At 39.4% G+C, this 144,179-nt stretch overlaps 6 protein-coding genes and 3 long non-coding RNA genes across 14 annotated transcripts in view; 4 read left to right on the plus strand and 5 right to left on the minus strand.

Annotated features, from left to right (window-relative positions):
- The first annotated feature begins 1,992 nt into the window (after positions 1 to 1,992).
- LOC116053274 lies at positions 1,993 to 4,439 on the plus strand. Its single transcript, XR_004105788.2, has 3 exons — positions 1,993 to 2,077; positions 3,389 to 3,557; positions 4,190 to 4,439. It is a non-coding gene; the product is annotated as an uncharacterized LOC116053274 (long non-coding RNA).
- Positions 4,440 to 20,568: 16,129 nt separating this feature from the next.
- Positions 20,569 to 22,651, minus strand: LOC116053271 (complement C1q subcomponent subunit B-like). The gene is made up of 3 exons (XM_031304304.2): positions 22,350 to 22,651; positions 22,006 to 22,137; positions 20,569 to 20,958 (listed from the first exon to the last, which is right to left on the minus strand). Exons 1-3 carry the CDS (start codon positions 22,570 to 22,572, stop codon positions 20,678 to 20,680), a joined length of 636 nt encoding a protein of 211 aa, XP_031160164.1. The 5' UTR covers positions 22,573 to 22,651; the 3' UTR covers positions 20,569 to 20,677.
- Positions 22,652 to 25,359: 2,708 nt separating this feature from the next.
- On the minus strand, positions 25,360 to 30,250 carry LOC116053269 (collagen alpha-2(VIII) chain-like). 3 transcript variants are annotated; one of them, XM_031304301.2, is made up of 4 exons: positions 27,475 to 27,699; positions 27,284 to 27,327; positions 26,625 to 26,753; positions 25,360 to 25,843 (listed from the first exon to the last, which is right to left on the minus strand). In XM_031304301.2, the coding sequence occupies exons 1-4, from the start codon at positions 27,630 to 27,632 to the stop codon at positions 25,563 to 25,565; spliced, it is 612 nt and encodes a 203-aa protein (XP_031160161.1). In that variant the 5' UTR covers positions 27,633 to 27,699; the 3' UTR covers positions 25,360 to 25,562. The 3 variants fall into 3 exon arrangements, with proteins under 3 accessions (XP_031160161.1, XP_031160160.1, XP_031160159.1); XM_031304300.2 differs by lacking the exons at positions 26,625 to 26,753; positions 27,284 to 27,327; positions 27,475 to 27,699 and adding exons at positions 29,561 to 29,689; positions 29,964 to 30,250; XM_031304299.2 differs by having other exon boundaries at positions 27,284 to 27,700.
- Positions 30,251 to 46,209: 15,959 nt separating this feature from the next.
- Positions 46,210 to 69,104, minus strand: LOC116053270 (cerebellin-1-like). 2 transcript variants are annotated; one of them, XM_031304303.2, is made up of 3 exons: positions 68,788 to 69,104; positions 47,140 to 47,271; positions 46,210 to 46,462 (listed from the first exon to the last, which is right to left on the minus strand). In XM_031304303.2, exons 1-3 carry the CDS (start codon positions 69,023 to 69,025, stop codon positions 46,281 to 46,283), a joined length of 552 nt encoding a protein of 183 aa, XP_031160163.1. In that variant the 5' UTR covers positions 69,026 to 69,104; the 3' UTR covers positions 46,210 to 46,280. The 2 variants fall into 2 exon arrangements, with proteins under 2 accessions (XP_031160163.1, XP_031160162.1); XM_031304302.2 differs by lacking the exons at positions 46,210 to 46,462; positions 47,140 to 47,271 and adding exons at positions 65,929 to 66,770; positions 68,521 to 68,652 and having other exon boundaries at positions 68,788 to 69,100.
- A 1,912-nt stretch (positions 69,105 to 71,016) lies between these two features.
- On the minus strand, positions 71,017 to 74,605 carry LOC116053288 (galactose-specific lectin nattectin-like). The gene is made up of 6 exons (XM_031304334.2): positions 74,481 to 74,605; positions 74,292 to 74,368; positions 73,870 to 73,979; positions 73,606 to 73,725; positions 71,794 to 71,905; positions 71,017 to 71,360 (listed from the first exon to the last, which is right to left on the minus strand). The coding sequence occupies exons 2-6, from the start codon at positions 74,308 to 74,310 to the stop codon at positions 71,293 to 71,295; spliced, it is 429 nt and encodes a 142-aa protein (XP_031160194.1). The 5' UTR covers positions 74,311 to 74,368; positions 74,481 to 74,605; the 3' UTR covers positions 71,017 to 71,292.
- A 3,707-nt stretch (positions 74,606 to 78,312) lies between these two features.
- On the plus strand, positions 78,313 to 79,157 carry LOC118493614. The gene is made up of 3 exons (XR_004895565.1): positions 78,313 to 78,402; positions 78,632 to 78,715; positions 79,011 to 79,157. It is a non-coding gene; the product is annotated as an uncharacterized LOC118493614 (long non-coding RNA).
- A 9,418-nt stretch (positions 79,158 to 88,575) lies between these two features.
- casq1b (calsequestrin 1b) lies at positions 88,576 to 116,976 on the minus strand. Of its 3 annotated transcripts, XM_035994069.1 has the most exons (13): positions 116,538 to 116,976; positions 100,743 to 100,775; positions 98,587 to 98,680; positions 97,539 to 97,639; positions 96,745 to 96,856; positions 96,570 to 96,643; positions 96,174 to 96,304; positions 91,269 to 91,314; positions 91,073 to 91,127; positions 90,844 to 90,944; positions 90,509 to 90,583; positions 89,485 to 89,595; positions 88,576 to 89,430 (listed from the first exon to the last, which is right to left on the minus strand). In XM_035994069.1, exons 1-13 carry the CDS (start codon positions 116,772 to 116,774, stop codon positions 89,299 to 89,301), a joined length of 1,302 nt encoding a protein of 433 aa, XP_035849962.1. In that variant the 5' UTR covers positions 116,775 to 116,976; the 3' UTR covers positions 88,576 to 89,298. The 3 variants fall into 3 exon arrangements, with proteins under 3 accessions (XP_035849962.1, XP_031160192.1, XP_031160193.1); XM_031304332.2 differs by having other exon boundaries at positions 88,576 to 89,595; positions 116,538 to 116,974; XM_031304333.2 differs by lacking the exon at positions 100,743 to 100,775 and having other exon boundaries at positions 88,576 to 89,595; positions 116,538 to 116,972.
- LOC116053289 lies at positions 113,666 to 129,372 on the plus strand. Its single transcript, XR_004105790.1, has 2 exons — positions 113,666 to 113,944; positions 128,737 to 129,372. It is a non-coding gene; the product is annotated as an uncharacterized LOC116053289 (long non-coding RNA).
- Positions 129,373 to 138,028: 8,656 nt separating this feature from the next.
- The window catches only part of LOC116053412 (astrocytic phosphoprotein PEA-15), a 56,002-nt gene continuing 49,851 nt past the window's right edge, over positions 138,029 to 144,179 (plus strand). The window contains exon 1 of the mRNA XM_031304529.2: positions 138,029 to 138,395. The gene's annotated coding sequence lies outside the window, so the exon portion shown is untranslated. The remainder of the gene's footprint in view (positions 138,396 to 144,179) is intronic.

Raw genomic sequence — 144,179 nt, forward strand, 5'->3', positions numbered from 1 at the left:
GTGTTCCTGATATGAAATGACAGGATATATAAAGTTACTTAAATATAATCCTTATGCATTATAGTAAGTTAGAATACATGAAGATAACTGGCATTTGGGGATTTTTTATTTTTTACATTTTTCAGTTTATTTTTCACGTTTTGGTAATAATAAAAGAATAAAACATGTTTGAAGTTGTACTTATTGATGTAACTGAAAGCCATGCATACTCTTCAGACCTGTTTCTCTTTGTGTTCAATCATTTCAAGTGTCCCATATCCAGAAACAATTAAAGAAGATTGAAGATTGTTGCTTCATGAGCCAAAATGTGACTGTACAGTATGAGGGATTCTGAGGTAAATCAAGTAGACATTGGCTATAAAGGATCACAAGACAGTAAGGTTGGGAACCACTGTCATTTTGATACAACAGATTGTAATATGTGCACCTGTCTTGGAGGCAGAAATATACCTGGATGGTCTACTGATAATGTTGTCTTGCATATACTTAAAAGGGCCATGGCTTGTCTTACCAAGTCTCACCCACAGTGACTTTAACTAACACAAACACATATGAATTACATGTTAGCAATATTAGTAAACAATGGTTTTATCATCTTCAGTTAGAAGGAGTAAAGCTTATACATCTTGAAGAGGCAGATGCATTTACACCTTTATAACATCTGCCTGGCTACAATGTTTCTCAGACCACCTCCTTTTAACCTGTGTTGATGCTTCTTCTGTGCAATTTACACTTTTGTAAATAAAAAATAAATCTGATCTCAAGACACCCATCTCTACCAAGATGTTTCAAGTGTAAATGGGGTCCGGAGTCTCCTCATACACGTAGAACAAATTCCTTTATTGCAGGAAATGCTGGGCTTATTGCTCCAAATGGATACAGAGAGATTGAATGTCTCTTGACCAACTTTGGGGAACTCTTTTCGAGGCTATGGTGTATGTCTGCCTCGGTAAAATATTTATGTTTAATTTTTACACTTCGCCGGAGAGACAAAGGTGAGGCCTTCTATCTGTTAATATCATCTTGAGCTTGGTCCATGAAGACCAAAACTTTGACTCAGACAAACAGGGTGACCATGAGATTAAAGGAGTAAAATATTAAGATGGACTGGCTCACTTTTTTTTCAATTAATCTTATACCCAAACTATCCGGCTGACCTGATGGGTCAGTGAAAGGAGCAGCCGGGTTGCTGTTGCTGCACAATATCACTTTAACATTATTGCATCACTGCAAACAGTTAAAACCGCATGAAAAAGCACTTTTTAAACTTCCACTGTTGCTTCACAAGCCAAAAGGTGACTGTACAGTATGAAGAATATTGGCACCTTTAAAGAGAAATGGATTTGAGCAATCCTTTATTCTCCACGGCTACAAAAAATGTGAAAAGATTGAACTAGGCGAAAACAATATGCAGCGTTACTACAAAAAGTCACAGCATCCAGCACGTCTTAGAACATTATGACGGAAGTATATGATGCCCATTCCCATGCCCTATTATATCTTATAAGTTATTGCATCAGTTTTGGGGTTGATACTTTTGTTATACAATAACTGGTTAATACAGATTTGGTGCTAAATGTAACCATTTTTGACCACTCGAGAATTGATAAAAATGGTCAGAAATCCCTCCAAAATACCACATTAAGACACTAAGACCTTGGGGAACACAATAAAACAATCCATGCTGTGATTTTGTGGTATTGCCATTTGAAGATTGATCCACTACAGCTACACTCCCACTGCTTTCTAACATCTTAATCAAGTAATGAAGAATGTATGTTTCTTCTCCTGTGTCATGCGCAACTACAGAAATGCATGTAGCATTTGGTTTGTGTTGGCACATTAGTTTATCCAGTAATGATCATAGACATATATGGTGAAATGTAAGTTTGCAATATTTTAATTGGCTGTTAATCTCTTTGGGCTAAAATGATTGGTTGTGATCAAATGGTCACAAGACCAGAGGAGGTTTAAAAAGGGAGAAATATTGCTGCACTTCTGTCAGAGACTTCATTTGGTATTGATCTCAAGCAGACACAGCAACATTTATAATACACAGGCTGATTGATCAGAGCAGGTAAGAAAACCTCATCTCTCACAAAAGCAATTGTTTTTTAGTTTTATTATATTATAAGAATCAGTTTTTCTTCTTCTTATGGTTTACCTATTAGACTAGTCTCACATTGCCAGACCTATTTCTGGCTACAGCACTTAATAATTCGGGGATAGGAAGAACAAAAGGTCTGGGTTTAAGCCACAGTGTCCATGCAAAGCGGAGATAGAGGAAGGGAATCAGGCATTATCCCAGTAATGCACATCCGGTGAGCCAAACTATATTAAATATAAGTTTAGTTATAGAGAAACTTTTTCTAGATCAGACATCACAAAGTGCTTAACAATAAAAAACAAAAGCAGTGCAGAACATAGTGACACAATATAAAAGTAATAAATACAACATACAGATGAAAATATGTGGAGGAACATACACTGTAAATAAATGATGGCAAACAAAATAATTAAAAAGTGTTGAATCAAAATAAGTTAGGTAGAGAGACTTGCATCTATATGTCAATTTTGAGTTTTTTTTTTCTTTTTTTTTTTTTAAGAAATGCAACCTTCCTTAAACGTGTGAGATTACTGAAATGTTTAAATATGAAGTTATATGGCAATAAGGCAGAACATCTGTCTATAAAATATTGAAATGCTATCATCTTAAAGTGCTCATATTATGCTTTTTGGCTTTTTACCTTTCCTTTCTTGTGTTATATATCTTTTTTGTGCATGTTATAGGTTTACAAAGTGAAAAAGCCCAAAGTCCACCCCAAAGGGACTTACCATCTCCAACAGAAAACATTGTTCACAAACTGCTCCAAACAGCTCTATTGTAGTCCAGCCTTTACTTCTGTGACAAACGTGCGTCACTTTGTAACACACGTTATAATGCTCGCCTAGCTGCTAGCATGGCACGCCCTCATACTCTGCTTCTGACTAGCTAGCAGTACTTACTGCGCATGTGCGACTCCCAACAAAGATGGAATAGAAGTGTGGTGCCTCACTCTGTAGCTAAAACAGAGAGCTCAACACACAGGGTGAAAAGAGGAGCTGCAGCAATGTGCAGTACAACAAATATATGGTGTTTTCTGAAAATTAAACCATGTAAACCTATTCTGGTACAACCTCTAAGTACAATTATGAACCTGAAAATGAGCATAATATGAGCACTTTAAAACATTTCAAGCCAGCGTGATAATGCTGATTGATTCACCAGAGACTTTCATTTTGCACTTTGTGGATGTTCATTTTAGATGCTGTATCTACAGCACCAATTACTGATGCATTTATATTGTTTTTAAACAACAAAACTCTCATTCTTTCTCTTTCTCTCCAGACGGGATGAACCTTGTTTTCCTGATCGCCATCACGTTTACTCTTGCCCTTGTTCATGGGAACAATACGCCCTGTGTGTATAACCCTGACAACAATGCGTACAACAGATTTGTTTGGAGACACATCATTAACCAGCCCTTTAACAGAAACTCTAAGAGTGACTGGCAAATGTGAGTTAAAGGGTTAAAGCTACATACAGTTGGTAGCTTTTCTAAAAAATAAAAAAAAAACTTTTTTTGTCCCATTTGCTCAAACTGTCACTATGTGCTGACAGTTCTACATGAGACAGATGATCTGTGAAAAACTCCTGTTCCTCTTCCTACTGCTCCAAATGGCATAAGGGAAACAACCAATCAGAGCCGCGGTGTCAATGACATCTCGTGAACTTTTTCACCTCAAATGTTTTCAGAAACACTACTGTTTAGCTGTAAATTAAAAAAACGTTTGTGACCCGGCTGCCATATTGAAGTGAAAACAGTTGAGCCAAAACCAAGCACTGCTGAGCAAACTTGTTTCACTTTACAGACAAACGGTAGCCTACACTAAAATGTGTTGATCAGCATTGCCTAGTTTGACCGTTTGACTGCAGTTCACAAGCTCTCATTGACACTACTTTAGAGACTCCTCGGCTCTGATTGGTTGTTTTCCTTTGGCATGCTGAAAAATGCAAACACCATTGTGCATTTAAGAGCAGTGGGTAGAGAGAGGCAGAGGAACATGATTTTATGTACTTACTTTATTTACATGTTTCAGAGTGTCATAAAACTAGGTCTTACTATATCAATGCCATCTCATTATACAGGTACATAAGGAACAGTGGACTCTGCGGCAGACCTCACCAGTCCTTCTTCGAGCCCGGGTATCAGGGATCTATCGTGCAGATCTGTCAAGGCTATGGCCGCCCACTGTTATATCCTAGAGTAGGTAACTTATGCATCAGTCCAAAAGCCCTACCATTTTATTATGTTACGGTTGACAACAATTGTGTAGTTCGAAATGTAGTTCCTAACATTAATTATGTTATTGTGGCTTGTGATGTGATTGTAAACCAGTGCCGTCCTGTCCATTTTGAGAGGTACATCGGCCAAATGCCAGACATGAGTGCTAATCCCTGCATGTAAATGCTGCTTAGAATAGGCCACATTTTTGGAGGTTAGTAGACATTGGATTCCAGATGTCAGGCTAATTATTGGCCTGACATCTAAAACCTCTGTCGAGCTTAGTTAAACAACGCCTTTTTCGCTTACATAAGAAAACATTGGCATGTCATTTTGTTCTTAAACTACATTATATTACATACATATATATATTACATATTACATGTTACATATTTGTTCGTACCATGTTGTGGGATGAGCATGATTAAAAAAACATGTGCCATGCAGGAACGGAAACATTACATTTCATCTAAAGTCTTACATTTCCAGCTAAAGCTTCTTTCTTCTTTCAAAAACTTTCTTGAACCCTAACGGATGCGTTAAACGTTTGTCTCCTTTTCTTTGAGTTCAATTCATAATGCCACTCTGTGTAATCCTCTTACTGTCAAACTAATGTTCCCCTCATGTATATCCATGTACTATCTCATTACTGCGAGATTTTTGTAAATCTGTATTAAAATCCTGTTTGTTTTGCTTGATGTATTGTCAAATAAATGGCTTAAAGGTACAATATGTAACATTTCTAAACGTAACGTGAATAAACTTGAATGGGAACACTCGTCCGTGAACAGATGCATTCTAATCAGCGATGGTGTTTAACAATAAAAACTACAACTCCCATAATTCCACGCAATTTCCTAACGTCATCAAAAGTCCGTGTTTACAATCCAATTGTTTTGGTTGAGAGACCCCTAGTGGCAGAACGTTACATATTGTACGTTTAAAGTGGCATTAATCAGTATCTTTGATGTTTACATTGAATCATATGTACTATTGTGCATATAGCGTACAGAACTTTTACACACCTGCAAATCAGAGTTTTCCATCTCTTTCAGCTCATTATCACATTATTATTATTTATCAAACCTTTTTTTAACCTGAGGCCTGTACTACGAATCAAGATCAACATGTCCAGGATTTCTTTCAGTTATCCGGCTTCACCAAACCTAACAACCGTGGCCCCGCATAACCTGTATCACGACGCTGGTTATCAACTAGTTCAATCAACCCAGGGCTTCCCAATCCAGCGGCGCGCGCGTTCACATAAAAGAGGCGGTGTTTGCGCACCACGACCAATCGCAAACATCTACCAGAGCCGCATATTTTACATAAGAAGAGCAAACTATAATTCTACATAAATATGAAGAACACAGACACGGTTTTACAGGGAAAATGCAGGAAGGAAAGCTGGCAAAAAAAGCCGACGCTGTTTTGCGTAAATCACAACGCTTATCCTATCAATATCACTTCCAGTGGTGTAGTCTACGTGATAGCTCCAGGATGTCTATATACCCACTTAAAAATGTCCAATGACACGTAACATACTTTCAATTATATTTTTGATAGATTTTGAATTGTTATCCGTGCTTTTTTCTAAGGTAGCCTATTTTTTTTTTGCATAAAAGTGTATCGGAATGCAGGAAATGAAGTCGTTGATGCTTAAAACTTCCCTGGGGGAGGGCACCCAGACCCCCCACTATGATATGCCCCCCTCCTCCCCAAAGGCAGATTCTGGCCAATATACAGTACAGTACACCCACTATAATAGCCTACATTAGACTACACTGGTCACTTCCCCATCAGTCAGGCACAAGATCTGACCATAATTACACTTTTGCTTTCCATGAACTGTCGTTGCTTTAGCCTTTTATTTCAGTTGCAACCCCAGCAGTGGTAAGCTGTCAGAGAAAATAAAAAAATATCAAAACATAATTCTAACCGATGTGCGTATTGGCAACACATGGCTGAAGAAGCCGACAAATAGCCTATATGTAATTCCCTCCACTTCAAATTATTTGATTTATATGATTATATATTTCATAAATATACCCATCAGGGAATGTTAACGGGGTTGTCGGTCTCTCAATGTTTTAACTTTTCTGAGCGCACCTCTCTCTCTCTCCGCCCACCAAGCTCCAGCTGATCTTCTAAGAACGGTGACGCGGTTATCAGTCGAGTATTGATTGGTCAGTAGGCGGTGCTTTCACACCGGTTGATCTCTAATCTCCAACATAACCTGCTCCCGACCAGGTTAGGCGTTCAGGATAAGTTACCACGGTGATTGAACCCGATAGCAACTAATCCACCTTCGTAGTACAGAAAACCCTGGGTTGAACCTGAAGTTAGCTCGTTAGCACCAAATCTCGCTTCGTAGTACAGGCCTCTGGTAAATTCCATTGAGATTCCAAAATCTCTTTTCAAGTGAGCCCTGGCCAAGATAGCCGCAATACAGTGTTTTAAACAAAATACGTGCAAACATTAAAACACATAAAACAAAACACAAATTGTTGTTTTGGTTTAATGGCATATGTATGAACGGCAGAGAAAACCAAAAACTAGCTGATGAAAGTGGTATCAATTTTCTCATCTAACTCTCAGCAAGAAGGCGAATAAACATGCTAACAAAATGTTAAACTACCATTCCATATGTAATATGTGATCTATGTAAAATACATAAACTTAAGCTTTTAAATCAAGTCCATCTGTTTAATCTTATTTGCTAGTCAAATTTGCTTCCGAGTTAGTTATTCTTTCAGAAACAAGTTTGAAAAAGGTTCCATACATTCTAAACTTTGTTGGGGCTTTAGGTGTAGCATTAGCAGCCACATTCTGACCATTTCTTATATTACAACTCCTCATTCATCATCCATGTCTATTGTGAGTGTATGTGAGTATTCCAAACCAGTTATGCAATCCCATTGTGCTTCACTGTGCTTCAGTCTGGTTTTCATAGTAAACAGAGTGTCTTTCACTAGTCAGTTTGGTCGCACAGCATTACGATCATCCTGGGTCAATGGCAGGCCGCAACACAGCAACACAAACAGAAAAATAGCAAAGTTCATCTTCCAGGTTTGTTCAAGATCACTGAAAGAGAGGGTGGGGATGAATATTTATTATTATTATTTTTTATCTCGCTATGAAAGTTTACTTGTAGTAGCTTTATGTACAAATGGTTCATGAGAACAGCCTAAACATTTATAGGGTTTTAAAATGGTTGCAGTATTGATTTCTGTCACAAGATGGCGCCAATAATTAAACTCCACCATAAACAGGAGCCATCAGACTGAAGAGCAGGGCAAAGAAAGTTCAATCCAACATCTGTGATTGTCACTCAGTAAAAAAAGCATCAGCAGCAGCCGTGTGGTTCAGTTGGTGTTTGCATTGTGTATTACAGGTGCGGTGGAGATGCAGCCCTATTGTCTCTTTCTGTTTGTTTGTTCTGATTTGACCTATTTTATTTTTTGTAACAGATTCAATTCAATTGAATTTTATTTATACTGTCAAATCAGAACAGGAGTTATCTCAGGACTCTTTACAGAGAGTAGGTCTAGACCACACTCTATAATTTACAAAGACCCAACTATTTTGATTTCCCACGTGCAAGCATTTGGTGCGACAGTGGTGAGGAAAAACTTCCAGATGTAGGCTATTAGACTTGTTGTTTTAGAGTTTTAAACATGTTATATCTGTAAACCTGAAATATAAACATCTGCCTGCATATAAATGTATGAGAATACAACTGCACTAACCTGTCAAATCTCACAACATTGCTTCATATTATATATATAGGCTGGAGACCAGTTATGTGTGACGTAGTTTTGGACTCTTTATAATAATTAAACTATTGAATATTCTTCCCGTATAAAATATTGCAATCCGCTTATTTTTTCCTAAGTAGGCTAAATGTTATTGTATAATCAACAGGAGACCAGTTATGTGTGACTTAGTTTTGGTGATGCTACTCTGTATAATGATGAACAGTATATCTGCTGTAACATTTCTGTCAACTTTTTGCTGCTGTACAAAGACGTGCTGTTTGGTTTTTATAATTTTTTGCATTCTAGAACAAAAACAGTATTATATCATCAATCTTTTTATCTTGTCGAAATTTCACATTCACAAAAGTAAATAATGTAAGGAAAAACCTCTAATTAAAATCTTTATGAATGAAATGCTACAATATGTACAAACTATTAAGCACTCTACAAACCCTAAAGCCTTAAATGTATGTACCTCTTAACCCCTGGTATATATGTATTTTGGAATTTGTCATTGTACTTGTTTTGCAATAAAGATTTATAAAAACAAAACAAAAATGATGAAGCTATTGAATATTTTTGTTGTGTCTGTCTTCGGTGTTGCACTTTGTAGACGGTCCCTGTGCGCACTCGTCTCACATAGAGACCGCTGGTGTTTGTCCAGGTCAGATGACCAATCGTTTTGATGAAAATGAGGTCGTAGCTCGTTGTCTACCTTACCACGGTAGGAAAGAGGCGGCGTTTGTATTTTAATAACGTGTCGCTGATGAGTTATTGATCCCGGAAGTTGGAGTCTGTGAATATCTTTCCATCCTTACCGGACTACCGGACTGTGAATGATCATATCACGAGTTGCTGTGAAGTCTCTCCACAGAGCAGCTGCTGAGTTTTTTTTTATAAAGTGCGCAACAAGGAAAGGCAGCTTCAACAGCGACGGCTGACTTCCTTTTAGTCTTCAAAGCTTCCTATAACAGAGCTATTAAGTATTTGAACCACGTTGGTGCTTTCTCCAGACGTATTCTGCCATAAATACATCCGTTATGATAGGCCTACTATTGTTTATTTCAACCAATGGCGGATATTTAATTTCACTGTTGGGGAGGACAGAAGCTAACATAAAAAAAAGAATCTCGAAAATGCCCTGCATGTATGTAAGTGAACATAGAGAAATACCCTAATTACTACCTACAGAGGTTACTGTCTGTTTCCCCTTTTTGTAAAATTTGAAATGGTTGAGAGATAATGTAGGCTATAGGCTATACTTATTTTAAATTAATTATATTGTTGTGTTAATGTTCATCTTGCTGCTTATTGTGTAACACTACTGTCTGAATATTGTGTCAAATTGTATTTTGATGCTTTGGCAACATTGTTACTGGAACTTTCATGCAATTAGAACGCCATTAAATTGGAGAGAGAGAGAGAGAGAGAGAGAGAGAGAGAGAATTAAAAGTAATAAAGACAATATAGGCTAGATGAAAATCTGCATGGAACATTACACTGTAAATTAATGGCAAATTAAATTGCCCATTAAATTGTAATATACAAATTAGTTCAATAGAGAGAGAAATAGGTCTATTTGATGTTTGCTGAAATGCTTACATTTGAAGTAACATGGCACAAAGCCACAAAGTATGTCTATAAAATATTGAAATTCTATCATCTTTAAAAAAATTAAAGGCAGTGTGACAATATTAAATGAGAGACTTTAATTTTGCACTTTGTGGGTTTGAATTTTACTGGCGTATTTATATTGTTTTTGAACAAGAAATTGCTCCAAAACTCTCCCTCTTTCTCCGTCTCTAGACAAGATGAACATCGTTCTCCTGATCACCGTCACGTTCACTCTTGCTCTTGTTCATGGGAACAATCAGCCTTGCCAGAGGAACAACAACACCAATGCATACAATGAATTTTTTCTGAGACACATCCTTCAGGAGTCCTTTAACAGATATTCAAGGACGGATTGGGCAACGTGAGTTAAAGGGTTCAATGTATCCATTGTTACATGACTCCTGTCATTACTCCTGTTACATTACATGTCATTTAGCTGACGCTTTTATCCAAAGCGACTTACAATTGCTTTATGGTGCTTTTCCATTACATGGTACCTGCTCGACTCGCCTCGACTCTACTCGCCTTTTTTGGTTTTCCATTACGAAAAAAAGTACCTGGTACCTGCTAACAGGTACTTTTTTTAGTACCACCTCAGTCGAGGTTCCAAGTGAGCTGAGGCGAGCCGAAAAGGTGACGTGAAAGCGACAGACGGGGGTATCCTGAACAAACCCGCTATTTTTAAATAGTTCAGCCAGCTGTGTTTTTTTTTTGCTGTCTCTAGCTTCATTTTTTCATTTTTTTTTAACGTCTGTTTCGGAGCATCAGAGGGCAGCGAAGACATTTAGGTGGCACCGAAATGAGGCACCGAAACCTGCGTTGCTATACTGGTCGTTTAGGCACCGGTGCCGTATTAGCGAAGGATTTTAACATGCGTTTAACATCACGTGAACAGAAAATTGTGTTGCTTGTATCTTTTCACAACACCCCTCCATAGAGATGAATTAGTGTACTTTAAGTAACAGCGACAGTAAAAATGTATTTCACACTATTATGATGGTTAAACTTTGCAATTGATCCGCGGTCACATGCATTCCGTACCGTGAGTGTTGACCCGTACTGCTATACCGCATTTTTGAAACTCTGTTTCTACTGTGTCAACATTTCATATTGACTTTATATCAATTTTTTGTTTTTTAATATCACACTACTGCTTTATTTACATTTTTCAAAGTGTCATGAAAATAGGTTGTACTTTCTGATGCCGTTTACTCTGCAGTGAAACATTGATCAGTGAAACATTGATCTTATTATACAGGTACATAAAGAAGTATGGACTCTGCAACAGACCGAGGCAGACCTTCATCAAGGGCAGGAATCATGTAGATGTCATGCAGACCTGTAACGGCTCCGGTCGCCCGCTGTTAAACAGTTACAATGGTAACTTCTGCATCAGTTCCATAACCATGCATGTGTATGAGCTCAGTGTTGACAAGAATTGCAGAGTTATAAGTCTAGTGAGACGACGAAGATATGTGATTGTCGCTTGTGACAAAGTTGGAAACCTCTGCAGTCCTGTCTATTTTGAGAAGTATATCAACCAAAAGCATGACATGACGGCTAGACCCTGCAGGCCTTAGAAAAGTCAAGTTTTTGGAGGTTAGAAGACATTGGATTCCAGATATCAGGCTCATTATTGCCTTGACCTCGAAAAGCTCTCTGTCAAGCTTAAGTAAAGGAAGCTCGTTGTTTTGCTTACATAAGAAAACATTGTATATGATGTTGTTCTTAAGCTACTTTATATTACACATTATTACATATTTGAGCCTGGTCATCATAACATTTTGTAAAATGAGCATGACATCATCTTGTTAAGCACTTTGGTCAACTATGGTTGTTTTTAAATGTGCTATATCAATAAATCTGTACTTGAACATTCAGGAAAGGGAAAAAATATTTTTAAAAAGTCCTCTAAATTACATGGAGATGAGTCACAGTATTATATTAAACACATTTTCCTACTGGGATTTACATTTCCAGCTAAAGTTCCTTTACAACCTACTCAAAAACTGTTCACAGTTTTTTTAACCCTATTGTCACCAAACCTCAAGGTTATAATCCGTTACTTGTCTATATGAAACTGTTGTATTCTTCTCCATGAGTTCAATTCTTACTATTGCCATTCTGTATAATCCTCTTACTGTCAAACTAATGTTCCCCTCATGTATATCCATGTGCTTTCTTCATTACTGTGAAATTTTTTTATTTTTACTCTGTATTAAAATCCTGTTCGTTTTACTTTGTATATTCAAATAAATGGCTTAAAGCTGCATTAAACAATATATTTAATGTTTACATTAAATTATATGTGTTTCTGTGTTATATACAGAACTATTAGCCACCTCTGCAAGTCTACAGAGTTTTCTGTCTTATTTAGCTCATTGTTTTGGTTTTATGGCATATTTATGTATGACAGAGAAAATCAGAGGCTAGCTGCCTGCCTGTACCCAGCTCACAGTCACCTACTGACCTATATCCATGATGTTCCACTTCCGGGATTGCTCGGGTGCCGCAGGAAATTCGGCCGGATACATGTCTTTTCGCCGATGTCCGTTTCCTTCTGCTTTCTTTGTGTTGGAATTTTAAACTCCAGTGGATTTATGAGGACTATGGTTAACTGCTCCTCAGATCTCTGCAGGGTAAATCCAGACAGCTAGCTAGACTGTCTCTCCAATCAAATTTTTCTCTCGCACGACTAAAACAACTTTTGAATGTACACGTTCCACCAAAACAAGTTCCTTCCTGAGGCTATTTTGCAGCTGCTCCGTGAGGAGCTTAGTGCCGCCCATGATCGTGGAACGTCAGAAAAATATGCAGCTGGGATCTTTATTGATCTCAAGAAAGCATTCGATACAATAAATCATGACAGATTAATCAGTAAACTTGAACGGTATGGTATCCCGGGTGTTGTTTTGAACTGGCCGAGAAACTATCTACATAACAGGCAACAGTTGGTCAGTGTTGGGGCCAATTCTTTTTATTCTGTACATAAATGACTTATGTAAAACATCAGAATTTCTTAAATTTGTCTTAACTGCAGATGACACAAATATGTTTTGTACTGGTGAGGATTTGCAGCAGCTTCTGGAGTTAATCACATCTGAAATGAGCAAATTAAAAAGATGGTTTGACATCAATAAATTATCATTACATTTGTTGTTTGGAAATTGTAAGTCAAATAATCAAGTGCATGTTAAGATAGATAGTGTGACTATTGAAAGAGGGTATGTAAAAAAAATTCTCAGTGTGATTATAGATCACAAGCTCTGCTGGAAACTTTACATAAAACATGTTCAATCTAAACTGTCAGGAAGCATCTCAGTCCTGTGTAAGGCAAAGCATGTATTGAATGACAAATCACTGCATATTCTATATTGTTCACTGGTTTTACCTTATTTAAATTACTGTGTGGAGGTCTGGGGGAACACCTATAAACGCACACTGCAACCACTGATCACACTACAAAAAAGAGCCATAAGAACAGTTCATAAAGCAGGATATTATGATCACACCAACTTACTGTTTTTACATTCCCTGCTTTAAAGTTCATTGATCTGGTTGAATTTCAAGTTGCACAAATCATGTATAAAGCAAGAAACAGACTACTAACAGGTAATGCTCAGAAGTTCTTTTCTGATAGAGAGGGTGGTTATAATTTAAGGGATAAGTTTGCTTTCAAGGTTCTAGCTGTTCTCACGACTATAAAAAGTCAGTGTATTACAATCAGTGGTGTGAAATTGTGGAATGGTCTGTGCACAGAACTAAAGCAATGTCCAAACATAATCCAGTTCAAAAAAAGGTACAAAGCAATGATTTTCAAAAGATATAGGAAAGGAGGGCTTTAACAATTGCATGTTCATGTGTGTTCATTGATGTATGTATGATTATGTGTGTGTGTGTGTGTGTGTGTGTGTGTGTATGTGTGTGTGTGTGTGTGTGTGTGTGTGTGTGTGTGTGTGTGTGTGTGTGTATATATATATATATATATATATATATGTATATATATGTATATATATATATATATATATATATATATATATATATATATATATATATATATATATATATTTATTTATTTATTAACTACATAAATAAATAAGTACTCATGTACTGTACTTAAGTACCAATTCTAAACACTTGAGTATTTACTTAAGTATTACCATTTAACGCTACTATACACTTCTACTTCACAACATCTCAGAGGAAAATATTTTACTTTTTACTGCACTCGATTTGTCTGACAGCTTTAGTTACTTTAAGATTGCAATTTTTCATACCCTTCCTGACCAGTGAAAAATATGTCTCCACATTTAGTAATTTTTAATGTTAATCTTTGTGATAAACTGAAAGCTGAAGTGTTTATGTATGTGTTGAGAAAATTGCCCTACTTCTTAAGCTAAATAAACTTTTTAATAAACCTTTTGGATCAGCTGGAAAATACATTGTCACAAAGTTGAAAACAGGGCTGTTTTTCTGACACCGTGAAAAGTTGACTTTTAGAGATGCGTGGTTCTCACAGGAAAGTGACGCTACAAACATGATGATCTTATGAAATATGATGCATTGTGGTAGATTAAACACTGGTAGGGGACATTTTACTTCACAATGAGTAGGCACATTTTGCTGATAATTACATATTTTTACTTAAAGATTTTGAATGCAGGACTTTTATAAGTATTGAGTATTTTACTTAAGTAAATTATCTCAATACTTATTCCGCCAATATTTGGCTATGAAAGATCACGAGCCAAAACGTCTGGGAACCACTGTCCTTGGATACAACCAACGACTGATTATGTTGTCTTGCATGTGCTAAAAAGGGCCCTTGTCTTACCAAACTCACCCACAGTGACTTTGTGCTTAAGTGGTTTTCATGCAAGTCTCAAGTTTGTTAAGAAAAATTCAATTATTCAAAAGAATAAAATGGTAGAGCAGATACAAAAAACAGTTTTTTAGGAGGCTGATTGGAAATTATTACAACACTTTATTTACGTTGTACTTTTATTACGTTAGTTTTTCCTTCTTGGATAAAAATAGAATCTTTAATAGCTGTGCAGAAGAAAGGGACGTTTGTTTTTTACTCCAGCCTTCCCGATATGAGCTTCTGCACTGCTAGACAAACATGCCTCCTAGGATCAAAAAAAGAACCTTACTTGAAAACACAAAACTAAGACAGAATGTTAAATAGTGGCTCTAGCTTGCCTGCCCGATTTTGCTTCGCTGCTGATGTGGTCCCAATCGTAAGGTCTCTAGTTACATATGTTCCTGTTTGCTGTCATTTAATATGTTTACAATATAAACGGTATTTTGTAAATCCAATGTTATAAGTACATAGAAATATAAATAGAACAGGTGTTGGAGCATTTTATTTATACATTTTTTATTTTTTTATTTTTCATGGAGTTGGTAAAAACATTTGTTGTATTGACTGATCATCATCGCACCACTGAATGCTGCCTGTATTTAGCTGTTGTATTGAGAGTTTTAGGGGTTTCCCAAATTGTCTTTTCTGTATTTGTCTGCTTGACTGGATGAGTTGCAGATCATGTGAAGTATTTGTGCATGAATCTTCAAAGGCCTTAGCATTTTCTTGCATTAGATGTTACCAACAGTGACCCATCCTGGCAGCTTCACACATACAGTGTCAAAAGTGTGCTTCCTCATCAAGAGAAATCACGTAGCATTTTGTTTGTGTTGAAACATTACTTTATCTGGAAATGATCATGGACATAATGGTGAAATGTAAATTTGCAGTATCTTAATTGGCTGTTAATCTCTTTGCGCTAAATGATTGGTTGTGATCAAATGTTTACAAGACCAACAAAGGTTTAAAAGGGGAGAAATATCACTGCACTTCTATCAGAGACTTCATTTGGTATTGATCTCCTCCAGACTAACATAGCAACATTTACAGATACAGAGGTTGGCTGATCAGAACAGGTAAGAAAACCTCCTTATCAAAAACAAAAACAATTGTTTTATTATATTATTACAATATGTGTTTTTTGGGAATCTTTCTGTCTTCCTGACAAAATTAGTAAAGTCAATTTAAGTGTATTTATAGAGCACCGATGTCACAAAGTGCTTCACAATCATAGCAAAAGCAATGCAGAATAGTGCTTGCTGATGGTGTGATTAGTCCCCTAATGCATTAGGCACTTCTCCCGGGAGAAAGTACACGCTCACCAAAGTTACATTGTGCAAGGTTTAAATGCTGCATATACTGTAGCACTTTGCCAATTCAAGAAATGATTTGTGAGCCTGCAAAGTTGTTCAGGAGGAAATGTGTAAAATGTAATGAATTAAGTATTAATTTTTAAAAACGTCCCTATGGAACTTTAAGCCCTGCCAATGACTTTTTTTGATATTTTTATATTGTTTTTGAACAACAAATGAACTTGGCTAAAAACTCTTGCTCTGTCTCTAGACAAGATGAACATCGTTCTCCTGATCACCGTCACGTTCACTCTTGCTCTTGTTCATGGGAACAATCAGCCTTGCCAGAGGAACAACAACAACAATGCATACAATGAATTTGTTCGGAGACATATCGTTAAGAAGTTACTCAACAGAAATTCAAAGAAGGAATGGGGAATGTGAGTTGCGGGGTTAAGTCAATGAGATAATACATGAGCTGTGCATGTGCATAAATGTCATTTACCAGCTTGGGGGGTCAATAAACATGAAATTTCTCAAAAACAATTTTTGAAGGGGACACAGATAATACATACAAAATAGTACAGCTGTAGAGGACACCAGTAAGTCGGCTGGCAAACAATTTTATCCACTTTAAACATCGAATGTAGTGATTCTTTTCTCTAATACAGATGATGCTGAACTGAACCTTCTAGCAAGCAAGCTAACTAACTAGCCAGCCGGCTCATTTTCTGTAACCAGTGAAAGCATGTTGGGTGGAATTAGCAAGCTAGATAACTAACTATCTAACAAGCTATTTCACAAGCTACCAAACAAGCTAGGTAATGTTATAATTGCTAACATAGAGGATTCATGGAAAAACTTTTGTCATGACTAATTTATTAAAATGACACAGCATCATCTGTAGTAGAGAAAACAAGGTAAGAGGCAAGAGGTGTTTTTAAACTTTAAACACAAATGTTGCTGTTTGTATTGTTTTACTACCTACAAAATAATTTCAATTATATATGATTACATTATTTACAATACACAGCGTGTTTTTTAATGATTTTTTTTACGGGGGGGGGTGGGGGGGGGGACAATCCTCAGATGGGGTAGGTCCTGACCCCCCTGCGATTTACGCCTATGGAGCTGTGTTCGAAACCGCTCCCTCATTCACTCACTCACTATTCCCTATATAGTGTTTATTAAATAGTGAACTATATAGGGAACGATCAAACGAGATTTCGGGCACTTACTGAAAACACATTGTTGCATGACTTGCGTTAGGAGATGCCGCCCAGTGTTTGTGTGGAGGAGGCGGGCGCTACTGCTAAAACACTACTGCTTTATTTCCATGTTTCGAAGGGTCATTAAAGTCGGATATCAATGCTATTTACTTTGCACTGAAACATTGATCTTATTATACAGGTACATAAGCAAACGTAGACTCTGCAACAGACCGAGGCAGACCTTCATCGAGGACAAGAATCGGGTAGATGTCGTGCAGATCTGTAATGGCTCTGGTCACCGGCTGGGTGACGCAAGTAACTTATGCATCAGTCCCTCAAACATGATGCAATTTAATCTCAGGGTTCATAGGGTTGATAACAAATGCAGAGTTATTAGTCTAGTGAGACGACAAAAACGGGTTATTGTGGCTTGTGATGTTGTTAATAACCAATGCCGTCCTGTCCATTTTGAGAGGTACAAAGGCCAAAAGACAGACGTGAGGGCTGCACACTGCAGACCTTAAATACTGCATAGGGCAAATTTTTGGAGGTTAGTAGACATTGGATTCAATCCATCTAAACCTCTGTCAAGCTTAGCTAAAATAAGCCTTTTTCCCTTAAAAGAAAACATTGTCATGTGATGTTGTTCTTAAGCTACTTTATATTATCTGTTACACATTTGAGCATGGTCATCATACCATTTTGTGGGATGAGCATGATTAAAATAACGTGCCATGCAGGAAAGGAAGAATTATTTTAAAAAGTCCTCTAAATTACATGGAGGAGATGAGTCACAGCATTATATTAAACACATTTTCCTCTGTTACTGGGATTTACATTTCCAGCTAAAGCTCTTTTACAACCTACTCAAAAACTGTTCAGTTTTTTTAACCTTAGTTGTCACCAAACCTCAAGGTTATAACCCGTTACTTGTCTATATGAAACTGTTGTATTCTTCTCCATGAGTTCAATTCTTACTATTGTCACTCTGTATAATCCTCTTACTGTCAAACTCAGTTCCCCTCATGTATAGCCATGTGCTTTCTTCATTACTGTGAACATTTATTTGAATCTGTACTAAAATCCTGTTTGTTTAGCTTTTTATACTGTCAAATAAATGGCTTAAAGCTGCATTAAACGCTATCTTTAATGGTTACATTGAATCATGTGTTTTTGTGTTATATACAGAACTATTAGCCACCTCTGCAAGTTTACAGAGTTTTCCGTCTCTTTTAGCTCATTGTTTACAAAGTATGACAGAGAAAATCAGAGGCTAGCTGATAAAACATGTTAAGCATTTGGCAGTGTCAGGGACCAAGCAGTTAGGCAAGAGGAGTCACAAGAGGATTTCAAAAAAGGGGTTTTTATTTTACCCACAAAATCATTACAACAAATAAAAATAAAGTTTGGGCCCTTAAAAGAGGTCAAACAAACAGACCGAACTTAAACTCTGAACGTAACAAACTCAAAAATACAACTGACCTCCTGTAAGAGAAACAAAAGGGACTTATATACTGGCTGATCAGACCATGTTTGACACCCAGGGAAAGACTAACTAACACTATTACATAAACTACAAATAACAAAAAAACAACTGAACACTTATTCCAAAAAGAAATGTAATCTTAATTAGCATTAACCGAATAAATGTACTAGATACAACACAAATCAAAACTCAAATATCTTGGGAAAAAATAAAGCTACCCCCCCAGACATAACAAGTAGTGGTAGAGTCCAATTTAGCCACCACCCCTTTAAAGCTGCTGTTGTTCCAGGCCACCCCTTTGTCCCAGCAGCCTGCATGCCTCACTCCAGGGTGTGGAATCCACAACACTGGTAAGCTCAAAAGAAAACCGTTATAGCAAAAAGACAATCCAAAACTAATAAAGTATATATGTAAACCAAATCCAGTGTCTTGTACATTATTTAAACTAAATAAATATTTACAACAACATATATATAATGTATCGTAAAAGATATAGAAACCAATCTTAAGGAAAACAGCATGAACTAAGATAAATGTGAGTGTATGAGGTTACCGCCTTTAAGATGGCTGTGTGGCCATGGCCGTAGCCATCACAGGCAGGTAAAGACCAAATGCTTTTCCCAGGAGTTTGAAGAGAAAAAAACTGCTTAAAAACACTAGAATTTCAAATATATGACTCCGGGAAAGAATTATAACCCGCTCTAAAACTGGCTTAGCTTCAAAGTTCCAAAAATGCTAAAGAGGAAAGACAAACATATTTTAGATGCCAGACCTCAGCTTGATATTGACCAGTTTTTTTATCCATTCTCTAACAAAACTATGATGTTGTACCGACATTTTAGTGTATAAGTACAAGTGACCTTCCAATGTCAAATTAATTTAAATTCAAAACTTTATTTGGGCTTTGAGTGCAGCATTAGCAGCCACATTCTGACCACTTTAATTTTAGAACTTGGATTCATCATCCATCCATCTGCTGTGAGTGTATGTGGACGTTAATCCAGTTCTGCAATCTCATTTTCTCTGTGCTTCAGTCTGGTTTCCATAGCCACCAGTTTGTCTTACATGGAGTCAAACTCTCTCAGAAGATCTGAAATGTCAGGATAGAAGAGAGCGTCTTTCCCTAGTCAGTTTGGTTACATCAACATTAAGCTCATCCTAAATAAATAGTATTACCAACATTTACAGGCAATCAGTTAACCTTTGATATCTTAGAGCAAACCAAAACATTTATCAGCTCTTTATTGATCGTGTAGTTACTTTGCAAATATCCATGTGTTTCAGTTGGTATAATAGCAAATCAACCCAAAATAATTTGAGATTTTCTTTGTTTTTGTTTTAATAATTCATTGGACTTTTGCTGCCATTTCCAGACAGATTAGAAGGAAGGACGATAAAATAAATGACCTACAGTATAACAATCATTGATTTCAATCTCTGATGCAACAGAGAGATACTGTTGTGCTAAAACCTTCTGAAAAACTGAAAGTGTCTGAACATAGAGGTTGTCTGCATGAATGCAAGTGTGTCTGGGTGTCCATGGGCCATATTTCCCCCTTTTTTTTGTAAATAAATATAAATTATGTATATAGGGTGATCGATGCAAGTGAATGAAGAAGTGTAGTTGTTTGCAATTCACACTGTATTATATTGGGCATTTGAATTCTTACATTTTGGTTATACAGCACCTCTGCCACAACATTTTGTCTGTATGTGTTACTTCAGTGATTTCTATTATCCAGGGTTAGATTTAATGCACATGACATAACTTTATACTTTTATGGACGGTTGGACCACCATCTGGTCCTTCTGTTAGAGGAGCAACAACTGAGCTGAACTGTACCACTGACACTTGTTACTTCCTGTTTGCATTAGTCTTTCTCCCTCTGTCTCTGTACAAACCTACAACCAAACAATGTGTTGAAAGCAGCAATATTAGTTTTATTTCCAGTTGCCAACAAACCATCAGCTTCACAGCATAATTAACTAAATGAAGCAATGATTAAAGAAGACCAATCTCCTTTTCAGACTCTTTATTTTATGAGCAACAATCTTCTGATCCATTAGATTTTAAGATAGATTTTTACATCCATCTTCAAGCAGGAACAAATCGATAAACAGAGATTCTCATGATGAGGTGACCAGAAAACCACTGAAAGTAGTATGGTAGTCTGTTCCCCAAATAAAGTTGTTTGTAGCCAAGCGCACAAACACAGTGTCTCCTGGCTGCAGCTGCAGGAACGCGGCGTTTCCTCCGTTATCAGAAGGGTCAGAGCTTGATGGGTGATCACTTGTCTTGACAATGTCTTCATTGTTCTTGATGAGATTCAACCCTGAATAATGTGCTCCTCCAGCATGATAGAACATAGTAAAATAATAAACACCTGCAACAGGTGCAGTGAAGATACCTGTGGAAACAGCAGAAATCAAACACAATAATCAGTAGATTTCAGAACTTAATATTAATGTTTTGCCTCACAGCCAAATAAAACTAAAAATAAGTTTATCTTCCTCAAATTTTTGGTTTTGATGTGTTCTTAGACATCTTGATTAGTAGACAGGAAGGCAGTCCATTTTTCTTTAGGTTAGCATATTTTGGTACTTGATAGCCTTAGTTTATTTGTTTCACAGAACGTAAAAAACTAATTACATTGAAGAAAAACAAAAATACATGTGAGGAATGTTAGAAACCTGTAACGGTTTATATAAAAACCACAAAGTACATACACTAATGTAGACGTACACAATCAAAAATATAACTTGTACTGTGTACCTTCTGTGCTTAACGTGCATCTTCTTCTGATAGCTAGTGTTCATGTTGTTTTCCCTTCAGGTCTGGCCTGAAAGGGGAGAACCCGATTTAGCCAGGATTCTCTCTCTCTCTCTCTCTCTCTCTCTCTCTCTCTCTCTCTCTCTCTCTCTCTCTCTCTCTCTCTCTCTATTTCTCCTCCTTATGGCCTCAGCTGCAGTCTCATTGATAATGATGCACATTTGGCCTAAACCTGCAGAAGTATATTACAGTACCACAGTATCACAGCGGTAGGTAGTCCTTTTTTTTGTAGCTTTGTTTTTGTTTTCAGATTTTGGCCTTGGTTAGGGGGAGGACCCCAGTCCCAGCTTTATTTAGTATTTACTTTGGGGGGTCACATTTGTTAAAATAAAATGATTGTTCATCAGTTATTCCTTGACTCTTCCGACCTCTTTAAAACGAGAACCCTTCTGGTGCACACACCAAAGCCTCGACAACTTTTTCAAATTGTATCGATTTTACTTGTTTATCTGCTGCAATTAAAATACTTGTCTCAACAACAAAACGAAATAGCATTAAACATGATTTATAATAACATCTGCTTTTATTTATTAGTTTACTCTTTATATTCAAAACACTTTCTGTAAAAAAATAAATAACACTGATGCACTAGTAGCCTAAACCTGCAGGTGACTGTGAGTGTTACCTGTGAATGGACTGTAGGCACCACCGATGTTTGTTATCACTCTTCTGAAGACTAAAGTTGTGTCTGTGTTGAAGGGTCCAGTGGCTGTATCTCCTCCTCCTGATGCTGCGCTGAACACCACCTTGGTACTTTCTGGTGAAAAACAAAAACATTGTGATTACAAAAGTATTTCCAGTGTCCTCTCATAAAAAAGCTGAATTATGTTCTAAAATATGTTCTATAGCACTACTTCCATCTGTAGGCAAGAGGATGCTTTGTTTCAATTAAAGTAATTGTGTGTATTTCATCACAATACACAACATGCTGAATATATTCTTAAATACAATCTTAAAAATGTACTTTACCTTTGTTCTTCAGTTCCTGAATCTGGGTTTCACTGTCCGCCAGTTTGGTTTCCACAGAGCTGAGTTTTTCTTTCAGGGCACCTAACTGTTGCAGGATATCACACATATCAGGAAAGCATGGCCCTGGTGTACTATTGTTTTCTGTTTCAGTAGTACTACCATCATCTTGGGCCAAAATCAGGCCACAGAACAGAGAAACAAACAGTAAAATGGTAGACTTCATCTTGTCAAGTTGAACGTCGCTCAGTCGTCTTCAGTCTATCTGATATGATCTCTCTGGCTGCTTTTATATTGTTTGGAGATGACCTGCTAATTTTTAACATCCCCTTAAAAAAGGCTTATTATGCAATGAGAAAATAGTATTACCAACATTTACTGGCATTTAGTTAACCTTTGATATCCTAGAGTAAACAGAAATGTCTCAGCTATTTATTGATCCTACAATGACTTTGCAAAGATTCATGTGTTTCAGTCGGTTTTATAGCAAATCATCGAGAAATAAAGTTAGTTAGAGGAAATCATTTGAATCTGAATTCATTTAGATTATGCACCTTCTGGTTTGAAGAGGCCTCTAACACAACATTATCTTTATGTTACTTGTCTTACACTGGGACATAAACAGTGCAGAGGTTACTGATGATCCATAGCACTCAGCTTTATTTATTAAACATTAAAACACAATGCACAAAATGTATCAATAATTGCTTGTTCCATTTCTTTCTGTGCTGCTACTGTATCAGGTCATTTTCAAATATCAGAGTCATTTATTCAAATCTCAACAAACAATCAAGCGCCAAAAGACTTTCTGCCAAAACATAATTATCACATATCATCTGTTAAACTCTTATCTTTACTAGGGTCGGGAGATCCCAAGTTTAATATATATGTATGTGTGTATATATATATATATATATATATATATATATAATTATTCGTAATGTTAACTTCAGAACTTCAACTCATTATATGACCATCCAAACATATATCCACAAAAAAGCATTAAATCAAAGAAAGAAATGTGAATATCTTTTTTTTTTTTGTGGCCTGCTGAATGACACTTTGTCCTGTCATTTATCAACTGAAAATCATAAGAAGTTTGAAGATCTAATTCTGGATTTTCCAGGTTAAGTTTAGATGCTGCATTTACAGCATTTGACCAATAACTGGTGTATTTATACTGTGTTTGAACAACATTTAAAAAAAATTCTTCTCTGTCTCTGGACAAGATGAACATTGTTCTCCAGATCACCGTCACGTTCACTCTTGCTCTCGTTCATGGGAACAATCAGCCTTGTCAGAGAAAGTATAACAACAATGCATACAAAACATTTGTGTCAGGAGTGCTATATTAACCGACAATCAAAGTTTGAATAGTAAAGATGACAGTTACACCGTTACAGTAATGCCAACTTTAACAGCAATTTAGACATTTTCTTTTTAGTCTGTCAACGGACCAACATTTCATATTAAATTTATATAAATTCCTGATTTACTCTGCAGTGAAACATTGATCTCATTATATAGGTACATAAAGAGCAAAAGATTGCAACAGAGCTGGGATCAGGGAGATGTCGAGCAGATCGGTAACGACTCCGGTCGCCAGCTGTTCTATAGTTACTCAGGTAACTTCTGCATCAGTTCCATAACCATGCTGGTATATGATCTCAATGTCAACAACAGTTACAGAGTTCAAAGTCTAATGTATACCGTGAAATATGTGGTTGTGGATTGTGATGTGACTGTAAACTAATGCCTTCCTGTCTATTTTGAGAAGTAATAGAAGTAGAAGCACTGCTTACAAATAAGAAAATGGCAAACTGTATCTTCCCATTTGATTCAAGCTTGCTCATTATGGCCTTAACTCAGACTGATGTTATCCTTCTGGACACTTTTATATTGTTTAAAGATGACCTGATAATTTTTGACATCCCCTTAATAAACAAGGCTTATTATGCAATGAGAAAATAGTAAAACTACATTTACTGGAAATAAGTTAACCTTTGATATCTTAGAGTAAACAGACACATTTATCAGCTCTTTATTTACAGTTACTTTGCAAATATTCATGTGTTTCTGTTGGTATTAAAGCACATCAACCGAGAAATGAAGTTAGTTGAAGGAAATTCTTAATTTTCTTAGTTTTTAGTCTAAATAATTCACTGGAGTTCTGCTGCCATATCCAGACAAATAAGAAGAAAAGATGATATAATGAATGACCTATAACAGTCATTGATTTTAATTTCTAATACAACAGAGATACTGTTGGCCTAAAACCTTCTGTACACTGTCTGAACTGTTTTTTTTGCAAATGCATGTGTCAAAATCAAGATGCAGAACATCGACACAAACAATGAAGTGGTGAAATTCATCTTCCAAGTTGATCCCAGATCGCTCAGTCACCTAAACTCTGACTGATGTGATCCCTCTGGCTGCTTTTATTGTGTTTATTGATGACCTGTTAATTTTTAACATCCCATTTGATGTTTATTAAATTTACTTAATTATCTTATTGTTAAGCTCAGCGGATGAGCAATGAGGAAATAATAATATAGTTACTGGCAACTCAATTGTATCAATCATTAATGTGAAGTTCAAAGATTGATTTTTCACTGATCTTACAAGATGAGTTGGCAAATCAAACTGCTTTTATTGTTCTCCAAATTCATCCCAAATGTTCCAGGATGTCACAGAAACCTCCTGGTTTTTATAGTGTTATATAATTGGGGAAGACACTACTGTATTGTAGCTCATGAATCAACAAATGATAAACAAATGAAATATATACTGTACATATACGTGTTGTAGAATAGAGCCATACTACTCAGTAACCGTCTGCCCACTTCCACGGCATGGATCCACCCACTCTTACCTGACTTCACTCACATGTGTACATATAATGACAATACATGGCTGAAAGGAAACACCAGTTTCCATTTTTCATTCTTACCGATGTACCATGGTGATGCTCAAACTCCTGTGAACTAATCCTAGAAATAAATTCTACACGTCATTATGTTTGTAATCACTTTATTTTCAGCTTGTGCTTCTTCAGAAAAAAACAATCTCATTTTCAGACTTTATTTTATCAGCAAAAGCCTTCTGTTTCATCATATTTAAAAATACAATGGCAATGATATATGGATGTAGTGATATCAGATGTTTACATCCATCTTCACACAGAAATGAATAGATTTACGAGATATACATCGATTCTCACATTTGAGTGACCAGAAAACCACTGAAGGTTGTATGGTGGTCATATCCCCAAACATATGAGTTTGCAGCCAAGCGCACATACACCTGGTCCCGTTGCTGCAGCTGCAGGAATGCTGCGTTTCCTCCGTTATCAGCGGTGTCAGAGTCTGATTTGTGATCTTGGGTCAGGACCACCAATTCATTGTTCTTGTACAGCAACACCCTTCCCTGATGTGCTCCTCCAGCATGATAGAAGATAATAAAATAATAAACACCTGCAACAGGTGCAGTGAAGATACCTGTGGAAACAGCAACCTAAAAATAAGTTTGTTTTTTCCCTTCATAGTTATAGATGCAATGTGTTCTTAGACAGAGTGATTAGTAGACAGGAAGACAGTCTATTTTTCCTGATGTTTTTGGGGTAACTTTTTTGTACTTGATAGATTTATGTATTGTGTGTTACCTTCTGTGCTTAACGTGCATCTTCTTCTGATAGCCAGTGTGTGTTTGTGTTGTTTTCCCTTCAGGTGTACCAGGTCTGGCATGAATGGAGAGAAACCTATCTAGCAGGATCTCTCTCTCTCTCTCTCTCTCTCTCTCTCTCTCTCTCTCTCTCTCTCTCTCTCTCTCTCTCTCCTCCTTATGGCCTTAGCTTCGCAGCATGAGATGTGACTAGCCTAATTTTGTTGTTGTGCTAAACGATCATAGCCTTGTTTGTTTTTTTTAGTTTCTGATGTTGGTTTAGGTTAGGGGGAGGGCCCCATGCCCAGCTTTCTTTAGTATTTATTTTGGGGGTCACATTAAAATCAAATCCTCATTTATCAGTTATTCCTTGTCTTTGTGAATTATTTTACTGACCTTTTTAAAATTAGAACCTTTCTGTTGCACACACCAAAGCCTTGACAACTTTTCAAATTGTATTCATTTTACTTGTTTATCTGCTTCCATTAATGCATTTGTCTTAACAAAAAACTACATAGCATTCAACATGATTTATTTACATCTTCCTTAATCTATTCAATCTTTGTAATAATACTGATGCACAACAAGCCTAAACCTGCAGGTGACAGTGAGTGTTACCTGTGGATGGACTGTAGGCACCACCGATGTTTGTTATCACTCTTCTGTAGATTAAAGTTGTGTCTGTGTTGAAGGGTCCAATGTCTGAGACTCCTCCTGCTGCTGTACTGAATATCACCTTGGTCCTTTCTGTGTGAAACAAAACATTCTGATCACTTCTCAGTTTTATTTTATTTTTTATTTATCAAACGAGCATTAGTTTTTTCTAATACTGACTAGAGACATCTAGTAACCAAGTCAATTATAAGAAGACACATTTTTATCACACTACTTTTGATCTTACCAGACAACTTGGCAATTCAAACTGCTTTTATTGTTCTCCAAATTCATCCTAAATTTCCCATAATGTCACTGAAACCTCCTGATTTTTATAGTGTTATATAATTGGGGACGACTCTACAGTATTGCAGCTCATGAATCAACAAATAATAACACTCCCTCCTAATCAGGTCTACTCTATAAGTCCCACCAGTTTTCTTATTCTGGCTGGCAGCAACATGAAGCATCATGAGGGCCCTCTGTCCCTGGGATTCAGAGACAAACCTATGGTTGTGCATGATTAAAAAACATAATCGTTAAGCCTCATCATCTCCCGTTGCTCTAAATGTACATAATGTACCATGGTGATTCTTAAATACAAACTTAAAAATGTACTTTACCTTTGTTCTTCAGTTCCTGAATCTGGGTTTCACTGGCCGCCAGTCTGGTTTCACTGGCCGCCAGTTTGGTTTCACTGGCCGCCAGTCTGGTTTCACTGGCCGCCAGTTTGGTTTCACTGGCCGCCAGTCTGGTTTCACTGTCTGCCAGTTTGGTTTCACTGTCTGCCAGTCTGGTTTCCACAGAGCTGAGTTTTTCTTTCAGGGCACCTAACTGTTGCAGGATATCACACATATCAGGAAAGCATGACCCTGGTGTACTATTGTTTTCTGTTTCAGTAGTACTACCATCATCTTGGGCCAAAATCAGGCCACAGAACAGAGAAACAAACAGTAAAATGGTAGACTTCATCTTGTCAAGTTGAACGTCGCTCAGTCGTCTTCAGTCTATCTGATATGATCTCTCTGGCTGCTTTTATATTGTTTGGAGATGACCTGCTAATTTTTAACAACCCCTTAAAAAAAGGCTTATTATGCAATGAGAACATAGTATTACCAACATTTACTGGCATTTAGTTAACCTTTGATATCCTAGAGTAAACAGAAATGTCTCAGCTATTTATTGATCCTACAATGACTTTGCAAAAATTCATGTGTTTCAGTCGGTATTATAGCAAATCATCAAGAAATAAAGTTAGTTAGAGGAAATCATTTGAATCTGAATTCATTTAGATTATGCACCTTCTGGTTTGAAGAGGCCTCTAACACAACATTATCTCTATTTTACTTGTCTTACACTGGGACATAAACAGTGCAGAGGTTACTGATGATCCATAGCATGCAGCTTTATTTATTAAATCAAATATCAGTCATTTATTCAAATCTCAATCAAGCGCCAAAAGACTTTCTGCCAAAATGTAATTATCACATATCATCTGTTAAACTCTTTTCTTTACTTCATTCACTTGTCTCTCCTGATTGAGCTGCTGATGAGTCAGGGTGGAGCAGCAGGTCCAATAAGGTTAATGTAGGGTCGGGAGATCCCAAGTTTAATACATATATATTTCATAATTATTCATAATGTTAACTTCAGAACTTCAACTCATTATATGACCATTCAAACATATATCCACAAAAAAGCATTAAATCAAAGAAAAATTTAATTTAATTTTTGAATTTAATTTTTTTTTGTGGCCTGCTGAATGACACTTTGTCCTGTCATTTATCAACTGAAAATTGTAAGAAGTTTGAAGATCTAATTCTGGATTTTCCAGGTTAAGTTTAGATGGTGCATTTACAGCACTTGACCAATAACTGGTGTATTTATATTGTGTTTGAACAACATTTAAAAAACAAAAACTCATTCTTCTCTGTCTCTAGACAAGATGAACATTGTTCTCCAGATCACCGTCACGTTCACCCTTGCTCTTGTTCATGGGAACAATCAGCCTTGCCAGAGAAAGTATAACAACAATGCATACGACACATTTGTGTCAGGAGTGCTATATTAACCGACACTCAAAGTTTGAATGGGAAAGATGACAGTTACACCGTTACAGTAATGCCAACTTTAACAGCAATTTAGACATTTTCTTTTTAGTGTGTCAACGGACCAACATTTCATATTAAATTTATATAAATTCCTGATTTACTCTGCAGTGAAACATTGATCTCATTATATAGGTACATAAAGAGCAAAAGACTGCAACAGAGCTGGGATCAGGGAGATGTCGAGCAGATCGGTAACGACTCCGGTCGCCAGCTGTTCCATAGTTACTCAGGTAACTTCTGCATCAGTTCCATAACCATGCTGGTATATGATCTCAATGTCGACAACAGTTACAGAGTTCAAAGTCTAATGTATACCGTAAAATATGTGGTTGTGGCTTGTGATATGGTTGTAAACCAATGCCTTCATGTCTATTTTGAGAAGTAATAGAAGTAGAACCACTGCTTACAAACAACAAAATGGAAAACTCACTCACTATGGCCTTAACTCAGACTGATGTTATCCTTCTGGACACTTTTATATTGTTTAAAGATGACCTGCTAATTTTTGACATCCCCTTAATAAACAAGGCTTATTATGCAATGAGAAAATAGTATAAACTACATTTCACTAGCCTTTTTAAAATTAGAACCTTTCTGTTGCACACACCAAAGCCTTGACAACTTTTCAAATTGTATTCATTTTACTTGTTTATCTGCTTCCATTAATGCATTTGTCTTAACAAAAAACTACATAGCATTCAACATGATTTATTTACATCTTCCTTAATCTACTCAATCTTCGTAATAATACTGATGCACAACAAGCCTAAACCTGCAGGTGAGTGTTACCTGTGGATGGACTGTAGGCACCACCGATGTTTGTTATCACTCTTCTGTAGATTAAAGTTGTGTCTGTGTTGAAGGGTCCAATGGATGCAGCTCCTCCTGCTGCTGTACTGAATATCACCTTGGTCCTTTCTGTGTGAAACAAAACATTCTGATCACTAAAGTATTTCCAGTGTCTTCTCAGTTTTTTTTATTTTTTATTTATCAAACGAGCATTAGTTTTTTCTAATACTGACTAGAGACATCTAGTAACCAAGTCAATTATAAGAAGACACATTTTTATCACACTACTTCCATCTTTTGTCATTTAGAAGTGATGTTTGAATTAAAGTAATCATGTGTATTTCATCACAATACACAAAATGCTGAATAAATTCTTCAATACAGTCTTTATATTTTGCTTTACCTTTATTTCTAAGTTCCAGAATCTGGTTTTCACTCTCCTTCAGTCTGGTTTCACTGGCCACCAGTCTGGTTTCCACAGATGTGAGTTTTTGTCTCATGGCACCAAACTCTGTCAGGAGATCACACATGTCAGGATAACAGGACTTTGTTTCACCAGTTTCTTCTGTTTCAGTAGCATCAGTAGTTTCATCCTGGGCCAAAATCAAGCCGCAGAACATGGACACAAACAATAAAATGGTGAAATTCATCTTCCAAGTTGATCCCAGATCGCTCAGTCACCTAAACTCTGACTGATGTGATCCCTCTGGCTGCTTTTATTGTGTTTATTGATGACCTGTTAATTTTTAACGTCCCATTCGATGTTTATTGAATTTACTTTATTATCGTATTGTTAAGCTCAGCGGATGAGCAATGAGGAAATAATATAGTTACTGGCAACTCAGTTGTATCAATCATTAATGTGATGTTCAAAGATTGATTTTTCACTGATCTTACAAGACGAGTTGGTAATTCAAACTGCTTTTATTGTTCTCCAAATTCAGCCCAAATGTTCCAGGATGTCACAGAAGCCTCTGGATTTTTATAGTGTTATATAATTGGGGAAGACACTAATGTATTGCAGCTCATGAATCAACAAATGATAAACAAATAAAATATATACTGTACGTATATGTGATGTAGAATAGAGCCATACTACTCAGTAACCGTCTGCCCACTTCCACGGCATGGATCCACCCATTCTCACCTGACTTCACTGACTCCTAATCACGTCTACTCTATAAGTCCCACCAGTTTCCTTTGTTCTGGCTGGCAGCAACATGAAGCATCATGTGAGGGCCCTCTGTCCCTTTGATTCAGAGACAAACCTATGGTTGTGCATGATAAAAAAAAAACATAATAGTCAAACCTCAACATGTAACCGGGTTGAAATTATATCTTTACTTTTACGGTTGAAATGTCACCAAATCCTGATGAATATTGTTTTCTATATGTTTAAGATGTGTTTTATTGCCTATATTTATGCCTGAATGTTGTATTCAGACCAAGGTGTTAATACCTGTACTGTCACTTTAAGAGGTCGCAGGCCTTGTGCCGTCATTCAGGTGCTTCTCTCAGTCCGCGCCAGACTAGCTGAGAGGAGCTAATTTATTATTTTGCTCGTCATTTTTAAACATTTATTTCGGTTTTTGGACAATGCAAACTTATTTTGTGAATGTATAAATGTTAGTTTCTAGGTTGTGAACATGAAGTTAATGTGTCAATTGAATATAAACCTTGTAAACAGACTTTTTGCAAGCTTTAAAGCAGACATGTTTCCACATGCTAGTCTACAGGGTTTTCTGTATGTTTATCTGCTAACAGGAGCTTGAGACCTGTGTGCTGTGTGGAGAGACTGCATGTTACAGAGCCTTATTTGTTTTTCTGTTGATTTGTACAGGTATGTGCATAATGTTCATTATAATTAATCTGGCATATTGTTTACATGTGTTTACACTGGTTCTATTAAGCATGTAAAAGAAATTCATGTTAAATACATTGAGCATTTTATAATTTATTTAATTAATTTTCACATTTTTATTTAAAAGTATTTTTGGCTGTTAATACTAAAAGTTTTTATCAGTCATGTATGTATGTGCAGTCTGCGCCAGACTAGCTGAGAGGAGGAGCTTGAGACCTGATTGCTGTGTGGAGAAGACTGCATGTTACAGAGCCTTATGTGTTTTTCTGTTGATTTGTACAGACAAATCCACCGTTCTACCTTCATTAAAAGAGCAACCAGCAGCTGGTCGTGGTCCGGGTCCTTCCTTCACTCAGCACAACATAGAACACAACGCAGAACATACAAGGGTTAATGGACGTGCATCCAACCTGATATGAAACTGTTAACACTAGAAGTGCCGGAATTCCGTAACTACTAGAACTGCCATGAGCGGTCATTTTGACCGCCAGATTCCAAACTCTATAATCTCTCATGATAAATACCTAATTGCGATATTGTATTATGTATTGTGTTAGGATATCTTTAGAAAAACGTAATAACACCGAAATGTACATTTTTACGAGTTTAATTATACATTTGAGTAGTAATACGTGTTTCAATAATTCATATCATGGCATCGTAAACCGTAATTATTTCATACATTCATATCCCGAAAAATATGGTGTGGAAATTCATTCAACTTAACTCATAACAGCCAAATAACAATTATAAGTATCTTATTTGAACATTTAGCTATAACCTAACCTGGCACTGCCTCCGTTTTGGCGTCTGCTGCGGTGCGCAGCGCTGCTTGGACCGTGCGCCGCTGACCTTTTTTTCTCCATAAACTCCACTCTCAGCTCCTCTGCCAGTTGCTGCATAAACCTCTTCCGGACAATTTTACTGTTGGTGCACTCCTTGGAGAGGATGTGTGCAATGATTCCAGCCAGTTCAAGGATGTATAAAGTTATATGAACATGTAAACAGCCACCGGCCATCTACGTGTTCCGCGCCTTTCACAGAGCGAGCGCCCGGTGTTTGCCTTCTGATTCAGAACTGAGTCGCCGTAGTAGCCTACGTTACCGACTCTGGCTTTGCCTTCGGCCCATCGGTGATGCCCACACTTGTTACTCGAGACCGCTAGTTACGTTGCTCTGACAGAGACTATGGTAGTTACTAAGCAACCGAGATGCATCTTCAACCGCGCGAAAAATTAAAAACAATACCGCGAAAATCCGAGCGGTCAATATGACCGTGTATGGCCGAAATAGGTAAAAGTGACTGTATTTTCTATGCCTTTTGTGTAATGTATATAAAAACAATTTTAAATTAAAATACAGACTCTTTTAGGAAAAGTCAGGCAGCAGCAGGATTGTATTTTTTTATTCAGCAAAGTTATTACACATATAAATTTCAAAACGGTCAAAATGACATGGCCGTTCTAGTGTTAAAGACAATGCACGCTCGTTACACTGACATAAATCTGAGAGGTTGGAGGTGTGGTACATTTCCGGGAACTCTAGCTTCTAGGAAACCGTAGCAGAAATCATTGAACCCTTTAATAATTTTATGACTTGTTTTTGAGCCCTGGAGTTGTTTAAGATATCAGTACCTTATTAGCTGACAACAGTAGATTATTGACAGGCACATAAACAGACTATGATCCATGACATGCAGCATAAAAACATAAAAAGAGTTGTCTGTCTCTATGTGTCAGCCCTGTGATTGACTTGTGGCGTCCTGTTCAGGATATAACTCGTCTCTTGCCCGATGTCATGTGGGATCGGCTTCACCTTGTTACCCTCCAAAGCATGAGAGAGTATAGATATCGGATTGACTATGAATTGCCTTTGCGTATGAAACGTGCAAAACAAATGAACCTAACCCTAACCCACAAAGAGATACTTGAAGTAGAACTCCTGCACTGCTTCACTGAACTGGCTCGGCACAACACAGAGTTCTGATTACAAGTGCCTCAATAGACACAAAAGGGGTCGGATCATGGATGGAAACAATTTTCACTTTAACTATTTTTTCAAATGGCCATCCTCTGGGCACCAAACTCTTTCAGGAGATCACACATGTCACATGACTGTGTTCCACTAGTTTTTTCTATTTCAGGACCATCCTCTTGGGCCAAAATCAGGCCACAGAACAGAGAAACAAACAGTAAAATGCTAGACTTCATCTTCCAAGTTGATTCAACTTTGCTCAGTCACCTAAACTCTGACTGATATGATCTCTCTGGCTGCTTTTATATTGTTTAAAGATGACCTGCTAATTTCTATGTGGTATGTCTATGCTGTGGTCTTAGGGTCTTAGGTGCCTCAAGGGGCGGTAACCCACGAACACCGTGGTGGACACCGGTGGTCAGGGAAGCCGTCCGACTGAAGAAGGAGTCTTTCCGGGATATGTTATCCCAGAGGACTCCGGAGGCAGTGGCAAGGTACCGAAGGGCCCGAAGGGCTGCAGCCTCTGCTGTGAAAGAGGCAAAGCAGCGGGTGTGAGAGAAGTTCGGAGAAGACATGGAGAAGGACTTTCGGTCGGCACCAAGGTGCTTCTGGAAAACCGTTCGCCACCTCAGGAGGGGGAAGCGGGGAACCATCCAAGCTGTGTACAGTAAGGATGGGACGCTGTTGACCTCAACTGAGGAGGTAATAGGGCGGTGGAAGGAGCACGTTGAGGAACTCCTAAATCCGACTAATACGCCCTCTATGGTAGAGGCAGAGCTGGAGGATGATGGGGGATTGTCGTCAATTTCCCTGGTAGAAGTTGCTGAGGTAGTTAAACAACTCCACAGTGGCAAAGCCCCAGGGATTGATGAGATCCGTCCAGAAATGCTTAAAGCTCTGGGTGTGGAGGGGTTGTCTTGGTTGACACGCCTCTTCAACATTGCGTGGAAGTCTGGGACGGTGCCTAAGGAGTGGCAGACCGGGGTGGTGGTTCCCCTTTTCAAAAAGGGGGACCAGAGGGTGTGTGCCAATTATAGGGGTATCACACTTCTCAGCCTCCCTGGTAAAGTCTTCTCCAAGGTGCTGGAAAGGAGGGTTCGGTCGATAGTCGAACCTCAGGTTGAAGAGGAACAATGCGGATTCCGTCCTGGTCGTGGAACAACGGACCAGATCTTTACTCTCGCAAGGATCCTGGAGGGAGTCTGGGAGTATGCCCAACCGGTCTACATGTGCTTTGTGGATCTGGAGAAGGCGTATGACCGGGAGATACAGTGGGAGGTGCTGCGGGAGTATGGGGTGAGGGGGGGTCCCTTCTCAGGGCCATCCAATCTCTGTACAACCAAAGCGAGAGCTTTGTCCGGGTTCTCGGCAGTAAGTCGGACTCGTTTCAGGTGAGAGTTGGCCTCCGCCAGGGCTGCGCTTTGTCACCAATCCTGTTTGTAGTATTTATGGACAGGATATCGAGGCGTAGTCGGGGTGGAGAGGGGTCGCAGTTCGGTGGGCTGGGGATCTCTTCGCTGCTTTTTGCAGATGATGTGGTCCTGATGGCATCATCGGCCTGTGACCTTCAGCACTCACTGGATCGGTTCGCAGCCGAGTGTGAAGCGGCTGGGATGAGGATCAGCACCTCTAAATCGGAGGCCATGGTTCTCAGCAGGAAACCGATGGAGTGCCTTCTCCAGGTAGGGAATGAGTCCTTACCCCAAGTGAAGGAGTTCAAGTACCTTGGAGTCTTGTTCGCGAGTGAGGGAACAATGGAGCGGGAGATTGGTCGGAGAATCGACGCAGCGGGTGCGGTATTACATTCAATTTATCGCACCGTTGTGACGAAAAGAGAGCTGAGCCAGAAGGCAAAGCTCTCGATCTACCGGTCAGTTTTCGTTCCTACCCTCACCTATGGTCATGAAGGTTGGGTCATGACCGAAAGAACGAGATCCAGGGTACAAGCGGCCGAAATGGGTTTCCTCAGGAGGGTGGCTGGTGTCTCCCTTAGAGATAGGATGAGAAGCTCAGTCATCCGTGAGAAGCTCGGAGTAGAGCCGCTGCTCTTTCGCGTCGAAAGGAGCCAGTTGAGGTGGTTCGGGCATCTGGTAAGGATGGTAAGGGAGGTGTTCCAGGCACGTCCAGCTGGGAGGAGGCCTCGGGGAAGACCGAGGACTAGGTGGAGTGATTATATCTCCAACCTGGCCTGGGAACGCCTCGGGATCCCCCAGTCAGAGCTGGTTAATGTGGCTCGGGAAAGGGAAGTTTGGGGTCCCCTGCTGGAGCTGCTACCCCCGCGACCTCATCCCCTTGAAAAACAAGGCTTATTATGCAATGAGAAAATAGTATTACCAACATTTACTGGCAATCAGTTAACCTTTGATATCCTAGAGTAAACACACATTGCTCTGCTTTTTTATTGATCTTTTAGTAACTTCACAAATATTCATGTGTTTTAGTTGGTATTGTAGCAAATCAACTGAGAAATTAAGTTAATTAGAGGAAATCATTTGAATTAAAGATATTCAAATTATTATAGAATATAGAAAACCCCTCTCTTCCCAGTGAGCTCCCTACTTAACCCGGAGGACAACACAAGGGTTAAAGGAGCCGCAGTCTCTAGTGAATGTCTCCACATTGTGGGTCACCACAAACCACTATTTAATTCTCACGTCTGGTTTGAAGAGGCCTTTATCACAATGTTATCTCTGTGTGGGTTACTTATCTTACATCGGGATATAAACAGTGCAGAGATTACTTACAGTGAGGAAAATAAGTATTTGAACACCCTGCTATTTTGCAAGTTCTCCCACTTAGAAATCATGGAGGGGTCTGAAATTGTCATCGTAGGTGCATGTCCACTGTGAGAGACAATCTAAAAACAAAAATCCAGAAATCACAATGTATGATTTTTTAACTATTTATTTGTATGATACAGCTGCAAATAAGTATTTGAACACCTGAGAAAATCAATGTTAATATTTGGTACAGTAGCCTTTGTTTGCAATTACAGAGGTCAAACGTTTCCTGTAGTTTTTCACCAGGTTTGCACACACTGCAGGAGGGATTTTGGCCCACTCCTCCACACAGATCTTCTCTAGATCAGTCAGGTTTCTGGGCTGTCGCTGAGAAACACGGAGTTTGAGCTCCCTCCAAAGATTCTCTATTGGGTTTAGGTCTGGAGACTGGCTAGGCCACGCCAGAACCTTGATATGCTTCTTACAGAGCCACTCCTTGGTTATCCTGGCTGTGTGCTTCGGGTCATTGTCATGTTGGAAGACCCAGCCTCGACCCATCTTCAATGCTCTAACTGAGGGAAGGAGGTTGTTCCCCAAAATCTCGCAATACATGGCCCCGGTCATCCTCTCCTTAATACAGTGCAGTCGCCCTGTCCCATGTGCAGAAAAACACCCCCAAAGCATGATGCTACCACCCCCATGCTTCACAGTAGGGATGGTGTTCTTGGGATGGTACTCATCATTCTTCTTCCTCCAAACACGGTTAGTGGAATTATGACCAAAAAGTTCTATTTTGGTCTCATCTGACCACATGACTTTCTCCCATGACTCCTCTGGATCATCCAAATGGTCATTGGCAAACTTAAGACGGGCCTTGACATGTGCTGGTTTAAGCAGGGGAACCTTCCGTGCCATGCATGATTTCAAACCATGACGTCTTAGTGTATTACCAACAGTAACCTTGGAAACGGTGGTCCCAGCTCTTTTCAGGTCATTGACCAGCTCCTCCCGTGTAGTTCTGGGCTGATTTCTCACCTTTCTTAGGATCACTGAGACCCCACGAGGTGAGATCTTGCATGGAGCCCCAGTCCGAGGGAGATTGACAGTCATGTTTAGCTTCTTCCATTTTCTAATGATTGCTCCAACAGTGGACCTTTTTTCACCAAGCTGCTTGGCAATTTCCCCGTAGCCCTTTCCAGCCTTGTGGAGGTGTACAATTTTGTCTCTAGTGTCTTTGGACAGCTCTTTGGTCTTGGCCATGTTAGTAGTTGGATTCTTACTGATTGTATGGGGTGGACAGGTGTCTTTATGCAGCTAACGACCTCAAACAGGTGCATCTAATTTAGGATAATAAATGGAGTGGAGGTGGACATTTTAAAGGCAGACTAACAGGTCTTTGAGGGTCAGAATTCTAGCTGATAGGTGTTCAAATACTTATTTGCAGCTGTATCATACAAATAAATAGTTAAAAAAATCATATATTGTGATTTCTGGATTTTTTTTTTTAGATTATGTCTCTCACAGTGGACATGCACCTACGATGACAATTTCAGACCCCTCCATGATTTCTAAGTGGGAGAACTTGCAAAATAGCAGGGTGTTCAAATACTTATTTTCCTCACTGTATATGATCCATAGCACGCAGCTTTATTTATTAAACAGTTTCACAAAATACACACATTCATTTACATGAACACATTTATAAAAAATTAAATTAATCAATGTAATAGTTTATTCCATTTTCCAGTCATCATGACAATGTCTTCATTGTTCTTGATGAGATTCAACCCTGAATCATATGCTCCTCCTGTCACGATTCTCTAGGGCTGAACCCAGAAGCAGACCAGGACAAGGTGAGTTGAGATAAGGTGAGTATTTATTTACAGAATTAAATGTGGTTGCAGGAGAATCCAGGTGACGAAGCAGGCAGTGGAGGTGAGTAGGTGAAAGAGAATGAGCTGATCCAAACTTGATACGGCAGAGGTGGAGTGAATCTTCCGGGAGAGTAACTGCAGACAGAAGAGACGGAGGTAAGTGAGTGGCACAAACAAATAACAAAGTAGCAAAACTGACTTTAAGCAAACTAAGGCTGAGACGCTGGCACAACATACTGTTGGTGGCTAACGATCTGGCAGGGAATGGATGTCAGGTCAGCGCTTAAGTAGTGAGAGGTGGTGATCAGGACCAGGTGTGCAGGTAGCTGATGAGATGCAGGTGTGGGTAGTTGAAGATCTCCTGCCAAGCAATGTTGCCAGGCAACCGGACAGGGTGCGTTCAGGAAAACAGGAAAACAGGATCCAGGGCAGAATACAGGCAACTCAAGCAGAAAACAGACTCAGACAGCGGGATTCGTGACAGTACCCCCCCTCCGACGAACGCCACCGGGCGGACTACCCGGAGCGCCAGGATGAAGGCGGTAGAAGTCACGCAGAAGGTCATCATCCAGGATTTGACGTCGAGGAATCCAACTCCTCTCTTCAGGACCATAACCCTCCCAGTCCACGAGATACTGGAAACCCCGACCCCTTCGCCTAGAATCCATGATGCGGCGCACCGTGTAGACAGGACCACCTCCGATCATCCGAGGAGGAGGAGGACGAGGAGGAGGGGGCAACAGAGGACTGAGAAGAACAGGCTTGAGGCAGGAGACATGAAAGGCGAGATGGACTCGGAGTGTCTTGGGCAATTTGAGTCGAACCACAGCAGGATTAATGACCTTCTCCACAACAAACGGACCAATGAACTTAGGTGCCAGTTTCCTTGATTCTGTCCGCAGAGGAAGGTCCCGTGTTGCCAACCAGACCTTATCTCCAATGGTATAAACGGGAGCAGGGATACGGCGACGATTAGCCTGGAGCTGATACCGATCCGAAACTCTGAGGAGGGACCGTCTGGCCCGATGCCAGGTCCGGTGGCAACGGCGAATATGGGCTTGGACAGAGGGAACCGAGAGATCCTTTTCCTGTGAAGGAAACAATGGAGGTTGGTAACCGTAAAGGCACTGGAAGGGAGACATCCCAGTGGCAGATGTAGGAAGAGTATTATGGGCATACTCGACCCATGGCAACTGAGATGCCCAAGAGGTGGGGTTGGAGGAGACCAGGCAGCGAAGTGTGGATTCCATCTTTTGGTTGGCTCTCTCAGCTTGTCCATTTGATTGGGGGTGAAATCCAGACGTGAGACTGACAGTTGCTCCAATGGCCAAACAAAAGGATTTCCAAACAGCAGATGTGAACTGAGGACCACGGTCAGAAACAATGTCACTGGGCAGACCGTGGACCCTGAAAATTTCCCTAACGAGGATTTCGGACGTCTCAGTGGCAGAGGGAAGTTTTGAGACAGGAACAAAGTGGGCGAACTTGCTGAATCTGTCCACAATAGTCCGAATGACCGTGTTCCCATCAGATGAGGGCAACCCAGTGACAAAGTCCAGAGCCAGATGCGACCATGGTCGCCGGGGAATAGGTAGAGGATGAAGAAGTCCAGAGCTGGACCGATTGGCGCTCTTGTTCTGCGCACAAACTGGACAGGCAGCAACAAAACTCCGGGTATCTTCACCCATAGCAGGCCACCAAAATCGTCTGCGTAGTAATGCCATTGTCCGAGCCACGCCAGGGTGACAAGCCATCTTGTTGGCGTGGGCCCACTGGAGAACTGCAGACCGGACAGATTCAGGTACAAATAACCGACCGGGTGGACCATTACCGGGACCGGGCTGCGTCCGAAGGGCTGCCATGACTTCCTCCTCAATCCTCCAAGTAACCGCTCCAACGACTAACTCCCGGGGAAGAATAGTCTCAGTTTTGGCCCCACTCTCCTCCTTCTTGGAGAACATCCGTGACAAGGCGTCCGCCTTGCCGTTCTTGGAGCCAGGTCTGAAAGTCAGGGAAAAATTAAAACGTCCAAAAAACAAAGCCCACCTGGCCTGACGGGAGTTGAGGCGTCTAGCAGATTGCACATAAGCAAGATTCTTGTGGTCAGTCCAGACAAACGGTTGCTCTGCCCCCTCCAACCAGTGGTGCCACTCCTCCAAGGCGAGTTTAACTGCGAGGAGCTCCCGATTTCCCACATCATAATTTCTCTCAGCAGGCGAAAGACGACGAGAGTAGAAGGCACAGGGGTGGAGTTTACTGTCGGTGGAGCTTCGCTGGGACAAGATGGCGCCAACCCCCACATCAGAAGCGTCCACTTCCACAACAAACTGACGGGAAGTGTCAGGTTGAGAGAGAATAGGGGCGTTGGTGAATCGGCTCTTCAACTCCAGGAATGCTCGGTCCGCCTCCGGGTTCCAACAGAATGTTCTGGTGCTTGAAGTCAGGGTAGTCAAAGGAGCGGCCACACGGCTGTAGTCACGGATGAATCTTCGATAGAAGTTCGCAAATCCCAGGAACCGCTGGAGCTGCAATCTCGAACCGGGCTGGGGCCAATCAAGAACCGCTCTGACCTTCTCTTGGTCCATCCTTATCTCCCCCTTGGAGATGATGTATCCGAGGAAGGATGTGGTGTGGGCGTGGAAGTCACACTTCTCGGCTTTCACAAACAGACGGTTCTCCAATAACCGCTGCAGGACCTGCTTGACATGCTGGATGTGACTGGAAAGGTCCTTAGAAAAAATGAGAATATCATCCAGATAAACAAATACAAAGAGACCGATCATATCTCTCAGGACGTCATTCACCATACTCTGGAAAACAGCTGGAGCATTGGTCAGTCCAAACGGCATCACTTGGTACTCGAAATGTCCCATAGGTGTGTTGAATCCAGTCAACCACTCGTCCCCCTCTCTGATACGGACCAGATGATATGCATTGCGTAAATCAAGCTTAGTGAACACAGTAGCACCCTGTAAGGAGTCGAAAGCAGAGTTCATCAAAGGCAGGGGATACTTGTTCTTGACCGTGATATCATTCAAACCCCGATAATCAATACAAGGTCGAAGAGAGCCATCCTTCTTACTCACGAAAAAGAAGCCAGCTCCCAGGGGTGATGAGGAGGGACGAATGAGACCGGCAGCAAGAGATTCCTTTATGTAGGTCTCCATGGCTTCGCGTTCAGGTCGAGAGATACTGTACAACCGTCCTTTAGGGTAGGCAGCTCCAGGGATCAGATTAATTGCATTGTCATAAGGTCGGTGGGGAGGAAGTGACAGCGCCCTCTGTTTGCTGAAAACTTCACCCAAATCATGATAGGTTTCAGGAACTAGGGACAAATCTGGAGAAGCAGAATCACTGGCCAGACTGGGAACAGATTGAGAATAGGCAGTTTTCAGGCAGTTAGCATGACATTCGATACTCCAACTATTTACCTTGCCAGTCACCCAGTCAATTGTGGGATTGTGTTCCTTAAGCCAGGGATAACCAAGAACCAGAGGGGCACGGGGAGATGGCAGAATAAAGAAGGAGATGAATTCAGAATGGTTACCTGACAGCAGCATTTTAACAGGTTCAGTCCTCATAGTAATGCGTGCCAACAGTCTGCCGTCCAGAGTAGTAGCTTCCATGGCTTCCGGTAATTGCTCCTTGGAAAGCCCCAGCTGTTCCACCAAGTCGGCATCTATAAAACTGTCGTCAGCACCTGAATCGATTCAAACGTTTATCTCTAAAATCTGATTATTGTTCATGAGGGTAGCAGGAACACGGGGTCTGACAGGATTATCGGGAGACTGAAACTGGCTCGCTAAAAGTCCTCCCAAACTTAGCGAGCCGGGCCGTTTAACGGGCACTGGGGACAGGTGGAGATGTAATGCCCCAAGTCACCACAGTAAAGGCAGCTGTTGGTCTCACGTCTACGTTGGCGCTCCACCGTGGTTAGTCCGTGCCGCCCCACTTGCATGGGTTCAGGATCTGAAGGCAGAAATTCTCCTCTAATCTCGTGTGGTAAAGAATGATTAGTCTTTCCTGGTCTATTATCCGCCTTGGATGGTAACAGAGAACGTGATTGGTTGGAAGACCCCCATCGTTTCTCCCTCCTTCTCTCTCGGATTCTGTTATCCACCCGAATAGATAACACTATCAGACTGTCCAGATCACTGGGCTCAGGGTAAGAAATCAGTTCATCTTTTAGTTGCTCGGACAACCCCTGATAAAAAGCCGTTAGTAGTGATTTCTCATTCCACTCACTCTCCACTGCCAATGTTCTGAATTCAATTACAAAATCTGCCACACTGCGAGCTCCTTGTTGAAGAGAAAACAGACGATTAGCTGCGTCCCTACCACGGACGGGGTGGTCAAACAGCTTCCTCATCTCTGCCGTGAACTCCTGGTAAGACGCCATACAGATGTCCTGTCGTTCCCATAAGGCCGAAGCCCAGTCCAGAGCTCTACCACGCAGCAATTCAATCATGAAAGCAATCCTGGCTTTGTCTGTGGCGTATGAGTTGGGCTGCAAGTCAAACACTAATCCACACTGCATGAGAAATGAACGACATCTTCCTAAATCCCCGTCGTACTTATCTGGCGTCGGTACCTTGGGTTCACGGAAGAAAACAGCTCCAGAAGTGGCAGGCGAGGGGGATGAAACAGGTGGTGGATTCACAGCCGGCAAACTGAGCTGATCCTGGATCCTCGTCAGACTGGCAGAAAGGTTCCGAACTGAAGACGCTATCTCCTGTAGCGCCGTGCTGTGTTGTCCCAACATATTCCCTTGTTGGGAAATGGCATGGCGAACGGGGTCCAAGTCCGCTGGGTTCATTCTTGGCCGGATCGTTCTGTCACGATTCTCTAGGGCTGAACCCAGAAGCAGACCAGGACAAGGTGAGTTGAGATAAGGTGAGTATTTATTTACAGAATTAAATGTGGTTGCAGGAGAATCCAGGTGACGAAGCAGGCAGTGGAGGTGAGTAGGTGAAAGAGAATGAGCTGATCCAAACTTGATACGGCAGAGGTGGAGTGAATCTTCCGGGAGAGTAACTGCAGACAGAAGAGACGGAGGTAAGTGAGTGGCACAAACAAATAACAAAGTAGCAAAACTGACTTTAAGCAAACTAAGGCTGAGACGCTGGCACAACATACTGTTGGTGGCTAACGATCCGGCAGGGAATGGATGTCAGGTCAGCGCTTAAGTAGTGAGAGGTGGTGATCAGGACCAGGTGTGCAGGTAGCTGATGAGATGCAGGTGTGGGTAGTTGAAGATCTCCTGCCAAGCAATGTTGCCAGGCAACCGGACAGGGTGCGTTCAGGAAAACAGGAAAACAGGATCCAGGGCAGAATACAGGCAACTCAAGCAGAAAACAGACTCAGACAGCGGGATTCGTGACACCTCCAGCGTGATAGAAGATAGTAAAATAATAAACACCTGCAACAGGTGCAGTGAAGATACCTGTGGAAACAGCAGAAATCAAACACAATAATCAGTAGATTTCAGAACTTAATATTAATGTTTTGTTTTGTTTTTTTTAGATTTTTTTTGTTGTGTAGAGACAGTGGATAGACATGAAATGGGGAGAGAGATGGGGGATGACACGCAGCAAAGGGCAGCAGGTCGGATATTAATGTTTTGCCTCACAGCCAAATAAAACTAAATATATTTGTTATCTTCCTCAATTGTTGGGTTTCGATGTGTTCTTAGACATCTTGATTAGTAGACAGGAAGGCAGTCCATTTTTCTTTAGGTTAGCATATTTTGGTATTTGATAGCCTTAGTTTATTTGTTTCACAGAACATAAACTAATTACATTGAAGAAAAACAAAAATACATGTGAGGAATGTTAGAAACCTGTAATGGTTTATATAAAAACCACAAAGTACATACACTAATGTAGACGTACACAATCAAAAATAGTATTTGTACTTTGTGTTACCTTCTGTGCTTAACGTGCATCTTCTTCTGATAAACCTATCTAGCCAGGATTCTCTCTCTCTCTCTCTCTCTCTCTCTCTCTCTCTCTCTCTCTCTCTCATTATTCATATATCATTGATAATGATGCACATTTGGCCTAAACCTGCAGAAGTATATTACAGTACCACGGTATCACAGCGGTAGGTAGTACTTTTTTTGTTTTCAGATTTTGGCCTTGGTTAGGGGGAGGGCCCCAGTCCCAGCTTTATTTAGTATTTACTTTGGGGGGTCACATTTGTTAAAATAAAATTATTGTTTATCAGTTATTCCTTGACTCTTCCGACCTCTTTAAAACGAGAACCCTTCTGGTGCACACACCAAAGCCTCGACAACTTTTTCAAATTGTATCGATTTTACTTGTTTATCACTTTTCTGAAGACTAAAGTTGTGTCTGTGTTGAAGGGTCCAGTGGCTGTATCTCCTCCTCCTGATGCTGCGCTGAACACCACCTTGGTACTTTCTGCGTGAAAAAACAAATCATTCTGATCACAAACGTATATTTCCAGTGTCCTCTCATAAGAAACATGAGCATCAGTTGTTTCTATGTAATAGACCTTTTTCACAGCAGACATGTTGACATGTCATAGAAGGAAAAGCACAGGTGTATTCAAAACCATTAGTGATGGCTGCATTCCACTTAGGAGAGGCCCTGGTATTGTGCATGCTGACTCACTGAGATAGCTTACTGGGACACTTGATGGAATTGAGCCATTGTTAAGGTTATCAATTTCAGCTGTGCTTTTCCTACTATGACAAGTCAAAATGTCTGCTGTGAAAAAGGTCCATAGTGACTAGAAACTTCTAGAAATGATACGTGAATTATGACTTGTCTTTAAGAAGACATGTTTTATAGCACTACTTCCATCTGTAGGCAAGACGATGCTTTGTTTCAATTAAAGTAATTGTGTGTATTCCATCACAATACACAACATGCTGAATATATTTTTAAATACAATCTTAAAAATATACTTTACCTTTGTTCTTCAGTTCCTGAATCTGGGTTTCACTGTCCGCCAGTTTGGTTTCACTGTCTGCCAGTCTGGTTTCCACAGAGCTGAGTTTTTCTTTCAGGGCACCTAACTGTTGCAGGATATCACACATATCAGGAAAGCATGGCCCTGGTGTACTAGTTCTTTTCTGTTTCAGTAGTACTACCATCATCTTGGGCCAAAATCAGGCCACAAAACAGAGAAACAAACAGTAAAATGGTAGATTTCATCTTCCAAGTCGCTCAGTCGTCTTCACTCTAACTGATACGATCTCTCTGGCTGCTTTTATATTGTTTGAAGATGACCTGCTAATTATTACCATCTTTAAGCGACTTTGAGTTCGTGAAAAGCGCTATAGAAATTCAATTTATTATTATTATTAAAGTAAACTAATATCCAAATCTTTTACTGAGTCAGTGGCTGTTTTTTTCTGACATAAATCTGAGAGGTTGGAGGTGTGGTACATTTTAGGGAACTCTAGCTTCAAGGAAACAGTAGCAAAAATCAATGAACCCTTTCCTCATTTCATGGCTTGTCATTGAGATTATTAATCCATATTGCTCTGGACATACATTTGATATCATTATCATAGTAGCTGACACCAGTAACTTATCCATTTATTGGAGGTATAGCTGTAATCACCTTTTTCTTTAGAAAAGGGCAAATGTCAGTGTTGAAGGTAAAAAGCTAATCATAAAAGCATAAACATTTCAGTGTTCCTGTCCTCATCAACCCTTTCTTTGTGATATCATTATATAATACGATATATCACATTTTGTCAGTGTTAGAAGAATAAGGCCGTGGATTTATTTTCATTGTTGACCCCGATGTTTTCAAAGTCCACCTTCCATTTATTAAAATGGAGATCTAAATTACCATGAAAGCAGAGGAAACATAATTTCTTTCCAAGTGGCATGTTCTGAATGTTTGCATTAATCTTTTGTCTGTTTCTTTCTCTGTAAAATTCTACAGCTGAACAATGTGTTGAGAACAGTAATATCTTCTTTTTATTCAATGTTTTTCAAATAAATTAAAGATTCAGCATACATTTAGCATAAATGAAATGAAGCAATGATTTTTTTTAAAACAATCTCATTTTCAGAATTTATTTGATCAGCAAAATCCTTCTGTTTCATCATATTTTAAAATACAATGGCAATGATATATGTATGTAGTGATATCAGATGTTTTACATCCATCTTCACACAGAAATGAATAGATTCATGGGATATACATCGATTCTCACATTTGAGTGACCAGAAAACCACTGAAGGTTGTATGGTGGTTGGTTCCCCAAACATGTGAGTTTGCAGCCATGCGCACATACACCTGGTCTCTTGGCTACAGCTGCAGGAATGCTGCGTTTCCTCCGTTATCAGCTCCATCAGAGTCTGAGCATTGATCATGGGTCATAACCACCATGTCATTGTTCTTGTACAGCAACAGCTTTCCCTCTTTTTCTCCTCCAGCATGATAGAAGATAGTAAAATAATAAACACCTGCAACAGGTGCAGTGAAGATACCTGTGGAAACAGCAACCTAAAAATAAGTGTGTTTTTTCCCTTCATATGTATTGATTCAATGTGTTCTTAGACAGAGTGATTAGTAGCCAGGTCTATTTTTCTTGATGTTTTTGGGTAACTTTTTTGTACTTGATAGATTTATGTATTGTGTGTTACCTTCTGTGCTTCTTCTGATAGCTAGTGTGTGTTTGTGTTGTTTTCCCTTCAGGTGTACCAGGTCTGGCATGAATGGAGAGAAACCTATCTAGCAGGATCACTCTCTCTCTCTCTCTCTCTGTCGTCAGTTAAACGATCATAGCCTTGTTTTTTTTTTTAGTTTCTGATGTTGGTTTAGGTTAGGGGGAGGGCCCCATTCCCAGCTTTCTTTAGTATTTTTTTTACGGGGTCATATTAAAATAAAATCCTCATTTATCAGCTATTCCTTGTCTTTATGAATTATTTTACTGACCTTTTATAAAAATGAAAACCTTTCTGGTGCACACACCAAAGCCTTGACGACTTTTCAAATTGTATTCATTTTACTTGTTTATCTGCTTCCATTAATTAATTTGCCTTAATAAAAAAACTACATAGCATTCAACATGATTTATTTACATCTTCCTTAATCTACTCAATCGTAATATAATGTAATACTGATGCAGAACAAGCTTAAACCTGCAGGTGACTGTGAGTGTTACCTGTGGATGGACTGTAGGCACCACCGATGTTTGTTATCACTCTTCTGTAGATTAAAGTTGTGTCTGTGTTGAAGGGTCCAATGGATTTGTCACCTTCTCCTGCTGCTGCACTGAACATCACCTTGGTCCTTTCTGTGGGAAAAAAAACATTCTGATCACAAAAGTATTTCCAGTGTCGTCTTGTGTATTTTATTTTATTTTTTATTTATCAAACGAGCATTAGTTTTTTCTAATACTGACTAGAGACAGCTAGTAACCAAGTCAATTATAAGAAGACACATTTTTATCACACTACTTCCATCTTTTGTCATTTAGGACTTGTTTTGTTTCAATTAAAGTAATCAGGTGCGTAGCACAAAATTCTGGGCCCTGTAGAAAGACTTTTTCTATGGGCCCCTCCCCACATCCACAGCTATTCATTCTAGCATCTTTTTGGGCCCTCCTTACATGAGGGCCCTGGGTACTCAGTCCCCTTTTTCCCCCCAGTCTGACGCCCCTGAAAGTAATCGTGTATTTATCACAATATATTGAATATATTCTTCAATACAATATAATATTTTGCTATATCTTTATTTCTAATTTCCAGAATCTGGTTTTCACTCTCCTTCAGTCTGGTTTCCACAGATGTGAGTTTTTCTCTCATAGCACCAAACTCTGTCAGGAGATCACACATGTCAGGATAACAGGACTTTGTTTCACCAGTTTCTTCTGTTTCAGTAGCATCAGTAGTTTCATCCTGGGCCAAAATCAAGCTGCAGAACATGGACACAAACAATAAAATGGTGAAATTCATCTTCCAAGTTGATCCAAGATCGCTCAGTCACCTAAACTCTGACTGATGTGATCCCTCTGGCTGCTTTTATTGTGTTTATTGATGACCTGTTCATTTTTAACATCCCATTCAATTACTTTATTATCGTATTGTTAAGCTGAGTGGATGAGCAACGAGGAAATAATTGTATAGTTACTGGCAACTCAATTTAATCAATCAATCATTTGTGTGAAGTTCAAAGATAGAAAATGTCTGTTTTTCACTGATCTTACCAGACAACTTGGCAATTCAAACTGCTTTTATTGTTCTCCAAATTCATCCTAAATTTCCCATAATGTCACTGAAACCTCCTGGTTTTTATAGTGTTATATAATTGGGGACGACTCTACAGTATTGCAGTTCATGAATCAACAAATAATAACACTCCCTCCTAATCAGGTCTACTCTATAAGTCCCACCAGTTTTCTTATTCTGGCTGGCAGCAACATGAAGCATCATGAGGGCCCTCTGTCCCTGGGATTCAGAGACAAACCTATGGTTGTGCATGATTAAAAAACATAATCGTTAAGCCTCATCATCTCCCGTTGCTCTCAATCAAGCGCCAAAAGATTTTCTGCCAAAACGTAATTATCACATATCATCTTTTAAACTCTTATCTTTACTTCATTCACTTGTCTCCCCTGATTGAGCTGCTGATGAGTCAGGGTGGAGCAGCAGGTCCAATGAGGTTAATGTAGATCCCAAGTTTAGCCTCGGCAATTGATTTTCTAGCAGAAAATGGATACTACAGTTGCGCTTTCTGTCTTCAGTGAAAGCATACAACCGTTAGTTTGTTAGTTAGTACCTATTTTTTGTATACAGTATGGTTATCTAGCAACCCAGGCTTGAAGACACCAAGTGGTAAACAGTTATACAACATTCTGTAAGAACTGCTAGGTAAGTGGTTAGAACACTGAGCTTTGGTTTGGGAGTCTGGAGATTGATTCCCTGGTGAGGTTATCTTATTTCTTTTGGATTGGATAATTTGCATGCCATTGTGCAAGTCAGGGCCCGCGAACGCAAACATTTTTTTGCAGGGTGGTAGGGGAAGACTCATGAATATTCATTAGGGGACTCATCCCTGAATGGCTAGTACTCGTTGCCTGCTCTGGTTGGGTTGGTTAGGTTTAGGCAAGAGGAGTGGGATTGGTTATGGTTAGGGTAAGAATGTCAGGGTGAGCCAATCAGTGATGAGTTCCCTAATGAATATTCATGAATCTTCACCTACCACCCTGTAAAAAAAAATATCGCGGCCCACGCAAGTGTATGTGTAGTACATGATTAGTATGGATAACTGTGTGTAAATATATGCCAAGGTACTGTAAATGCACAGGGGTGCAAATAGCATACATTGATATTTGTACCAGACGGGGTATTAATAGAACACATTGCTGTGTGCACCGGCGGGGTACGAATAGCATTCATTTCTAATTGCACCAGGGTACGAATAGCACTTCTAATTGCACCAGGGTACGAATAGCATACACTGCTAATTGTACCAGGGGTGCAAATAGCCTCACCCATATCTTTTTTCTTTGTCGCGTTTGTCCTGTCATTTATCAATTGAAAATCGTAAGAAGTTTCAAGATCTAATTTTGGATTTTCCAGGTTAAGTTTAGATGCTGCATGTACAGCACTTACTTAACCAATGACCAATAACTGGTGTATTTATATTGTGTTTGAACAACATTTAAAAAACAAAAACTCATTCTTCTCTGTCTCTAGACAAGATGAACATCGTTCTCCAGATCACCCTTGCTCTTGTTCATGAGAACAATCAGCCTTGTCAGAGAAAGTATAACAACAATGCATACGACACATTTGTGTCAGGAGTGCTATGTTAACCGACACTCAAAGTTTGAATGGGAAAGATGACAGTTACACCGTTACAGTAATGCCAACTTTAACAGCAATTTTGAAATGTTCTTTTTAGTGTGTCAACGGACCAACATTTCATATTGAATTTATATAAATTCCTGATTTTCTCTGCAGTGAAACATTGATCTCATTATAAAGGTACATAAAGAGCAAAAAACTGCAACAGACCGAGGCAGACCTTCATCCAGAGCTGGGATCAGGGAGCTGTCAAGCAGATCGGTAACGGCTCCGGTCGCCAGCTGTTCCATAGTTACTCAGGTAACTTCTGCATCAGTTCCATAACCATGCTGGTATATGATCTCAATGTCAACAACAGTTACAGAGTTCAAAGTCTAATGTATACCGTGAAATATGTGGTCGTGGCTTGTGATATGGTTGTAAACCAATGCCTTCCTGTCTATTTTGAGAAGTTATAGAAGTAGAACCACTGCTTACAAACAACAACATGGAAAACTCAATCACTATGGCCTTAACTCAGACTGATGTTATCCTTCTGGACACTTTTATATTGTTTAAAGATGACCTGATCATTTTTGACATCCCCTTAAAAAACAAGGCTTATTATGCAATGAGAAAATAGTAAAAACTACATTTACTTGAAATCAGTTAACCTTTGATATTCTAGAGTAAACAGACACATTTATCAGCTGTTTATTTACAGTTACTTTGCAAATAGTCATGTGTTTCATGTGTTTTCTTTGTTTTTAATCTAAATAATTCACTAGAGTTCTGCTGCCATTTCCAGACAAATAAGAAGGAAAGATGATATAATGAATGAGCTATAACAGTCATTGATTTTAATCTCTGATACAACAGAGAGATAATGTTGGCCTAAAAACTTCTGTACACTGTCTGCACTAATGGTTGCGAATGCATGTGTGTTTGGGTGTCCATGGGCCGTATTCCCCTGTGTTGTGATTAAATATAAACAGTGTATAAATAGTGGGATTGATACAAATAGATGAAGAAGTAAAGTTGCTTGCATTACATATACTGTATATATCCCACTTTTGTCACAACTTTATGTGTGCATGTGTTACTTCAGTGAGTTCTATTATCCAGGGTTAGATATAATGCACATGAATTAACTTTATACTTTTATGGACTGTTGGACCACCATCTGGTCCTTCTGTTAGAGGAGCAACGAATGAGCTGAACTGTACCACTGACACTTGTTACTTCCTGTTTGCATTAGTCTTTCTCCCTCTGTCTCTGTAAAAACTTACGACCAAACAATGTGTTGAAAGCAGCAATATTAGTTTTTCTTCTACTTGCCAACAAAAATCAGCTTCACAGCATAATTAACTAAATGAAGCAATGATTAAAGAAGACCAATCCCCTTTTCAGACTCTTTATTTTATGAGCAACAATCTTCTGATCCATTAGATTTTAAAATATAATGGCTATAGAAGTATTTATGAAGTTATCCCAGATTTGTTTACATCCATCTTCAAGAATGAATAGATTTATGAGATATACATTGATTCTCACATTTGGGTGACCAGAAAACCACTGAAGGTTGTACTGTAGTCGGATCCCCAAACATGTGAGTTTGCAGCTGCCCGTTTCCTTTGTTCTGGCTGGCAGCAACATGAAGCATCATGTGAGGGCCCTCTGTCCCTTTGATTCAGAGAAAAACCTATGGTTGTGCATAATTAAAAAAAACATAATAGTCAAACCTCAACATCTCCTATTGCTCTAAATGTGTACATATAGTGACAATAAATGGCTTAATGGAAACATCAGTTTCCATTCTTCATTCTTACCGATGTACTCAAACTCCTGGGAACCAATCCTAGAAATAAATTCTACACGTGTCAATATGTTTCTAAGCACTTTATTTTCAGCTTGTGCTTCTTCAGCATATATCTGAGCTGTCTTGGCTGTAAAAGCACGATGCACCAATCAGTTCTGAATATATTATTATTAAAGTAAAGTAAATATCCAAACTAATATCCAAATCTTTTACTTAGTCAGTGGCTGTTTTTTTCTGACATAAATCTGAGAGGTTGCAGGTATGGTACATTTTAGGGAACTTTAGCTTCAAGAAAACAGTAGCAGAAATCAATGAACCCTTTCCTCATTTTATGGCTTGTCATTGAGATTATTAATCCATATTGCTCTGGACATATATTTGATATAATTATCATAGTAGCTGACACCAGTAACTTATCAATTTATTGGAGGTATAGCTGTAATCATCTTGTTCTTTAGAAAAGGGCAGGTACCGGTGTTGAAGGTAGTGTTGATTAAAAAAAAAAGTTAGAACCATGCTTAATGTTATGAAAACAATGTCCTTTTGGTTTAAATGTATTGTTCAATTTGCATACTAGAGGAGACTCATTGTCCCCACAGGAAAGGTAACTGTTGCTTCTGCCTTTTGGGGAGCCACTCCCTGCTGGGCCAGACTTGATTAGAACAAAGGAAATGCATATCTCTGTAAAGTTGAATAGAATTGACACTACCATGATAAATGACCTTTGTCTTGACATGGAGTAACCTGACAATTCAGAGGTGAGACCTTATCGTGAGAAAACATCTGACCAATAGGGAGAGATTTCATTTGAGGTACCACACTCAACTTCTAGGGAATAAATTTGTGTGACTGAGGTGATTTCAGGACTGCAAAATTGTGACCCCACAAGGAAGCATGCTTGCAGTCCACTGCTGGCAGTGTAACATTTGCTTTTTGTCATGTCATTTGCATTCATGTTGTTTATTAAACCTTTTGCTTAATTTTCAATTGGACCCAAGCCTTTCTCCTTCCTCCTCAGAAATCAAACGATCACGTCGTCTCTTTTAGATTTCTTAACAGTAGCTCATAAGCATAAACATTTCAGTGTTCCTGTCCTCATCAAACCTTTCTTTTTGATATCATTATATAATACGATATATCACATTTTGTCAGTGTTAGAAGAATAAAGCCCTGGACTTATTTTCATTGTTGACCCCGATGTTTTCAAAGTCCACCTTCCATTTATTAAAATGGAGATCTAAATTACCACGAGAGCACAGGAAACATAATTTCTTTCCGAGTGGCATGTTCTGAATGTTTGCATTAATCTTTTGTCTGTTTCTCTCTCTGTAAAATACTATAACCGAACAATCTGTTGGGAACAGTAATATCTTCTTTATTCAATGTTTTTCAAATAAATTAAACATTCAGCATACATTTAGCATAAATGAAATGAAGCAATGATTCATTTTCAGACTTTATTTTATCAGCAAAAGCCTTCTGTTTCATCATATTTTAAAATACAATGGCAATGATATATGTATGTAGTAATATCAGATGTTTACATATATCTTCACACAGAAATGAATAGATTTACGAGATATACGATTTTCACATTTGAGTGACCAGAAAACCAATGAAGGTGGTACTGTAGTCGCCTCCCCAAACATATGAGTTTGCAGCCATGCGCACATACACCTGGTCTCTTGGCTGCAGCTGCAGGAATGCTGCGTTTCCTCCGTTATCAGCGATGTCAGAGGTTGAGGGGTGTTCATGGGTTATGACCACCATGTCATTGTTCTTGTACAGAGACAGCCTTGCCTTATGTGCTCCTCCAGCATGATAGAAGATAGTAAAATAATAAACACCTGCAACAGGTGCAGTGAAGATACCTGTGGAAACAGCAACCTAAAAATAAGTTTGTTTTTTCCCTTCATAGTTATAGATTCAATGTGTTCTTAGACAGAGTGATTAGTAGAAAGGAAGGCAGTCTGTTTTTCTTGATGTTTTTGGGTAACTTTTTTGTACTTGATAGATTTTTGTATTGTGTGTTACCTTCTGTGCTTAACGTGCATCTTCTTCTGATAGCCAGTGTGTGTTTGTGTTGTTTTCCCTTCAGGTGTACCAGGTCTGGCATGAATGGAGAGAAACCTATCTAGCAGGATCTCTCTCTCTCTCTCTCTCTCTCTCTCTCTCTCTCTCTCTCTCTCTCTCTCTCTCTCTCTCTCTCTCTCTCTCTCCTCCTCCTCCTTATGGCCTCAGCTGCAGCAGCATGAGATGTGACTAGCCTAATTGTTTTTGTGTGTGCTGATCGATCGTAGCCTTGTTTTTTTTTTTTTTTTTTCTGATGTTGGTTTAGGTTAGGGGGAGGGCCCCATTCCCAGCTTTCTTTAGTATTTATTTTACGGGGTCATATTAAAATAAAATCCTCATTTATCAGTTATTCCTTGTCTTTGTGAATTATTTTACTGACCTTTTTAAAATGAAAACATTTCTGGTGCACACACCAAAGCCTTGACAACTTTTCAAATTGTATTCATTTTACTTGTTTATCTGCAGCACGAGACTAGAGCTAGCCTTCAGTAACACTATAACTGTGCAAGCCACAGGCATCATTTGGACCGTTTCCATGTAGTTATATATTACTGATATGGTCATAACCACTACAGTGCTCCTATTTTTGAGGGGGAAATAAACTTCAAGTTTTCGTCATGAAGGCATGACCTCCATGATCAACTCTTCTGGGCTTTCGGTGAAGTGACCGATGGAAAAGAGGTAGGTGACAGTACAAACTTTGAATTTAAACGGTTTCTTCACAATGTCTGAGTTGAAAATGCATCTTGTTGTCACTTAAGGGCCCTGTTCATGTTGCACCAAAATTTTAATTGCATTTTGTGTCTGTTAAGAGGCACAAAGGCACTCTTTAGAACATGCCCCCACAACTGGCATTTTAGCTAACTGGGAGCTCTGGCCATTAGCTGCAGCAACTCCAGTTTACTAGCACCGATTTTGGTCGTTTTTATTTCCTATCGACAGTAGTCGGATACATCTAGCAATCAAGATTCAGGTAAAAATTGGCCGGATTTCTCCTTTAATGCATTTGTCTTAACAAAAAACTACATGGCATTCAACATGATTTATTTACATCTGCCTTAATCTATTCAATCTTTGTAATAATACTGATGCATAAAATAAATGGTGAAATTCATCTTCCAAGTTGATCCCAGATCGCTCAGTCACCTAAACTCTGACTGATGTGATCCCTCTGGCTGCTTTTATTGTGTTTATTGATGACCTGTTCGTTTTTAACGTCCCATTCGATGCTTATTGAATTTACTTTATTATCGTATTGTTAAGCTCAGTGTATGAGCAATGAGGAAATAATATAGTTACTGGCAACTCAATTGTATCAATCATTAATGTGATGTTCAAAGATTGATTTTTCACTGATCTTACAAGACGAGTTGGCAATTCAAACTGCTTTTATTGTTCTCCAAATTCATCCCAAATGTTCCAGGATGTCACAGAAACCTCCTGGTTTTTATTTAGTGTTAAATAATTGGGGAAGACTCTACTTGCAGCTCATGAATCAACAAATGATAAATAAATGAAATATATACTGTACGTATACGTGATGTAGAATAGAGCCATACTACTCAGTAACCGTCTGCCCACTTCCATGACATGGATCCACCCACTCTCACCTGACTTCACTGACTCCTAATCACGTCTACTCTATAAGTCCCACCAGTTTCCTTTGTTCTGGCTGGCAGCAACATGAAGCATCATGTGAGGGCCCTCTGTCCCTTTGACTCAGAGACAAACCTATGGTTGTGCATGATAAAAAAAATCCTAATAATCTCCTATTGCGTTAAATGTGTGCATATGGTGACATAAATGTCAGTTTCCCTCCTTCATAATGTACCATGGTGATGCTCAAGCTCCTGTGAACCAATCCTAGAAATAAATTCTACTCGTATATGTTTCTAATCATTTTATTTTCAGCTTGTACATTGTAAAAAAATGTATTGATTCATTTGAGCCGTCTAGGCTGTAAAAGCCTGATGAACCAATCAATTCTGATTATATCAACAAAATAAAGTAATATCCAAATATTTTATTGAGTCAGTGGCTGTTTTTCTAACATAAATCTGAGAGGTTGTAGGTGTGGTACATTTTAGGGAACTTTAGCTTCAAGGAAGCAGCAGCAGAAATCAATGAACCTTGCCTCGTTTTATGACTTGTTATTGAGATTATTAATCATTATTCCCATGGAACTACATTTGATATAATTATCATAATAGCTGACACCAGTAACTTATCAATTTATTGGAGGTATAGCTGTAATCACCTTTTTCTTTAGAAAAGTGCAGGTGTCAGTGTTGAAGGTAAAAAGCTCATCTTTATCATTCAGCCATAAAAGCATAAACATTCCAGTGTTCCCGTCCTCATCAACCCTTTCTTTTTGATATATTTATAGAATACGATATATTACATTTTGTCAGTGTTAGAAGAATAAAAGCCGTGGATTTATTTTCATTGTTGACCCCGATGTTTTTTAAAGTCCATCTTCCATTCATCAAAATGGAGATCTTAATTACCACGAGAGCAGAGGAAACATAGTTTCTTTGTGAGTGGCATGTTCTGAATGTTTGCATTAATCTTTTGTCTGTTTCTCTCTCTGTAAAATTTTACAACCGAACGATGTGTTGGGAACAGTAATATCTTCTTTTTATTCAATGTTTTTCAAATAAATTAAACATTCAGCATACATTTAGCATAAATTAAATGAAGCAATGATTAAAAAACAATCTCATTTTTAGAATCTTTATTTTATGAGCAACAACCTTCTGATCCATTATTGAAGTGATCCCAGATTTTTTGGTTTTTGGTTGCAGCTGCAGGAACGCTGCGTTTCCTCCGTTATCAGCGGTGTCAGAGTGTGAGATGTGATCATGGGTCATGACCACCATGTCATTGTTCTCATCGTACAGAAACAGCCTTCCCTCTTTTCCTCCTCCAGCATGATAGAAGATAGTAAAATAATAAACACCTGCAACAGGTGCAATGAAGATACCTAAACAACAGGGTTGAGAAGTCAAATCACAATCATCATTAGTCTTCAGCACTTTATTTTATTTTATTGTATTGCCTTCCAACCAAATAAACTAACTAAACTTTTTCGTGGCTTTGTTTTTGTCTAGTTTCTGATTTGGGGAGAGCCCTGGTCCAACGGCCCATAATGTGATTGGCCATGGCTGGTTTCTCTCCCTTTTGTTAAGTTTGATTGGTCTGTCAGTCCCCTTTCTTTTCTTTATTTTTTTTTTTATTAAAATAAAATCTTGTTTATCAGTTATTCCTTGACTCTGTGAATAATTTTACTGACCTCTATAAAATGAGAATCTTTATTTGGTGCACACACCAAAAACAACTTTTTCAAACTGTATATACTCTATTTGTTTATCTGCTGCAATAATTAATTTGTCTCAACAAAAACACAAAATAACATCATATGAGAGTCCATCAGGGACATTATTCACAAATACCTCACACACATAAAATTGAAATGTTCTCACACACTATTGAAACGCTCTCATATACACTACTAAAACATTCTCACATACACTACTGAAACGACAGGATTTCACTTTTAATAGTGTATATGACAGCATTTCAGTTGTGTATATGAGAGTGTTACAGTAGTGTACGTATATAAGGATGTTTCAGTGGTGTATCTGAGACCATTTCAGTAGTGTATATAAGAGTGTTTCAGTTTATATATGTGTGTATATATTTGTGTGTGAAGTAATTGTGAATAAATTCCCTGATGGCCCCTGAAAGCTTTCAACATGATTTATTTACAGCTTCCTTTATTTACTCAATCTCTGTATTCACAGATACACACTTCAGAGTCTCAATTACACTGACGCACAAGTATCATAAACCTGCAGTTGACTGTGTGTGTTACCTGTGGATGGACTGTAGGCATCACTGATGTTTGTCATCACTCTTTTGTAGATTAAAGTTGTGTCTGTGTTGAAGGGTCCAATTGATTTTTGACATACATACATACATACATCCTGCTGCTGTACTGAACATCACCTTGGTCCTTTCTGTGGGAAAAAAAAATATTCTGATCACAAAAGTATTTCCAGTGTCTTCTCGTAAAGAAGAGCGTCAGCTGTTTCTATTTAATACTGACTAGAGACTTATAGCAACCATGTGAATCATGACTAAGAAGACATGTTCTACTTCCATCTGTAGTTTAGAGGACTTATTTCTGTTCACCAAATGCTGTATGAAATCTTCAACAGAAACTTTAAATGTCACTTTACCTTTGGTCCTCAGTTCCAGAATCTTTCAGTCATTCAGGCTGGTTTCACATTTCTGCAGCCTGGTTTCACTGTCCTTCTGCCTGGTTTCACTGTCCTTCTGCCTGGTTTCACTGTACTTTAGCCTCGTTTTACTTTCCTCCTGCCTGGTCTCTATAATTGCCAGCTTTTCTCTCATGGCACAATCTCTGTCAGAATATCACACGTCAGGACAACATGTCTGTGTTTCACTGGGTTTTTCTGCTTCATTACTAACATCCTGGGCTAAAATCAAGCTGCTGAACAGCGACACAAACAACAAAATGCCGAAATTCATCTTTCAAATTGATTCACTGCGCTCTGAACTCTAAATGATGTGATTCCTTTGGCTGCTTTCATGTTGTTTGGTGATGACCTGTTCATTTTTAACATCCCACTTGATGTGTGGCTTTATTACCTTATTGTTGAGATCGGTGGAGGAGCAATAAGGAAATAATAATAATAATATATTAACTGGCAAATCAGTTCGATCAATCATTAGTGTATCCAAATCTCTTACTTGTGTCTGTTTTCCTGACATTAATCTAAAAGGATGAAGGTATGGTCAATTTTAGGAAACTCTAGCTTCAAGGAAACAGTCAATGAACCTTGCCTTATTTTATGACTTGTTATTGACATTATTAATCAATATTGCCCTGGAACTACAGTCACCTCCAAAAGTATTGGAACTGCAAGGTGAATTCCTTTGTTTTTGTTCATCAAAAGATAAATATGAGACAAGAGTTCAGAATTTCAGTTTTTATTTGCTGGCATTTACATTTAGATGTGTTAAACAACTTAGGACATATCACCGTTTGATTAGACCACAGCATTTTTAGGTGAGCAAAAGCAAAGGAACAAATAATCTTAAGTAATTAACATTTAATATTTGGTGGCATAACCCTTGCTTGCAATAACTGCCTCAAGCCTGCGACCCATCGACATCACCACACTGTTGCATTCTTCATTTGTGATGCTATTCCAGGCTTCTTCTTTCAGTTCTAGTTTGTTTCGGGGGTTTCTCCCTTCAGTCTCCTCTTCAGGAGGTGAAATGCATGCTCTGTTGGGTTAAGGTCAGGTGATTGACTTGGCCAGTCTAAAACCTTCCTCTTTTTTTCCCCTGATAAAGTCCTTCAATGACTCACCTTCTAGGGATTATTTCTATCATTCAATAATTAATTCAGGAACACTGTTGAAAACGTTCTTCTTGATAGTTCAGGAAAGAGTACAGGCCTTTTAGGAACAGTTGTAAAGTTGTTTTGGCGATAAAGTGAGTGTCTGATTGAGACATTTTTATATCAAGTTTTGCACAAATCTGGGTCAACCACTATTGAGTATTGATGTGTTACTACTTGAGGCCTTCTTTTGTTGCACAGTATTTATTTCCATTGTCTTGCAGAAGACAAACAACTCCAATCAGGGCCAAAATTCCACTTAATTATCTCAACTGGAAAATTATTGTAGCATAAAGACATAAAACAATTGAACATGTTGATAACATTGACACAGTCCATACAATCAAAGAGACATAAGCAGTGCATACAGCTATCTAAATTAACACAAGAGCAGAGGAAACATAGTTTCATTGTGAGGGGCATGTTCTGAATGTTTGCATCAATCTTTTGTCTCTTTCTCTCTCTGTAAAATTCTACAACTGAGCAATGTGTTGGGAACAGTAATCTCATCTTTTCATCATTCATTGTTTTTCAAATCAATTATACACTCAGCATACATTCAGCATACATTAAATGAAGCAATGATTAAAAAAACAATCTTATTTTCAGACTTTATTTCATGAGTAACAACCTTTTATAATATAATGGTAAAAGAAGTATTTATGAAGTGATCCCAGATTTTTACACCCATCTTCAAGCAAGAATGAATGAATAAATATAAATGCATTTTCAGATTTGAGTGACCAGAAAACCACTGAAGGTTGTATGGTAGTTGGATCCCCAAACATGTGAGTTTGCATTTCATTCGCTGCAGCTGCAGGAACGCTGTGTTTCCTCCGTTATCAGCTCCGTCATGTATTGTCTGGTGATCATTTGTTGTGAGCATGTGTTGATCGTTCTTGTAGAGAAACAGCTTTGCCTCTCTTTCTCCTCCAGCATGATAGAAGTACGTAAAGTAATAAACACCTGCAACAGGTGCAGTGAAGATACCTGTGGAAACAACAACAGGGTGGTGGTCACATTTCTTTTTATATGAGAAGTCAAGTCACAATCATCAGTAGTCTTCAGCTCTTTATTTTATTTTGATAGCCTTTGTTTTCCCTTCAGATGTAACAGGTCTGGCCTGAATGGGGGAAAAACCTCACATGACCTATACATCAGTCCCTCCAGGATTTCGCGGCCTTTTTTTTTAGATTGTTGCGGCCCAAAATGCCTGATTTTGCGGGAGCTTTTGTAAAAAATTGCGATTAAAGTTGCGATGTCTTTTGTATGTTTGTTGCAATTAAGTTGCAGGAGACAGTGAAAGTTGCAAAAAGGTTGTGATTTTGTTGTATAGTTCTTTAAAAGTAAAAAGGAAACTTGTTTCGTGGAGAATAAAACTACTCTGGGCTGAGTTTTCCTAGTAACTTTACCTGCAAATGTTGGTATAATATGAAAATGGCTGGTGGATTTAAGACAAAAAATTATAATGTACTGAATGAATCAAATATGAACATATGTGTCAGTGGCTTGTTGATCTTTACATTGTTAAATTCCTAACCTGGCCTGGGACACACATTTGGTGTGATAAAGTACTTATTGAACTTTAACTTATCATTGCACTTACAATAACGAGCATAGCTGTCCTCAGTTTAGGTCGTGTCGTCTCATCTCCGGTTTTCCTGCATCCACCGTGTGTGTGTGTGTGTGTGTGTGTGTGTGTGTGTGTGCGTCAGTAGCGGGGGGAACTGTATGAGCAGCAGCCCTGGCCCCGCCCGCTGCAGAGAGCCGACAGGATTGAAACAGCAGCCGCTGACTTTACAGTGAAAAAACGTTACAGCGTACATTTATGTTAAAATGTATACAGTTTGGCAGGACGGTCTGAAATGTTTTGCACGGTCTTTCGCTGTACTTTTTGTTGGTAAATGTGAGATGTTCGAGTCTCGTCTTCATATCGGAAACAAGCTCTCTCTCACTCCCGCTTGGTCAGTGGCACTCAGATTTATTCAGACACTGGAAATAAATTCTACTCGTATATGTTTCTAATCATTTTATTTTCAGCTTGTACATTGTAAAAGAAAATGCATTCATTCATGTGAGCTGTCTTGGCTGTAAAAGCCTGATGAACCAATCAATTCTGATTATATCAACAAAATAAACTAATATCCAAATATTTTACTTAGTGGCTGTTTTTTTCTGACATAAATCTGAGAGGTTGGAGGTGTGGTACATTTTAGGGAACTTTAGCTTCAAGGAAACAGTAACTAAAAATGAATTAACCTTGCCTCGTTTTATGACTTGTTATTGAGATTATTAATCATTATTCCCATGGACCTACATTTGATATAATTATCATAGTAGCTGAAAAAGCTCATCTTTATCATTCAGCCATAAAGCATAAACATTTCATTTCATCAAACATTTGACCTGTTCATTTTTAACATCCCATTTGATGCGTGGCTTTATTATCGGTATCGTTATCATTATTGTTGTTAAGATCGGTGGAGGAGCAATGAGGAAATAATAATAATATATTAACTGGCAAATCAATTTTATCAATCTTTAGTGTATCCAAATCTCTTACTTGTCGCTGTTTTCCTGACAAAAATCTGAGAGGTTGCAGGTGTGGTACATTTTAGGGAACTCTAGCTTCAAGGAAACAGTTGCAAAAATCAATGAACCTTGCCTCATTTTATGACTTGTTATTGAGATTATTAATCCATATTGCCCTGGAACTACATTTAATATCATTCCCATAATAGCTGACACCAGCAATTTATCAATTGATTGAACAGTAGGTATAGCTGTAATCACCTTTTTCTTTAGAAAAGTGCAGGTACCGATGTTGAAGGTACCACGCTAATTTGTCATTCAGCCACAAAACATTTGTGTTCCAGTCCTCATCAATCCTTTCTTTGTGATATATTTATACAATATATCACATTTTGTAAGTGATAGAAGAATAAATCTGTGCATTTGTTTTTATTGTTGACCCCTATCTTTTTTGAAGTCCACTGTCCGTTAATTAAAATGGAGACCTTCAATGTCTCACCTTCTATTGATTGTTTCTATCATTCAATAACTAAATAAAGTACTAAACACGTCAACACTGTTGATCATAACGTTCTTCCTGATAGTTCAGGAAAGAGTGTAGGCCTTTCAGGCACAGCTCTAAACTTGTTTTGGCCATGAACTGAGAATCAGATTGAGACATTTTTTATCTCACGTCTTGCTCAAATTTGGGCCAAACATTATTGAGTCTTGATGTGCTACAACTATTTTGACACAATAATTATTTTCCTTGTCTTGCAGAACAAAATAAAATTCCAATTTAGGATCAAAATTAAACTTTATTATCTCCATGGGAAAATTATTGTAGCATAAAAAGATAAATTAATACATGATGATAACATTGACAACACAAAGAAACAGAAAAGACATATAAATAGAATTTAAAAAGAGTATGATAAAATATGACCAAAATCCCACAAATATTCTGCTGACCATTTAAACGTACAATATGTAACTTTCTGCCACTAGGGATCTCTTAATCAAAACAAGTGAAGTTACGTGGAATTATGGGAGTTGTAGTTTTCATTGTTAAACACCATCGCCGATTAGAATGCATCTGTTCATGGAAGAGTTTATCCATTCAAGTTTATTCACGTTACGTTTAGTAACGTTTATTCATGTCATTCTAATATAATAGCTGCAGTTTCCCCAACATAATTATGTTTCCTTGATTTGATTTGATTTGATTTGTATTGGTAGCTAGTGTGGTATATTGACAACCTATAACATTCTATACACTTTGACTTAAGAGTTGGTATAAGGAGGATGCATGAACTTTACTCTACATTTACTGAGAACATCTGGAAATTGTTAACATGAGCAGAGGTCCCCCCAAGACAGAAGATACCTTTTTTGGAGTTGTGCCAGATAACAGGCATGGATTGGCTAGTTATCTGATCCAATCATATACTTACAAAATTACATCCTATGTTAATGTATGCATGGAATATATACGTTGTTCACACAAAGAAAAGGCAGAACGACTTTTTGGAAGAATTTGGGTTGGTCGTTCTCCAAGCTCTCTGCAGGAGTTTGTAAAATTGATGCTGAATCTTTGCTTGTAATAAACCTTTTTATAATCAAGAACAGTGTCGGCGGATTCCTCTTCATACAGCATCACAGCATTACTATTTAAGACACCACACTAGCTGACCAGTTAGCTAGCTAGTGAGCAAGCAAGCTAACATGAGCCAGCAGCTTAAACCACATTATCACAATATATTTCACATGTCAATGCCACCGGGGTTGAAAGAGGTTTGTTGTAACGTTACTCAACGACGCTGAGAGCCGGGTGTGGGTGGGCATGGCTGGCGAAATCTCCGGGACGGCGAGGACCTCCGAACAGTCCGATGGACGATGTTGTGCAGCAGCAGAAGATCTCCCAGCTGCCCGGAATTATCTCCCCTTCACTTTTTTGTAATATTAACTAATCGTTTTGGTGCCTAACCCCCCTTTTGTCGGGTTAATTTAGCCAACTGTAAAGACAGCTAAATGCAAAGGGGGGGAGAAATTCGGCAGGGAGGAGATTTTCGCCACAAGATTTTAAGGCTGACGGAGATGTAACGTAAGCACCTTGTAGTAGTTAAACTGGATCGATCAATATTGAAACCAATCAATAAGGTAAATAATATAGGTCTTTGCTGTATTACTGTGTTGCAAAGTGGCATGTCATCAATGCCAAAATGATGCCATGTGGCAGAAAAAAGCAGTATTACGGTTACTGTGTATAACTCTTTCTGTGACATTGTATAATTTACAATTACTCTCGAAAGTATCATCTGGGTGCCCATGTTTTGATGGAAGTTAGAGGAACCAGAGGGGTCAAAGGTTATATGACGTAACTGACGGAGACGTAACGAAACATCCCTTGTCAAAATTAAAATTAGAGATTTTTCTGGGTTTGAAAATTGTTGGAAACATTTGGGATAGTGTAAGTACACAACTCAACAAAATATATAACATAGGTTTAGTCATTTTTAGAGTTTTAATTCCAAAATGTTACATATTACCTTTAAATTAATACCATATGTCCCCTGTTACAGAATCTCCTAATTATAGTGTTAAATACTATCTAAATTATAAACAAAAGAAAATGCTATTATTCTAATTTTCAGTTTGAACAAATGTAATATTTCTTGAGCAAGATATCTAAGCTGTCTAGGCTGTAAAAGCACGATGCAACAATCAATTCTAAATATATCAACAAAATAAAGCAACCTTCAAATCTCTTACTTACTTATTAGGTGGGAGGTGTGGTACATTTACGGGAACTCTAGCTTCAAGGAAACACTTGATACGCAGCTTAATTATCCTATTCTTAAGCTCAGTGGATAAGCAATGGGAAATAATAAATACAATACCTTGCAAATCAATTTAATCAATCATGAGTGTGTAGCTCAAAGATTGAAAATGTGTCTGTTTTTCACTGATCTCACAAGACATGTTTATTTTTATAGCACCTTTCAAAAACCTGGCAATTCAAAGTGCTTTATATAAGAAACAGGGAAACACAAGGCAACATAGAAAAACACATAAATAGAATTTAAAAAGAGTAGAACAAAAGATCACCACAATGATACAAAGTTATTCCCCTGGCCATTTAAATTCATACCAAATGTCCCAGGATGTAAAAGAAACCTCATGATAATAAACAAATGAAAAATGATAAACAAATGCAATATATACTGTAAGTGTAAGTGTTGTAGAATAGAGCCATACTACTCAGTAACCGTCTGCCCACTTCCACGGCAAAGATCCACCCACTCTCACCTGACTTCACTCACTCCTAATCATGATCCATTCTCACCTGACTTCACTCCCTCCTAATCAGGTCTACTCTATAAATCCCACCAGTTTTCTTTGTTCTGGCTGTCAGCAACATGAAGCATCATGTGAGGGCCCTCTGTCCCCTGTGATTCTGAGAAAAACCTATGGTTGTGCATGATTAAAACGAAACATAATCGTCAAGCTTTATCATCTCCTATTGCTCTAGATGTGTGCATATAGTGACAATAAATGGCTTGAATGTAATCAGTTTCCTTCCTACATAATGTACCATGGTGATGCTCAAGCTCCTGTGAACTAATCCTAGTAGACATTCTACACGTGTCAATATGTTTCTAATCACTTTATTTTCAGCTTGTAAATTATTTCTGGAGCAAGATATCTGAGCTGACTTGGCTGTAATAGCATGAAGCAACAGCCAACTCCGACTATATCAACAAAATAAACTAATATCCAAATCTCTTAGTCAGTGTTTCCCCATTAAATCTGAGAGGTTGGAGGTGTGGTACATTTACAGGAACTCTAGCTTCTAGGAAACAGTAGCAGAAATCATTGAACCCTTTTATCATTTCATGACTTGTTTTTGAGCCCTGGAGTTGTTTTAGATATCAGTACCTTATTAGCTGACAACAGTAGATTATTGACAGGCACATAAACAGACTATGATCCATAACATGCAGCATAAAACCATAAATAGAGTTGTCTGTATCTAAGTGTCAGCCCTGTGATTGACTGGCGTCCTGTCCAGGATGTAATTTGTCTCTCGTCCAATGTCATGGGGGATCGGCTTCACCTTGTTACCCTCCATGCTTTCGAGGGAGAGAGTATAGATATCAGATTGGCTATGAATTGCCTTTGTGTATGAAACGTGCAAAACAAATGAACCTAACCCTTGCCCACAAAGAGATACTTGAAGTAGAACTCCTGCACTGCTTCACTGCACTGGCTCGGCACAACACAGAGATTCTGATTACAAGTGCCTCAATAGACACAAAAGGGGTCGGATCATGGATGGAAACACATTGTTCTTTTATTTACATTACAATTCTCACTTTAACTGTTTAACACTTGTTTTTTTTTCCTTTCTATGCAGTTGTTCTGCAATGCCTCTAAAATCTATCATTTGTTTAACCAGATATCATGTTTTAGAATTCTATATTATGTGAATTCAAATAAAAGGTTTGAGGCATTTGATTGGTTTAATAAAAAGATAGCAAACCTACAGTACACACCACTTTTGCATTCTCATTTAAGTTTTAAATTTAAAAAAAGTTGAAAGCTGAAAGGATTAACAGTCTACACAAGGACGATAGAAAGACGAGAGTTTAAAAAGTGTGTGAAAAATTCACAACATACAAAATGTACAATAAGTGCATTTTTTGATCTGCAGTATAGCACGTAGTTTACTTGTGATAATTGGAATGAGTTAAAATGAACATACAGCATTTTAAATACTCAGATCATTTCAGACAGATACAAAATGAAATAAATGAATCTATGATTTCAGATCTGTTAAGCCATTTAAAATTGTGATCATAATGACAAATGAATCATATTCACTGTTTCTCAATCCTGATTGACCAAAAAACCGTTGAAGGTAGTGATTTCATTGTTTGCCCACACATTTGTATTTGCATCTAAGCGTATAAACACCTGGTCCCCTTCCTGCAGCTGCACGAACACTGCGTTGCTTCCGTTATCAGCCCCGTCATTCAGTGTCTGGTGGTCATAGGCTGTCACAACACGCTGGCTGTTCTTGATGAGGGCTAGACTCACTGGGTGTGATCCTCCGGCATGATAATGAAAGGTGAAGTAGTATATGCCTGTAACGGGCGCAATGAAGATACCTGTGGAAACAAAGTTTTATTCCAACAACGTTCTGACACAGCTTTGAAGAAGTCCTTGAATCTTTCTTGGAGAGTGTTTGGATGGATTACATTTAAAGTGCTATCTCTATTTATTGCAACATACTATAGCAATTAAATTCATATTCATACTTTAGGCCGCTGGACCTCCTTCTATCATAGCATCAACACAACTTTCCAACAGACACATTTCAGTTTATTGTATTTCAAACAAGTGGGAGTCTAGAGCAGTGATACTCAGCTGACCAGTTTACAAGTCACAATAAAAAATAAATGAATTCACACTGGGATTTATTCATTTTTTACTTTCTACTGCCAAGGTGCAAAAAAAAAGCATGAAAATAGGGTGTTGGCGTGCTAGCATTTGTTAATTAGCACTAAATCCAAAGAACAGCTAAGGCTGATGGGAATGTCATTAGTTTTACAGGCATTTGATCATAAACCAAATAATTGGACTGAATGAAAATTGTGTCAAATGATGGACAGATATTTTTCTCTTTGAACCACAAATGTCAACCTCATGGTGGGGCTAGAAGAAAAATCAGGTGTCCACCAAAGTCGGTATGATTTACCATCTGGAAACTATTAATTGTCATATCATGATAAAAATTCATCTCATAGTTGTTGCTGCTAGCATGGCTTAAATATGTGTATTCAAACTACAGCGGACATTGTTAAAAATCAAGACTGCCTTATTTTCTGTCTTGATTTGTTGACGTTTTTACTGTCAGTGATACTCCTTGATAAACATATTTTACCGGACTGTCCTAACACAGGAAACGGCCGTACACTGTAAACCCAGATTTAGCTGTAATTCAACTTTTTCGTGGTCACTACTTATTCTATCATGTTTTGTTCAAAACCATATTCATTACTATGGGGGGCAGGGTCCTTTGAACTCTTCTGCGCTGAAGCGATGCAAAGGCTCATGTTCTGAACGGTTTCTGTCATAGTTAAAGTGTGTTTTAATATTGTTCTGTTAATGTTATCTGGGTTCTAGTTTTGTATGGTTGATTTAGTGTTCATGTTTATCTACGTTTATTGTTGTATCATGACCGAGACCCGGGTGGAGACTGATGGGGTCTAGGCAGTGAAAAAGTGTTCAGTGGCACATACACAGATTGGATTCTAGTAACTCTGTTTCCTGAGTGAAAAATTCCACGCGATATAATACATTGGAAAATTACAATGTTTTATGTGTACTGCTTTCCTGTATGATTTGTTGGAACAAATGTATTTAATATGTTGTTCTTAAAGTCATACTGATATAAAGGAAAATTAACAGTATTTATGTGAACAAATTATTTCTTTAGTAGTGATTAGGGATGGGCGATACCAAACTTTCTCAATTCGATACAATGCCGATACTGTTTGTTACAATTTCATAGATTCCGGTACCAATACTGATAGTGATCATTTCTTAAATGGGTATGTGACCCAGGAGACTGTGGAGTTTGTGTCCATATAACCAAACGTTAACTTTTTTAAATTAACTAAGTTTGTATAGTGTTGGGTTTATGAAGTAAGACAATATATTTAAAAAAAAAGTTTTTAACCCCAAAACTATTTTTTTTTTTTTTTTTTTTTTTTTTTTTTTACAATTTGGCACATCTGCATCATGGCTCAAAAGTCTACTCATTCATTTGTAAAAAAAAAAAAAAAAAAAAAAAAAAAAATATATATATATATATATATATATATATATATATATATAGTCAAAATCAGTACTTACCAGTATGTTCATTGTAGGCATTGCCAATGTTTGTTATCACCGTTTTGTAGATTAAAGTTGTGTCTGTGTTGAAGGGTCCAATTTGTCTTCCACTCCCACCTATTGCTGCACTGAATGCTACCTTAGTTGTTTCTGTGTCAAACAAAACATTGTAATCACGTCATTTTGTAAATGTATTTCCATACTTTTTTGATTTAATTTATTCCATCACACATAAAAAATATCCACTGATGTATTTCATGAATCAGAGCAAACGTTTTACTTTACCTTTTTTCTTCAGTTCAAGAATCTGGTTTTCACTGTCCTTCAGTCTGGTTTCCATAACTCCCACTTTTTCTCTCAGGGCACCAAACTCTTTCAGGAGATCACACATGTCACATGACTGTGTTCCACTAGTTTTTTCTATTTCAGGACCATCCTCTTGGGCCAAAATCAGGCCACAGAACAGAGAAACAAACAGTAAAATGGTAAATTTCATCTTCCAAGTTGATTCAACTTCGCTCATTCGCCTAAACTCTGACTGATATGATCTCTCTGGCTGCTTTTATATTGTTTAAAGATGACCTGCTAATTTCTAACATCCCCTTGAAAAACAAGGCTTATTATGCAATGAGAAAATAGTATTACCAACATTTACTGGCAATCAGTTAACCTTTGATATCCTAGAGTAAACAGACACATTGCTCAGCTTTTTTATTGATCTTTTAGTAACTTCACAAAGATTTATGTGTTTTAGTTGGTATTGTAGCAAATCAACTGAGAAATTAAGTTAGTTAGAGGAAATCATTTGAATTAAAGATATTCAAATTATTATAGAATATAGAAAACCCCTCTCTTCCCAGTGAGCTCCCTACTTAAAGGAGCCGCAGTCTCTAGTGAATGTCTCCACATTGTGGGTCACCACAAACCACTATTTAATTCTCACGTCTGGTTTGAAGAGGCCTTTATCACAATGTTATCTCTGTGTGGGTTACTTATCTTACATCGGGATATAAACAGTGCAGAGATTACTGATATCATCCATAGCATGCAGCTTTATTTATTAAACAGTTTCACAAAATACACACATTCATTTAAACATTCATAAAAATTAAATTAATGAATGTAATTGTTTATTCCATTTTCCAGTCATCGCACAATAAAACAACAAGCTTCATAATATCAATCATGAATTATATATTTCTATGAGGGTTTTGCCCTTGCTCTTTGCTTTTGTCAGATTTTGGTTACATTCCAACAGAGATAAGTGTAGAGATATCTGAATAAAGTCCATTTGCACAATAAAGCTTTCATCTTTGTGACACAAAGTAGTACATTTAACGGTGCAGACTTATTTTCAGAAGACAAACATCCTTCTCTGTTAACTGACTGTTTGGATTTTTAAAGATGTAGATGTATCAGTATAGTTTCCTTATCCCAACAAAGTGGTGACTTAATGGACTGCTGTATGCTCCTCAGGTAAGACCAAGCACCGGTTGTGCTTGTAGAGAAACAACTTAGTCCTACCGTGACCTCCAGAATGATGGAATATACAGTAATAAACGACCTGCATGCCGTAAAGATACCTGTGGGGGAACAAAAAGGTGTTGGACACATTTTATAGTAGTCTTTATAATAGTCTTCTTTTTTTTTTTTCAAATTTTCTCTGGACCATCTGTGATCTGAGTCCACACCTTCTGTCAGCATCATATTTATTCTACATTTGCTTGTTTCCAATTTTCTTTCTTTTTTGAGATTATTTTTTGGGCATTTTAGGCCTTTATTTGGATTGGACAGCTTAGACTTGAAAGGGGAGAGATAAGGGGAATGCCATGCAGCAAATGGCCGCAGGTCGGAGTCGAACCAGCGGCCGCTGCGTCGAGGAGTAAACCTCTATATATGGGCGCCCGCTTGTTTCCAATTTAAGTTTTTCTTTTACACCAGGTGAAATGCTCAAACCTTAGACTCTGAGACACATTTTAAAGCTGTAGCTTTCCTTCAAGTGGAAATAACTGACATGTCTTGCATATCATATTACACACGTTTTCCCAAATTCATCCTGATATAGTTGGCATCTTTGGAACCATAGGATGTCAACCAAGATTTTAAATAAAGTTCTGTTGATTTGAACAATTCTTGGCTACACATCATGAGTTCATAATGACTGACCGACCAGCAGGCCTCTGCTTGTTAAAGGCTCAATTGAGTATCGCCAGGTCACGTTTTTACCCTCAGGCAGTGAGACTAATGACACTGTCTGTGGATTTCTTTCATTTTATTTTATGATGTTTTTATCTTTCTCTTTTTCTGTGATGGCTGCAATAGTTTTTAGGTTACTACAACATATCAGATTGTACTACTTATTCAGGTCATTTATGTTGTATTTAACACACAGCTGTTGCAAAAATAAATAAATTAACTCCTAGGAATTGTGGTGTTCAGTATTATTTCATGGTATTATGGAGCGCTTTGAGATACAGGACTTAATTGAGGTGGTACACAAACTCAAAAACAAACTTGTTTCAATGCTTGAGCCTTTTAATTATGCATGATACAAGAAAGACAACTCACTGAAGAATAGAGTTGGGCATAAAGCATCCTTTCTATAACCATTCAATCTGCTCTTTGAAGCACAAGGCCCTAAGAAACAGCTCCTGTTTGTCAATTGTCACTTCTTTCCTTGAGTAGCGTTACAGCGATAGCTAAGAAATATTTGATTAGAGAGTTAATGTTTAGTCCAATGTTTGTGCATCATGGTAAGTACTTCATGCCTCTGTGTTGGTCCAGGAATCATCAGCGTTTCTTGGCACAGACATATCCTTTCCTAACTTTGCAGTTGTTGTCGTCCCAGCAATTTTTAGCTGTGAGTACCAAAGACACAGGAGTCAGTCAGCATGACACATACCAAAACCTGACACTGAAACAAAACCTAAAACTATGCAGACAACAGGCAAAAAAAAAAAAAGTTAGCTGTTGTCATCACAATAATATGGTTATTATACAGTAGTATACATCATTTTCTAGATTAATAACGTTATTAACAATATATAGTATCAATGTTTAATAAATTATACAATTCTGTGCATTGCTAATAGCTAAATGATTTGATAAACCCACATTTGACCCAAAAACAGTCTATCAATCATCAAAGGTATTATTTTAAAAGCAATCACTGGCCTGTCTGCCACTTATTTCCAAAAGTCGATGGATATATTTATCAATCTTTTTTTACAATATGTCTCAAATCACACTCTTACATTATGCTTTAAAGGTAAACATTGTCTTTTTATTTACCTGTATAATTGATTTGTAGACAGTGCTGATTGCCCCTGGCGTTATTAGGCTCTTTTCGACACCAGTTCACATACTTGAAAGGTGTACCGTCAGACCAGACCCAATGACCCTCCTTTAGAAGACAAAATGAAAAAAACTTAAAGTTGAATATCTCTGGGACCTCGACACAGAGGTCGTGGGTCCTCAAAAATCTGAATTCTTCTGGGCGCTCAGGTAGCTCAGTTGGTAGCTCACAGGTAAAGGTTTATCCCTCGACACACAGGCCCGTATTAAGACAATGTGGTGCCCCTGGGCACTATACCTCAAAGCCCCCCCCCTTTACCCGTGCTGTCCTCCTGGCAAAAATATCAGACATAATCAAGGGGATTTCTCAAATGTAATTTACTAACTTGTCCAACTACATACATGTAGGCATATGAGCAGTGAGAACTATATTCAAATGTCTCAATTCAAAATGTTGAATTCAAAAAGCACAGCACTCAGTTCAAAATGTCAAAATCAATACACATCAGTACATCAGCCCAGTAGACAAGCCAAAAAAACTAATAAAAAACAAAGCATTTGCATTATGCAAAGAGAAACCAACTCTTGCTTTCCCCCTGCCAAAAATATCAGACATAATCAAAGTGATTTATCCAATGTAATTTACTAACTTATCCAACTACATACATGTAGGCATATGAGCAGTGAGCACTATATTCAAATGTCTCAATTCAAAATGTCCATCAATTCAAAAAGCCAAAATCAATTGTGGGTCGGTCAAATATGTATTTTTCCAACTTTATTTCACGAGCCCTGAAAGCAACTCCTTTGATTAGTCAAAACTTACAAACGCATCATGAGAAAGCTAAAACTGCTTTAGCATCATAGCTAACGACAATAAAAGGACCGAAAATGAATAAGATATGGACAAAAGACTATCAATATTAGAGCTAAGAATATGGATTTATTGCACAAAGTCCTCTGAAAGAAATACGAGTTCTAGGAAAAGAAGGGCATACTGTGGACCGGTCTTTTACACTTCTCTGCATACTGAATAAATTAACAAAGCGCACCCGCCATTCTGTGTGCTTGGAAAACACGGAGAAGGGTTGGGCGCAACCAAGTCTCACCCAGAGGTGGGGGGGGTTTGTGTGAAAAATGTTTTTCTTTGCTTGCCAATTACATTGAATCAAGAAAGTCAACCACATATCATTTTTTATAACAGTTAATATTTGACATTCATCATTATGATAAAAAAAATTTGGGGGGTTAAACTGGCCACGTTTGATTATTGTTAACCCCCCCATCCCCCAAATGATACATTTGCGCGTACTTGTGGACCAACTCAACTCTGACAGATTGGGGAGGGGAGTGATAGTGGTCATGTAATATTGATTTATTTATTATTTATTATTATTATTATTATTATTATTATTATTATTATTATTATTATTATTGTGAAATAAGTGTTTATAGACGAGTAATGTATGGTCTTTCAACAATTTCAAGTGAATAATATAACAATTTACAGAAAATATTGTTAAAGCTTGTGTCATGTGGTGCCCCCCCACTGGTTGTGAATGGTTGGTGCCCCTGGGCACTGGCCCAAGTGCCCTTATGGATAATCCAGGCATGTCGACCAGATGTCGACACAGAGGCCCAGGGTTCGAATCGGACCTGCGGTGATTTCCTGCATATCTTCCCTCTCTTTCTCTCCCCTTTCATATCCAAGCTGCCCCAGTGGCTAAAGGCAGAAATGCCCAAAAAATAATCCTGAAAAAAAAAAACATACAAAAAATTCAAATACCTCTCAGACCTTGTCTAATTTACCTGGTGTGCATCAGTGCCTCCGATCCATGTACGTTTCTTGCGTGCCAAACGCTGAATCCAATGTTCCTCATCTGCGTTGTTCACAGATGCTAGGTTTCCATGAAAACCGAGACAGGATTTCTACAGTGAAGATACACATACAGAGAGTTGCCAAGAACAAAAACCTGAGTAATATGAGAAAACAGAAGAAGTGTGTGCAAAATGTACAATTCAAGCAGAATAAACATAGAGAATAATGACTCTGCACTCAAATCATCTACCTACCTCAGCCGCAGCCCAGCTGGTGGGTGCTGGAAAGTAGCGGAAACAGCGTTCTCCGTGCAGAGACCAACCCTTATCACATTGTGTGGACCTCTTGACAACATGATCTTCTCGTGAAATAGAAAAGCAAGGGCAATGTTGAGTCTCAGTTTTACAGATGAAATGTAAACATTTTTTTTAAAATGTATATACAATTCAATGTACATATCAAAGCATGATGTGCTTTATTAGAAATCTGAGGAACTCACTTGTTTGTCCAGTCACAACAGCGGCCTCTGCCTCTGGAAGAACTGGGCAGTTTGACATAAGAGTAAGTGACTTCTGTTGTTCATGTTCCCACAAAAAAATGATTCAATCTCTTTTTCCTCTCTCTCTTAAACACTAAATATTCAGAGTACATACACTGCTTAATCACTCCTACTCACCAGTAGTCAGAGCCATCATGGCAGCAACAAGTACGGACACAGCTAGCCATCTTCATGGAGAAGTTGATGAAGTCGACCTTCAATAGAAAGTAACAAACATGTTAATAAGACTTGTATACAGAGAAAAATTACCCTTAGCGACGGTAAATCCATTAAAGAGAGGACAGAAAATAAGAGTTTATAGCAAACCTTTTGCGAAATGATCTTCTTCCTTTGCAGTGTCACAGAAGTATCTAACAGGAGAAAACATGCCTCTTATATACAGTTGCTTATTCTGCCAGAACCCGGATCTAAGGTCACACACACTGCATGCACGAAAACGCAAACACGAATATGCATCATTTCAGACACAATATCTGTATTTGTCTAGTGATAATGTTTGCTGAGTGTAGCGTAACAAAAATAGATCAGATATCAATCTCCAAACAATAAGTTGCCACTCCTCCCTGTGCTATAGAACTTCAGGAAATGTCTCCTCTGTGTTTGTGATCCTTGTGTTGGTACAATAATATTCATGTCCCTGAAGTTCCCAAGAACTATGGATACCTAACACCAAATAAATACAGCTTACAATGTTTTTTTCAAATAAACACCCCTCTTGTTTGCAAAGATAATGTGTCTCTTTCTGTGCACTGAAGAGGCATTTTAGTTCACACTACACTGTAAACCCGAACGTTGTCAAGTTGGTGTAACATGTTCTTCCTTTTTGAATATTGTTAACTAATAAGTTTTGATTAAATGGAACTATTTTTTGTATAAGTAAGCGTAACAGAATCTCCTGCATTTTCAAGCTTTTGGTCTAAACGTCATACCCAAATTAAAATTGGTACAGCTCCCATATACTTTGACACTCAGGGATGTGCCTGGTATCACTGGAAAGAAAACACTCTCAAGTTTTTGTTCCAAGTGTCAGAGTGATTCTAGGCCTTACTGACACAGAGTTACAGAGGCTAGAATGGAGGGTTTCTATTTCCGTCCAAGTCATACATCTGTAAAATGATTAAAATACACTGCTGTGAACACATATTCCAGGTGACAGACAATCCAGGACATTAGCCACATGTCTCAGCTTACTACAGAAAAACTCCAGAAGCCAAAAGACTCAAAAATTGATTTTATATGAATTTTTTTCTACATATATGTCTGTGCGTTTTTCTGATTTTTATTTGAAAAGTGCAAAGAAAAAAGCCAATAAAGTACAAAATAAAACACTTCTCAAATACACAAACACATCCACATCAATCATACACATACTTGAAATAACTATATACATAAATATATAGAAATAAGTCATTATGAACTGCACAGGGTGTGAAATGCTTATAGGAGGCCCTGTTTTTGCTTTGACACAGCTCCAGCCATTACAGGGTTAAAATTTCAGCGGCACATTTGGTATTGATCGACTTGTCTACTCATTGGCTACAAATGTAGCCGGGTCTTAGGGCATTTAAATCTAACTGGTCCGAGCAAATGTCGATCATTTCCGCGTGGTCCCAAACGCGTCAGAGGAGACTTCAGCTTTATTATTGGTGTATCACAGCCAAACCTGCACCGATTGGCTTATATCAGGTATCGATGGAAAGCTTAGAACTCAGGGAATAGAGTGACGCCCACATCAAGTTGCTAGGAGCCTCAGGAGAGAAGCGAGCAGCGTTAGAAGTGCGGAAATGAAAAACAGTTCAGCGATTTTCCGTTGTGATTCGGCCAGAAACGTCAACACTGTGAGGCAAACAGCTCGTTTTGGATATAATGGCTTGGATATTCCATTTCCTTGGACTCTTGGGGATTTAAGAAAAAAAAGTTTTGGGCAAAAAATCCACGCAGTGGCCAAAGGGTCAAGGAAACAGGTAAGGATGCAAAACACACGGGCTGCGCTGTTTACGCTGTATTGTTTTATTTATTATAACTTTGTAGCAGTTGTGTAACTGCTGTAAATCATCTTATGCTTTGTGTGTGGACTTAATGGAATCCTGAGAGTCTAAGCTTTAAATTGGTGTGTCGCATGGCTGTATATTTTGAAGATTTAATGCTTTAAAGTTATAAAAACGTTTATAAATGGAGATTACAGCGACACCACTGCCACAATCTGTACCGTAGACGGTACAGTGACGCCTTATGTGGTTAAAACATAACTTAAGTACAACTTAATATAATTAAGTACTTACATACTAAAATGATAAAGTCCTGTTCAGTGACAGTAAGTCATTTCTTAAAACAATTGGTGTAAACTGCACCGCATAGTGACTGACCTGAACAATCGTGTATCTTGCTGGAAATCTTTTGTTTGTGTCCAAAGCAAGTATTTATACCAATGAATCAAACTGACAAGTCCTTACGCCATTGTTTATACCAAGATAGTGAAACTGCTTTGTATTGTTGTCCATATTTAACAGTTCACTCTGTAAGTATAGTCTAATGAACAATGCACATGAAAGGGAGCACTATTCCCTATGTGACAAAGTTACACATTGTCATCTCTGATCTGAGAAATGTGCTAAAGTAACTGAGAGGAACTGTAGCCTACTGTTGTGAGCTGCGAAAACCAAGTTGATTATACAGCTCCATACAGGTATTTGTAGGATATATTTGTATTTTTATAAAAAAAAAAATAATAATAATAATAATTTATACTCTTTATTGATCCCCAATGGGGAAATTACAATTTACACTTGGTTGTTATTACACAATAATAATATTGCATTTGTATGTTTATATGACGTAAAATATGTTTCTGATTGACACAAGTCATGTTCATTTTCATTGAAGTTCACATATAGGTATATAGGTAGGTATATGGCCTTTACACAGAATAACTACCCATTTCCAAATGTGTAAGCTCCAGTTTTGGAGGCATTAATTGCACATATGCATTAAACAAAGTGTTTTCCAGAGAATGAATGATGCATGTATGAATGTAGGCTCATATCTTAGCTTTATTATACCCAACTGCAATGACTGCAGTCCTCTTACTTAAGTATATAAACATGCAATGACACATAGTGTTGAAATGCAACATTTTATTTAGAAATGAAAATAATCCACACGTCTTCATCTTCATTTAGAGGAGGAGTGTAAGAAAAGGTGGAAGAACCTAAGGGACAGGTACATAAAGGAGAGGAGACAAAAAAGTGGTGCAGGGGCAGACTTGGAAGTACTTTTCCATACTGTCTTGTCTGGAGCCACACGTCAGGGAGAGACAAATAGCCAGATACTCCGCTGTAGAAATGGGCTTTTGGAATGTTGTTTGCATCCGGGAAATCGTAGGCCCGACTCTCGTCAGCAGACTGTCAAATTGCTCCCTGTTGAGCCGAAAGTACCCCTGGAACCGGTCACAGTAAATGCGGAGCTCCTTCACCAGCCGGAATTCCCCCAACTGATCTCTGGACCTGAGGGTCTCATGCACCCACACCTTTCTTCCTGCTGCCTTCCTCCGTCCTCTCCTCACAACCAGGGCAAGTGCCAAGGATTTCTTTTGTTTCAAAGACAGAAACATCGTCTCCACCAAATCACTACTGTGTATCCACAATATCGCATGTACTGCACGTCTGATGTAAACACCGGACGCAGACGTGACGTGCATTCAAAAATTGGCGCATGTATGACGTAAATTTGTGCTGAGCCCGGCGGCATGCACAACAAATATAGTTGGGAATAGGACAACCTAGCGGCGAGCACAGCGCATGCCACGTACAATGTGAAACGGCCTTCCAGCAGCACAACTAGCGACCAACCACTACCAGACTCACTGAAGAATTAATCTAGTAATCACACGCTCATTCCCCGCTTAAAGGTGGTGTTAGAAAATTTGTCGTTAGTAGAAGCACTAACAGACACCTCGTATGCAATAGTTAGTTTTTAGTTGATGGAAACTTTCACTAGTGCACCGCTAAAGTCCAATATCATATTAAAAGAGCATAATAGTGCCTCAAACTGAGTTCCTACACTGCACGTCCGCGCTCTCTGTAGCTTCTAGGGAATTCTGTGTGAGCAGACTGTCTGAGACACGGAGATTGCTGTTAACAGAACACGAGTCAACTGCCCGTGCTGCGTCAGTTTTAAAACAAACGACCCTGCTGGAGGCAAGCTGCTTTTCATGACAAAGATGAATAAAGTAAAAACCCTTAACAGTAAAGCTTTGGTTTGTAGAAATGGCATTATTGTCGATTAACCATGGAGTAAGGTTCAAGTGCTGCTGCTTTTCTTTACAGTAATGTTAATTTTGCTTGATGGCTTTAGTAACTTGACACTTTGGGGATAAAATGAAAAGATCATTAACAGGGAACATTTATAAATGGAAGTATTTATAATTTGACACTCTCTGAATGCTTTTAATTGTTCAGTTTCAGATCAGTTTATGCATTTGCATCTCTGTTCCAGTTTCAAGAAGTTAAGGAAGATTACTAGAGATGTGATAAAGATACCAGGTAATCCAATGAATGTGAATTCTTCTATCACACCCCAAATACCAATAACTTAAGTTTTTTTCTCAGACAATGTTTTAGTGTGGTAACCCTAAATCATACGCACCCCCACATACACATATTGTTTATTCTACTTGCCTGTTTGATCAAAATAAAGCGTGTTGCCGTATTCAACTCAACAATTCATGAATGTGTTCTGTTCACAAATACCATCTTCCTAATTTGATATTTAACCTTTGGCACTGAACAGATCATATTCTACTTAACTTTGTATTTGCTTGCAAAAAAATTGTTTAAGAAGACTGAGAAGAACCTGCCACTCATTAGAAAGATGATGGAGACCACATTCCCCCTATGCCGACAGACCATAGTGATGTCCTGCCCACCAGTGAACGAGCTCATGGACCTCTGGCCTGCTCTCAAAATAGAGTAATAGAGGTAATATGGATCAGCTCTCTCTTTTAAAGTGAAAAATGTGATTCGAACTCATTTGGCCGATATTTTTGCTTTATAAATGTGTGCTAGATTCTTCAAATTGAACTGTTTTAAGTGTTGTTGCTGTATTCTCCTCCTGCTGTTATTTCTATGTAGTTGTATGCAGAGTTCCAGCGGATTACAAAACAGAACCTGCCCAACACATGCTATGCTGAGCTTGACCGCCATCTTCCTCGACTGATGACCTTATTCAGACAGAAGGTATCAAAAACTGGGAAGACAGCAGATGCTCTGGCTGAAATTTTAAAAATCCACGATGAACAGGTAAATAGATTTTTACACATTTCATAGGTTGAACCAGTGGAACATTAAACAGGTTCAATGATTCAAATGAGCTTTGTGAATTTTGCAATTAGTCCACTTTGTGTTTGCCATTTGTCTGATTGCATTAAAGATGTGAACAGGTTATTTGTGCACATTTGTTCTGATTGGACTGTTTAAAATCAGCTTTGTTCAGTAAATTCTTCAGTATATACAATTCTGTTTTTATCTGAATAGGAAATCCATGACATCCGCACCAAGCGCACTACTGTTCTCCACGCCCTTCCTGTGTATCAAAGCGAGGACGTCTCTGGATTTTTAAGAACCTGCACAGTGAGTCTCCTTAAGTCACTAACAGATTCTACTGTGTATTATCTAAACAGTTCATCTAAATACTAACTACAAAGGAACTGTATTGGCGTTTTAATCAGTGTTCAGTAAAACATTTTCTTGTAAATGTCCTTGGTTTCAGTCACCACTTAGATTCTCTGGTAATTTGGCTGATTCATGTGTGCAGAACATGGATCTTATGTTTTTCAACTCTTACAATGAGACCCAGGTCTCTTTTGTAAAAGAGGTATTGGATTTCAATGGGACTTGGTTAAAGAAAGAAAAATGATGTCATCTTCTCGTTCTGTTCCATGTGTTAGTTTGTAATTAGTATCTCTTTTTCATTCATTCAGGATGAGTCCGATGAGCCAGAGCTTGATGGTGTTGCAGTGGGCCTCATTACTTTCATCAGTGACCATGACACAAGTCCAGTTCACTACCACCCTGTGAGAATCACTGTCGTCATTGAAAGTGATGCCGTGGTCAGCCTCCCCAGACTTGGCGATGCCTTCCTGGTAATCTTTGGACTGATTTATGCACTACACCTCAGCTATCCCAAAGCACTGACCAACACTTTTGAATTCACTCAAAAGATTTTACTTGGTCTAGAAAGTGGTAAACTATCACAGAGGTTGCAGACCCTCAAGAATGACCTAAGTGATGTAGAAACTCATCTGAAAAAATGCTGCAGGGTAAAGCATTATAAAAGGCTAGTTCAAAGTTATCTCCTTTTGTCTAAATAATGCCTCAAAAAGTTGTTGCTTTGCAGGTGTTCAGCCAATAGGCCCAAACTACACAATATGCCTTTTCCTTATTAATATAATGCAAAAGTAACGCTAATGTTTTGTATGTTTTAATGTTTTGTATGTTTTAATGTTTTTCTTAACCATTGTGGGCTGCGCAAGATGACCCACATTTCACTGTGCATTTGATACTGGTTATGTAAAAATTTACATTTTAGAGTTTTAAGTGAAAATGTTCTTAAACAGTCTATAGAAGTTTTGAAATTTCATCCAAATTGCTGCCCTGTTGCCTTACTCAGGAATTAGCCAGGAAGCCAAAAGCAGTGTTTTTTCTTTTATAGCTGTAACGAACGATAATTTCACTTTGGTATTATTTATTATTGTTTTTGATTACTATCTGATTAGTTGTCTGGTCAATATCAGAAATTTGTGATAAATATTTATTTCCTAGGCCCTTAAAGGAACATGCCTACTTATTGGGACTTATTCACCGTATCCCCCAGAGTTAGATAAGTCCATACATACCCTTCTCATCTCCGTGCGTGTCGTAACTCTGTCTGACGCCCCCACGCCTAGCTTAGCACAGATCCTGGAGGTAACCGGCTCCATCTATTCTCCTAATAAGTGACAAAATAACGCCAACATTTTCCTATTTACATGTTGTGATTCGTATAGTTACAGCGGATACAAATAACAAGGTCACATGAGACACAGCCACATGAGACACAGCCATAAATATTATAATACTCTTTTAAAACTTATAAACAAAATAAACATGCCTACTTAGACAAAAAAATAAATAAATAAATTCACACCCAAATCAGTTTTAACGGGGAACTTAAGTATTTTTCAACCTGGGCCCTATTTCCCCATGCATGTGTGTACTAGACTGATGGGGAGAAGAATATCTTTAATTAGTCCAGTCTTGAGGGAGAGCGCATCAGCCGGTGGCCACAAAATGATCTAAAACATAGTTCTAAGAGGCAAATGCGCACCGTCAAAGTGTGTTCACAAATAGTGCTCTTTTTCCCCTCTGGGGCTCAGGTGGTTACTCTAACATTGCATGAAAAGTGGGATTTTCGTCCCCGTAAACGCCCGGAAATCTCATGTAAAGATAAAAGTATGGAAAGCATTTCCCTTACCCTTTACTTGTTTCCGCTGTGTAAAACCAAGTCTCCTAAGAAGTAAGTTTTAACTTGTTTTGTGGCTGCCAGCTAATGCGCTCTCCGTCAATACTGGACCAATTAAAGATATTCTTCTCCCCATCAGTCTGGCACACACACACACACACACACACACACACAGGGAAATAGGGCCCAGGTTGAAAAATACTGAAGTTCCCCTTTAATCAAAATTAAAAGTGTGTTTGGGAGCTTCTAAGTCAAATACTTGCAGGCCTTTACAAAGAAGTTGCCCTTAAAAAAGGAACATGCTCAAATTATTATTATTAACATGCTCAAATTATTAATGTAAATTTTGGAGGACCAATCCCATGAATCCAGTGCTTCATTCTCTCTGCATGTTAAAGAATACAATAAAAAAAACACTATGCACCATGTGAAATGGAATACATAAATTACATGTTGCTGGTGTTGGAAAAAACATATTAAACAGCTACATGTATTCTCCATGGCGAATGTTTTCCAAGGGACTTTGTAAATAGTGTCTGATACATATTAACACTTCCAAAAAACTGGCAAGAACACTAAGCATTGTAAGTAGGTGTACCTAATGAAGTGCCGACTGTCAACAGTACAGGTGCCATTTCTTGCACAACAAAACTTTACAAACATAAGCGTGTAACATATCTTGTTGAATTTGAGGACAGTCTAATTCTTCACATTTTTAGCACAGCAGTTTAATTTTTAAAGACATTACCTTCGGACTGGCTTTCAGCCCATCCAGCTCAAAGAATATCTTTTGAAATACCTCACAAGTATTTTTCAGTTATTTTGGGTAGCTGAGGTTGTATATATTAGCCACATTAGCAAGGCACAGGCTCTGGGTATGTCCAGGTCTTGCAGGACTTCTGTTCAATAAATGAAGATCCTCACGCTAGTTGGATCAGACATGGTGGCACCACTGGATATGACAATCTTCATCACTTCATTGACAATATCCCCACCATCCTGGCATGAGTAGGTCAGAATCAATGTCAGTGTTTTAGTCATCATATTTAAAATCAAGAGTAACACAAAGTATAGTGTGTCTGAAATTAAGTGTCTGATTTACCTAACAACTGCTCTTTGAAGAGATCCTCCTTTTCTCTGAGATACACCATTAAGCCACGTATAGCAACCTCTCTCCTTTTTTCCACAGACTCATCCTGTGAATAAGAAAAAATATACTAAACTGCTCCTCTATGAATCTGGGTTTTTAATAATTACATCACTAGGAAAAAAGACTGAGAATGAGGTTTATAAGACTTGGACTGTACACATACCAATCTGTATTGTTTTTAATTAAAATCAAGTAATGAATTGATCATTTAAAAAAAAAAAGCCTTCATCCATCCATCCATCCATCTTCTTCCGCTTATCCGGTCTCGGGTCGCGGGGGTAGCAGCTCCAGCAGGGGACCCCAAACTTCCCTTTCCCGAGCCACATTAACCAGCTCCGACTGGGGGATCCCAAGGCGTTCCCAGGCCAGGTTAGAGATATAATCCCTCCACCTAGTCCTGGGTCTTCCCCGAGGCCTCCTCCCAGCTGGACGTGCCTGGAACACCTCCCTAGGGAGGCGCCCAGGGGGCATTCTTACCAGATGCCCGAACCACCTCAACTGGCTCCTTTCGACGCGAAGGAGCAGCAGCTCTACTCCGAGCTCCTCACGGATGACTGAGCTTCTCACCCTATGTCTAAGGGAGACACCAGCCACCCTCCTGAGGAAACCCATTTCGGCCGCTTGTACCCTGGATCTCGTTCTTTCGGTCATGACCCAACCTTCATGACCATAGGTGAGGGTAGGAACGAAAACTGACCGGTAGATCGAGAGCTTTGCCTTCTGGCTCAGCTCTCTTTTCGTCACAACGGTGCGATAAATTGAATGTAATACCGCACCCGCTGCGCCGATTCTACGATCAATCTCCCGCTCCATTGTTCCCTCACTCTCGAACAAGACTCCAAGGTACTTGAACTCCTTCACTTGGGGTAAGGACTCATTCCCTACCTGGAGAAGGCACTCCATCGGTTTCCTGCTGAGAACCATGGCCTCAGATTTAGAGGTGCTGATCCTCATCCCAGCCGCTTCACACTCGGCTGCGAACCGATCCAGTGAGTGCTGATGGTCACAGGCCGATGATGCCATCAGGACCACATCATCTGCAAAAAGCAGCGATGAGATCCCCAGCCCACCGAACTGCAACCCCTCTCCACCCCGACTACGCCTCGATATCCTGTCCATAAATACTACAAACAGGATTGGTGACAAAGCGCAGCCCTGGCGGAGGCCAACTCTCACCTGAAACGAGTCCAACTTACTGCCGAGAACCCGGACACAGCTCTCGCTTTGGTTGTACAGAGATTGGATGGCCCTGAGAAGGGACTCCCTCACCCCATACTCCCGCAGCACCTCCCACAGTATCTCCCGGGGGACCCGGTCATAGGCCTTCTCCAGATCCACAAAGCACATGTAGACCGGTTGGGCATACTCCCAGGCTCCCTCCAGGATCCTTGCGAGAGTAAAGATCTGGTCCGTTGTTCCACAACCAGGACGGAATCCGCATTGTTCCTCTTCAACCTGAGGTTCGACTATCGACCGAACCCTCCTTTCCAGCACCTTGGAGAAGACTTTACCAGGGAGGCTGAGAAGTGTGATACCCCTATAATTGGCACACACCCTCTGGTCCCCCTTTTTGAAAAGGGGAACCACCACCCCGGTCTGCCACTCCTTAGGCACCGTCCCAGACTTCCACGCAATGTTGAAGAGGCGTGTCAACCAAGACAACCCCTCCACACCCAGAGCTTTAAGCATTTCTGGACGGATCTCATCAATCCCTGGGGCTTTGCCACTGTGGAGTTGTTTAACTACCTCAGCAACTTCCACCAGGGAAATTGACGACAATCCCCCATCATCCTCCAGCTCTGCCTCTACCATAGAGGGCGTATTAGTCGGATTTAGGAGTTCCTCAAAGTGCTCCTTCCACCGCCCTATTACCTCCTCAGTTGAGGTCAACAGCGTCCCATCCTTACTGTACACAGCTTGGATGGTTCCCCGTTTCCCCCTCCTGAGGTGGCGAACGGTTTTCCAGAAGCACCTTGGTGCCGACCGAAAGTCCTTCTCCATGTCTTCTCCGAACTTCTCCCACACCCGCTGCTTTGCCTCTTTCACGGCAGAGGCTGCAGCCCTTCGGGCCCTTCGGTACCTTGCCACTGCCTCCGGAGTCCTCTGGGATAACATATCCCGGAAAGACTCCTTCTTCAGTCGGACGGCTTCCCTGACCACCGGTGTCCACCACGGTGTTCGTGGGTTACCGCCCCTTGAGGCACCTAAGACCCTAAGACCACAGCTCCTCGCCGCAGCTTCAGCAATGGAAACTTTGAACATTGTCCACTCGGGTTCAATGCCCCCAGCCTCCACAGGGATGCACGAAAAGCTCCACCGGAGGTGTGAGTTGAAAGTCTGTCGGACAGGGGCCTCCTCCAGACGTTCCCAATTTACCCGCACTACCCGTTTGGGCTTACCAGGTCTGTCCAGAGTCTTCCCCCACCCTCTGACCCAACTCACCACCAGATGGTGATCGGTTGACAGCTCTGCTCCTCTCTTCACCCGAGTGTCCAAAACATACGGCCTCAGATCAGATGAAACGATTATAAAATCGATCATTGACCTTTGGCCTAGGGTGCTCTGGTACCAAGTACACTTATGAGCATCCCTATGTTCGAACATGGTGTTCGTTATAGACAATCCATGACTAGCACAGAAGTCCAACAACAAACAACCACTCTGGTTTAGATCAGGGAGGCCGTTCCTCCCAATCACGCCTCTCCATGTGTCTCCATCATTGCCCACGTGCGCGTTGAAGTCCCCCAGCAGAACTATGGAGTCCCCCACTGGAGCCCCATATAGGACTCCACTCAAGGTCTCCAAGAAGGCCGAATACTCCGAACTCTTGTTTGGTGCATATGCACAAACAACAGTCAGAGTTTTCCCCCCCACAACCCGCAGGCGTAGGGAGGCAACCCTCTCGTCCACCGGGGTAAACTCCAACGTAGCGGCGCTCAGCCGGGGGCTTGTGAGTATCCCCACACCCGCCCGGCGCCTCACACCCTGGGCAACTCCAGAGAAGAAAAGAGTCCAACCCCTATCCAGGAGTATGGTTCCAGAACCGAGACTGTGCGTAGAGGTAAGCCCCACCAGATCTAACCGATAGCGCTCCACCTCCCGCACCAGTTCCGGCTCCTTCCCCCACAGAGAGGTGACATTCCACGTCCCCAGAGCCAGCGTCTGCTGCCCGGGTCTGGTCCGTCAAGGCCCCTGACCTTCACTGCCACCCATGTAAATTTTAGTGTGTGAAAACAAATTATGTATGCTGATACAGTTAGTACATGTTGCAAATGAAACAAAGAAAGATACTCACCAAGACACTTTTTTTTGCAAACTCCCGTTTTGCCCACTCTTCCTTTGTCTTCTAGAAGGCGTGGTCAAGCAGCAAAACATGTCCGGGCAAGTTCAGTACTGAACTCAGCTTTTGAAAGATGCTCAGTAGAATGACAAGTAGCACTAACTCAATCGTTTTCTATTGTTAAGAAAAGGTAAACGTGTTTATTCATAATATATATTTAAGTTAAGACACTTTTCATTATTTTCATTTTGATCTACTTCTTTAAATAAGTTATCGACTTACTAAAACATGTATATGTAACAAATTCAATATGCATCATTTCAGGCATAATGTTTGTATTTGTCTAGTGATAATGTTTGCAGAGTGTAGAGTAACAAAAATAGATCAGGTATCAATCTTCAAACAATAAGTTGCCACTCCTCCCTGTGCTAGAGTTTCAGGAAATGTCTCCTCTGTGTTTGTGATCCTTGTGTTGGTACAATAATATTCATGTCCCTGAAGTTCCCAAGAACTATGGATACCCAACACCAGATAAATACAGCTTAAAATGTTTTTTTCAAATAAACACCCCTCTTGTTTGCAAAGATAATGTCTCTTTCTGTGCACTGAAGAGGCGTTTTAGTTCACACTAGGATGTGTGTGTGTGTGTGTGTGTGTGTGTGTGTGTGTGTGTGTGTGTGTGTGTGTGTGTGTGTGTGTGTGTGTGTGTGTGTGTGTGTGTGTGTGTGTGTGTGTGTGTGTGTGTGCGCGCGCGCGTGTACTAGACTCAGGTAGCCTCTCTCACACTCACCTTTGTTCTAGTGTTGACGAACTGACCGAAGAGCCGGTTAATTAACCCAACTCGTGTCACTGAACCGGGAGACTCGAGTGCCATACGTCTATGAACCGACTCACTCCTGTTTTTTTTACCTCATTCGTGCCATTGTGTGTGTGTAGCTGGTATTCTTCTGCTACTGTGTGTGTAGTAATCTAGCTCATTAGCGCCTCCACTGAAGTGGTGGTAAAATCAATCAGGAAATGAGCTACCTGGACCGCGCACCAGGCTACTGAACGAGACCTAATGTAACCGTGCAATCGGCCGCTCGAGTCTAATGTAATCAAGCGCTGTCTTGGTTCTTGGCAAGTTTGAGTTATTAACGAAGCCTTGTTTCTGGTGCATCTTAGATGATTGTGTTCATGGCAATTCACACATTATTGATGGGGAAGTACATCACATACAAATACACGTCATGTAATCTTGGTAGTTATGTTAAGTTAAATGTTAGAGAAGTGAATGTTGCTACATGGTAGGTAGGCTGTCACAAGACGAGCACGCACCAGGCTACTGAACGAGACCGTAAGGACCGTAACTGAGGGTACTGCATGGGTCTAGGTTCTCGGCAATTTTGAGTTATCAACCGATCCCAGAAGCCTTTTTTTCTCGTGCATCTTAGATGATTGTGTACATAGAAATTCATAGGCTACATTATCAATGGATATCACATACAAATACACGTCATGTTATCTTAGTAGTTATGTTAAGTTAAATGTTACACGGTAGGTAGGCTGTCACGAGGAGACCGCACATCAGGCTACTGAACGAGACCGTAACCGTGCCTAGTGCATGAGTATGTAATCAAACGGGTGTCTAGGTTCTCGGCAAGTTTGAGTTATCAACTGATCCCAGAAGCCTTTGTCTAGTGCATTTTAGAATTGTGTTCACAGAAATTCATAGGCTACATTACCATGGGGAAAGTATTATATCACATAGAAATACACTTAATGTTATCTTGGTAGTTATGTAAAGTTAAATGTTAGAAGTGAATGTTGCTACATGGTAGTTAGACTGTCACGAGGAGACCGCGCACCATGCTACGGAATGTAACCGTGGCCAGTGCGTGAATCTAGTGTCAGTCAGTATGAGTGTGTAAATAGTATGTCGAGACTGAATATAACTGCAACTGCTCGAGTCTAATGTAATCAAGCGGTGTCCTGGTTCCTGGCGGGGGAAGTAAACGCACGTGTTTGCTGAGTGTAGCATAACAAAAGTAGATCAGGTATCAATCTCCAAACAATAAGTTGCCACTCCTCCCTGTGCTATAGAACTTCAGGAAATGTCTCCTCTGTGTTTGTGATCCTTGTGTTGGTACAATAATATTCATGTCCCTGAAGTTCCCAAGAACTATGGATACCCAACACCAGATAAATACAGCTGAAAATGTTTTTTTCAAATAAACACCCCTCTTGTTTGCAAAGATAATGTCTCTTTCTGTGCACTGAAGAGGCATTTTAGTTCACACTAGGATGTGTGTGTGTGTGTGTGTGTGTGTGTGTGTGTGTGTGTGTGTGTGTGTGTGTGTGTGCGCACTAGACTCAGGTAGCCTCTCTCACACTCACCTTTGTTCCTCAATACTTTCAGACATCAAAACTTATTTCTCCTAGTATGCATTCTTGATGACGACAAATCACATACATGGATATAAATAATCTCATTATTATTGCTAATTATGTATGTTGGTATAGTAATGCTCAAACTTCATTGCCTGCAGACCACACAAACACACAGTATAAATTGTAAAGAATCTCAAAGCAATGAAAACAATAACAAACATTGGTTTTTAAATATTTTTGTCTTTCATTTTTAATATGAGAGCAGAAACAAATTATTTTGTATTTTTTTGTCATCCGGTACCTTAATCCTTTTCCAAGATTGTAATAATCTTAAGACTTGTCCAGTGAGTTTAGTTGTAGTTCTCTTTAAAAATAGTACAATAAAATATTTGTTTCTTCTCTTCATCAAGTAGAAAACATGTCATTGAAACAGGATTACAGTTAATTGGAGAAAATGACAAAAGGGGTGAACCCCAGTCTGCGACATTAGGTAGAAATTGTCAGGGAAGTTAGCCTCTCATATGCTGCTCACATTCATTGTAAACCTCAGAGGTGAGAGATTAGCATATTTCAATACAGTAACAAAGGACGTATAACATTTTAAGCTGCAACCCTGTTCATCAACAGAGATGCAAATCCTCTCCTTGTCTGACTGACAGTAAAAGTTTCTCATAGGGCCATTATATTTGTCCCTTACCAGAAACCATACAGGAAGCAAACAGACACGTGTATTTGCTGCAAGATGTTAGAATAAAAAAAAAACTGCTGCTACTTTTGGATTTCATCATTTCTGGCTAAATTATAGTGAAGTGAAAGATGGTAAACTTTTATTCATCATCGTCATCATCATCATCATCGTCATCATCATCGTCATCATCATCGTCATCATCATCGTCATCATCATCGTCATCGTCATCATCGTCATCATCGTCGTCATCATCATCATCATCGTCATCATCGTCGTCGTCGTCATCATCTTCATCGTCATCATCGTCGTCATCATCGTCGTCATCATCATCATCTGGGTCGATCTTTCCTGACAGAACGTCCTCGATCCACTGCTCCAGCTCATCAGCTGTGGGCATGTCATCCTGGTCATCCATTTCCATCCACACGCTGTCGGCCTGCCGATGACACACAGTGGTACTCAAATATAATAGAATGACAAAATGTTTTCCGATGCCCAGTTTACAGCTCAAAATGGCAGTAAAATAATAAGTAGCGTGTATATACTGCATTACTACATTTGGAGCAATGGCTTGTATTAAAATGCAGAATAATGAAATCTTCATTGGAATCCAACACATATTTTAGTGTTTTTTTATAGTGTGTCAAATAGGGTTTTTATAGTTTGTTGAATAGCAAAAAAGAAGCTGGCTTAAGGCCCTGTGTCCACATAGCGTTTTTGCTGAGTGCCCAGCATCTTTTTTCAATAGTTTCCAATGCAAAGAGATCGTATGTGACGCCTAGAGAGAAAGCGCTGAACCCAGTGTATTTTTTAGAGTATTCTGACTTTTTTGTGCTACTAGCACTTCTAGTTGTAAATCTCTGAACTTTTCAGAAAAATAAGCCCTGAAAAGCCCATTTTTGGGAGCATATCAGCCAGACACTGAATGCTGCTGTACGTGTTGTCAGTTTATTGGTAGCTATCTAGTCAATCCCGCGTTAACATAGCGCTAAGTTAGCTACCTAGCTAATGTTAATGTAGCATTTTGATTGGTTGTCGTGCTCTCAATCAGACACACTCTTTGGCCAATCATGAGTTGACCGCAGGCAATTTAGGCAGGGGAGTTGTCCTCTTGACACCCTCTCTCAAAGTTTGACAAAGGCACAGAAACTGTAAGACTTAATTAGACACTCCAGTATCAGAATAGTGGCACTTGATTAATGAAAACTTCAACTTACAAATGCATTTTAAAAGATTGTTCCTCTTGACAACACATGTCTAACACTTACTTACTCACTTGTCCCGAGTAAGACTCCAAACAACAAATTTTTCATTTTAGGTGCTTGCAAGGGGTGAGAAAGGATGCTTACGTCATCAACATCAACCACACCAATGTGGGGAGAAGAGAGGTCGATGCCAAAGGTTTTCTCCCAGTATGGAACCAGCTGAAAGAGAGATACAGACAGATGGTTAGGCTTGTATATCCTTATGTAATTATGAATGACATTCAAAGTAGTTTTTATATTTTATAAGGACACATTTGTAAAAATTTGTTTTTTAGCTATAAAAAGAGTATAAATTATATATATATATATATATATATATAATATACATTTTTAAAGTAGATATAAGGAACATAAGGTTAAGCAGCATAAATGATTTTGAAATAAATCTTATATAGAGTTTAAGTGAGGGGTATTCATACCAGGGGGAAATTGTCGGGGTCAATCCAGATTATGCTGAGGTTGGGGTCATCAGTGTTCTCGCGAGCCACCTCCTTCAGGATTTCCAGGAATTCATAACCGTCTAAGGAAAAATTCAAATGTCAGGCACCCTAAAGCATTATCTAGATATTTGATCATCCAGCTATTACAATGTGGATAATATCACTGCTATATCTGTATGTATAAAGAGGCACTAAAGTAGACGTTTACCTGGGTCATCTTCCTCAGCAAAGGCAACAATGTGCTCTCCATCAATATCATCCTCCTGTGAGCACAAAAGAATGATAAGACGAGGATGTCCTATATTCCTCATATTGACTGATATGAAATACAAGTTTTATTGGAGAAAAATAAATGAACAATCAACAACGGATTACTCTTTAAATAGCAGTTTCAGATCTCTTACCCAGATCTCATACATGCTGTGAGGTTCAAGCTTCCTCAGAGTGGGCCTGAAACATTCAAAAATCAAAAATCAAATGTAATATTCCAATGACAGAGAAAAAACACTTGTTTGAAGAAATTATAGTGCTGTTTTTCTATATGACTGTTCCAAAAGCAGTCCTTCCAGAAAAATGTTTTTTTGTGATTGTTGCGGGCAAAAATCCTTGATTATGCGGCATGTTTTCTTAATAAATGCGATGGAATATGCGGGATATTTATGCAATTTTATGCGACAAAATTGCGGGAACTTGCAAAAATTGCGGGAACTTGCAAAAACTGCAGTTTCATCATGGCTTCATCGCGGGGTTTGCAGCTTTTCAATGATGTTCACGTCGCGTAATTATGTCACTTCATAACGTTCCCATGGCAACAGGGGAAAATGGCTGCTCCTGTGTGAAGTAAACGCAACATTTTTCAACTTTCTGCTAAGATACATGTGACTTTTTTGCAACGAAAATGCGGGGATTATGAAATCATGCAAGCCCCGCATATTTTGCGCGGAAATCGGCAATTTATGCGGCAAAAATGTAGCCTGGCTCCGCCCTCCTACTTACTTCCGCTCAATTTTCATTTCCCTTCAGTACTCCGTCTGGGTTTGCGGTATATTCTTAGGTTTTCTCCGGTCAAATATTTGTAGGTCCAATCAGTGAACAGAGGGAGTGGCTGAGAACGATGACGTTGAGGACGTGCACTAGAAAGATGCGAGCGAAGCCATTTGGTCCGTTGTGGCAGGCAGCAACTCTGCCGAATATGCAGAAGTTAAAGCCCGAGCAAGAACAATCTTTGCTGAGTTTTGTTGGTGGCCATGATGTTGTGGCCCTCCTCCCCAGGTTCGGGAAAAGTTTGATTTTCCAGCTCACTCCGTTAGTGGTGAAGGAGTTGGCTAATGCTAACGCTAGTGATGCTAATGCTAAATATAAGCCGATAGTTGTTGTCGGTCTCCCCTCTTGTTGCACATGCGCATGACATATGTCACGACCAAACGTTAGCGATTGGTTATGGCAGATCCAGAGTGGCTCTGGGCAGATCCAATAGTTTTAAACTTCAACAGAGTACCCGCCTTCAAGGAAGTTAACACTCAATGGAGAGAGGCCAGACTCTCTGTACAAATGAAATGTGAAATGTACGAGAGTCTGGTAGGACCAGGCTAGCGAAAGTGCGCCGTATTTGAAAAAATGCGGCCCCCGCATAAATATGCAGACTTTGGCTTATTATGCATTGAATTATGCGATCGCATAATCGCGTTTTTCTGGAGGGACTGCAAAAAATGACTCAAATGTTAAATGATTATCGGCATTGATTGTGTAAATCAATTGAAGAAGTGCTCAGCTCGTAAAAGTAGCAATACCACAGTGTAAAAATAATCTGTTTTAAGTAAAAGTCCTGCATTCAAACATCTACTTAAGTATTAGCATTATGAAGAGAATCTTATATGTATAATTATATCATTATATTGCTGGATTATAATTAGTGATGCATTAATGTGTTCATCACTTTAATGTTGTAACTGGTAAAGGTGGACATCATTTTGGTTACTTTACTACTGGGTAGCTTGACCTTTTATTTTTTTTAATTAATAATCTAAATTTTAAAGTAACTAAAGGTATTTAAAGTGGCTATATGTAACTTTCAGTTTGTGTTGATTTTAGTGGCCGCTTTGGACAAAAGCACTAGTGTTTTACCACACCAGGGGCCTCATGTATAAAAGATTGCGCAGCTTTCATACCAGAAGATGGCATACGGTCAAAACTTGAAAAGTACCTACTCACAGAAATATTGTATGTATAAAACCGGGCATATGCCAGGTCCTGCACACCTTTCCTTTATACATCACAATCAATGTGAAATTGAGCACACGTGAACGAGCCACCTCCCATAAATGAATATGGAAATGACTATAAATGCGCCCAATGACGTCATTCTTTGTCCAATCACAACGGGTTATCCCGCTGCAGACAGAAAAAAATTCACCGACTGTGAGGTTGAGGTGCTGATCGCGGAGGTGGATAGCCTGACAAGCCAGACCCACATCAAGATGTTGGGTCTGGGAACTCACCATTGGCAGGGCTCAATCTGAGGGGCGGTATAAACGGTTTTCTTTCAAAATCCCTCTGCACGCAATAGGATAGCGCTAAAACCAACCAGAGCAACGCTAGTTGATAGATTAAACTGTTGCCGTATCCGGTCGGCAAAACTCCGAAAAACATCTTCCTTTTTTAAGAATGACTTCAGTGCCGTTCTTTGTTCTTTTTTCAAAGAAAAGCTTAACTCTAAGTCTTCCACAGTCGTGGCCAAAGCCGATTCGAAAGACCACTGATCGCCAGCAGCAGCAGCCATCTTCTGTTTTCAAGTAGCAGGGAATTCACGCGGAACAACCGCATATCTGCCGTCATTCTGTTAAGCCCGTCCACCGACTCTATACACAATGTGATTGGCCTGGCTAGAGTTTGGATTTTACAGCTAATGGAGAGTTGCTAGAACCCCTGGCTGAAAATTCCATTTGCTACCGCTAGGGTGCGTCTAGATTTCTAGCCTAGGAGGTGGAGGCAAGAAAAACTTTATTTTGTAATGTTTGGTGAGTTTTGGCATTTTTCACTTAGAATTTGCCATGCCACAGAGCCAAAAAAGACTTTGCGGACGCCCGCAGCCCCGCACGTTCTCACGTCTGCTCAAAAGTTTGCGTGACGGCCCGCACATTCTCACGTCAAGTTAATTTTTATAAATCAAAAAGTGCATGGGAAAACCAGCGTACACAAGCTTTTCGTGCGTACGCAACGTTTATACATGAGGCCCCTGCTGTCTTAAAGGTCTTTTCTTTATGGTGCTTTATTACCCACTGTAGATTACTGAGTTAGCATTACTGGGAGGTCATATAGTTGCGATGAATGTTTTGGTCAGAAAGAAAATCATTCATTTACAATAAGAGAATACGTTACAGATGCATCATTGCATCTCAAGTGTTGCTTACGGTAACTTAGCCTACTTTGGATGTATCGTGAGCTAAACCAGGTAACAACATTATCCCTGTCACTATGTCACCAGCCAAAGTATTAGGAGTTTGTTGTAGCAACGAACGTAATAATAACATAGATTCATTTAGCGCATTTCATGAAACTCACGGACGCTTTACACAAGTACAGGGGGCAAGGTAAAAGAAAAAAGTAATAATAGTAGCCCAACACAAACACGGACTGAAAAGAAATAAAAAGCGGGCGATAAATGGAAGGACGTAATTTAATGTTGTCTACTGACATACAACTACATCGCGCAATCTAAATTTATTTTATGAATGCAATAGACATATTACGTACCTGAGGGCCAATTCGGGGACGTTTTTGAATCATTTACAATCCCGTAATTGTCTCCATCTGTTGAAAGCCCGACCTAGTGTGACTCGCGTTTTCGCCCGTCCTCTTTCACTTTCCCTTTCCCTTTTAGCTTTTAGTTGTTCTTTGTTTAATTTCCTTCTTTTCTGTGATGGTCCTGACCCAGTATCAGCCATAACTACAACAGATAACTTCTAAATTAACATTAAAGGTCCAATGTGTAGGAATTTCTCCCATCTAGCATTGAGATCATATATCGCAATCAACTCTCTCGTGCCACGCAGTTCAAAGTATGTATTACAGCTACGGTAGCCTTCACGCTTCAAAAAGCCGGTCTCTTGCTCTTTTCAATATCCTTTTTCTTTTTCTGGGCGAAGAAGAAGACTCCTGTTCCTGAAATTTGGATTTTGAATACGTGTGGTCCTCCATGTTTCCTTCTTCAAACTTGCTGTGCCGGGAAGCTACAAGACCCATTAGCAGCGTTAGCAGCACCTGTGAGTTTATCATGTGACGGTGAAAACGCGAAAGGCGGAGCAGTATGTCCTGTATGTCCCTTACTGGCTAACGCATTTCAAGATGGCACATGAATATGGAGCGTCTACCCCAGTTCATGAGAATGCAAATGTAAAATTTCAAGCCAAAAGGAATACTTGGAATTGATGGTGGTGGTAAATATTCATGAAAAAGGACAAGGTTGTGAACAGGCAACACAAATTTTGATAATGAACAACTAAACACGTTACACACTGGACCTTTAAAACACAGTTAGGCCTTGCCTATATAAAGAAATCTCCTGCTTCCTTTTACCTGGCTGCATAGGCTTTTCCGGTGTTCAGCCGAAATCTGTGACTCGTCAGAATGTGTGCTCTGTAGCGCCATCTACCTGCCGCAAATCATTTGTGACTTTGCGGGAATAATAGGACCCGAGCAACGGCACTAATAAAAATTACGTAAAAATAGCATTCTTTTCACTGTTGGTCTCGTTTGCTGTTACAGGTCATTTAAGATCATTATATGATAACTGACAGAATTTCAGAACACCTAAAAAAAGTTTTATATAGTCACTTTAAGGACCATGATGTAGGATTTAGGGGTATCTATTTGACGTTTTTAGTTTTTGTATATTCACCTGAAACTAAGAATCGTGTTTTCGATAGCTTAGAATGAGCCCTTTGTATCTACATAAGGGGCGGGTCCTCTTCCACAGAGAAGTTGCACCACCATGTTTGGGCCATGTCAGGGCCTTTTTGCATTTTTATATTACCTGAAAACACCGTAGGTTATCCTACACGCTTGGAAGGGAAGGGGAGGGGTATTCATTTAGTTGCACTGTGCTCAATTCTCTACACACTGCTCCTTCAAATAAATATAGTGGAGAAAAAAGTATATTTGCCTCCGAATTGTAGAGGTAGAGAGTAGCATCAAATGGAAATACTCACATAAAAGTACCTCAATAAACATAATGTACAATGTATTTAGAATCATTCCACCACTGAAATTATGTGACCAAAGATGGATTAAAGGACACCATGGATGCTCACCTGTCATGCTGTTCAATGTATTCAACAAGCTCAGACTCAATGTAGGGCTTTCCTGGAATGGTGACAGGTTCCTCCATGAAGGGCTCATAGAAGTCAACTTCATTCATCTTGAGCTTCAGCTTCTTGGCGATCTGAAATAATGTTAATAGATAAGAGAATCAGGAAATACGAAGTTAAAAGAAAATTAAAAATTACTGAAGATGTTTGCTAGCACAACACAGAACAGACATTTAAACATTACTAGTAACAATATAATCCTAACATGTACTTAATGTCTATATTCTTACACGTCCATGAAATTGCAAAGTCTCCTATGATTTTCAGATGAACTCAAATTCACGTTTTTATGCACAAAATAGGCCAATCCATACCAATACGCAAACAAACAATTTAAACCTTTGGGTCAAATGTGGCAAAGAATTTGACGAAGGGGTGGAACTCCTCAGCAGCGTCATCAAACTCAACGAAGTCTGTATGGAGAAAATAAGGAAAACATCATTAGGCTGACAACAACAGTTCCTTAAAGTTTCATCTGTTTGAAGCTCAGTCTCAATCATAATCTTTAACCTACGAGGAGATTTCTCGCTCTTGAAATAGCCAACCAACTTGATGACCTCGTCCATGTTGTGGAAACCCTTCAGCTCACGCTCGTTGTCAATGATCTCCACGGGGTATTCAATCACCTGACAAGAGACTTTTATATCAGTCCTAATATCTGGGTGACATAAATCACAAGCAGTATAAGGCAATATGCTGCTGTCTGCTTTAAAGTGTGCTCAATCAACACATTCTCACTCCCAACTCGTCACATACGGACGCTTGGTCAGGACTCCTTGACGTTTTTAATGTTCTGGCTACCCCTCCGGTGTCATTTTTCAATGTGCAGGGCAGGATTAGGTTTAGGCAACAAAACCACCTGGTTAGGTTTAGGAAAAGATCATGGTTGGGGTTAGAATACGTAAGTTTGTTATGTGACATACATACATACATACATACATACATACATACATACATACATACATGAGTTACTGTAAGTATGTTACAGGGTTAGGGTTGACTTTTGGTTTCACACGGATCACAAACAGCTGTCTCCTGGTTAAAGTCCTGTGTTTGTTTGACCCATTCATCCGCCACAGCATCTTCTCTATGCAGACTTTGACATTCTTTATACTATGTCATCTCACGGCGCATGCGTCCAACCCCAGTACATCTCAAACAGACTCTAAAGGGTGCCTTGTGTGTCAGATATGAGGCCCACTGACCAAGCTGCCGCATTGTATACAGTTAGAAATAAGACCAAACCATAGTCTGAATTCAACTACCATACTTGGCACCATCCCTCCTCATTGACCAAAAATTACGTACATCATAGAGGAACTCCACCAGGGTGTCAGCTGCCAGCTCTCCATCGTACTCGATGATCTCATTGTCGGCAAAGATGTAGATGCTCTCCACCTCATCAAAACCTGCAGAGAAAGAAGAATATGTCAGTGGGTAACATTAATATACCAGATTGTTCTTTTATACAATACTGCTAGTGGGTTTGGGTTTACAGCTGCAGCACATGTTGTTTGAAAGAAGCTGTGATATCTTTGGTCAACACTTGAGGGCAGGCTTGTTTCATATTTATTGTCTATCATTGCAGTACTACATGTTGAATCCCATTTAACATTAACATATTTTTACCTTTATTAGAGATTTAGTCATCCATCTTTTGTTTTGTAAGTTATTTATCCATTTATCCATAAGTGACCATGGAGTAACACTGGACAGGTTAAAGTTCAAATGTGTCCAAAAGCCACACATTCTGTATGCTACATTAAATTAACAGAAAGTCCTGTATAAGTTATGTAAATACATAAATAAATTGTACCCGGATTCCTATTAAGAATATCCAAATAAATCCAGAGTGAATACGGATTATATGACTATAGAGAGTTAAAAAAGATTATTATTAATAACTGGAATAAAGAAGTACATCTGCAGAAATCACATCTCCTTCACCCCAAGTGCCATCAATATGCTTAATAACAAATTGCACTCTGGCTGCATTCCTTGCACTTCCCTTTTACACTTGAACATACATTTGCACTCTTGTGCACTTGGTACGAATTTCCATTTCCCTGCTCTAGCTCTAGGATTTATTGTGTCGTTGATTTTGTCTTTTTGTATTCTGTTTTTATGTGAACCTTGGCTGCAAAACAAATTTCCCCAAGTGGGACAATAAAGATAACTTTGAATTTGCTGAGTAGCACTTGTTCAGCCCTATTCTTTGAGAACACCAGGAGAGACCATGAGAAATGTGGTGATGGAAAGAGATGATTTACACTGAGCCAAAGATTTTTTGTTGGTATCGTTGACAATTAGGCGTGTTTTCATCAGCAAGGTCTCTGTCAATGCTTGGCAAGCTTACCAAGCTTCTTGGCAACAGCAGAGTCCTTCTTTTCATCCACCAGACCGAATCCAATGTCCTCATCATCAAAATCCCCTAGAACTTGGGCTGCAAGCTGGGCAGAGAGACATAGAGAGAGAGAGAGGGGTGGGGTAGTGAAGAAGAAAGAGAACGTTGTATTTAGTATCACATGAGTGCTGCTTCTATATCTGACTGATCTTAGCGATCCACTGGGCTACCCGTGATAGACATTTCCTAATCTCAGAACTCCATTGAAAACATACTTTCAGTTTAATTTACACGTTACCCCTTGGCATTTCATCTTAATTTCAAGGCCTTAAAAGCAAAAGCTTTGGATTGCTGCCTTGCACTTTCTAAATCGGAGTGAAACCAAAGCCAACAATTGACAGCCCTCATAGCCGGCGTGAGAGGAGCACAGACAGCGGGGTTTCCAGAAGAACAAGAGGGGCAGAACTTGAGCCAACTATGTTGAGGGGAAGAGACGCTGCAACAGGTGTGGTGGAAAGGAGAGGAGCCAGAGTCAAGCTGCTGCATACATGCGCACACATACTGTAAATATACAGACTTAAGCAATAAATGGACTGTATTTCTCATAGTTGTATACAACAACACACTACCATTTTCCATTTGTAATGCTAATTTGCTCTCCAATTTATTGCTTTAGCACTTGTAGAGTATGAAAAAGATGATCGCACCTTGGAATGTGAGGTTAGACATTAAATGAAGTGAGTGAAAAGCGTTATGTAGCAAAGCAGCATTGTGAATAGGGTTGTACAGTGACATCCATAAGTGGCCAAATGCCCCAAAGCACCAGCAACAGATAGCTTTTGCAGTATGTATAGTATGGTAGAGTATGTGTTATGCTGCTCTTCACAGGCAACCTTTAATGCCATCCATTCTTTTGGTCTCCACAGTCCAGAGACATTAGCTCATGTTTGGACCCAGGGCCATTTTTTCTCTAATCTTGTTAGGAGCATTGGCGTATTTGCCTTGAAACACTAAAGCAAGATAATCGCAATAGAAAAGGTGATATGTTCCATACAGGGTGAGGCTTCTTTTACTTTAGAGGGTAAATTCACCCAAATCAGAAAACATATTCTGTCTAGCTGTCCTGATAGATAGTTTTATCTGATGAAGTCTTGAAGGAATAGTTCAGTATTCTGGGAAATACACCTCAATGCGAAGAGTCTGTCTTTTCAGTATAAAGCTACAGCCAGCAGCCAGTTAGCTTAGCTCATCTAACTCATTGCAAGAAATTAAATTAGTGTATTTCCCAAAATGTCGAACTATACCTTTAAGATACCCGTTTCCTTGAATTATGTCCCACCAATACAATGGAGGTGAATGTGGTTTCATGTTGTGCTTCTTAAAATTTCAAGAAAATAATCCCACATACCTCATTCTCAACTGTTTTCAATTGAGACTATTGAGTTTTTTATGTAAATTTTCAATGTTACGATTCACTTCTGTTGGAATTGGGGGGATGGCAGAAATTCTAAAGACTAATGCTGTTTTTCCATTGCATGGTACGGCATTACTCGACACGATAGCTACTGTCACTAGCGACAGCAATATTTTAATTCACTCTACCCATTATGTCACTGCAGATTCACATGGTGTTGTTATAACGGTCAGCTGATAATCCCATTTACACTGCGGGGGTACTGTCCACAATGGAAAACTAAAAGACAAAAGTACTGGTACCAAAAAAAAAGAGAGTCGAGCAGAGCTGTACCATACAGTATAGACTATAACATCTTGGCACATAAAACTAACTGCAATGTTAGACATCACTAGTAAATCTGAAAATATGATTTTTGTAATTTGGGTGAAGTGACCCTTTACGACCATTGATGGCTGCATGGATGAATGGGTGGTTGGATGGATGGATGGATGTTAAAGTTTGGTTAATAGATTAGATGGGAGCCTTTTTGAAACAATCTTCCATTTCTCTTTCACTGGTAAATCAGCTTGCTATGACTCAAACTGGCACAGGCAAGCTGCTGCTGCTGCTGGACTTTGAAAGCAGTTGAGTCTCTCTGTGATATCTGCAGTCAAGGAGTGGAAGAGAACAATCAGCAAGATCCTGCAGCGGCAGAAGAATCTGTGTTTCGCAGCCCAGCTTTACAGACACAAAAGGGCAGACCTTGACATACCTGAAAGATAAGTGCTGCTTGACTTGTGGTCAACTGCAAGAAGAGGTAACGCTTTAGGGCAAGGCACAATAGTCACAGCCTCCAGGTTTACAACAAATGGGAGTGGCCTTCACAGGAGACAAAATAGGTCCAAACTTAAACACTGACATTGTACTTGGTTTATTAAACCCTGCTTACACGCAACGATGGGCCACACTTTACTATAAGTGCCCTTATTTAACATTTATAAGCAGTATGAATACATGTAAAGTTATAATGTAACACTTCATAATGTTGTACGTAGCTATAAGAACATTTTAGTTGTGTGTTTATTAATATACAGTATTTGTCAGCAAATATAGCTTATCCATTGAATACATGTTATTGTCATTAATTATGCAGCAGCCTTCATTTATACGTGCTGTGTATAAATGTATAAACTTATATCACTGATATCTGCTTTACACTACATTATAATGGGTTATTAACTATTTATTTCCGGTTTATATACTACTTGTAAATGCTAAATAGGGGGACTTAAAGGAAAGTGTTACTATCCTTACCTGAGGACCTCATGTTATTTGCAATGCAGCTGGTTTGCTTAATCTTGCAAAACATTTCGGATCACCTCTCATCCCAACAATTTGTTGTTCAATTACAGTATATTAATATAAAAAGGTATCCTTGTTTGTCCCTTCCATTCCTATCCTCTTCTCCGTTTTTTCTTTTAACAGAGATAATACTAACATCTTAGATTTATTTCCATCATAATGCAAAAATGGGATTCAATCCGTAGATTTGAATAAAACAGTATCGGAGGTCCTGAGGTAATGCTAGCTGATTGTGAATAGGAGCTTAACACAAGAAATCAAACGTTTATTAAATAGTTTTGAGTGTAGCGTGCACTAGTGATTGAGTAATTAGAATATTCTTAATTGTTTCAATCACTGCCTGGAAGCAAAAGAGTGTCAAGTCAGAGAAACAACCATTTTGAAAACATGTTTATTTGAATCTGCAATTAGTGGATGGAGCAATGTTAAAGTGCTCATATTATGCTTTTTTGCTTTTTCCCTTTCCTTTATTGTGTTATATATCTTTTTTGTGCATGTAATAGGTTTACAAAGTGAAAAAGCCCAAAGTCCACCCCAAAGGGACTTACCGTCTCCAACAGAAAACACTGTTCACAAACTGCTCCAAACTGCTCTATTGTAGTCCAGGCTTTACTTCAGAGACAAATGTGCGTCACTTTGTAACACATGTTATAATGCTCGCCTAGCTGCTAGCGTGGCACGCCCTCATACTCTGCTTCTGAATGGCTAGTTGTCCTAACCTAGCTACTGCGCATGTGCGACTCCCAACAAAGATGGAACAGAAGTGTGATGTCTCACTAAAACAGAGAGCTCAACACACAGGGTGAAAATATGGTGTTTTTAAAAAAAATTAAACCATGTAAACCTATTCTGGTACAACCCCTTAATACAATTATGAACCTGAAAATTAGTATAATATGAGCACTTTAATCAAATCTGCTGTTGCTTATATTGACCTCAGACACAAATTACACTTTTTACACAACTTCTGCTTGTGCTGCATGAAATAGGAACTAAATCAGGATGTAGTTTTGCATTTTTTTGCATGATCTTATGTAGTAGATTGCATTAACCATTGCATTGCATTAATTAATTAAAGTCAAACTTTTTCACAAAAACATTAAAAAACAAAAAAAACATTACTACTGCAGCAGTAGGTTCAAAGAATTAACAAAACCAACGCCAAAGATACTATAACAAAATCCACTTTACAGTTTGTCAAGTGTAGGACTTTGTTTGTCCAAAATGATATTCCCCTCCCTGTTACCACAGGGCTTGACCATATTAGTAACACTGGGGTATTTATAAGAGAGGTGTAGTTGTGGGTGTTGCAGTGGGGTGGAGGCAAAGCAGGGACTCCCACAGCTTTATAAGGGTGTGTAAGAAAGCATGTTGAGGAACAGAAAAGAAGATCCGTTACATATAGAAATGGGTGTGGAAAGGAAAGGAGGGGAAGGCAGACTTGGCTGCTGATGAATGGAAGAAGACATTTGACACGCACGTTAACACTTCACAGCCATCATCTCCTTCTAGTTCTGTCCTCCCGCTGACATCTCTCATTTCTGCTTTCTGGTGTACTTCTCACTCTGTAGTACCTCCTTTCTTTCCCACTCTCCGTGACCATCTGGATATTTTGTCCTGACTTACAGCAGTCTCCTAAGACACACCCCTTCACCCTTCCTCATCTGTTCCCCTTGCTATCATCCCGACCCCATCTAAAAAGTCTGGGTGCGTGGAGCCAAGTGAGAGGTCAGCAGTGTAATCGCTTGGCTTCATCTTCCAATGCCCAGTCAGTGTCGGCTTGTCAGGTGACACAAGATGAGGACAGAGAGCCATGGTGAGTTGTCAAAAACATGCTCTGGGTACCAGCTGTGGCACCATATGATGAGCTAGGCAAGGGTGGCGGGTTCGCAGTGCAGTAGAGGGGTCACATTTGTTGTAGGGTTGGGGGGAAAATTGATACAGCATAGTATCGCGATATTTTCCATTGCAATACTGTATTGATCTTTTATTATATACAGTATTTGTTGGTCAGTTTGTCTGCTTGACAATCCTATTTTGCAGCAATACAATTGAAGTGAGATTAAAAAAACAAAACAGAAAAATGCATATTTTTAGATAAAACAGATGTTGACAAAGTTTCCTTTTGGGGACATAATGTGAAATTGGGAAAAATTAGAATTTGGAAAAAAGGTAATAAATTGCAATATATCGCAGAATATTGCAATATGTTTGAAAACGCAATAATATCGCATCGTGATGATATTGCATCGTGGGGCCTCTGGTGATTCCCACTCCTAATTTGTTGTAATATAGCCGCCCACATGCTTCCTCAAAACTTTCTAAATGCAGGTTAGCCTATATTTTGGTTACTTTGGTAAAATTGGACTTGAGAGACAGGTGTTAATGCTACTGAGTAGACACGTTTGACCTGACAAAAAGTTTCTACCTGAAACAAGGGTAAGTTACCAATTTCACCTGTTGTAACAAAAAAATAAGGCAGAATTGGTACTGGTAGAATTTGTCCTGTCCATGTAAACCATATACCAGAAGAGATACATGAGAGAGAAGCCTGATCCTTTTTTTAATTTATCCATCCACTCAGCACTGTCCTCCTGTTTCATTCACCCTCCCAGGGCCAGTACTGAGGCTTTGAAAAGGGCTGAATAAACCATCAATGTAAAAAAACTTGCTGTGCTGTTCCTTTGTCTATCATTGGTCTAAATCTCTTTTTGTTTGGTCATTCCCATGTATGCCTTGTGTGTTTCTTAAGTGAACAACTGAGCAGTTAATGAGTCACACATGTGTATGTGTGTCACCTTATGATGTAAGTCCCTCCGTGTGAACCCCAGGGTAACTAGCACACACTCAGACTGTAATAGCACCAGCTGCAGAGAAACAGCTAGCTTTGCAGTTGGCCTTGTTGTCATTTTTATTTGCGGACCAAAAATCTAATTATTCAGAGCTGTGAAGGAGAGTGTATGTACTTGTGTGCATACTGTACTGTGTACAGTGTGCATATGTGTTAACATGGTTTTACTTGTGCCATGAATGCATGTAATCCGATGACTATGCATATTGCAAGTTTTAGATTGGAAGAATAATGATAAATCATGAACACTTTACGTTACTGTTTTTCAGTGTACAACGTCTAGATGTTTTTAAAAGCGCAGTTAACTCGATGTTTAATCAAATTATATGACAGACCCCAAAATGGTTGCATCTTCCAGCAAAAAGATGCTGTTCACTGTCTGCATTTTACCGTTAACAAAGTCCAATTGCAATGATGATATAATGGAATTGATTTCCCATTTTTAAATCAGATATTAATAATTTAAATAATAGTAGGATAAGTTTCAGATTTTTCTGAAAACTTGAATCTGAAACGTATCTTATGGCCAATCATTGTCCAAAAAGGATCCAGAAATTAGGAAAAAAATGGTGTACTTATGAATGTGATCTACCAGGCAGCTATTGCTTTCCATTGATTTCTATATGGTACAGAAATCAACATAGACTTTGTTGAGATGTAATGAAAATGTGTCTGTTTTATGGTTCTAAAATATATTGTTGCATGTAATGTCGTTTGTTTATGTAATGGTTTGTCTGCAACTACAACTAGTAGTAATACGGCCAACAACAAAAACATCTTTCTCAAATTGTCTCTAACATTTCGTCTGCTACCCCCAAAAATTGCTGAATCGGTAAAATGAAGAAACATTCAAAGGTTATCAAAGCAACAACATTTCCCATCTTCCTCTATGAGCAGGTGGCCTGGGATCTGTGCAAAATAGGAATTTTAGCCAGCTTTTCCCCCCAGCCAGAGAGTAAATTAATAATGACTGCTGTAACACATCAGGACGTTCTACACCAGGCTGTTACATAACACTGCGCCAGGGTGGTCATGAAAGATTCAGATACAGAAGTGTACAAACCACATGCTCTGACTTGCCGCCAGCTAGTGTAATTCAGTGTAACTGTTTTAAAAAGGCCGATCCAGGATTATGCACAGAAATAAGATGCTGTGTTTTTAAATGTTTTACAGTTTATAGATATGTAATAAATCTCTATAAATCTCCTCCTCTGTTTTGTTTGTTGAGTTTATTATTTTTACTTTTTCAGTGCTTTTAGAGAAGTCACAGGCACACAAGCTGATTCACTCCAACAAACTGTGAGGACAGAAGTGTCTGGGACCATCTGTGAATGACTCACTTTGACAGCAGTAAACCATATTACAAACATGTCGCATAACAATCTCAGCTAATAAACTCCTGCATTTGTCAAGCTTGTTTTTGTGAGTCACACAAAGCCAGCAGTTGTTAAATGCAACACACTTTCTAAAGGACAAGAAGATGTGTTCTTTTAAGGTAATTTAAATTTGATGCATTGATTTGTATTTCAGTGAAATAATGTACTAATCAAAAAAGTGATTTATGTGAATTAACAGTTTTAGAAATGTACACATGCAATTAATAACAAATAATGATTGCTACATTGCATTTGAGTGTCCCAGTAAATAACATCAGTCAGCAAACACATACAGTTATATACCCCAATAGGCCTTTTTCACAAACAAAAAATACTGTCAAATAATGAAGTTAATGGTGGCTGAATTCCATTTAGCTGCTACAGTTTCAGGGTCCTGGTAGTGTGCATGCTGGCTCACTGTCACACTGTCATGACTTACTGCGACATTTTAACTTTTTTCTTTTTCAAGTCAAAATGTCTGCTTTGAAAAAGGGGTATGGAATGGAGCAATCGTTAAAGGTCCCATAGTATGCTAATTTTCAGGTTCATACATGAATTTTGGTTACAAAAAACAATATTTTTCTCATACTGTCTGTCTGAATATATCTGCATTCACCCTCTTAAATGCTTCATTTTAGCACTGTTTTAGCGCTTTTCTCTTCAACTCCCCTCACCCTCCTTAAAAAAGTCCAATGTGCTCTGATTGGTCAACGTTTCTGGGTCTTCCGCATCTGCTCTCTCGGAGTCTCTGAACCGTCATTGCAGCCGGGGTAGCTGCACTTTCTACCTATATATGGTGACATCACAACTGTACAGAAGTCCTGACGGCTTGTTTAAAGATACCGTTTCGGAATGACTGTGTGCATTTCTCTGTGGATTGAGCACTTTGTTCCTTTCACAGAAATCTAACTTTTTACAATATGGGACCTTTAAATAAAGTTAATTTAATTAAATAAACCTGTGCTTCATGTTAATGTGATACATGTGCTGTAAAAACAGTCAATTGCAGCTCTATGAAATTATAAAAGGGAAAATAAAGTACCAAGAAGCAGATACGGCATGTTCACTTACACATGGTGATGTAAAGCACTTATGCACTGTGCTTTCCGTGCTATCTTTATTCAGGGACCATCTCTTTGTGGAATAGAGATGTAAGTCATGGTTTCAACGTCCATAAAAATTCACATTTAAATTTTTCATGATACCCCATTATTCCCTGCATTTCCTTGACATTTTTCTCCCATTAATAAGTGATATGAAGACATTCCCTGATACAGATAATGGAAGGGGGGGGGGGAGCAGAAAAGAACATTCAATGGAAAAAGCAAAAAAATAATATATATGTTATGTTGAGGGAGAAAGCGAGAACAGCATTTTATATTTATAAGTAATTACAGCAAGAAAGTACGTATACTGTAATACACTGCATGTCACAGGGTGCAAACACAGTATGTACACAGTACAGTGTTCTTGGACAACACTGATTGGGTTTTAATATGGAGGCAGTCAGTCAACATTGGGGTGGAAGCAGTGGAGGTGAGTGGGGAAGATGCAGGGGTAAATTTAGCAGGACAGAAACAGCATGCGGGCTCTCTGCCATGAACTATTTTGGCCTGTTGTTGGCAGCTGCTGACAGGTCTCTCAGTGAGCTGCGAAGCTCCCACCTCAGCTAAATTTGATTTGAGTTACATATTGCAATTACCACTGTATCATCATTTATTTTCCTATTTTATGTATTCTCCTCATTTTATTTCTTAATTGTCTTAACTGCACATTTTTTCCAGCCATGCACCGATATTTTCTCTGCGCACCTACGTAGTTAAAGGGGAGCTCCATTTAGTTAACTTGTCACAAGGAATACTATAGTTGTATAATGTTGTCTGTGGCTCTGAAAGGACTTAGACTTAAGTTTTAAAGAAGTGGGTATCATATCTCGCGAGTGCGATAAAACATGTTTCACGTGGTGTATGATGATGTAATGAAAGTGGCCATTTAGGAGGCAGATGGAGTCTAATGAAAAATAGAGTGTGGAACATTGTGGGAAATGTAGGCTCACATGCTTTTGTTGCTTGTAGCTTGATATCTCAGCCTCGGCTGCTTCCATTTTGAATTTGAATTTTTTTTTATTTTTGGTTCCCCAACTTTATGGAAATGCAATAACAAATTGGAATATCCCTTTAACACTATATTTTACTTTCACTTTCATTTCCCCTTTGCTCTTATGATGAAATTAGTTTTTGGTTCTGTTGGATTGGTTTCAATCATTGTATTTTTTTTTATATTCTATACTTATGGATATAACCTCGCAGCATCTCTTCCTGCAAAGGCCCCGTTTCCCTGAAGTAATTATAAAAATGTTGTTTAGTCTTGTTTAATTTATGTTTATGAGTTGGTTAATGAGTTCATGGATCTGAAAAAGAGGTACATCTTATGCAATGAAAGCAGAAACAATTTGATTTAACTACTTGAAGTAGATCATTGTTCACTTTGCCAATGCAGCAAGAAATACATTCAACTCAGATTGTGTGACTCACTTTCAGGTTTGTGGCTTATATCAAGTTACATTTTGGCAGCAGTATGACAGCATTAGGTCACAGTTTCAACTTCCATAACCAGAAATCCAGCCAAACACATCAGTGAACTGCATACTGTATGTTCATGTTGACCACACTGCAAAACTCTGCTCCGTGCCAACTTTGATAGGATTTTAAACATCTTTCGCCCTCTTTGAACACTACACAAAGGTGTACATACTGAAGAGCAGAATTTCATTTGGGTTAGCTGATATGAGCCACTCCTCTCTATTTCAGCCACACTTCAGATTAAGGTACAGTGCAGTCGACAGCTACTTGATGGAGCACAAGCGATGATGAAGCCATTAAGTGTTTTTCACGAAACTAGATTGCAGATGTGCAGATGTACTCTGTAGGGCCTGCTTATGGACATTTACAACACTATTCATATGCAGGGGGGGTTGCTTTCACTATGAGGTGTTCTAAAATACATTTTACAAAATCATACAAAATATCTCAATTCATGTACCTTAGAGAGGATGAAGAGATGACTGCCTGCCTGGTAGAGTTCTGGTACAATAAATCAACTTGAGAAATGCAGTGCATCAAATTCAATCTGTACAAAACACTTCTCCCATTTCGACAAAAACACTAAATCCAGGTCTCAAATTCTACTGTGTATCCTCAGGTCATATACATTACTTACCACACAGATGCACAGTCATGCCTGAGATTAATGAGCTATTTAGGAAAGAAGAAATGGGTGAAAGATGTAAAAAATAATAATATGTGAGATAGCTTAGCACTATCAAATAAAGCAATTAACACTGATCCATATTGTGACACAGTGCATCAGGCAGCCATACAGTTTTAACAGCTGAGACCCTCGAAATCAATGGGCAAAAGCTTCTATTATTAATCCTCAAACAAGGTGGCTTTTGAGATGGAATAAACCAAGGACACTTTATCTAAACATAACACGTCATATTTAATGACATTACAGTTGACAAAGTAGATCTTAATTTAGTGCCTCTTTCACACAGTTAATTGAGGGGGTCGAGATGCATCCAGATGAAAGTAAGAGGAAATCCATAAAGATGTGATGTTGCTCTCACTCAACTTGACAGCACTGTCACTTAAGGTAGAGTGTTGCGGCTGTAAGCAGTCCAACAAAGTGCTGCCGCGAGGGACTAAACACTGAGAGATGCATAAACAGAGTAGCAGAGTAAAGGGAGCTTTACGATATTGGAAAGACTCACAGTTTATCCTGGAGGAACTAAAGTGGTTTAAAGCTAAAGTACCTCAACAGGAGTTCATGATGTAAAAGGACCACGGGGACTTGGCCTTTTGCCCCAGCCTGGTCAAAGATAAATCGGGGTAATGAGATCTGATGCGACTTGTGCATTCTGAACGTGGCATGTCAATGCCGTCGCTTAAAATCAGACTCAATGCCAGTTATCTGGCTGCCTGTCAGGTTCACAGGTCGTTGCAGGGGATGGACATGCCCCGGAGGACATAGGAGTTAATACTGACCCTGATTTACACTTTGTGTCCACTGAGGATTGCAAAACTGGCTTATCTTGTTCTCTTTTTACAGTAGCAGCAGCAGCAAGACTGGGAGGAGCCTGACAGAGTTTTCAATAGCCTGGTTGCTAACAACATCAGCCAACTGACGACATATAAAGGTTACAATACAGAGAATAGATGGCTGAGTCTTTTAAAAACATGAATTTTGTAAAAGGGGTCTTGAATGCACACATGATGGCTGTAAACATGATATAGTGGTTTAGCAAACAATCAATTTCAAGTCCTTTACCATCTGTTTAGAATAAGCAAAAGGGGGATTTGGTCAAAGATACACAGAGCAAATGATGCCATTGTAAACTGAGATACTCAGACATTGTAGGGCAGTATTTCATAGGAAATTATTTTAAATTTCTAAATATTTAGTAATCAACTGTTGGGAGCCAAATAAGTAATATATTCACATTTGTGCAGACACAGTAAAATGTTACCACTTGGAAACAGGATTATTTTGAAAAATCAAACAATTACTTTTTTGGTCCAGGGCAGCAGAAGAGCCACAGATCACACTGAAGGGGACTTGTTAGGATGCACAACTTAAACAATTACAAACCGTGAGTCTTTTTTTTAATCTTTATCTTATTTTGAAAATCTCTATCATCTCTATACATTTGATTAAATTAAAGTTCAAAGGTTTTATTTATACCAGAGGAGCATCAAACAGTGGCCATAACATTGAGAAATTGAGGTGATTCAGTGGGCACATACAAAATGATCCCATTTATTTCTCTCTCTCCATCAACACCATCCACTACCATTAAAAATGTAAGCATGAAATGGATTGTGCCGTTGAAAGGAGGAGGGCTCCAACAGTCAGTTTGGATCACGGTTACCACAGCGACAGTCTGACCTTTTCCCAGATCCCTCAGTAGATGGAAGGAAATTAGAAAAGACAAAGCAGTATTCTCCTTCAAACCACCAAGATTCCCTGCACATTATACGACTGTATTTTAAATTGCCTTGTGTGCACCTGCCACCTTTCTCAGTTATTAACATAATGGTATGCAACCTGAGGGGTTAAAAAGGGAGAAGAAACAGCCTCGAGCAGTTTTAAAGAGTCCACAGCCACACTAGCAGCTTTGTAAGGCTGTACATACTGTCAGAACAGCAGTGCTTTGAGCTAAATGCTAGCGTCAGCAGGCTAACATGCTCACAATGACAAGGGATTTACATTTGTTAATTAGCAATACACACAAAGTACAGCTGAGGCAGATGGGAATATCATCAGTTTGGTCATAAACCATGTCATTTTGACCCAATGACAATGAAAAATAGTAATGTGGTGCATTGTGGGAAATGTAGGATCCCATGCTTTTGTTGCATATAGCTTGATATCTCAGCCTCTGCTGCTTCCATTTTGAGTTTTTGTTTCTTTAAAGCAGCCATATTATGCTCATTTTCAGGTTCATAATTGCATTTTAAGGTTGTACCAGAATAGGATCTAGGAATAGGAATCCAAAGTTTGTATGTGTGTGGAAGTACCAGAGACACAACATAACACCCCAAATCCCAGAAAAAGTGATTTTTTCATAATATGGGCACTTTAACACTATATTTTACTTATACTTTCACTTTCATTTCCCTTTTGCTCTTATGATGGAATTAGTTTTTTAAAATTTGGGTCTGTTGTGCTTGGTTTCACTCAATGTATTTTTTTATATTCTATACTGATGGCTATAACCTATTTTATTGCTGCATCTCCTCTTGTAAAGGCCCCGTTTCCCTGACGTAATTATAAAAATGTTGTTTAGTCTTGTTTAATTTATGTTTATGAGTTGGTTAATGAGTTCATGGATCTGAAAAAGAGGTACATCTTATGCAATGAAAGCAGAAACAATTTGATTTAACTACTTGAAGTAGATCATTGTTCACTTTGCCAACGCAGCAAGAAATACATTCAACTCAGATTTTGTGACTCACTTTCAGGTTTGTGGCTTATATCAAGTTACATTTTGGCAGCAGTATGACAGCATTAGGTCACAGTTTCAACTTCCATAACCAGAAATCCAGCCAAACATCACATCAGTGAAGTGCAAAGAGTATGTTTATGTCATTTTGACCTGATGATGTCTCTAAATCAGAGGTTCTCAATTAGTTTTTAGCCAGAGATCCCAGATGGAGAATATATATGCATGTATTAAACAAGTTCGCAAATAAAAATAAGAGTTATAAATTGTTAGATTAAAAAAGTAATATATCAAATATTGAAAAGAGAATTAAATTTAAAAAATGTTTAAAAACTTAAATATTATTTGTTTATTATTGTTTATATTATTGGTAAAGTTTATTTACCAAAGTGATTACAGTTCATGAGGTTGACATGTGTACCAGAGTTCATGGCAAATCCATGAAATAGCTGTTGAGATATTTCACTATAAAAACTAAAATGTCAACCTCATGGTGGCGCTAGAGGAAAAGTCAGGGGATCACCAAAGTTAGTAAGCTTCACCATTTGGGAAGCATAAATGTTTCATGGCAATACATACAATAGTTGTTTAAATATTTCCGTCTGGAAATGCTCGACCAACCATCTAAGTTGTCTGATGGCGTTACATAAAGATGACAGCATGTCAGAAACAGGCTGGATGATTATATCTTTGCCATGTTATGTCATCATTTAGCCTAACAGTTATGTGGTGCTCTATATTTGATTTAATGTTCTCTTCTCTTTTTCTTATCTATCTTGAACTGTATAATCAACTTGCTTACGTCATAATAATAAATAAATAAGGTAAAACATAATGGTACACAGGGTGCCTTAGCAACAATGGTGTGTATATACTGTTGGTAGAGAGGGTGGCAAGTAAAAGATCACTGCAATCTGAGCTGTGTGCAATGCAGTGATGGATGAGTATGGGCAATAACAGTATGCTGTATGCCAAAGGTCAGAGTTCAAATAGAGAAAAAGAAAGAGAGAATGAAGATGCAGACAGCAGACAAGTCAGAAAGATGTTGATTAGTACCAGCTTGTCTCTAAAATGGGGACCAACACGTCTCATATTTCTTATACTACTTTTAATGTGTTTAACCAGTGCAGCATGTAGAACTTATTCAGTTGTGAATTTTGCACTGCCTGTTGGACTTTAATGACTTCATAATATTTGGTCTGAGTCATAGTAGTGAGAGATATTTTTGTCAAAAGAGCTGCAGGTGAGGTGTGCTCATAACTCATTAGGACTGTCAAATCTTTTTATATGCCTCATGAATTTGATCCCAGTTCGTTAAACAGATTGCTGTTGTCAGGTTGAATGTTAAACACCTCTAACATTACTCTCCCAGGCGTAAATGGAACTGAAATATTGCACGGTGAGAGCTACTGTATGTCAAACCCTGTTGCTGAGCCAAACATGAAAACCGCCATGAAATTATCACTTTACTTAAACAGCTACTTTGTATATATTTGTCTCTGTTTCTGTTTTTGTTTATTCTTCTTAAGGTTTATTTGTGTATGTGGGCACCAATCACCAAGGCAAATTCCACATAAGGTAACTACTGTGGCAATAAACTCCTTTCTGATTCTGATTGCTACCACCATATCAACAAATGTTAAAGGGGAGGGAGGGAACTGCTGCATATTGCAGTGGCTACTGACAATAACTCTAATATGTTTGTCAAATTTTTCAACTTCTTGTCTGCAAGTTCACATACAGGCTTACTGTCCAAAATTAGAACTTTATAGGCCTACATGCAAAACAAAAATGCATTTGCTATGGAGGGAGCAATGGGATCTAAGTGAATTAAAAGGTTCGATGAGTGGTAAAAGTCATGCAGTATGGTTTAGTCCATTTATCGACTATCAGGGGTGCAAGTAACAAATGTAGCCTACCTACATTTACCCTAGTTAGGCTAATCTAAAGCCGGCTGTTGTGTAGACTTACTTTTTTGAGTCTTTTTTTTTTTTTTTTTTTTTTTTTTTTAAAGAAAAGTCACATGAAAAAGTCATAATAAACCGTGTAAAAGTTTGAAAAAAAACACTAACGGATAGGCATGCTTAGGCGTGCACCCACAATGGTACGTCACCGACAAGGTGTACGCTAGAACTGGCTAATTGCTAACATGCTCACGGTGACTGCCGCTTTCGCTGAGGAACTTCTTACATTCAGTCAGGACTTCCTGCTGCTTTTGAAAACTTTGAGGTGCACTATGGGACCAGAGGGACTGAGTGGACTGGTTGTACTGGGACAGCGAGGCTCAGCTAGTGGACTGGTGGTATTATGTTTCGAAAATGTACGACCGGAGAAGTTGAACCTGGAGCAGATTGCGATGCACGAGACTCGCGTTCACATAGGTGAGTACACGTGCAGTTTTAAAGTTGTGTGGCTAGTCTGAAGCCTAACAGGTTTGTCTACCCACAATGGACTAAGACATCTTTAAAAGGATTTAATTTGATGGCAACAATCTGCCATTTGCTCAATTCTTTAATGCATCATGTACATTTACTCCTAAATCTGGTGAGTGTTTTTTATCTGAAGGATATTAAACATGTGATGATCCTGTGATACTTATCCCATACAATACTTATATTCAGGCAGGAAAATGCAGGGGGAAATACAATCTGCTCGTGGCAGCGCCTGCAGGATTATTCTCTAGACTAATTTGCTAAATTTAACTCATTCTATTTCTATTCATATTAAAGAGGAAGCTGTTGTTTCAAAAATGAAGATGGGCCGTTTCCTGTGTCGCCTGACAGTATGAGTGATAACCCGAAGAAACAGCTGCAGGGAGAATAAACCTCAAAGTGTCAGCTCTAGCATGTCATGAGTCACATAAATGGAAAACAAACATTGATTTTGCTCATATTAAGATACATACATGCATATACATGTTTATGAATAATGTAAATGTACAGTATGCTGTCTCAAAGTAGAAGCACATCCTGTTATACAGCTATGGTCCAAGCTTCAAACAAAGGCAGATACGATTTTATTCCCTGTGCTCTGCACTTTAATAATTCCTGATTCATAGGTGGTAATGGCCAGCTATTTAAAGAATCTCCTCTGAGCCATTTTAGTGCTCTTTCCTGATTGGCTGTTTGGTCACACAGAAAGTCAGTAACAGTCCAACAGGGACCTGCTCCAGTAAGCATCTCTTTCTTAAGCCAAGAAGCACAACTTGGCAGCACCGACAGGAAATTGATCAGATCCAATGACTTAGGTGTGTAAATGATGGTTTAGGACTTCGGCCTGCACCCAGAGGGGTGTGTAGTAATACCAAACAGAACAGTGTGTGTTGCCTGAGAGAGCTGAGGGAGCAGGAGTCGCTGTGAGATATGGCCCTGAGCTCTCTGTCCATCCCGGGAGGGCTTTTAGCCTCTTGCTAAGCATGCAGAGCTGTCCCAGGCTATTTACAGAGGTGACTTATGCAGGCTAGTGTAAGGTACACTGAGCCTCTGTAAGAAGACACTGCTGCTCTGACAGGTAGACCATTGCTGTGGTGAAAACAGTGGCTGACAGTGGGGCCCAGGTGCATTGACTGCGGGCCGGCTGCTAAAGAGCCCGCTGGATTTATTTATCATATCAATAAGAGTTTCCAGAATATGCATACTCTTTTTCTACTGCCAACTGATAAGCGGCACCACTGGAGCAATTTAAGAGTAAGTGCCTGGCTCAAAGGCACCTCAGTAATGGCTCTTGAAGGACAGAATACTTGCTTTTTACTTTCCCCAGTGTGATTTGCAGACTACTAGCCTCTTCTCTATTTACTAATACAGACTGTGGTTGACTGCTAAACTGAGCTGTAGATGTGATGCACCATACAGTATATGCAGACAGAATCTGCAATGTACACTGAGGAAGTACAACCTATCAAAGATTGTCCTGGTCTTTTGATCATTATAGATGTGTAACAAGGTATGATGAATGATGTGACAAATACAGTACAGTACAAGGCTACAGTATAGTATAGTATAATAGCTTGATGAGTGAGGGGCCATTGTGTGACATAAGCCTTGATTTAATTGTATTAATAAAGCAAACTTTGACCAACTGCATTTAAATATGGAGTTAGAAGATATTTTTAACTATTTTAAAGTAAGTAGCCAATCACAGAAATACATGCATGGTGCCAAGCTTGGCTTGGTCTGAGCCTAGTGTTAGACGCTGCTGGGATGCCATTGAAGTGAATGATTTGCTCAATAGACACACGTATGTGATGCTTGTTTGGAGTAGCTGACTGTGTGCAAAAACCTGACATCATTTGAATTTCGGTTTGACTTTGTGTCTGATCTAGTAATTTAACAGGAAACCATAAAGCTTACAAATAGGGGATTACAATGATGTGGACTGGACACTAAAGTAGCTGTAGACCTTTTCAATGGAATTCTCTTGCTAGGCAACAGCCTGGTTCCTTGTTAACTTCCTGTCAGTTGATGGTATTCACATACATTGCAGCAGGATACCAACTTGGGGCCAACCAATCACATCTAAAGGCAAAAAGTGCATGTAGCTATTCCGAATGGCCGAAAGGACGAGTTGTGATTTCTCCCCTCAAAGACAAAAAAAAAAAAATCAGACGCTGGACAGGTTGTATTTTTTTAGGTCCATTGGGTCGAGACAAGCTGACCCAGTCACAACTTAATTGACAATCAAACAGCAAGTTTCTTCAGCTCTGCCTCTATCCAGTCATACTTGGCAGGCTGCCACACCTGAAGGGTCCATGAATCGCTCAACTGGATCTCACCCGCTCTTCCTCCACACCTGTCAACAGCCGTAAACCCACTTATCTGAAACTCTAAGTGCAAAAGCCATGACTGCGTCCAGGAATCCTCAACTGGAGCCAAATTCTCCATGTGAAATCCTTCCCTTCACCCCCTCTTCCCACCATGACCCTTCCCCCACATGGGCCACAAATCCATCCCCTGTCATGCTTTGGCGGAGACCCACCTCCAAAGCCAGCTCCTCTATCTGTAACTGCTTCGTGGCCATGCGGTTCCCATCCACGTTTCTGTGGTAGTAGATCACCATCACGTCATACTTCTTCATGATGGACTTGTAGTTCTTGGCGCTGAGGTCATGGACGCGGTCTTTGCCATCATACTCGGGGATCTCTAAGCCCTTCTCCCCCCAGGAAAGGGTCCCCAAGGATAGGAAGACCCCCAGAATCACCCAGCCCCACTTCATGGCTATAGTCACCTGGTGGTCGCAAGAACGCCTCTTCTCAGAGCCTTAAGTAGAAGGGGAAAAATACACTTGAGAGGTTTAACGTTGTCCCTAACGCAAGTTGGTGTCAAGCAGGGAGAGTTAGGAACAAAGTCGATCTCCTTTCCCCACCGGCTAGAGAAGAGCAGGTCCGACAGTGGCACCCCCCCTTTAAAAAAGAGCTACATGTGGTTTTGCTGACGCCACTGGCTGGAAAAAAGGGGAGGGGCCCTTTTTGGGTACGCAAATTGGTATGTAAGTGGGCGAGACACTAATCCCACTCGTCCAAGAGCCGGACAGTCAGAGGTGCTGCCAAAAAAGAAGGACAGACAGTGAGAGGGGTTGGGAGGGGACTCCTGAGCAGTGTACAGAAAAATAGCATGGGTCGTAACATGGGAGGAGCCGTGCTTAGATCATACGGCCACCTGTTTGAAGCCGTGGCTTATGAAAGGGACAGCGGTTGTGTTGGGAGTTTGGAGAGCTACAGATACCAGCTCAGTGTCTTGGAGGACTGAAGGTATGGATGGATGTACGATGAGAGCTTGAGGAAAGAAGAGCTCCAAGATGCCATTACCATATTAAGTTTTGCAGAGGAGCCGGACTCTCGCTAAAAATAAGGCCTCTGCGGGACAACACTGAGGACAAGATGGCATCCATGCATAGGGTCAGAGGGTAGACGTGCTCTGTAGGCACAGATGACAACAACAAAATACTTCATTGTATATAATATTTCTACTTGATTGTATTTTTATATACACTCTCATTGCATTTACTATACCAATATGTATAAATAAAACTTTAACCCAAAAAAAACACTGAGCTTAAAGGTTAAAGGTGCCCTGTGGAGTTTTCTTGTAAACAGTGTGGATACTGTAGTGTCAAAAAGAAGATTGCATGTGGGATATTCCGGTATTATTCGGGTTTTAGAGGCATTCTTGTATACAGTGCATTCGGAATATGCGTCTCAATCTGTTTTTTTACCGCAGTTTACGGCCTCTTGCCTGTTTACGGCTTATGGTCAGCTCTGTGCCTTGCTGTGGTTGCTGTAAACAAACCAACCAGCCGACAGTTTGCAAGGCTGCAGAGCTGATATGAAGGAGAAACACAGCCACTTTTAAACATTATCAATGACTTGGATATCAACAGGTTTTTGTATATGCGCACACATCGCTAGGCCGATCTTTTCAAGAAGCTGGTTGAAGGAATGAAAGAGAGACGCTGTGTTTGCACAGTCCAACAGCTCCACCACTGCTAGTAAACTTTGAAAAAATCTTATTTTGCACAGCTACATGTAAACGGGAATATTAGTGGAATATTCACTTTCATTAGCCATGTAACAAGCTTAGTCGGAATATCGTCTTTTTCAGAATTAGGGCAAAAAACGGAATATTATGTGCATGTAAACGTAGTCAGTGTGAGATCATGTCCGCTATTAGTTTACAATGAAAAAGGGGAGAGGGTGGCTATTAATAACAATGTGTAATATGATCCCCCTGCCAGCATGGTGGGTCAGACAGTGTGTGTGCGCCATTGACGGCGTGGGGAAGCTGGGCACTGGTTTGAGGGTCTCTAGAGCATGATGATGATGATGATGATGATGTAAGAAGATACAAAAAAAATTGACTTCTTGTATGTGGTCTGTAAAATTCTGGGATTCACAATAGGAAGTTGATAAATTGAGCATTAATGTATATATATTTTCTAACTACCTTAGTTAGATTAGAGGTAGATGTTGCATTAGTATGATATAATAATGGTCCTATGCAATCACATTAAAGTGGCACTCCATACATTTAGTATTGCACTTCCATAATGTGGGGGACTTAGAAAATACACATAAATCAAAATCAAAATCTGTGCAGTAGAGGCGGAGATTGCTTGACTTTTATTCCATAATACGAGTCAAACTCACACGGTGCTACATTTCCTATTAAAAAAATCTGTTAGACTTTTGCTGTCTGTAGACTGTAGACTTTGGCTTATAAATCACAACCCATGCAATTTTTAACACTTTTTTTATTTGTTTTATTAATACTCAGCCTTTTTAAATGAAATAATTTGAGTCTTCATATTCATGTTTTCATGGGAAATATTTGACTTTATGCTCATGCTGTTATTTTATAATCATTTTTTTAAGTTAAACATTGCAGGTTTAATTTAACCATAAAAATACAGCTAGGATGAAACATTCAATTTTAGCATGATGGCAATGCAGCAACACTTGCCCCAGATTTAACCTCTTAAACCCTGCTGACACCTTAGGGTCAGATAATACAAACTCAAGCTGTGCAGTTAAACATTTTTCACACCCACGGAAGAGAAAGATAAAATAAAACATTGTTTAGGTCTGTTAAAGAACAGGCACCACATTAGTGTACTGAATTGCAGTATTATGTAGATGTTGTAGAGATCTTATGTTATACCTGATGTTTGCTTAATTACTGCTGCATGTCTGCATGCTTCAAAAAATCTTTTATTTTTTTAATTTCATTTTTTTCAGCTGTCAGAAAGTGTGAGAGTGATCTGGCGACATATTGACTGAAAAGGATTCCAGTTCCACTTTATCAACTCTGTATCAAGTATTTTGAAAAGTCGCAGGCAGGAGTGGCTGCTGCTGTAATGGCAGACAGCAGCAGGGTTCGAGATTTTTCAAAGAGCCATTAGAGTACGTGCTGGCAGAGAATGGAAGAGACCTGACACAGAAACAGAATACAGTTATCACCTTTCTGTATTCAGCTTCAAACATCTGGAGAATACGGTTTAAAACGATACTTTCACTGACATTTCCTCTCAAATATTAACAGATGTGTGACCGTCTATATCTGTTTGTGTATAGATGCATGTATGGGACTCCCTAACTGTTGCACCTCTGAGGTATTAGCACCCTCCTCTGGCAGTTGCACTAATAGACATAATTGCTTTTGCATTATTACAAGTCCATCTTTTCCCTCTCAACCCTCCCTCATTTTTTTTAAGTTGACTTGAGCAAGATGAGTAATGACAAGCATGCGTACGGTTTGTGGTGAGGTCATTACACTGTGTGCGTGTGTGCTGTTGTTATGGCGACCGGAGGGTTGCCTCAAACAGCTCGCTTTGTCAGATGAGAACACACGTCACAGCAAGTTTAGTTCATGTCGAGGATTTGATGAGAATTAATCAAATTGAAGCAAATGAATTTGATCCATCAGTCCCAATTAATGCAGATTCATTTTCTGTTTTGTTTAAAAAGAGTCCTTGAAATTTGTCATGCAGACATTAGAATCTATCTCTCAGAAAATGGACAATGAAAAGGTACAGGCTAGTTTTTTGTACCTTTTCAGACTAGTATTTTTTTTTTCCAGACCTCAATTCATGAGTTAAGAGGTTCAAGATAATCACAGTCCTTACTGCTTTGTCCCTTTACAGTAACGATTGAATGTGTTCTGGATGGAGACCAGCGCGTCTGAATGATAGGCCACCATGTTATACTGAATGTCACCTCCTCCGCTATGGCAGAGGGTGAGAATGTGAGTCCATGCAGGCGCTAATGAGATCGAAAGGCTCCATCGCAAGGAGACAAAGTCGAGGGGGGATTGCAAGGTGTAATGGGGAAAAAAGAAATTTAGGTGAGAGAGCGAGGGATGAAGAAAAGAGGGAAAGGTATTAATGGAAGACGAAATGAAGGAAGATTGGCACAGTGAATAAGGGAGTAGAAAAGAGGAGAATGTGCTTGCTTGCAGAGGGTTTGAGCAATTATATTTAAAGAACAGCAGCCAGGGATGGATTGGCCCGAAGATCGAAGGCAGGAATAGCATTGGCTGAATAGGGTGACCTCAGAATTGTGAATGTAGGAATTTTGACAGCGGGGGGAAGCATAAGTGATAGAGAAGGTTGGAATAGCAGAAATTCACCAACAGAGGAATAAAAGCAGAATGTGAGAGAAAAAAACCTTCCCTGTCGAATTTTCACGCTTTATTTGGGGACTGGTTGCATCATTTTCCAAAAGTTATTTAGCTGACCTGTGTCAAAACACATCATACAACACAAGTACAGTAGTCAAGGGACAGTAGTGCCAACCCGGGGAGCAAATACCTGTTTTTATGGAGAGATAACGTGGGTCAACACTGCAGGTCAACCCTGCAATGACGCATGTCAAGGCACTGCTTGTGTGTGGGTTTACATAGAAAAAGGCATTGGCTGACTTGGTGGGGTACAGCGTAAAATCTTACCTTGAATGCAAATATATTATTTACTTTATTAGCATCTTCTAACAGGACATGTATAACCTGATCAACTTTTCATTATGAGAGAATAGAGAGTGTAGACCACATGGATGCCCTAGAAGTACTTTCCTCCGCTGAACTTTTGCTTGCAATTTTTACAATGAAATCTCACTTTAACATTTAAAACCTTGTCACAACCAACTCGTGCTTTGCAGCCAAACTATGAGGTCATCTACATGCACACCAGTATTCCACTATTATTCGGAATATGACAATATTCCGAATTTGATACAGGTCACGTAACCGGCATATTCCGGTTGGATATTCCGAATAAGGCCTTTTTCCAAATATAGCATTTTCCGATTAAGACGTGGGTTATTCTGGTATTATTTTGGTTTTAGAGGCATTCTTTGGACATGTATACAGCGCATTCGGAATATGCGTCTCAATCGTGGTTTTTACCGCAGGTTTTTGGTCAGCCCTGTGCGTTGCAATGGTTGCTGTACACAAACCAACCAGCCAACACTTTGCAAGGCTGCAGACCCGATAAAAAAGAGAAACACAGCTACTTTTAAACATTATCAAAGACTTGGATATCAACAAGTCCAAGCTTTTCAAGAAGCTGGTTGAGGGAATGAAAGAGGGACGCTGTGTTCGCACGGTCCAACAAGTCCGCCACCGCTGGTAAACTCATAAAAATTGTATTTTGCACGGCTACATGTAAACGGGAATATTAGTTGAATATTCACTTTCATTAGCCATATAAACAGCTTAGTCGGAATATCAACTTTTTTGGAATAAGGGCAAAAACCGGAATATAGTGTGCATGTAAATTAAGTCATTGTTCAATGCTTCAGAACGTTATTCTAAGTTCTAGTAGAGATCCTAAGTTTATAAAAAGTACCAAATACTGTATGTCCAGCTGAACATTGGAGTAATGTGTATAAATTGACACACAATATTTGGAGATATATTTCCATTTAATGGAATGGTGCAGCCATGAAAACATCTTTGTTTTGAATATTTCACCCGTATTACATACAGATGGGATATAAGAATAATATGTTAATTTGAAAGAAAGCATAATGGATTTCAGCTTCGAGGCTTCGTGGTGGTTGCTGCTTGTTATATCCATGCTGACTATCCTGCAGGCAATCGGAGCATAGCGGTGGGCGTCCACATATGACATCAACCTGTTGTTTGTTTTTTTTCTCTTCTAAATCACATCAGCTGACTGCAGCCGACTAGATTTGAGATTCAACATGTTTTAACACAAGATTTGTTTGACTAGTAGTTTATCACATCTGAGTAATCAAACCCAAGTCACAACCCCACACATTGCCACCTCCCACCAGGACCGGTCTGGCCCCGGTGCCCGCTCCCTCACTGTCCCACACCCACGGCCCGTATGCTGGCATAAATGTTGAAGTGTCTCCACACGCAACCAACACTCTCTCCTCCTCTGACACACACACACACACACACACACACACACACACACACACACACATACACATACACCCACACCAACATGCCCAAGAGTTTGTAAAAATAAAATAAGATAAGATGCACGTAAGAGCACACTGTTTTTCAAAAAACACACATACATGCACAACCCAAATATTCAGATGTACAGATAAACATGAAAATATACTGTATATGAAACTCCAAGCAACCAGAGGGCATAAGAGTGTAAAATCACGCACACAGCACACGCATACACAAAGATTCTTTGACATGAAATTGCATATCATTAGCAGTTAAGGCCTTGACATTTCCAGAAGAATTGGGAAAGGGCGTGTGCAGCGGCTGTGAGGGAGCCAGATTCTTTACAGTTCAGAAGTCCCAGTCTTTCAGGTGAGACACTTTGAACGGCTGTCAGACTTCACCTGTCTTCATGAAAGATTCAATACTTGACTGTAGTGTCAAAATAAGACTCGAGGCCTGCATTTGCCACAAGGGCAGTTCAAAAACAGAAATAGCAGTCACAATGAAGTGTTTTAAATTTAAAAAAAATTACAATTTGTCTTTGTAGCTTAGCAGCTAATTAGCATAACTTACAGAGGGAGGCTAATATTTTCAAGTTTGATAATTTGATGATGGAAGACAAAAAAACATTCAGAACTTCAAAAATTGCTGGTGTACAGTTCAATTCATTATTTCACACAAAATTCTGAAGACCTAACTTACGAATGGAAGATTGTAAATGACTCAAATGACCCCTCAGATTTGCTTTACTGAAATTATTGATACATTTCATATTGAAAGGATCCATTAAAACCAGTATGGCAAGCCTTATTAAGATATGACATCCTTTTCTGACACATTCTTTCTATCTTTACAAAAGCAGATGTCACAAAACTGATTGCAGATACTGCTCTTGCAATGCTTAATATAACGCATGAATGATAGATTTTTTTAATTTCTAGTTTATTTTTCAGTCACTTATTCTATTTTATTTTACTTTTAAAGGAGGGCTATAACTGTATGTTTTTGTATGTTTATCATTTTGTATTTTTGTGCTTCTGTTCTATTTAAAAATATTTAAAAAAAAATATCCACACAAAAAAAGAAACTGAGATGGGGCCAAAGCATTTACAGTTGTCTTGTATTTGTTTATTGAGGCGGTGGTTATAGCGTGATACTGCTGGCTGCTGCCAACATTTCTAACCGCTTCAGGCTGCTGCACACTTGGTTTTCTACCATTTTACTTTTTTATCACATCACCCACGTTGGCCCACAGGGGACAGCATTTGCATTCACCATGAATATTTGGCAAGTTGGTGAATAAAATGTGAACATAGTGAAATGCAAAGAAATCAGGGGCTTTTATGGGCCTTAACTGCTCATCTTATGAACATTTGAGGACATCTGTGCCAGGACAGACTCTTGCTCTAGTATGCCCGAACTGTGAGACTATTAAGTCTCTGTCAAGAAATGTCAATATGAAAAGACTCTTTGACAGTTGGCTGACGACTGAAGGATTGCTTAGTAACCGAAAAGATGACAGACTGACTGACTTCAGACCTAACAGTTGGTGTGTGTAGGATGGGTATATGTGCTGTACTAAGTGTGTGTGTATGTGTGAGCTGTGTTAATATGTGAAGCAGGGATGTGGAGAGAGACTGCGAGAGGAAAGTTGCAAATGTTTGAAGCAGGGTCAAGGGGTTTAACCTACAATCAAGAGACTGAAGCAGATGGTTGTGGAATCAGAGGGACAGAGAGTCTTTTTTATGGCATGTGACAATCAGGGAAACATACTGTGGCCATATTTTTTTCCCACCCCTAGTAGCCATGATTCGATATTGCCTGAATAAATACTGGGGGGGGGAACATCGTCATTGACCCTAATGCAGGATTTGTAGAATGGTCATTATCAACATTTTGTGTGGTGCATGAGTCAGACTTCCAGGTCTGGTTCACTGTAAACCTTAAATTTGTACCTGAAGGCAACACCCACTAAAGCAGCCCCTTGCATCTTTTAAGATGGGATTTTTTGTTGGTCTAAACAAACGCATAAATTAATAACCTGCCTAAGCTGTTTTCCCACATTTAACCAATTGCATGCTGGGATGAGTTCCAGGCTAAGGAATAACTAGAAACATATTGCAACAGATTGCCTGTTTTTGTGCAACAAGTGTTTTATGGCAATATTTTGAAAATCCTCTGAAAAAGTAATTTTTCATTTAAAACATTTCATGTTTCCAGCTGCTTTTTATGTACATTTTAATACAAACCAAACAATCGGTTAATAAAAAAAAAAAAATCACCATATTAATCCATAATCCATAATGAAAATAATCAATTGGAGTCTTCTACAGAATCGGCTCCACCTCAACAGACTACAACAGTGAAATCCTGCTTTTGCATTATGCATTAGTAATAATTATCCAATGATATAACAGTCTGGGGCATTTTTTCTTCATTGAGTACTCTACTACTTTTACTTACTTACTTTTAGTGCTTTGAGTACATATTACTGATTATACATACCTTCAGCATTTTCAATCTGTAGGTATTAGCCCAAACTGAGAACATGGGCATGTTTGAGAAAGAACATTTTAAAAAGCACTTTGAATTTGAGTGTATTTACCTTTACAACTAGCTGTTGCAATATTCTTTAATTTCCGTTTGCCTTGTTAATTTTTTGATTGATGGATATCTAGCAAAACCCACCTTGCTTAGTGTTCCAGATTTGCAATAATCTTTTTTCATTATCTCTCAAATTAACATTGAGACTCTTCCCCCTTCTATAAATCCCCTCAAAGCCTGCACAGCCTGCTGAGCCAACCAGACTGAAACAGTCATGTGCTTCAAGACAAAGACATCACTTTCTTTGAAGCTTTATGATCTTCTATTTTTATTTTTTTTACAACAAGTTGAATAAATGTGCATCATTTTTCCAACTGTTTCATCATTTTCCAACACACAGCTACAAAATGCTGCAGCCATTTTGTGCTGTGATTAACGAGCTGTAATCAATACCTCTGCAGGTTTCTGAGCAACACCTAATGTGACAACCCTTTTAGGCCATTATTGCATTTTGTAATTGTGCCCTGGCTAACTGGCCTTGTGGGGAGGGTATAATTGAGAAAGTGCTGGTAATTTAGAGCAGTTATCGTTGTATGGATTTTTAACACAGACCTGGCCTAGCTGTGTCGGACTGCAAGGAGATGGTGGAAGCAGAGGCACAAATCATGAATACGAAAATGGCTCGGGGAGAGGAAAAAAGTGTTGAGACAAGTGATGTGAATGTGCACAGTGGGATAATTCATCAAATCTGACATCTTTGACTATATCAGTTTGTCTATGTAGATTTTTAGGCTCTTCATGACATATTTGACATGATATCTAGCTAGAGTACAGAGCACAAAGATGGAAGCGTTTACCAATGATTTGCCCGATGACAATGATGAGAAACGATCCTTAATGTCATGTTAAGAAAATGTGTCATATAGTGTAATGTCATGTGGGATTTGCCGGTTTTTATGACATGGTCCAAAAGTTTAAAAAAATCTTTAGTTTATTCAGTCATTAATCATCACAGCACCAGACACCACTGGGATGTGATAAGCAAACCATGCTGAGGAGTCACGACCGTCTGACACATTTAGACGAGGCAGGAGCATTTCAGGAGACCAAACAAAGCTCTGAATGACTCGAGTCACCCCGAGGAAATATGGATCTTGACTCGTGATCATCATTTTAACTCAAAATTCACTCATCCGTATTTATCAAAAAATTGTTACTGAAAGACTAACTTATTGTATGTTGAAGGCATATGTTTTTCATCACGGTTAAACTATGGAAAAACTACCAAAAGAACCAAGATAAATAACACAAATTACCCTTTTAATTAAGGGAGACAATTGCCATTTACATATAAAGCCCTGAGCTTAAGGCAACACATTCACATAAATCAATCAATCAAATTTAATTTAAATTGTAAAATCACCATTCAACATGGTCTCAGTGCACTTTACAATTGAAGGAACACAGAAATAACAGACAGCAACAAGACAATTAAACAGCATTAAAGCAGTAATAATAAACAATACAAAACCAGCAACATAAGAGAATAAGTGAAAAAGGTTTGTGCAGGATGCAGGAAGGATGGTGTGTTATGGTTGGCTCTAATATAATGAATAGATTTAAAAATGTCAACTGAGTGAGCTTCTTTAAAGCCCAGTTCAGACCAAAGATTCATGACAAGACGAAACCATTTTAGAACGCCGCAGGGAAAAGTTGCAGCGGTCGGAACCGGCCTGTCTCAGCTCGACTCAAGCCAGCTGATGGTTTCGCTGCGACTCAGCTGTTCAAGTCGCAGAGGCCGGTTTTAGAACGTAAGAGACGTCACCTGTTTCAACAGCCAATAGAGAAGTCAGCTGGTAAAGTCAGCTATAAACTATAGAAATAAAATTATCCATAATCCATTTTATTTTAATGTTACAAACAGCTGGTCGAAATGGCAGAGTTTTAGACGGAGCCTCAACGACTGCCCGAAAGCACGGTAACATTATATGGTCAAGCGAGATAGAGAGTGACTGAAGAGAAGATGGAGATTCATCACTAGAAGTGCAACTGTAGCAAGCATCTCAATATCACTAACGTTATCCATATTCATATTTAGATGAAACAAATGATATATCCAGCTACAAAAAAGCCTAAAAGTTGGAACGGAAATACAACGACGCGTTGTTATGGAGATGATACACTGTCTTGTCTTGTCGCATTGGTGTGAACTGGCAGGTTTCAGAAAGCTGCAGACCGGCTCGTTGCAAGAAGTTGCAAGTTTCAACTTGTCTCGTTGTGAATCTTTGGTCTGAACTGGGCTCAACATGTAGTGGGAGGCCATTCCAAAGATGAGGGGCACGGTAGGAGAATGCTCTATAACCAACAGATTTTTTGTTTACTAGGGAAATGACCAGGAGACCAGCATCAAGGGAGCAGAGAGTGCGTGCCGGTGTATATGGTGTAATAAGCTCAGATAAATAAGGTGGTGCGAGTCCATGCAGGGCCTTATATGTTAAAAGAAGAACCTTAAAATCAGCTCTAGCTTGCACTGGGAGCCAGTGAAGAGTGGCCAGAACGGGTGTTATGTGATCATATTTTCTAGTTTTTGTCAGGATTCTGGCTGCAGTGTTCTAAAGAGGTTGAAGGCTTCTAGTTGCACAATTTGGAAGACCAAAAAAATGGCATTGCAGTAATCAAGTTGGGAAGACACAAATGCATGGATTACAGTTTTAGCATCATGAAATGATAAGATGGGTTGCATTTTTGCAATGTTACTGAGATGGAAAAATCTGGGTAAAAAGTTCATACCCATCCAACTTTTTTATGTCTGATACACATGCCTCTAAATTTAGGAGTTGGGAAAGGTTGTTTGGCTGTACAGGTACATATAGCTCGGTATCATCAACATAGCAGTAAAATGTGAACAGTAATTGCAACAATGTATAAGGGCATAATAATCACTATGATTTTTTTCATATTGTTCATAGTAATAGTAGTGCTTTTATTATTTAATCACAGAAGCAAGCACGGCAGAAAGCATTAAAGGGGGTCATGGTTTAACAAGGGAGGGCAGGGTTTGTCTCTCTGTCATCAACAGTCTGCTTTGTACGGTTTGTCATTAGTGCTCCGAGCTGACTGTCTCTGTGTTTATAATGGGGTCTGATGCCCTGCGCTGCTGGCCTGCACTTAGTGCTGTTAGTGATTAGACCTCGGCCTTTAATTTCTGCTGCAGTCGGTCTCATCATGTCGGAAGGGCGAGGGGTGGGGGGGGCAGGGTAAGTGACAGAGAGTGTGGTCGATGAGAACAGGAAAGATGCCAAACATAGATCAAAATACGGGTGAGCACCTTGTGAGTTTGAGTGTGTAAAGGGAGAAAAATGTCTATAAAAGAGGATTGAAGAAAAGCACAGTCAGGCAGTGAGTGATGACTGCAGGCAGGTGAGATGGCAGAATGATAAATGACAGACACCTGGTGGAAGGAAGACGGAGAGAAAGACGGTCTCTATATCGTGCCTGACTGATGGTGTCGCATGTTGAAACCCATTAACACGTGTTTCTTAAAGGGAAACTCCACCAATTTTTTCACATTAAAGTCTACAGTTTACAGGTGTTAGGGAGTACTGTATGTGTCACAAAGTGTAGCCAGGCAGCTAGTGTGTTTTTAATATTTTTATTGTATATAGTGTGGTGTTTTGCTTTTGGTTATTTTCTTTGCTTGCCTGGCACAGACGCTAAGGACGCTCTCCAAACACACCTGAGGCGCATATCCTAATGAGGGGAGATGCTGGATTGGCACGAGGACGCTCTCCAAACACACCGGTAGCGCATCTCCTAATGAGGTGAGATAGGAGCTATGTGTTCTGAGGCTGAGAACGGGGGATGGAGATGTGGAAGAGCTCTGAGGTGGTGCAGAGCTAGTGGGCGGTCAGGAACTGCGGAGGCACCATTGGATGCGCAGGACGACGTGCAGTGGGACTGGCTTGGACGGCGGAGCTGGACGAGGACAGGACCTGAGGTGGTGCTGGTCTAGATGGCGGTCGAGACCTGCGGTCAGAACCTGCGGAAACGCCCTTTGGGAGTGCAGGACGACGCGCAGTGAGACATGCGAAGGACAGCGGCGCTGAACCCAGGATTAAGGGGCAGGCTGTCGGACAGCAAGAAGTACGCTAGGCCACCAGCACTGCATGTATGCACCGACCACTAGGCGACAATACGGGTGCCACTGTCCCCCTTCCCCATGTGACAGGGTAAAGACTGAAGTCCCTCTAAAAAGAACCGACTGTTTTATAGCTGTTTTAACTGTCAAAAATAAAATGTGTACTTTTGCTGCTGCTAGTAAAATTAACCTATATAAAGACCATTTTGTGTGTGTGTGTGTGTGTGTGTGTGTGTGTGTGTGTGGATTTTAAAGGACCTAAAATGTCTACTTTGTGACATATGTTTAACCCTTGTGTTGTCTCAGGTCAAATTTGACCCGTTTTCTAAATGTCTATATATAAAAAAAAAAAGGGTTTCTTTTTAACTACCTAATTGTAATTACCCAAAAATAACATGGATGATTCCATACAACGCGCTTCGCAAGTACAACATAAGCTACTCTACTTTCATTGAATTTTGGGTGTTTTGCTAAAAAATTTTGCATTTGAAAAAGAAATTAAAATGTTTCAAAACAGTATCCTCACTGAACTTTGGCATATATCCTTCTGTGATTATCCTTTCTTTAATATTAGCCTAAATTATTCATAATTTCGGCTTTTGTAATTCAAGAATTAGGTATAATTTCCTATTAATTACATTTATTGACCATGAATTCCAAAAACAAGTGTAAAACTAGTAATAACTTGGCGTTATTTTATACATGGTAGTGAAAAGAAGTGTAAAATGGCACAAAAAAAGCCAAAAACATTGAAAAAAAACGTGTCAAAAAAAGAGACAAAATCGTCATTTTCAGGTTTGACCCAGGGGGACGACAAGTGCATGGTCCAATGGAAGACAACACAAGGGTTAAAAAAGTTGTATAAAGCCTTTTGTGTCTCCAGGGAAAGCAGCGCAGAGTTTGAGAAATTGCCTCACTTGAGTCTACGTCGCTTGAGGCTGAAGACTACAGGTTTGAAATAAAAAAAAATCTGGGGGTGTGAAGTTGGAAGAATTGTTTTCCACACCTCTGTATTCCACTCCTCATCTCTTCTCGAGGCTATATTAGCCGTTACTAACATAGCACACTCAAATCTCCAGACAAACTGTCTAAGGTTAAGTTGCATCGTGGGTTACGTAGGCACCAGGTTTTGACAAAGAAGAAGAATACATGGAGGGAAGAAAAGATATCTCTGCTTCTGCTGCATTGAATTTGATCCTTTTTTGTGTTTATTTGATAAAATATTTCATCTATGACCATTTGCTTTCCAAAAAATACATGTTTATATAATGCCATACAGAGCATGTGATTTGAAAAAGCTGAAGCTTGAACTTGAGAGTATGAGTTCATGTAGTGGCTGTCATTATCTTTGCAGATGATTTTAATCAAGCGAAAAGACCGTAGAGAGGTAGAGAACGTAAGAGCAGCAGAATAAGAGATTTAAATGAAATGGGGCACAGTGACTCTGCATTTTCATTGTTTCTCTTTCCACTGACTCATCCCTTTCAATGAGCACATTGACACACACTGACACAACAGTCTCTCTCTGTTGATCTCTATTCTGTCCTTCCTCCATCCTTCCACTCTTCTTTCTCTCCATCCCTTTCTCTTGGTTACTTCTTTTTGATTTCTCTTCCGTCCTTCCCTCCCTCCCTCCCTCCCTCCCTCCCTCCTTCCTTTCTCTCCAGCTGAATCCTCAGAGTTGTTTTGTTTGGGAGAACTTCCTTTCTGTGGCTCTTTCTTTCCCCCTCACCGGTCTTGTGATGAGAAAACAAGAACTTCCCTATTTTTGTCTGCTCTGGGGAAAACACACAAGCACAATCAAGCACAGATTCACATAAATATAGAGAACCGGTGTTTTTCTATTAAAATGGGCATCAACCAAATTCACATGTCATGCATAAAGAGAGCTTGGCTTTGTATTCAGTCTGGTTCCTGTTTGTCAGTTAGGACATCCACATTCCCCAGTATGCAAACACACTCACACAAACACACACATGCTCTCTGTACATTGGATGTGCAAAAACCACATCCGGTTAGGGCTGCACGATTATGGCCAAAATGATAATCATGATTATTTTGATCAATATATTGATCACGATTAATTATCACGATTATTTGTTGATTTTAACCGAAACAATTTTTACTGTCACATAGGCTAATTATAACTGCTTTCACATCCATATTGTGCTACATTCCTACTTTGTTGAAGGATAATATGAAGGAGTATGCCATTTCAGCTGTTGTACGACTGCTTTCCAAACATGCGCATTTGCCGTGAAAAGATACAGGCAACGTAATTTTCTGTTCATGTTAACGGCGCATGTTAAAATCCGGTGCCAATAGGGCATCTACCGGACAAAATAGCAACGCGGATTATGGTGCCACTTAAATGTCTGCGTTGCACTTTGATGCTCCAAAACAGACGTTACAGGCAACAGAAATATCGCTGCATGTCACGCTAGTAAACAGCGTGACATGCAGCAGGTAACGTTAGCCTACCGTTAGCTACAGTAGTAACTGGATTAAACACGGCTAAAATGCTGACAGCTAAACGGTGTAGTGTGACTGTATTTCACTGTTAGAGGATTACAACAGCGGGACGTACAACAGTCTGCCGCTAAAGCTATGAGCTAAAAGACTCAAACTAGCACTGGTCACTGCTGTTGTCTGAAAAACAACACAGACGGGACAAAATGTTGCGTTTACTGGTAAACTGGTAAACCTTGTGACGACTTATGACCGACTGCTATCTGTTGTGGAATTTTCTTCACGTTACTCTGTCCTATGTGACTGTCTACATCTAAACTAAGCTGCGCGGTGCAGGGAACCACTCTGATTGGCTCATGGAGGCATGTGTTCAAAGAGTGGTTTACCGAGCTTTGAAAAAAAAAAAAACTTCGATACAGAGCGTTCTATGAACGGAATGAAGCATTTTAAATATCGCTCGATCACGTGAATTTGATCGTGGGAAGCAAAAATCGTGATCGTGATTAAAATTTGATTAATTGTGCAGCCCTACATCCGGTACATGAAACTGTACTGCAACTGTACTGGCCCAAACATCAATATTTTTCAGAATACCTGGTTTATTTTAATAACCCCTTATCAGCCCTTCCTAAAACTACATATGCACATGGGACTTAACTGTATGGTATGAAAATGTTTCTGCAGGTCTTTCCTGTATTGTCGTCCTCTTGTCTTCCCTCTGTTCTATAATTCTATAAACCAGTGGATGGACCCCTCGATTACCCCTCAACAAACAAATATCGCCTTTCTTTTTTTAAAGGATAAAGCTGACATACTATTTTTGTATTGTCAACCATTTCCATGGTAAGACCAAAACCAACAGTTCCTTATTTCATCTCTCAGTTCTTCCCAACTTTCCTAACCAGTTTGTCAAATCAGATCAGGACTCTTTAAATTGTAAATTTTCAAAAACGGATAACGGATGGCAAATATAGAGTTCCATTTTTAATTTATTAATTTATTTTTTCATGGTTGCATCACACATTCTACATGTCTTGTGCATCATTTTATAGATATTTGAATCGATGGGTTTGGACGAAGACGGGTTTGTACTTACCAGTGTGCCATCACTGAGGTTTAAAGGGTTAAAGAAAGTACACCCATGGACATTAAGATATGTTTATTTAGTCCTTTGTAAATGTAGCATGTTGTGAGATTATTAATAGAGTGGTTAATGGGAAGCTCCGTACTGTGGCAGTGTTTTCGTCTCTGTAAGGGGCCCTTTTCCCACTTCCATTTCTATAGTTCAAACTCCATGTGAAAGTGTTTTGTTACTTGTTAGTCAGAAAATGTTATATTTTATAGAGAGTATACATAGAAAAGATATGGACTGTGTTCAGTCATCGTTCTCTGTGATTAGGCAAAGTCGGTGAGCCCTTGTCTGTTTGTAATGTTGAGAGCATTTCCATAAATCCCAGCATGCTAATCAACATATGGCCTCCCAGGGAGCCAAAGATCATCAACTGACTCATGCATCACCCGCTGAGAGCTATTTGAATAACTGACATGTGAGGTTAGAGAAAACAGGTTGTTGTTTTTCACTTCATTTTACATTCGGTGATGTATTCGGTTTTGCCAAAAGTTGGCATGAACACATTTCTTATTATTTATACAAAGGGGAAGTTAACCCTCTCTGTCAACACTCTAAAGTGAAAAATATATTTTACATTAAAGCCATAAATAAAGAAAAAAATCCAGTTTAGATTTGTATACGTAAGTAGGTGTGGATGCTTGTGTATCTGTGTCAATGTCAATCCAAAAAGCATTCTCTGTTCTCTCAAATGCAAATGACTGTGTGCTTATTTGCATACATTAACAACAATGTGCCTATTGTTTCAGTGAAACCAGCCGGTGAGAGGGCTCCATTTCATTCAGCTGGTTACAGGTGGAGGAACTTTAACCCTCGTATTATCTTCCCGTCAACCATGCACTTGTTGTCCTCCAGTTTGGTTGGCCAACCTCAACTTATTACCACTAGTTTTACACTTCTTTTTGGAATTGATGTTCAATAAACCTCATTTACTTGAAATGATGCTTCATTTTTTTTTTTAAATAAGCAGAAATTATAAAGGATATTATCTAATAGTTAAGATCAGAGGAACATATGTTTATGGATTATCACAGATCTTCACCCGGGTATACATTAAGTAGTGATAATTAATTAGCATATGGAACCATCCATGTTATTTTTGGGAAATTTGGTTAAAAGAAACCCCTATTTCTGATATAGAATCTTTGAAAATGGGTCAAATTTGAACCGAGGATAACATGAGGGTTAAACTGTGTGAAGATCTGGTTTTAATAGCTGCAATGTTGTGTTCAGCAACACTCACAATATTTAATTAGATACATTTTCAAAATACATTTTTTAAATGTGCATACAGATCTGATGTTTTTTTTCTGTCCACCGCCATTTTTTGTCTCTTCGGCTGAACAGGTACGCCAACTTTTCCAACTCAGCCAAGTGTAAATATGTCATTTAGCGATATTTTTTTTTTTATTTCCACTTTTTAAGCACAAATTGAAAATGTGCACAAAAACAGGTGGTTGGAAATGCACTCAGTGAATAACCAAAGGTACTTGGAGAGGGGGGGGGGGAGGGCGTCAATGAAACGGCCCATTTGTGTGAGGTCCTCTTGTACGAGTAGACTTTATATTTCACAACAGTTTTCCGTCAGATCGTTTATAGATTTCGACGTTTCCGACCACACATGAAGGCAGCTTATTTCACAGGGGGAGAGAGAGAAAGAAAAGAGACGAGCGAGACAGCGTAGAGTGCTTTGTTGTTGCAGGAAACATTCAGCTATTACACAAACTTCCGGGCAGTTCAGTGCTTGTGTTTCATTTTTTACCCTCATTTTTTTTTTAAACTTTCTTGTGGCAGCGATAGAGGCAGTGATGTTTCCCGTTTACTGTACGGGACTCTCACACCACCTCAAACCATAGATCAAAACACACCCACAAGTCTGATTGCCGGTTACATGATTGGCCACTGCAGCATGACGTGAGGTTGCGTTTCTCCAAAAGTTGAGTCTGTCTCAACTTTTCACCGGAGACCCACTACGTTTTTTGAGTAGCCTAAACGCACTACCCCCATTCAAAATGAATGGAAAGACCTGCGTTTTTAATGGCCAACGCAGGCATGAATGGAGCCTTAAGGCTGTTTTATGCTTCTGCGGAGGCTCCACGCAGAGCTTTTGCCGTAGCATACGTACGTTGCCTGGTGTTTATACTTGTGCGCTGGTGTGTGCGTCGAGCCGGCATGTGTGTGTGTGTGGGAGTGTGTGGTAGAGCAAGGGACAAGTGAGAGATTTCATGTTGTTTATGGAGAAGGAGAACCAAGAAATGAGTAGGGGGAAATGCAACACTACCAAGCCACGGCCGAGCGACGTCCGTCGCTGCAACGTGTTACATTTTTCGAGAGGTGCACATCCGGCTATGGCGTAGGGTGTGACGTAGGTTTGTGTCTTCACGTACCTACGTGCGTAGCAACAGCGTAGATTTTACGCAGAAGTATAAATCAACCTTTAGTCTACTGATAAGTCAATAGAGCATGCATTGGGTCAAGCTGATATGTTTAGAGCGCCTTCTGCTGAATCACAAGGCAGACTACTTTGTCTTTTGCGTTTATAGACATGCATTTTGAATTCAAACAGGTCATCACAGTTCGAATATTAACTACATTTATTCAAGTGACGGCCCTAAATTACCATTACCATTACCTTATAAGAGACGACCAAAGCCACAAAAACGATCTCTGTAAACAGGGCTTTCATAGGCCTAGTTTTGCACAGAACTACATGTAATAAGTGTGTAAAAACATCACAGCTCCCCCCCCAAAAAAAAAAATAAAAAAATAAAAATATATATACACCAACCCAATCTATCATTTAAGGAAGGGTCGTAAAGTGAATCTGCATCCAAAAATTCTACCGTTTGCTATATGTCTGGCTACTTTTTAAATTGAGGCAATATTATATCATAAAATCACATATAATCAAAAGGGTTGGACACTGTCTCAAGAGCATGTGTGTATATGCTAGAGGATGTGTCTTTGTGTATTTGTGTTAAACGGGAGACTCCTTGCCTCAGGGTCACAGACCTCACAACAAAAGTCTAATTCATGTCCAAAGATTTCAAGATCCGTGCCATCATGAGTTAGAGACCAACTAAGTCACAACTCTTATTCTGACTGAAGCACAGTTTAAAGCACAGTTCTAAAAGTCATGAGACTCGCCACACATTTAAAGGAAATTTCCGGACAACTAATTGTGCTCAGAGTGACTCATTTCAAAACCATGCACAGATCAAAATGAAAAGAAAAAGTTGTTATGAAACTATGTACTTTTCTTTAAGAATTGCATTCATATTGTACGTTTGGACCTTCTGACCATCTTGGCAATTTATAGTCTTACAAATGGACACACATTCACACACACCTGAGGTATGTGAAACAATTAGAAGTCATTAGCTCTATGTAGCTGCAAGCAGGATCATTTCTTTCAGTGGCTTCATGTGTATTGTATATTGTATATTCTACTAATATTCCTGTTTACATGTAGCCGTGCAAAACAGGATTTTTTCAAAGTTTACCAGCAGTGGCGGACTTGTTGGACCATGCAAACACAGCATCCCTCTTTCATTCCTTCAGCCAGCTTCTCGAAAAGGTTGGCGTAGCAAATGTGTGCAAATATCCAAAAAGCTGTTCATATCCAAGTCTTTAATGTTTAAAAGTGGCTGTGTTTCTCCTTGTTATCGGGTCTGCAGCCTTGCAAACTGTTCGCTGGTTGGTTTGTTTACAGCAACCATAGCAACGCACAGGGCTGACCATAATAACCATAATACCGTAATAAGCATGTTCTGAATGCGCTGTATACAAGAATGCCTCTAAAACCCGAATAATACTGGAATAACCCACATGTCTTAATCGGAAAATGCTATATTTGGAAAAAGGCCTTATTCAGAATATCCAACCGGAATATGCTGTTTACATGACCTGTATCAAATTCAGAATTATGTCATATTTGGAATAATAGTGCAATATTGGTGTGCATGTAAACATACTGATTGAAGAAGAAATGGACCTATTGGTTTTCAGCTTTGTGGATGTAGACCACTGATTTTTTGATTGGTTTAACTTGACTGCAGGCTGAATGTTTTTTTTACCGTACCTCTTTAAAAATCTGAAATGGTCATATGGAAGATCAGTCCTGTTTCCCTACTTGTATCCATTTTAATTGTACTGCAGGGCAACATTTCTTTCAGCAGGACAGACAAGAGAAACTGATGGATGGTTTAACTTTGAGGCATCACACCCAGCAGCACAGCTCCTGTTGGCTCCCTGTCAATTTTTAAAAAGAATTGGCTTGGGGATGGGAGTGGGGGTGTTTTGGATCGTGTTGTGATGGAGAGAAAGAAACAGGAGGAGGGATTTGCAGACCGGATAGCACGGTGACATCAGCTTTGAAAAATGTGTGTGTGCAAGTGTGTGTGTGTCTGAGTGTGTGCCAGTGTCTGAGAAAAAGTGGAATCAAGAGGAAGCGGGACAGGAAGAGCTCTCACTTTGTTATTTTTTTACCCAGGACCAAATGTCAGGCAAGGAGAACAGGAAACAAGAAAAAAGCTGATTAAAGAAAAGTCAGTGAAGTTAACAGTGTCATGAGTAGCATGTAGCACATGTTCCCATCCATCCATTCAAGGTGTAGAGATCCTATACTGTATACTGTAATTTTGATCAGACCTTGAACATTTTTAAATATATTGTGGATGGTGGTGAAAAGGCTCCAGAAATGCCAAACATGTTTGAAAATTCATGGCCATTCATGACTTTGTTTTTGCGGCCCTGGGGCCCTATGACCCCTCCACCAGATGAACTCTAGACAGTGCAACCAGTACACCTTTGCTAGAATAATACTTATGAAAAAAATATAAAGATTTTAATTTAGATAAGAAAATAATGTAGGGCCCCCTCCCTTATGTTTATATTGTACTGCTGCTATAATTCCCTAACACATTTGCAACTAACCGAATTACTAAAACTAGTTGACATGCTGTAAACCTGAAATTTGAAAATAAATGTATGCATACGGACCTCTTCTGTAACCGTTGATGTCATCCACATAAAGTTATTTAAATCTAAATCTCAATTCAACACACACACACACACACACACACTTTAATTCATTCACATTCACTCATTGAGTGGTTTATTGAGAGAGTGAGCCGTTGTTTGCAATAGACGATCTCTGGACGAATCAGACAGCGAGCTTAACCGAGAGAGCGAGAGAGAGAGAGAGAGAGAGAGAGAGAGAGAGAGAGAGAGAGAGAGAGAGAGAGAGAGAGAGAGAGAAAAGGCGTTTCCACGTTTCAGCAGCCGGTGACTGAGCAGCGGACAGCGAAGCAGACGGCCACAGAGCGGAATCACGGTCATCCTGAACATTTCCGTTTTTATTATCTACAAAAACTGACTGACTGTTCATTTCACCCGTGTCCCCTCCACGGCCGCGTTTCCCCACGCAGATGAAACAGACTCAAATCCATCACAGAACGACTTGAAACCACAAAAGTGAACCGAGATTGGCCGAGTGGACTTTTTTTTTCCATTCCTGCAGCACGTCTGTCCCGTCTCATTCCCACAGAGCTGCTTTCTGTGAGATCCAGAGGAGATTATCTTCCCTCATCTCTCTCCCTGTCTGTAGCTGACTCATATCTGCTGCTCTCGGGGTGAGTAGGCTACATCTCTTTTCTGCATTTCTCACTGCTCTCTCTTTTTTTTTTTTTTTTTTAAGTCTAAACGTCCCGGGTGTTGTTCATTAGTTGGGCAGTGTTGGGAGTCACCCTTCCGTCACCCTCCTCTATTCATGGATATGGATCATTTCTCTCCTCACAAACCGTTACGTGATAGCTGTGTGAGAGACTCGCCTACTTCAAAGCCTGCCTGTAAAATGTTGTTTTCCGGCGTGCTGTTGGCATCAAAAAGGTAGATTTAACAGAGGGGGGGAAAGTTGAAGACATGGGGCGTTCATGGCCTTTATGGATATAGAATTCTCCAAAGGATTTGACCAAAATAGCAGAAAAATCACCCAAAAAATAAAATGAATATATTTGAAAATAGAAATGTTTCGTTGACATGACACTTGGCCTGTTGTAGGCTATCTGTAAAGTGCTGTGAAGTAACAAAGCCATGCGAAATGTGCAATGCCTTGTTGACTTGACACAACTCAGTCATGAACTTGACTGTTAAGTGGCAAGTTGGTGAATTTTCCTATTCAAACGAGGGCATTTAACACACCATTAATTCAAACTAATTGGATTGGGTTTAGTGTCGCTGGAGGCATTCAGGATCCAATGTCCTTTTCATTTTATCCCAGCCAAATATGCCCATAGTACTCCCATTGAAACTTGATTTCCTGTTTGTTCTCATAGGTTACATTATTTATATAATATTAGCCTATATGAGTCTCCTTACATTGTGATGTTTTCTACAGGGTCATATCTGTATTTGTAAGGATAACTGCAGACAGATTATCAGGAATGTTCTGCCTCTAAAAAACACAAAACTCAGTCATAAGAAAGAGGCAATAATAAACTGCCAGCGACCACCTTTTTGTGTGCGTGCGTGTGTGTGTGTGTGGGGGGGGGAGGGGGGGGGAGGGGTGGGTCTTTTATGAATGGATGTGTCTGGCCTGCCAACACGATGTGCGTGTATGTGTGCTGTGAGGGGTGGGGGTGACAATAGCTGGTTTATATCACCTAATAACCCTGTATTTTCTGTGTTTTATTCCCCTGATTGTGTCATAAAAGTATTCCTATTTTTTATTTTTATTTTTGGCCTACACTGTTTTTTGCTCAGACTCAATGTAGAAGACACGATTAAAAAGACATTAAGACAAAGTATAACAGAAACACTGAGTTAAAGTAGGCCTGTTATGTAAAGTTAAGACATTCTGTTAAAGGTGGAAAGGCGTTTAATACCTTTTTGTTTTGCCTTAAATAGATGTCATTTCTTAGGAACTAGAGCTAAACGATTAATTGCATTTGCGATAATATCGCGATATGTTAAAACGCGATTTCCTAATCGCAAAGGCTGCGATTTGGTCACATGACTCGCGAGAGCAAATCAGTCTGCACTCCGCAGAGAAAGCATCAACTAGCACGCTAACTCTACGCCGTACCTTGAGCTGATTTCTGTCATTCAAACAACTCTGTTCAGTTGTAGTTTAAAACTTTTACAGCCATTTTAATAAAATGAAGGGTTTTATTCGGGCTTGAGTCTATACATGCAGTTAATGGATACAGGCACACAGAACTCAAGGCTCGGTTGGCAACGATTAGCTCTGATTAGCGCTTAGCTCCGGTTAGCGGTTAGCTCCGTTATAAAGATATGGAGTGGAGGAGCTGCCACTGAGAGGGGTAACAATCAGACTGATAAATGACGTTCGGGGAGCTTTCACAGCAGCGTGCAAGAACACCAGCAACTAGCTAACGTAACGATAGCCTCTCTGAACAAGTGCACTCTGCAGCACGCAACTTCACGAGGGGGAGGGGCTGGAGGCAGATCCTCTCTGTGCACTGTAAAAAAATACACTGTTGTGTGTGTGTGTGTGTGTGTATAGATATATACTATATACTATATTTTTACTTATTTAGCTGTCTATTGTGTAATTGTGTGTTCATACTATAAATTATTATATTATTCTTTGTTGAATAATACAGAAGACAAAGAGCTTAAAAAAATAATCGAATCGCAATCGCAATATTTTGGAAAAAAATCGCAATTAGATTATTTTCAAAAATCGTTCAGCCCTATTAGGAACTCATATTAGCGTGGCAGCGGTAAATATGAAGCAGTGAAAGCCATTGTGATTTGGATACTTTTACATGTTTTAGTGTTTTTGCAATGCAGATGCTCTGTTTTGTCTCTGTTTTTGTCTTATTATGATGATTATTTTCTTGCTTGGTCCAAAAATGTCAGAAAATAGTGAAAAATCATCACAATGTTACAGAGCCCAGGTTACGTCATCAACTTGCTTGTTTGGTGTGACCAACAGAGATATTACCATAAAACAAAGATAAATAGGTATATTTGCACAACAATGGCAAACGATTCATGAGTTGTCGGAACAATTGCTTGATTCATTTTCTAATCGTTTCACCGTCCCTTCTCTTGCATCCTGACCCCGAGTGACACACACATGCTGTACATACACCTATGTACACATGCACACAGTGACTTCAGAGTGTGTGACACTTGTACAGTATGACAGCTGTCAGTTCATTTCCTGAGAGGCTGCATTCCAGTCATATTATCCCTCCACAGTGTGCACGTTTTACAAGCTGTTAAACAATCCCAATATAGCCGAATAGAGTCAACTTTATTTTATTGAAACAGTAACTGCTGTTGTAAATTCTAGTCAAGTTTTGAGTCTTTCATAAAGTGCTAGCGACAGTGAAGCGTCCCTGTAATCCGTTTTTGTGTGTGTGTAGTTTTGCAGGTTTATGAGGACATCTTTGAAAAGTGGGGATTTCTTCAAAGTGGCTTTATGAGGGTTTTAAGGACAACATTAGATTTAGTTGTAGGTCAAAATTAGGGCATGTAGTTGTGTTGGTTAGGAGCTAGGGTCCTCACACCTATACGTGTGTGTGTGTGTGTGTGTGTGTGTGTGTGTGTGTGTGTGTGTGCGCGCCTTGACTCAGCTTTTTGGGAGCCTGTCTCCTCTCTGATATCGATCTGTCTTCTCGGACAGAGAAAAAGAAAACTGGGCAGCGCAGCAGAAATGTGCTTCCTCTCTCGGGTTCACTTCCTCTCTGTGCCGTCGGTGGTGTCGGTTGTCCCCCCGCCGCCACCAGGGGAATGTTTGTGGTTGACTGTTTACAGGAACTGAGTCAAACACACTTTTTGGGAAGATCAGCGTTAAACTTTGTGTAACTTGAAGCAATGAAAACAGAAGAAAAACATGTTTTTTTTCACGCCTCCCTTGTCAGCAAGCTGTTTATTATCACACATTCCAGACAACTGACAGTAGCATAAAATAGACTTCACCATTAACCATAAGAAACAGTTTTCAGCCTAACATGTTATTTTAAATAATCAAAGGAAGAGCATTTCTTCACCGCAAATTGAAACCCATATATTCACCCAAAATGTGAAAGTGTGGTGTTAAGTATGGTCACTTTTGTAACCACAGGAAATGAAGAATGGAAACTATGTTCAGATGAAACTGGACTCACCAACATGTCCTCTCTCCTCCCTTTTTGGTTTCATTTGGTATGAAACATCCCAGATTAGCCAGAATGGAAAACCACAGCATGCAGTATGTGACTCACTGACATCATCTTGCAAAAGTAGGGCTGGGTAATATGTCAAAAAGTAATACTTTTTTTTCCCCCACATAATGAAGCAGGACTAAAACATGATTTAAACATCACATTTTGTAGACCTACATGTACAAACAGTTACAGTTAGAATACTTAAAGCAACACTATGTAACTTTTCCCGTTTCGACCCCCCTACAGGTTGTCTCATTAAACTACAGCTGCAGCTAAAAGTTACATAGTGTTGCTTTAAACACCTGCACCACTTGCTTGGCTGGCAGCACCATGGATATCTGTGACGGCAATCCATCCAGTAGTCACTAGTCACTAAAGCAAATAAAGTCTTCCTCCTGGTGGCGCCAACACAGCACACTGGGTAACTAAGATCACATCATGCTGAAAACCAACACAAATGTGTGTGGTGTCAAAGTAAGGACTCGGATATCATGAACAACCTGTGTTTTTCAGCCTCGCCGTCACTCAGAAAGGATCACTTCCTGCAGCGGTGGATCCTCTTGACATGTAATAGTGCGTTCTATTTGTACTCGCAACTCGGATTTTCTGAGGTCGGAAACACGCCCCCCTGACCTCGGCTTTCCAAGCTCGGAACTCGGGCAACCACTGAGTACCCCGAGCTAAAAATCCAACATGGCTGCTCCATGCATCAACAGTTGTGAAAGCTGCAGTAACATACAGTTATAGGCACTTCTGTGTTATTTGTGTCTCACTAAATCAGTTGTACACGCAGCGCTGTCCATATTCTATCTGTGGACAATGTTGTTACGCTGTTTGTATGCACAAAAACACAGCGTAATGTGTTGTTATAAACTGACATTGCTAACAATGGCTAACCTGGCTAGAGCTAATGAAAACAATGAAAATCCGACTTGTAAATGGAACGCATTCACTCTCATGTGTGACGTCATTCCCAGCTTCGGCTTCCGAGTTCCGAGGTAAATGGAACGCACTATCACTGTCGGACTACCCATGCCTTTTGTTTCCCACCCCTCCCCCCTTGCTGCGCGTTTGTTTATTTTCACCATGAGTGCGCCAGGATCTCAGGAAGCTACGAGTTACACAGGGTCAGTGTCATTACGTGGCGTTACATCACTGCCTGCAATCTGCACTACGGCTGCTCGCTGACACCGTCCTCCGCTGCCGCCCACTCTTCCTCAGGTCTGTTATTGGTATCCATTTACAGATTAAACTGTTAGAGCAGATGCCACATTCTAACTGAACAGGGAATGGCTCCTGAGAGTAAACAACTACACATGTTCTAGATATGCAACAAGCAGAAGAACCTGAGTTTAGTACATGCAACAACATTTGCATTGTAATCCTGCAGGAAAGATGCAAAGCTGCAAGTGATGCGGAGAACGATAACATTATGGAATAATCCTCCAGCTACAAATATGTAAATCTTTTCTATTAATGACACTTAAGCTACGTTCACACAGCAAGTCTTAATGCCTAATTCAGATTTTTTTTGCTCAGATCCGATTTTTTTTTTTGGCTGTTCACATTACCTTTTAAAATGTGGTCTATATCAGATTCCAGTGTGAACTGTTTGCGGTTTTGAAATGACCTGCATGCGCAAAACAATAACAATGACATCAGACGCAGCACGCTGTTGCTCTAAAGTTAGGGAGGTTATGGAAGAAGTAAGCATTTTTGCTTTTATTTCAAAATGTTTGTGTAATGGCAGCCGTAACATTAATGAGCAGTTGCTAAGGAGGAGAAGAATGAAGAGAAAGAGAGACAAATAGGCTATTTTGGCCTTTTGTGTGGTTATGGAAAATTCACTACAGAGGTCTGTGTGACCGGACGACCGATTTGCACGTCAGGACCGCTACGGGCCTCCACCAGAGTTTCCTCTGGCTTCGCCCTCGCACGCGCTCACGCTCCACCTCCCCGACGGTGCGGGCGAGACGGGCCGGTGGTGCGCCCGACCCCGAGGGACCGGGATCCCACCTCAGCTGGCACGCGCCGGCCCTCTCTTTCATTGCGCCACGGGGTTTTATCGACCCTCTGACTCGCACACGCGTTAAACTCCTTGGTCCGTGTTTCAAGACGGGTCGGGTGGGTTGCTGACATCACCTTTTTACGTGAGCGGATCCCCGCCCTGGCGATGCGACGTGGTCGGGGCACACTGAGGACAGTCCGCCTGGTTGACAGCCGCACCGGGAGCAGTGG

The sequence above is a fragment of the Sander lucioperca genome, chromosome 17 (assembly GCF_008315115.2).
Source record: "Sander lucioperca isolate FBNREF2018 chromosome 17, SLUC_FBN_1.2, whole genome shotgun sequence".
In the NCBI taxonomy this organism is placed as follows: Eukaryota; Metazoa; Chordata; class Actinopteri; order Perciformes; family Percidae; genus Sander; species Sander lucioperca.

Excerpts from the sequence above, each read along its gene's own strand:
- LOC116053271 (XM_031304304.2), bottom strand. The coding sequence starts at position 22,572 with ATGAAGTCTACCATTTTACTGTTTGTTTCTCTGTTCTGTGGCCTGATT. Across the intron at positions 22,138-22,349 it reads TCAGGAACTGAAGAACAAAG|AAAGTACCAAGGTGGTGTTC; the intron begins GTAAAGTACATT and ends GTTTTTCACCAG. Across the intron at positions 20,959-22,005 it reads TGCCTACAGTCCATTCACAG|GTATCTTCACTGCACCTGTT; the intron begins GTAACACTCACA and ends CTGTTTCCACAG.
- LOC116053269 (XM_031304299.2), bottom strand. The coding sequence starts at position 27,632 with ATGAAGTCTACCATTTTACTGTTTGTTTCTCTGTTCTGTGGCCTGATT. Across the intron at positions 26,754-27,283 it reads TCAGGAACTGAAGAACAAAG|AAAGGACCAAGGTGATATTC; the intron begins GTAAAGTACATT and ends TGTTTCACACAG. Across the intron at positions 25,844-26,624 it reads TGCCTACAGTCCATCCACAG|GTATCTTCACTGCACCTGTT; the intron begins GTAACACTCACT and ends CTGTTTCCACAG.
- LOC116053270 (XM_031304302.2), bottom strand. The coding sequence starts at position 69,025 with ATGAGCGAAGTTGAATCAACTTGGAAGATGAAATTTACCATTTTACTG. Across the intron at positions 68,653-68,787 it reads TCTTGAACTGAAGAAAAAAG|AAACAACTAAGGTAGCATTC; the intron begins GTAAAGTAAAAC and ends TGTTTGACACAG. Across the intron at positions 66,771-68,520 it reads TGCCTACAATGAACATACTG|GTATCTTCATTGCGCCCGTT; the intron begins GTAAGTACTGAT and ends TTGTTTCCACAG.
- LOC116053288 (XM_031304334.2), bottom strand. Across the intron at positions 71,906-73,605 it reads GAGGCACTGATGCACACCAG|GAGGGTCATTGGGTCTGGTC; the intron begins GTAAATTAGACA and ends TGTCTTCTAAAG. Across the intron at positions 71,361-71,793 it reads TCTACAAATCAATTATACAG|CTAAAAATTGCTGGGACGAC; the intron begins GTAAATAAAAAG and ends TGGTACTCACAG.
- casq1b (XM_031304332.2), bottom strand. The coding sequence starts at position 116,774 with ATGAAGTGGGGCTGGGTGATTCTGGGGGTCTTCCTATCCTTGGGGACC. Across the intron at positions 90,945-91,072 it reads TGCTGAGGAAGATGACCCAG|ACGGTTATGAATTCCTGGAA; the intron begins GTAAACGTCTAC and ends ATTTTTCCTTAG. Across the intron at positions 89,596-90,508 it reads GTGTGGTTGATGTTGATGAC|GCCGACAGCGTGTGGATGGA; the intron begins GTAAGCATCCTT and ends TGTCATCGGCAG.